This window comes from Cherax quadricarinatus, unplaced genomic scaffold (genome assembly GCF_038502225.1).
Source record: "Cherax quadricarinatus isolate ZL_2023a unplaced genomic scaffold, ASM3850222v1 Contig85, whole genome shotgun sequence".
In the NCBI taxonomy this organism is placed as follows: domain Eukaryota; kingdom Metazoa; phylum Arthropoda; class Malacostraca; order Decapoda; family Parastacidae; genus Cherax; species Cherax quadricarinatus.
In genome coordinates, this window is record NW_027195111.1 from 102,564 (window position 1) to 215,652 (window position 113,089).

The following is a 113,089-nucleotide window of genomic DNA, read 5'->3' on the forward strand; positions in this document are numbered from 1 at the left end:
CCAAGCTTCACACCCATATAAGTGTGTTGGTACTGCTATAATTTCATACATTCCCTTCTTTGCCTCCATTGATAACGTTTCTTGTCTCCACATATACCTCAACGCACGACTCGCCTTTTTTCCCTCACTGACAATATATTAGATAAAAAGACACAGGTGCAACTAATGTGACATTTTTTATTGTGGCAATTTTTTCTCTCCAGGAGCTTTATCAAGCTCCCAGAGAGAAAAACATTGCCACAATAAAAAATGTCACATTAGCTGCACCTGTGTCTTTTTATCTAACAGTAACAGCCTGGTTGATCAGGTCCTCATTCACTGGGAGGCCTGGTCATGGACTGGGGCCATGGAGGTGTTGATGCCTGAAACAACCTCCAGGAATGGAAATAAATGGTATAAAATGCTGACACAATGGAAATACAGTGGACCCCCGGTTAACGAACTTTTTTCATTCCAGTAGTATGTTCAGGTGCCAGTACTGACCGAATTTTTTCCCATAAGGAATATTGTGAAGTAGATTAGTCCATTTCAGACCCCCAAACATACACGTACAAACGCACTTACATAAATACACTTACATAATTGGTCGCATTTGGAGGTGATCGTTAAGCGGGGGTCCACTGTATAGACACATATGCAGTATAATGTGATCCTTTATTGACTACGTTTCGCCCACACAGTGAGCTTTTTCAAGTCACAAACAGATCTACCTGGGGTGGAAGGTACGCAAGTATTTATAGTCAAGTTCAGAATGTTGAGGTCAGGTGGAGAATGCTGCATCTGATGATGTACCGAGTGGGGTTATAGTCTAAAATCTACCCAAGATTTCAGACTCTATAACCCCGCCCGGTAGATCATCAGATGCAGCATTCTCCACCTGACCTCAACATTCTGAACTTGACTATAAATACTTGCGTACCTTCCACCCCAGGTAGATCTGTTTGTGACTTGAAAAAACCCACTGTGTGGGCGAAACGTTGTCAATAAAGGATCACATTATACTGCATATGTGTCTATATTTCCAACCTCCAGGAATACTCCAGGTATACTGCATTGGTGTTGACCCCTGAAACAACCTCCAGGAATACTCCAGGTATACCACAGGGGTGTTGACCCCTGAAACAACCTCCAGGTATGTTCCAAGTATACCACAGGGGTGCTGACCCCTGAAACAACCTCCAGGTATACCACAGGGGTGCTGACCCCTGAAACAACCTCCAGGTATACCACAGGGGTGCTGACCCCTGAAACAACCTCCAGGTATACCACAGGGGTGCTGACCTAACTCTAGGTATCAGATGGTGGAAATTAAAAGAAAATCTATTAAGGTATTCCCCTAGGGGAGATACATAAGTATAATCATAATCATAACAATATTATTATAATCAAAATTCTTAATAACTAGTAGTGATGAAAATTATACAATATAAATCGTAATAATAAAGAAAATTCAGATTAATAAAGAATAGCGTAAAAAGAGGAGAGGTGCACTGTACACTGGCATCCCTGGCTGCCTACCTAAATATATCTTTGGCTGTAGCGGCTGTTCATTTCCCTCTGAAGATTCTCTGAAAGCAAAAGAATACTTGTGTAGGGTGCTCGAATGCTAGCGAGGTCCTCTTGATCCAAGGATTTGGAGCTGTTCTCCCCTTCCTCGACTCTGCTTACCTCCATCACCCAAGCATTGTTATGACCCTTGAATAAACAAATGATTACTGGAGAATCACATTAACAGATGAAAATGAACCAATATTGTAATGCTGTAAGAGAGGTACAGTCATTTCACTTGTAAGCCGCCTCTATAGAGTGCGACTTCTCCATAAATGCGATTGAAAGCGTACGTCCAAGATTGAATACCACGTGAAAAGGCTATCAAAGTACCGTATTTTCTGGTATACAAGGCACACGAGTGTATAAGATGCTGTTTGCAAGCAGCTGTAATGTAACATTAGTAAACAACTGGTACAGCATAACACAAAGCTTACCCTTGACCCTGACCTTGAACATATAATGCCCAGGCTGATATTCCAAGACTTTATTGGGAAAAAAGTGCGCCTCATATATACTGGAAAGTATGGTACATGCTGTTCAATTTCTGATGAGCTGTCTTCCAAGAAAATCGCATTATAGAGGAGCTCCATCAGAGAGCCGACTGTTTTCAAATTTTTGTAACAAAGGAGTTGAAAGAACTTAAAATCTAAGCAAAATTGGTTACAGACTTGTCAGTAAAGTAGAAACATTACTAAAAACACCAGACTCGTCAACTTAAAACTTACATCGTTTGTAATATCCTTCCTCGACTTAAGAATTAATTCCTATCAATGCTTCATCAGAAACACTTACAGATCACTTTTTCAGTGACGGTTTATGACGAAACAATCATCTGTTGCATATAAATTCTGTAATTTATTAGTTTTATCTCTACTAGATCCATAATAGTCTTAGAAAACCATACCAATGAATTTTTATTTTTTGAGGTACAGTGCCTGAAATATTTCAGATAGGGATCCTCACCCTTGAGGAGAAATTGAAAAACAAGTTCTTATTGGGACAAGAGGTGTATGACCCACATGGCTTTAGCACTTGAGTACAGTGCATATATTGGGACAAGGGGCACGGTTAAAAGGTATCACACCCAGATGAGCCCTAGGGATGTTAGGAAGTGATTCTTCAGCGTAAGTGTGGTAAGGAGAATTAGTTAGTAACAGTGGGTTTTAAAACATATGACAAGGCTCAGTAATACAGACGGATGAAAGATGAGGCAGGACCAAGAGCTGTACACAAATAACTCGCACATCGGAGAATGAAACTGGTCAGTCCGACTTGGACCATTAGCTAGTCCATTGGGACCGAAACAGTGTCTTAAGTTTCTCTCTCCTATGTGCGGGTTATTTGTGTATTGTTCCAGTCACGGTATTGTGACTTCTTATTCATTAGGTTAAGCTTTCCTCTCTTTCTCCTTACAAACTCAAAATAAGTATCAATCACAAACAACCTGCACTTAGAAGAGGACACCTACCATATTACAGTTTATCCCCTGGACCACTGTAAAGTCACAACTCGGCTGTTACTAAACAAGTGTCCGTGAGAACTGAAATGTCTCCACAAGTCTCTTGAGTGTGTGGTCATTTGCGATTCATTTCAGTCACAGTATTGTGACTTTATTCTTAACAAACAGGTAATTGTGTTTCACTCAGTCTGGGCTTCATCAAACATCGTCCCAGTAAAATCTTGTTCTGCAACGTTGCTTTAATATTAACATTAAACCATTTCAATCCATCTCCACACTTGTTAAACCTGTTCATAACTCCTACACTGAGTTGTATCTATTCTATTTGACTTGTAAAAATCTCAACTTAACATTACAAAAACCTGGACATTTTGTAAAAAATAGCACCCTGATTATTCATTATTGTGAAATTAAAAAATTTTACCTTTGAGTATTAAATTTAGGTTTACACCAGAGTTTCCTGTCTTAGGCACTAAATAATGCTGTACAGACGCCTTATTCTGACACGACGGTACACGACTACAGCTTAATGAGTTAGGTTCCTCCTGTTTCAAGTTAGGAATGGGTCATCTGTAACCCTGAATATATTATACCATAGCAAATGATAGCACAAAGAAGTTTCACACATTTTTAAACTCTAGATTAGAATCCACAAGACATATTTTCTCCCTAAAAGTGTTTTGGACCTCGTCCGTCAGTGCAGATCACTGTAACTATGGCATTAATAAGTCAGGGACCCTCTGTATGTATAAATTTCCTTGAGGCTAGCTTAAGCTATAGTAGTTTTTCTTAGAGAAGAGTTTAATAGTACTTACAATGCTTACAAGAATAACATTGACATGATAGCTACATGTATGAACGTAGGGGCACCAACTTAGCGTGCTCGTATCGGCCATAACTGACACTTTCTTGTTTACTGGGTCTGTAAACACTATTCTTTACAAATAAATTTATATGTATTGTGCCTTAGTGCTATAAAGATTTTCAACATTTCAATGCATCACTCCATGAATACTGAACAATGTGAAGAGCAGCAACATATTGCAGGATATAAATTAGGAGGGGTTGCCTTGATGTTTGGTAAATGGACACAGATGCAACTAATGTCACATTTTATTGTGACAACATTTTGCTCTCCAGGAGCTTGTCAATGCTCCTTGCAATGTTTCACTCTCCAGGAGCTTTGTCAAGCTCCTGGAGAGTGAAACATCGCAAGGAGCACTGACAATCTCCTGGAGAGCAAAATGTTGCTACAATAAAACACCACATTACTTGTATCTGTGTCATTTTTACCTAACATTTTATTGGTAATGTTACCATTATTACTACAAGTCTTGATGTCAAAGGGCTAATTACCCTCCCCCAATCCTTTGTGGAATCCAACCCCATTACCCCCCATTCCCCACAGGTTTACTGCTTCCCCATGAATATAAGAACATACACTGCCTTATGCTTTACAACTTATCAAATTAAAAAAACAAATGCTTTATATACTGTAGAACCCTAGTAATACGGCACTTAAATAAGAGGTATGGTTCCCTAACACTGTAATTAACAATGAGGACTAATGACAATAATGGCAGCGGCATATCGAAGTATTATCCAAGAATGGTGCTTATATTCTAATGACGAGTAATCCAGGACAAGGGCAGTTACTCATGGGTGGGTAACACAAATGACGAGAGAAGAACGATGCAAGGAGTTTCAATCTATGTACATCCATATACACATCGCTACTGTTCTCTTTAGTGTTGCTTGAGACTGTCCTCAGTGTGATCTTGAGAGAGGTAAATTCCTCCAGTAACACCTGTAATACACACACTGTACTGCGTAATGTACATAGTATTACACTGCATAATGTACAAAGAGTATTGTACTGTTTATGTACATACAAGACTCCTAGGCATTTCTTCATTACCTTCAGATCAAAAGTACCACATTTATCTTAATTTCTTAAGTGTGGTTTCATCGTATGTGAGAGTGTTTTCATTTAAAGTCATTATACAGCCCAATATCCCACACCGAATGAGCGTGGAGATACCAACGCCTGAGACGACTTTGATATGTCCAGCACTGCCTGACACATGCTGCCTCAATTTCACTGCTGCCAGTTACCTTTATGCAAATATAGTTGTAGATTAACCTAGAATAATTAAATTTTTTGTCAGATGTTTAGATTGTGAAGTTATCTATTACATAGACTGGATGTCATCACATGAATTACACCTGGAAGGCAGGTTGCGTTACAAGTTCTGTATTATCCGGCATATAAGGCGCATGAGCATTACGAGTATTACAACTTTATTACTGTAATGAACGGTATGTCCATTTGTAAAACACCACTTGCCAGTAACCCAAAGTCTACTCTTGACCCTGACCTGGAACATATATGGTGTAGAGTCACTTTTCCAAGACTTTTGCTTGGAAAAAAGGCATGCCTTATATTCCGGAAAATACTAATATATCATTGACATGGCCTCAGCTGTATTGTACACATCCACATGTGCCTACAAACTGAGAAAATGTACAAAATTGTGCAATTGACATACAATAGAGCAGCAAGCCACTTGTCTATGTTCGTTAGCAGCTAAGTGGTACAGGAGGGCCTGCATGTATATCTTTTTGGTGTTCAACATTTTCACTGGCTTCAAACTGAGCCACCGTTCATTATGTTCCACAGGTCGGTGATAATCACTGCCCTGTGGAACAATAGTTCAATTGAAAGCCAATGAAAATATGCAACAACAAAAAGAAGCGCTGTATATGCGGGGCTCTCCCATAGTTTGCTCACACAAACTGTTATATCATGGATATATACAGTATATTATAATTCTGTATTGCAAACACAGTAAAGAACTGTTATAATGTACTGTATTATACAATATTACATTGTCAAAGAACATATTTTCACCATTAATCACACAGGTATGTTGCATTTTTATGGCAACAGCAGATACGAGATACAAAATTAACCCTTAAATCATTTTTGCATTATCTGATCATTTAATACTGAATATTTACACACGGAGATTACAAAGCGATAAACGTCGTGTTTTTACTGTGTATTAATGTTAAATGAATTATACCAATGTGTATTACTGGGATTTTATGGTATTTTTTAAGCCCAACTTACGGCAAATTAAATTTCGTGCACATTGTTAATTTTTTATCAAACTGTTCATTAAAAATGATATGGTTATTTGCTCCCTTCTATGTGTGTTGTGTTGTGAATAAATGCATAAGTATGTAAAAATTGAATGGTCCCAAGGTTTTTGTTCAAGGCCTTCATGTTCATGAAGGGCTCTTGATCCAAAGAACTGGAGCTACCCTCCACTTCTTCAGATCAAACCTGATTACCTCCCATGATGATAATCTTCATGTGCTGGATCAACAGCCTCTCAATTGCGTTATGTTTCAAGGAAAACTGAAGGAATCCGGGCTTCACTAATTCTAACTAAGCAGATGCAGTAGATGCTCAATTATCTTATGTAAGAAAAGCAAATTATCAAAAATCTATATAATTGCAACTTTTTCAGGGCCATAAAGCCCTGGATATGGCTTTATTAGCTCAAAGAATGGGATGAACTCTCCCCTTGCGTAGATTAGGGGTTTAAATACTGGTGCTTATTTTAATTCAGTACTCATCTATTTGTACTCTGTGGTTCTAGGGTCAAAGTGTGTGTTGTGTATTTGTGTTTGTTGACTTTATCTTTATTTTTAATGTGTGTTGTATACGGTTGCATGTTTATTGGTGTGAGTGCTGAGCGACCTACACAATCACTGCTTCACGACTCGTGAAATCGTAATAACACCACTGCAAACCACAAAATGGGTGGAGTTCGAAATCACAGCAAGAGAGTTGTGGCCAGCTGGCCCATTGGCTTGGAGTTTTACAACTCACTTGCCATAGGTTTGAACCCCACCCATACCGTGGTTTTTTCACCGTGCATTAATATCATAACTACTGATACTACTCCCTCCCTACTACATATACTATAGTATTACCGCTCATCTGCAATTCTGCTTAGAACAAATGTTTATAACTACATCAGATGCCACTTACTGAAGTACGATGATCACCCCCCTCCCCCCTGCAAAAAAAAATCAGGTGTTCAGTTGAATGCTGTCTTAGCAGAAGAGTGCTGAGGCCACACTTCAGATAGCTCTTTGAACCCCAACATGTACAGGTATTTCCTAACTGCATTTTATCACCCCCCCCAACCCCCCTGGAAGCTTTCATCAACTTAATGCCATAGTGGGGGCTGAGTAACTTGTGCCTAGGGATAAGAGTGCCACACTACTCTCATGCTGTACATGAATGGTATATAATACCGACAAGATAACAACTGGACACATGTGCAACATCTGGGTATCTTGCAGACATTTCATCAGCCAGTGGCTTTATCAATACAAATTCAAAGACATAATTGAAAGGACAGTAGAACTATATACAAAAGATGAGGTAATCAGTCCCTCAGCCAAGGCTGAGGGACTGATTACCTCATCTTTTGTGTATAGTTCTACTGATTCCATTATATCCTTGAATTTGTATTGATAAAGCCACTGGTTACTTTCGTTTTTCCTTTTGGGCCACCGTGCCTCGGTGGGATACGACCGGTGTGTTGAAAGAAGAAGAAGAAAGCCACTGGTTGATGAAATGTCTGCAAGATTCCCAGATGTTGCACATGCATCTAATTTTTATCCTCAGGCTGATTGCCTAAAAACCCAGCATCTCCTCCAGCATAAATGGTGGGGATATTTCCCCCTTTGTCTAAATTTACTAACACGACTCATGACATGGAATGAACTATGGACATGGGTTGTGGAATGATAAAAATAGACTGAATTCACTTTGTGATTATGATTTATGACAGCGGATTGGCAACAGTGATGATGGAGTCAGTTTAATAAAATTGGATTTTTTTTTTTCAACAAACTGGCCATATCCCACCAAGGCAGGGTGGCATAAAAAGAAAGTTTTTATTTTTAAATTTAGTAATTTATGCAGGAGAAGGGGTTACAAGCCCCTTGCTCCCATAAAACTGGAATATGTTATATGAATAACCCACGGTCTGGAGTTTTGAGACTCTCTGATCGTGGGTTCTAACCCCGCCCATTGTATGGTTTATGTAGGAGAAGCTTACAATGATGTTTCGGTCCAACCTGGACCATTTAAGTGACAAATGGTTTGAAACGTCATAAGTTTCTTGTGCGGGTTATTTGTGTATTGTTCCGGTAACAGTGTTGTGCCTTTTTGTTCTTTATGGAATATATGTTTAACTCTTAAACTGTCCAAACGTAGATCTACATTCACTGGTGTAGCACTCCGAACGTAGATCTACATTCACTCGTGTAGCACTCTGAACGTAGATCTACATTCACTCGTGTAGCACTCTGAACGTAGATCTACATTCACTCGTGTAGCACTCCGAACGTAGATCTACATTCACTCGTGTAGCACTCTGAACGTAGATCTACATTCACTCGTGTAGCACTCTGAACGTAGATCTACGTTTGGACAGGTGAAGGGTTAATGGACTGAATAACCAAGTGGTTCAGTTGGTTTGCAACTAAAGCAAACCTTGCATGTCATGGTTTCTTGCAACCATCAGTGTTTATGACACTTTCTGACTCTTGAGATGACCCTTGTGAGTTTAGCACTTATGATTATAATAATTTTAAATCCTTGAAGGCCCGTCAAGGAAGGTTCCTTGACACTGGTGAGGGGCTCTTGATCTAGGGAATTGGATCTGTGTTCCAGTTCCCTGAATTACACCTGAATACCTTCCATCCCCCCTCCCCACAGGCACTGTATGGGTTTAGCGCCCCCCCCCACGTAAATAATAATGATGATAATAATAATAATAATTAACCCTTGAAGGTAAGTGTTTTGATTCCATGAAGAGCTCTTCATCCAAAGAATTGGAGTTACCCTCCTTTGCATTGAATCTGCCTCCCAATTTCCCGGCTTTGTATGACCCCTACATGTTTAGTGTTCCATGAACGTAATAATGACACCAATTGTACTGTATTTACTTTAAATGAATGCAGTGAATCATAGCTGCCTTAGCCAGCAGTAACAACTTGGTTGATCAAGTCCTGATCCACCTGAGGGCTGGTCCTGGATTGGGCCTCGGGGGCGCTGACCCCCAAAACGCCCTTCAAGTATACTCCACGTAGCCGCCTACCTTGATGACAATTCATAAAGAACCACTAAACCCGCAGGGATCGTACAATCCAAGGAAGGGGAGGATGGCTGCAATTCCTTGGAGGAAGAGCCCTGCACTGGCATCATAGCACCCGCCCCCACACCACCTACAAATGCTTGTCATAAGCTACAGTGCAGTGTTACATGACCCTTGTGGGTTTAGTACTTAGTTTTGATTATAATAATAATAATATAAGCTACAGTGGTGTTAATGTTGAATTATCTACATTTCAAAAATATCGTACAAAAAACTTATTTGAAATTCAAAGTGAAGAAAAAATACAGACTTGGTGTACATTAATATATAGGTCAGCAACACACACGATCTTGGTGTACAGAGCTCTTGATCCAAGAAATTAGAACCTTCCTTTGAATCAAAACTCTTGACCCAATCAGAGTACCCCATGGATCAAAACTGACCACCTTGCATGCCCCTGGCTCCACGTAACCCCCATTGGTTCGGCATTCACCCATGAAAACAACAGGACTCCCATTTCTATTAAATGGCCTTTGAAGTGACTAGTGGATATATCCAAAATGTAAAAGGCTTTTCACTGTGATTTCAGTTGACAAAATGGCAGATAATCGAGCATTTACTGCAGCAAAATAGACATAACGCTCAAAAATGCAAACAGCATATTTCTCATTACAAGAAATTCACAATTGAAATTATTTCATCTTTCGTACGACACTCAAAACAACCAAACAAAATAAAATTTTCAGAGTATAGTGTCTGGCTAAAGATATATAACATTAGAAAGTAAAAAATAAACTTGTAAAAGTAACTAAAATGCCGGGAGCAATAGTAACGTCTTCTCCCATACAGCTTGCTAAAAATAAGAAAATATCTTCTACTAAAACATTTGAGCACTAGCAGTCATGTGTAATTACAGACCGTCGTAACGGTGGCTAAAATCTAAAGGAGCCTTCAAACCAAGCATATACAACCTGAAGGCTATACAGCACTTGCTTAGCATTAGTAGCGTCAGCATGTTATACACGAACATTCTTGGGCTGGTAGCCTTTACAACGTAGTTAATTTGGAGAGAGATCATACAAGACATTTTGGTCTGTCCTGGACCACCGTTGACGCTAATGACACATCTGTGCAACACTTAGTTATCTATATTACCAAAACATTTTGCTTGTTCAACAAACTTGAGTCCTGGAGGTGGGAAGTGCAGTGCCTGCACTCTATAGGAAGGTTTGGGATATTTGCTGTTTAGAGGGACATCTAAACTGTTGTATCTCTGCGCCTCTGGCAAGACAGTGATGGAGCGAGAGATGGTGAAAGCGTTTCTTTTTCGGGGCACCCTGCCTCAGTGGGAGATGGCTAGTTAAACACAAGCCTAAATAACACTGGAGACAGTATAACACTTGCCTGTTTTTAAGTGAAGTAATCTGTTGTGCCTGTGAAATGCTTCTGAACCCAAGATATCCAAGTACTGCACGGATCTTAACTTGTTGGTATATCGTCAACAGTATCATCTAGCTGGATCAAAATGTCATTTAAACTTTCCTCTCCAAACTGTGGGTTACCTGCAGGTTATTCCAGTCATGGTACTGTGATTTATTCTCTGTAATTCTCTTAGACTTTCTAAAACCCAAGTTGTTATGTATCAACTAATGCAGCCAGGGTTACACGCAACCAAATACCATAATACATTGCATCACAATGTGTGTTTGTTTTTTAATATGAGTCTTTAAGGTGACCTAAAAATATATAAATAAATTAATTCATAATTTTGGTGCCACCACAATCCATCGTCACTGTAGCAGACCGTACTTACCCACGTTTGTGACGGTACAGATTTAGTGGGAGATTCTCCGGGGCTTCTCCACTACAAACCCTTGTGGGTTTAGTGCTTGATTGTAATAATAATTCTCCACTACAAGAATTACACAGAGTTTCACCACTTGCAGCTTAGTCTGATTTACTTTAATGCTACAAGTGAAGATCACTTTTCTAGACATTTAAAATGTCTCGGCACATATTTTTGCACTATTCAGAAAAGTAGTAGTTTATACTGGCATGAGACTGTTTGAGAAACTTCCAATTTCCTTCACTTTTAAAATCACTAATTTCATTCAAACCACAATGTCTCACACACATCTAATGCGGCAGTTTTGCTCATCCTTCGGTGATGCCCACTTTTATTTCCTCAAAGATTTTCCAAGCCTTTGTTGTCGATGAATTCCACAAGTGCCTTGTAGCAGAACTCATATTGTGCCTGCAAAATAAGAAAATACTTAATACAATTCAAAACTATTTTTAATGAAGCTTGATTCTATTTCTCTCGACCATGGACCTGCTTGATACAACTTTCTCGGCCTTTTGAAAATCAATTGGATAGTTAAAAATGTCTCATAGGAATAAACAGAGCATTAGATGTGTCTAGTTCTAATGCTTACAATGGATACAGTCATGTAAAAAGCCCCCGAGGCCTGGTCATGGACCAGGTCACAGGGACGCTGATCCCAAAAACACCCTCCAGGTATATCCTTTGCATTCGTGAAAGTTTCATAAATAAATACTTAGAACATGAAAAAGTCTTGGAGGAGCAAATGGATCTAGTACACAAATAACCCACACATAGGAGAAACTAATGAGGATGATTTGGCAATAAACAACTGTCAATGCATAAAGAGAAGTACCTATTGGTACCTCTTGATAAAATGTAATAGAGTAAGTACAGGTCGACCATCACTGATCTGCCAATCACTAATCCGGCACTAATTTCAGTTATCGTCATCGGTAAAAGTTTACATCCCAGGGCTTTCAAAGGTATGACACAGTTACCTGTGATTTACTGTGCCATGTCTGCCAACCTACAGGTCCCAATGAAGCCGGATTAGTGATGGTCAACTTGAGTTAGTTCTGATTCCTGCAGTTCGAGCTCCTCATCCACCGTTCTACTTATTTAATGTAATAAATCTTGCACATTCTATCGGAAAACTTAGAGCTAACAGAGCAAGACAAGTGACACTTACAAACTCCTGCAGAAGAAATTGTCTAAGAGCCCTTATTCTTCTCGCTGTCTGGAAAACATCTACGCGGCCTTCTCTCCGCAGCTGACGTAGACAGTTGTTGAGACACACATAGACGCTGCTACGGTCACCACCACCACTGGAATTCATCCAACCAACACAATAAGACAACTTGATTTGATATGCAAAATGACATCAACAGGCATCATATGACCCCTATGGGTTTATCGCTTCCCCGGTGAATGTGCAGTAATAATAATAATAGTACCAACAAGCATTATAGACATAGAAGAGATACCCTCAATACATGGAGCCTCTATACTATGAAACTCGAAGGAAAATCCACAATGTTAAGTAATTTGAAAACAACAGTCCATTCAGTGACAGAAGTTATTTTTTTACTCATCTATTTAGCATATCACATTCATATTCAACTTACGATGAGTTCGTAGGAATGTAGCCCTATCATAAGTCGAGGACCAACTGTGTTATATTTGTCTCGGTTGCAGAATGTGACTTCTTATTCTCAATAAATTTTCCGTATTTCTCTCTCTCTTTCTAATTTCTTAGCATGAACAAGTGTTCACACTAACCTACAATGCTTTCCTACAATACAAATGCAAAAAAAGGGGACTTACGAGCAGTGGACGAGTGTTGGGGTTGCCGTGGACAAGCTAACATCGATGTGTGACTGTACTCTTGTGATAATCTCCATGATTCCATAAGTTACTAAAGGAACCTCTCCTAAAAGACCTGACCAGCCAATATAATGGAAGTGAGTCACAGTCAGAGCATCACCATTCTGGAAAAAAGCACTGCATCAGCACTAAACTATTCTGTAATACAGGGAAGCCAAGCATACACACCACCTTTTCAGTGTTCCAAATTTTCGTTGGCTTCAAAATGAGCCATTGTTCATTATGTTCCACCCATAGGTGGAACACTGGAATATTTAAAAGCCAACAAAAATGGAAAATAAGATAGTACAGTGGACCCCCGCATAACGATCACCTCCAAATGCGACCAATTATGTAAGTGTATTTATGTAAGTGCGTTTGTACGTGTATGTTTGGGGGTCTGAAATTGACTAATCTACTTCACAATATTCCTTATGGGAAAAAATTCGGTCAGTACTGGCACCTGAACATACTTCTGGAATGAAAAAAGTTCGTTAACCGGGGGTCCACTGTACTTTATTTCAGCATGATACAATGTTTGTACAAAGGTGAATGACATTTAGGTGTACATGCAGAAAGACCCTTAATATGCAGAGTATTTCAGGCAAACTTTAGACTAACTTAAGGTTAATAAGGCAATAACAATTTAAGTAGTTTTATACAGTCTCTTAGGCGAGTCAAAATATAAATTTAGGAATTACAATGAATACAACGTAGAACAATGAATATAGGTACTGTATACATAGGTCACTCCTGTATATCATCCACCTTTAAATCATCCCTTCCAAAGTTTGCCCAACCTTTCATAGATACAATTAATGAACTACCATAAAATTTACAATGACAGCCTGACACAAAAGTGGGACCCCAAAAATGTTTAAAAAAAATCTGTTGTTTGTAAATTTTTCTTTTAACACATTAGCCGTTTCTCACCAAGGCAGGGTGACCCGAAAAGGAAGAAACATGCTCACCATCACTCGCTCCATCACTGTCTTACCAGAAGCGTGTCTACACTACAGCTCAAAAACTGCAACATATCTCCACCCCTCCTTCACTATCATATTGTTATATATTAAGTAAACCTGCCTATAAATTACCACTGCGCTATTATTGTGCAATATATATGTCTCTGTGTATAAACATTTATATAAACAAGATAGCTTGTAAAGCACTGCATAAAATTTAATTTAATCCAAAATCTTATGAAAATTATGAGTTTTGCAGGAAATGTATTTAGGTAAATTTTCTCAAAAATTCATCTGAAAAGAACTGCATTTGTAAATAATATTTTTTATAACACAAAGATTGTCTCCTGTTAAGGCAGGGTGACCACAAAACGAAGAAACAAAAGTTTCTCTTTTTAAATTAAGTGATGTATACAGGAGAAGGGGTTATTAGCCCCTTGTTTCTGGCATTTTTGTTGCCTCTTACAACACACGAGGCTTACGGAGGAAGGATTCTTCTCTACTTCCCCATGGAGAATAATAATAATAATAATAATAATAATAATAATAATAATACTGTATAATTATAAACATTTTAGAAAATAATCTACTGTAGATAACTTTATAAATCTGGGTTTAGAGCTTAGTTTAGATTGTAATAATACAGTGGACCCCCGGATAACGATCAGCTCCCAACTCGACCAATTATGTAAGTTTATTTTTGTAAGTGCTTTTGTAGGTGTATTTTTAGGGGTCTGAAAAGGACTAATCTAATTCACAATATTTCTTATGGGAACAAATTCGGTCTATAACGGCACCCAAACAGACTTCTGGATTGAAATAATATCGTTATGCGGGGGTCCACTGTAATAATATACTGAATTAGTTTTATAACTGTATGTTTTAGGACGTGAACTGAAGCGCAGTTATAAGGTTTGTCTCCTGTGTGAATTTTTAGGAAATATACTTTTGAGTGCACACAAAACAACATCAATAATGACAACACTACTACATTGCATACCTTAGTATTAGTTAGCAAGAAGGACCTGCTGGAGTACTTGGGGTAGCTCTCACTGGAGACCAGCTTAACAGAGATGTGTTCGTACGTTTCTTCATCGTCCGGCCAGTACTTGTTGCAACACTGCTCCCCACTCCCAAGCTGCTCCCACAAAGTCTTCATTAATATTCTGTATACAGTCAGCACCCTTATAAAGCTCCTCTATAAGGTGATTTTTTGTAAGTGTGGCTCAAAAACTACATCCATAATTGAATAGCACTTGGAAAGGCCCTTATAGCATTTTTTTTTTAAACAAGCTGACCGCCCCCCACCGAGGTACATCAACTACATATATTATTTTTCATTTTCATATAGAACAATGCACTATAAAACTTTATAAGAGAATTGACTGTATTCCAAAATGTACCACAAAGAATATACTATTTTTGGGTGTATATTTTCAAAGAAATCTTAACAAGAAGGATTTTGAAATCCTCTGGATTGGGATTAATATATTATTAAATTGGAGGGGAAAACTCGAAGGAAATATTCTATATATCGGATAATATCTACACTCGCTGATTTTTTGTTAACGAGTGCCATGAAAATTGAAAAAAGTCCAAATACTTTTCACATATTTTCGTTAACCTTTAGAATATCTTGGAAAAGATTCCTAACAATAGATACATTTATTAAAAAAGTTAACAATAAAATAGGTACTGAAACAGGTTCAGTCCTTTCATTGTTTATCAAATTTGTATAATATTCATCTGGTAATATCTAAAATATCTTCATACATTTTTTCCTTGATATTTTTTTGGGGGGATCCTGACAATAGGCACATTTATCAAAGAAGTTATACTACACAACTTGCTACTGCAACACACACATGGCTTGTACTACTCTTCAACACACATGGCTTGTACTACTCTGCAACACACACATGGCTTGTACTACTCTGCAACACACACACATGGCTTGTACTAATCTGCAACACACAGAGGCCTGGTCACAGACCGGGCCGCGGGGGCGTTGACCCCCGGAACTCTCTCCAGGTAAACTCCAGGTAAACAGACATGTGGCCTGCAATACTCTGCAACACACACATGTGGCTTGTACTACTCTGCAACACACACATGGCTTGTACTACTCTGCAACACACACATGGCTTGTACTACTCTGCAACACACACATGGCTTGTACTACTCTGCAACACACACACATGGCTTGTACTACTCTGCAACACACACACATGGCTTGTACTACTCTGCAACACACACACATGGCTTGTACTACTCTGCAACATGCACACATGTGGCCTGTACTACTCTGCAACACACACACATGGCTTGTACTACTCTTCAACACACACACACATGGCTTGTACTACTCTGCAACACACACACACATGGCTTGTACTACTCTGCAACACACACACACATGGCTTGTACTACTCTGCAACACACACACATGGCTTGTACTACTCTGCAACACACACACACATGGCTTGTACTACTCTGCAACACACACATGGCTTGTACTACTCTGCAACACACACACACACACAAAGCTTGTACTACTCTGCAACACACACACACACACACACATGCACACACACACATGACTTGTACTACTCTGCAACACACACACACACACACACATGGCTTGTACTACTCTGCAACACACACACATATGGCTTGTACTATGCAACACACACACACATGGGTTGTGCTACTCTGCAGCACACACATGTACTACTCTGCAACACACACACACATGGCTTGTACTACTCTGCAACACACATACATGGCTTGTACTACTCTGCAACACACACACACATGGCTTGTACTACTCTGCAACACACACATATGGCTACTATTCTGCAACACATACACACACACACACATGGCTACTATTCTGCAACACACACACGCATGGCTACTATTCTGCAACACACACATGGCTTCTACTACTGGTGATCAAAAACGAACTGAATAAAAGAATTTGGCTGGAATGGAGCTGGGAATATTGCTTTCAGGAGTTAGTAGAATATCAATTCTGATCTTGAGATATTTACAGGGTTAAATAAAGCATGCAACAATAGTACTTCTTGTCCAGAGCAATCAAACAAAAACTAGATTGTACTCTAGAAAGAGAGGGACAATGAACTAGGGTATGAGAGAGCAACAGAAGTATCAGCACACACAAACACATGTACACAAACAGCATATTCAACAACGTACGTACTCTATATAGAGCATGAAAATTAACAACAGTATCAGATATGTTAACATGACAAATACAAACAGCAAATTCAACAAGGAAAGGACAAGGTTATGACGAGACATGGGAATATTTAATGTGACCAGAGATGAAACTACGAGTGAAGAGTCATGTCAGTGAAGGAGATTGCCAGGTTAGTTGCAAAAATACTGAAACAAGGAAGGGAGAGCAGCCAGATTGATGTAATTTGTATCAGGCAATGAGAGGCTATAAGATATACCCAAAAACCAACATTCTATACAGTACAACTGGTTTCGGGTTAGGTTAGGTAAGGTTCGTCAGGAAACAGAACAAGTGTCTCCTGACGCGAGTCTAAGTCATGTGATGACCTGCCAATGGAACATTTGGTCATCTGACTGAGGCCTTCCGCTGGCTTACCAGTCGGTCATACGTATTTATAACCACTGTTATCCTTATACAGCGGTACCCCGAGTTTTGAATGGCTCCCAACTCGACCAATTATATAAGTGTATTTTTGGGGATCTGAAATGGACTATCTAATTTACATTATTCCTTATGGGAACAAATTCGTAGCTCGGGGTACCACCGTAAATGGTTTCGTGTAGTCACTTTACAATGTAAAACAATGTTCATACAGCATACATTCTCTTAAATTTTCCTAAGAATTTTTTTTACATAACAACAGCCATATAATTCTACATTTACTTTTTTTCAACACACCAGCCATTTCCCACTGAGGTACGCTTACCCGAAAAAAGAAGAAATACTTTCACGGTCACCATTCAATCACTGTGTTGCCAGAGGCATGTTTGCATCACAGTTCACAATGCCCTGCAAACTGAAATATCACCACCGCTCCCCTTTATCTATCTGGTCAAAATACCCAAACATTTAATCCATTATCAATAATTTCATTAAAACTATGGTTTTTCTAAATTGAAACTCATTGTATGGTAGCTGCTGCTCTTAACCAATGGTGGTATACCTGGAGTATATCTGAAGGGCATTCCAGGGGTCAATGCCCCTGTGGCCCAGTCCATGACCTTGATGCTAGTGAAGGGCTCTTGATAAGACACTGAAGATACCCTTCTCCTTCCTATCAAACCTGATCACATCTCAATCCCCAGGCACTGTTTTAATGGGGTCTCTGACTTTACCTCTACCCCCATTAATTTTTTTTAACTCAACAGCTCTCCCCTGCCAAGGCAGGGTGACCCAAAGAACAAAACACATTCACCATCATTCATTCAACTGCAGTCTTGCCAGAAGTGTGCTTACATCACAATTCACATTAAACCCTGACTGCAACATTCCCATTTATCCTCTCATGTGTTTATCAACATATATATAGGAGGGACCTGCACAAACAGTACCCTTTTTAGATGATCCATGTTTTTGCTGGCTTTCAACTGATACACTGTTCATTATGCTCCACCCACTGGTGAACATTGCCAGTGGGTGGAACATAATGAATAATGGTTCACTTTAAAGCCACCAAAAAGTGTGGGAAATCAAAAATTAGGTGCTGTATGTGTGGGGGCCCTCCTGTACACAAACATCAAAATTGATGCCTCTTTCCTGAAATCAATCAATCAATCAATCAATGAACAAGCATGAAGGCAATGGCAGAGAGATACACATGCTCACACACATACATGCTCACACACATACATGCACACACACACATACACACAAACACATGCACACACACAGTGTATAATTTCTTAACCTAGCATGTCAGATTTAGAGCGAGACAAGCACATTGTTTGAAACACATCAGTCACAGAATTTTGACCCTTGATATGCGATTCCTACCAAAAAGTGGCAGAAAGAGCTATCCATGCATTGCTTCCATTTGCGTCGACATATTTTTGTGAGTCAGGCTTTTCAACTCTGTTCGAAATCACTTTCAACCAAGGCAGGGGACACTACTGATGTGTTAAACAATATGTTTGCACCAGGACTGTTAATATTACAAGTTTCCCATTGCTTTATGCAGATTCGCTTTGGCCAAATTCGCTAATACGAAGCCTTGTTTCTAACGCTAACTTTATTTTAGACATATACATTCACTGTAGATCTGTGCAGCTTACACAATGTATTGAAAGATTCTTAGTATGTTTAATTAATTGCTGCTAAGTTACACAGCTACATTTCTACATAAAACCAGGAACACTTGAACACATGCTGAAAAATGACACTTATGCAACATTTGGGAATGTTTATTGTGGAAATGCTGTGCCAGCCAGTGGCTTCTTCAGTCCAATACAAAGAAGAATGATTGAAGGTCAGAAGGAGTTCGAGGTAATCAGTCCCTCAGCCTGGAGTTGATATGTTCACAACTGACGGACTGAACACATCGACTCCGGGCTGAGGGACTGATTACCTCAAACTCCTCCTCTTCTAACATTCTTCTCTGTATTAGACTGAAGAAGCCACTAGCTGGCAAAACATTTCCACAAACATTCCCAAACATTCACAAATGTCTCATTCTTCAAAATGTGGTTTTTTAACCCATTTAAACCACACTTGCAAACACATCAAATCTCTACACAACTTTAAAAACACACGACTGAGTAGCAATGACAAACACACCTCAAGTATTTAACAATCACACAGAAGCAAGAGCTAAAGAAATCAAAGAAAAACTAGAATTGTAAAGAAGCCATCTAAAATACTGGGATGTGTTTTATGTTTAAAAAAGCCAGCCAGAAGGGTGATTGGTTTATATAGAATAAATGCAACCATAAGCTTAGTGTAAAACACGAATACAATTCTTAAATGATACAATTATTTCCATTCAATACTAGAGAATTAAAAATGAGCCATAACAAAGTAATCAAAGTTTTCTTACTGTAAATAAAGAAAAAACTGGATGAACTGCCAAGGTCCATTTAAAAATCAATAGGTTTGAATATACACTAACAATTTAAATGACACTAAGGGTGTATTTACCTGACCATGTTGTACCTAGTGGGAGCATTAATAGTAATTTTGATCAACATTTCATTATTAACCCGTAAACGGTCCAAGCAGATCTACGTTCACGTGTGTAGCGCTACAAAAGTAGATCTACGTTTTTTTTACATACTTTCAAATGTTGAAAAAACGTATATATACGTTTGGACCGTTTACGGGTTAATTGTCCAGAAAGCAAATATGCTTTAAATGTTAAATATTATGACTTACGATTTAAATTTTATTTTCGAATTTATTGGGAAGCACTAAATTGCTATGAGTAGCATAGTGCTTCGGGGGTGGAAAGTAGTCAGGGTTGATCCAAGGGAAGAATAGCTCCTTTTCATTAGATCAAGAGCCCTTCACCTGCATCAAAGCACCCCTTTACCCTTGAAGGAATTGAATTTAGCAAAACCTGTTCGCATCTGGCAGTGTCTCAGCGAGGGGAAACAAGACACAAGAGAGGGGAAATAAAATCTGGTATTGGATAATTGTGTTAATGCAGTGTCTCAGCGAGGGGAAAATAAGACACAAGAGAGGGGAAATAAAATCTGGTATTGGATAATTGTGTTAATGCAGTGTCTCAGCGAGGGGGAACAAGACACAAGAGAGAGGAAATAAAATCTGGTATTGGATAATTGTGTTAATGCATCTAGCAGTGTCTCAGCGAGGGGAAACAGGACAAGAGAAAGGAAACAAAATCTGGTGCTCAATAATTGTGTTAACACTTCTAGCAGCATCTCATGAAGGGGAACAAGACAGAAGAGAGGGAAAACAAGACAGAAGCAAGGGGAAACAATATCTGGTGCTCAGTAATTGTTTAAAGGATTAATATAAAGAAAATAAATGCCAGTATTGTACTAAGAATAAAAAAAAGAATACAATGTCGCATGTGTTGGGTCATTTATGACTATGTGAGTAAATTGAGAATGTAACTGTTGCACAATTACTCAGATAAATTTGTGCAATAACTAAATGTCTGTCTTCAATGATGGGCAATAACTGTCTGTCTTCAATGATGGGCAATAACTGTCTGTCTTCAATGATGGGCAATAACTGTCTGTCTTCAATGATGGGCAATAACTGTCTGTCTTCAATGATGGGCAATAACTGTCTGTCTTCAATGATGGGCAATAACTGTCTGTCTTCAATGATGGGCAATAACTGTCTGTCTTCAATGATGGGCAATAACTGTCTGTCTTCAATGATGGGCAATAACTGTCTGTCTTCAATGATGGGCAATAACTGTCTACCTTCAATGATGGGCAATAACTGTCTGTCTTCAATGATGGGCAATAACTGTCTACCTTCAATGATGGGCAATAACTGTCTGTCTTCAATGATGGGCAATAACTGTCTGTCTTCAATGATGGGCAATAACTGTCTGTCTTCAATGATGGGCAATAACTGTCTGTCTTCAATGATGGGCAATAACTGTCTGTCTTCAATGATGGGCAATAACTGTCTGTCTTCAATGATGGGCAATAACTGTCTGTCTTCAATGATGGGCAATAACTGTCTGTCTTCAATGATGGGCAATAACTGTCTACCTTCAATGATGGGCAATAACTGTCTGTCTTCAATGATGGGCAATAACTGTCTACCTTCAATGATGGGCAATAACTGTCTGTCTTCAATGATGGGCAATAACTGTCTGTCTTCAATGATGGGCAATAACTGTCTGTCTTCAATGATGGGCAATAACTGTCTGTCTTCAATGATGGGCAATAACTGTCTGTCTTCAATGATGGGCAATAACTGTCTGTCTTCAATGATGGGCAATAACTGTCTGTCTTCAATGATGGGCAATAACTGTCTTTCTTCAATGATGGGCAATAACTGTCTGTCTTCAATGATGGGCAATAACTGTCTGTCTTCAATGATGGGCAATAACTGTCTGTCTTCAATGATGGGCAATAACTGTCTGTCTTCAATGATGGGCAATAACTGTCTACCTTCAATGATGGACAATAACTGTCTGTCTTCAATGATGGGCAATAACTGTCTACCTTCAATGATGGGCAATAACTGTCTGTCTTCAATGATGGGCAATAACTGTCTGTCTTCAATGATGGGCAATAACTGTCTGTCTTCAATGATGGGCAGTAACTGTCTGTCTTCAATGATGGGCAATAACTGTCTGTCTTCAATGATGGGCAGTAACTGTCTGTCTTCAATGATGGGCAATAACTGTCTACCTTCAATGATGGGCAATAACTGTCTGTCTTCAATGATGGGCAATAACTGTCTGTCTTCAATGATGGGCAATAACTGTCTGTCTTCAATGATGGGCAATAACTGTCTGTCTTCAATGATGGGCAATAACTGTCTGTCTTCAATGATGGGCAATAACTGTCTGTCTTCAATGATGGGCAATAACTGTCTGTCTTCAATGATGGGCAATAACTGTCTGTCTTCAATGATGGGCAATAACTGTCTGTCTTCAATGATGGGCAATAACTGTCTGTCTTCAATGATGGGCAATAACTGTCTGTCTTCAATGATGGGCAATAACTGTCTACCTTCAATGATGGGCAATAACTGTCTGTCTTCAATGATGGGCAATAACTGTCTACCTTCAATGATGGGCAATAACTGTCTGTCTTCAATGATGGGCAATAACTGTCTGTCTTCAATGATGGGCAATAACTGTCTGTCTTCAATGATGGGCAATAACTGTCTGTCTTCAATGATGGGCAGTAACTGTCTGTCTTCAATGATGGGCAATAACTGTCTACCTTCAATGATGGGCAATAACTGTCTGTCTTCAATGATGGGCAATAACTGTCTACCTTCAATGATGGGCAATAACTGTCTGTCTTCAATGATGGGCAATAACTGTCTGCCTTCAATGATGGGCAATAACTGTCTGCCTTCAATGATGGGCAATAACTGTCTGCCTTCAATGATGGGCAATAACTGTCTGTCTTCAATGATGGGCAGTAACTGTCTGTCTTCAATGATGGGCAATAACTGTCTGTCTTCAATGATGGGCAATAACTGTCTACCTTCAATGTGTAATAATTTAATTTGGCAAAAATAAACATTCAACGTGTTGTTGTATTGTGAGCAATGTAACATCAATGAAAGGACTGCAAGAAACCAGGAAGCAGGACTCAAGTCTTGGAGGTGTAACATCCCCACCCATCCTTCAGAGTGCCTGCACTCTGAAGGATGGGTGGGGATGTTACAGTCAGTTCTGGAGATGGGAAGTACAGTACCTGCACTCTGAAGGATGAGTGAAGATATTACAGTTCTGGAGATGGGAAGTACATTACCTTTGCTCTGAGTGAAGATGTTATGGTTTGTCGGCTCATATGAATTGTGATGTTCATGTACTTTTGACAAGAGAACTATCAAATATGTAAACTGTGATTGTGTTCCTAGGGTCTCCCAACACTTGCATAAAAACAGCTTGTAATAAAGTTGGCAGAATTACCGACAATATGTATAGTAAAAGGACACAAGTGCAACTAATGTGACATTTATTGTGGCAACGTTTTGCTCTCCAGGAGCTTTATCAAGCCATTACAAACCATACATGGACACAGAGGGTATATAAAGGCTCAGAGTGACGTGTAATACTAGTGAGGTAGTGAACATCGAAATGGTACCTCACTAGTATTACACCTCACTCTGAGCCTTCATATACCTTCTGTGTCCATGTATGGTTTGTAATGGCTTGATAAAGCTCCTGGAGAGCGAAACATTGCCACAATAAATGTCACATTAGTTGCACTTGTGTCCTTTTACTATACAGAAAAACAGCTGTTAAAACAAAGATCGAGGTGTTATACAAGCTAAATATTTGTTTAATATTGACAGTCTGACCAACCTCATCAAATTCAGAAACTGAAGTAAAACTATCCCGTAGTGCAAAAGCCATATTCACTATACAATCCTTAATGGGGTCACACAATTTTTTTTTTTAAAAAACCAGCCATATCCCACTGAGGCAGGGTGACCTAAAACGAAAAACGAAGGCTTTTTCTCTTTTAAATTTAGTAATTTATACAGAAGGGGTTACTATACTCATGAAGTGTTAAACCCATAGGGGGTCTTACAATGCCTGGAAAACATGAAGCAATCAGACGAGGAGGATAGTTACAATTCCTTGGACCAAGAACCTCTCGCCAGCATCAAGGTATCCCCTACGAATAAGCTCAGTGACTGTTTTCAAGATGAGCAATATGCTTCTGAAGAGGACACTCAAAATTGGTCACAAAATATAGGTTAAAACAGAAAGAACGGTTGATAACTCTTCACAGTGTCCAGGACTTGTGAAGCCATTTGCTGGCATGCAGTATGTGATAAATGCCATATACATGAGAGCCCTCCATATACACCACCTCTAAAGAATAAAAAGGCAAAATACCATGACTGGAACAATACAGCAATAACCCGCACATAGGAGAGAGATGGTTACGACGATGTTTCAGTCTGACTTGAACCATTTACAAGCCACAATTTTTCTGGTGTTCCATGTTTTCAATGACTTTCAATTGAGCCATTGTCCTGCCTACTGGTGACAATCACAAGCAGATGGAACATAATGAACAATGGCTCAATTTGAAGCCAACGAAATGTGGAACACCAAAAAGATGGTGTACATGTAGAACCATCCCATATAAAGGATATGCTAACCTTGTTTCCAACCTTCGTTTACACGGGATTTAGACTGCACACAAATACAAGAGATGTCAGTTATTCTTCTCAGTGGTAGATAAAGTGCCATGAACACTTCTCAGTAGGAGTCCACAAAGACAAGACAAGGAAACCTTGAAGATTTTGGACATTTTTGCCATATCTGGGAATCTTCTGAATGAAAATGTTTCACCACGTGCGGCCAGCAGTAACAGCCTCGTTGATCAGGTCCTGATCCACCAGGAAGCTTGGTCATAGACCAGGCCTTGGGGGCATTTGTCCCCGGAATACCCTCCAAGTAGACTCCAGGTAGACCACCAAGTGACTTCCTCAGTCAGGTACACTGATGAATGGTGGAAGACAAGGTGCTTGAGGTAATCGGTCCCTCCGTCAATGTGTTCAGTCCATCAATCTTTCCTCAAGATTGATAGACTGAACACGCTGACCGAGGAATAAGGGACTCATTACCTGCAAAAGTGTCCAATTCTTCAACCTCTCGGTTGTCTAAAACATTTACATCACAGGGAAAGGTTATCCTGTATATTTTGGTCTCAGTCTGAGGTCCTCTTCAGCAGATTTTAAAAGGGACTTCAGAATTAGGTTAAAATATAAACAGAATTTTATTTCCTTCTTGTATGTGGGTTTCTTACTATTATTCCTGTCACTTCATAAGTACTTTCTCAGTAACTCCAGGAAGTTACAAGAAAAGCACAAGAGCCATAGTGGAAATTATATACCCCAAGGGGAGACAAGGATATTAGGAAGTATTTGTTCAATGTAAGTGTATTTGTTCAATGTATTTGCTTAGTGTAAGTGACGGCCGACTTGTAGGAAAAAAAAAAAAGTATATTTGTTCAGTGTAAATGTATTTGCTCTAGGCAGTTGGTTGGTAGACAGCAACCACCCAGGGAGGTACTACCGTCCTGCCAAGTGAGTGTAAAAGCCTGTAATTGTCTTACATGATGGTAGGATTGCTGGTGTCTTTTGTCTGTCTCATAAACATGCAAGATTTCAAGTATGTCCTGCTACTTCTACTCACACTTCGGTCACACTACACATACATGTACAAGCATATACAGTGGACCCCCGCATACTGTTGGCCTTACATAACGTTAAATCCGCATACCGATACGTTTTATCGCTAAGATTTTGCCTCGCATACCGCTAAAAAACCCGCTCAACGCTGTTCGTCCGAGACGCGTCTAATGTGCGGCCTTAGCCAGCCTCACATGTTCCGCCGGTGGCATTGTTTACCAGCCAGCCTCCGCGGTAACATCCAAGCATACAATCGGAATATTTCGTATTATTACAGTGTTTTTGGTGATTTTATCTGCAAAGTAAGTGACCATGGGCCCCAAGAAAGCTTCTAGTGCCAACCCTACAGGAATAAGGGTGAGAATTACTATAGAGATGAAGAAAGAGATCATTGATAAGTATGAAAGTGGAGTGCGTGTCTCCGAGCTGGCCAGGTTGTATAATAAACCCCAGTCAACCATCGCTACTATTGTGGGCAACAAAAAGGCAATCAAGGAAGCTGTTCTTGCCAAAGGTTCAACTGTGTTTTCGAAACAGAGATCGCAAGTGATGGAAGATGTTGAGAGACTCTTATTGGTGTGGATAAATGAAAAACAGGTAGCAGGAGATAGCATCTCTCAAGTGATCATAAGTGAAAAGGCTAGGAAGTGGCATCAGGATTTAATTAAAAAAATGCCTGCAACTAGTGATGATGTGAGTGAATTTAAGGCCAGCAAAGGTTGGTTTGAGAGATTTAAGAAGCGTAGTGTCATACATAGTGTGATAAGGCATGGTGAGGCTGCCAGTTCGGACCACAAAGCAGCTGAAAAATATGTGCAGGAATTCAAGGAGTATATAGAAAGTTAAGGACTGAAACTTGAACAAGTGTTTAATTGTGATGAAACAGGCCTGTTTTGGAAGAAAATGCCAAGTAGGACTTACATTACTCAGGAGGAAAAGGCACTCCCAGGACATAAGCCTATATGCTAGTGGTGATTACAAAGTGAAGCTTTTATTAGTGTATCGTTCAGACAAAAGAATATCCTCAAGGCTAATTTGTGTGCGCTGTGGAGGGCAAACAGTAAGGCATGGGTCACTAGGGACTTTTTCTATGACTGGTTACACCATGCGTTTGCCCCCAATGTGAAAGATTATTACCTAACTGAAAATAAATTAGACCTTAAGTGCCTCCTGGTTTTAGACAATGCCCCTGGTCATCCTACAGACGTGGCAGAGCGACTTTATGGAGACATGAAGTTCATTAAGGTGAAGTTTTTGCCTCCTAATACCACTCCTCTCCTGCAGCCCATGGACCAGCAGGTTATTGCAAACTTCAAAAAACTGTACACAAAAGCTCTGTTTGAAAGGTGCTTTGTAGTGACCTCAGAAACTCAACTGACTCTAAGAGAGTTTTGGAGAGATCACTTTAATATCCTTAATTGTGTAAACCTTATAGGTAAGGCTTGGGAGGGAGTGACTAAGAGGACCTTGAACTCTGCTTGGAAGAAACTGTGGCCAGAATGTGTAGACAAAAGGGATTTTGAAGGGTTTCAGGCTAACCCTGAGAGGAGTATGCCAGTTGAGGAATCAATTGTGGCATTGGGGAAGTCCTTAGGGTTGGAGGTTAGTGGGGATGATGTGGAAGTTGGTGGAGGAGGACAATGAAGAACTAACCACTGATGAGCTGATAGATCAACTTCAACAGCAAGAGGCCAGACCTGAGGAAACTGGTTCGGAGGAGTGGAGAGAGAAATTGAAGAAGTTGCCTACTACAAAGATTAAGGAAATCTGTGCAATGTGGCTGAAAGTGCAAACCTTCATGGATGAAAATCACCCTCACACAGCTATTGCAAGCCGTGCTGGTGACTATTACACTGACAATGTTGTGAAACACTTTAGGGAAGTCATAAAGGAACGAGAGGTACAGGCCACTATGGACAGATATGTTGTGCGACAGAAGTCCAGTGACTCTGAAGCTGGTCCTAGTGGCATTAAAAGAAGAAGGGAAGTAACCCCAGAAAAGGACTTGACACCTCAAGTCTTAATGGAAGGGGAGATTCCCCTTCTAAACATTAAGACTCTCTCCTCCTCCCATCCCATCAATCATCACTAGATCTTCAATAAAGGTAAGTGTCATGTAATTGTGCATGCCTTTTTCAGTTTGTGTGTATTAAAATTAATAATATTTCATGTGGTAAAAATAATCTTTTTTCATGCTTTGGGATGTCTTGCACGGATTAATTTGATTTCCATTATTTCTTATGGGGAAAATTCATCCGCATAACGATAATTTCGCATAACAATGAGCTCTCATGAATGGATTAATATCGTTATGCGGGGGTCCACTGTATATATATATACACCCCTCTGGGTTTTTCTCCTGTTTTCTTTCTAGTTCTTGTTCTTGTTTATTTCCTCTTATCTCCATGGGGAAGTGGAACAGAATTCTTCCTCCGTAAGCCATGCGTGTTGTAAGAGGCGACTAACATGCTGGGAGCAAGGGGCTAGTAACCCCTACTCCTGTATTCATTACTAAAGTTAAAAAGAGAAACTTTTGTTTTTCTTTTTGGGCCACCCCGCCTCGGTGGGAAATGGCCAGTTTGCTGAAAAAAAAAAAGTGTATTTGTTCGATGTAAGTGTATTTGTTCAATGTCAGTAGTATATTTGTTCAATGTAAATTGTTAAAGCAGTGAAAAGAACTAAGCAATGACAGTCAAATCGATCTCCATACAGGGGATCAGCAACAGATATGACAATACTTAATCATATCAGTCAGCACCGAGAGCATGAGCTCAACCCCCACAAATTCAAATAGGCAATTACAAATGTGTAAATGCTGTGCTTGGGGAGTGGAGTAATCAGTTTTGATCCAAGGAAAGGTAGCCATAAAAAAAGTAAAATATACGACATTTTTTTTTTATTTTTTTTTTATTAACAAGTCTGTCGTCTCCCACTGAGGCGGGGTGACCCGAAAAAGAAGAAACACCTTTGCAATCACTCGCTCCATCACTGTCTTACTGCAGGCATGCTGACACTACACCTCAAAAACTGCAACACATCTCCACCCATCCTTCAGAGTAACCCGATAAAAAATAAATGGATTCGAAGAGTCACTTGTGCCCTTAGAATAAGCATAAATCCAAATAGATAGACAGACAAGAGAGAGAGAGGTACAGACAGGAGACAGAGAGAGACAGTCACACAGGTATGGACACAATCATGACTTACATAACTACCAGTGGCGTATATTCTGGGTGTGCTGGGTGAGCGCCGCACACCCACCAAAGATGCCAAATTCATCTTAAATATTAAACTCACTCAATATAATCATGGATCATAATGAAAAACCAAATTTTCTGTCCACCGTTAAGAAATATTGTGATAGGTATTCTGAGTAATAATTATGGCAGAGTAGTAGGTTCAGCATGGTAACACAACACACACCATCACAGTAAGCACCGTACGCCACTGATAACTAGTAAACAGTAGACACCGCACTGAAGAATAAGAATAAATATAGATACAATAACAGCTATGTAAACTATACACAGAGAGAAATATACACAAGTGTATATAGAGAAACATGATTAAACTGTCAATATTTATCTATTGCTTTACAAAAAACATCTACAATAAACAACCATGAGTCTTGGTAAATGGCTTAAAGTTAATTAGCCTCTAAATATCTCCGAAATATTCAGAAGAATTGGTACAGGAAGCCTTCGACTTACAATCATGTTGAGGACCTCCTGAACTGTGTATCATAATGATATAATAATGATATTATACACAATAATGATACAATAATATTATACACAATACGGAAGATTCTCAATGTGTTTAAGTCGAGGACTTACTGTATATGCTTCAGAAAAATTGGAGGACATCTAACCTCAAAAGAAATAAGTTTTCTATGTAGTTAAAAATAGCTATAATTATATGAAAACAAAGTTACATATACTGCAAAAAATATGCAAGCTTATGCAGCCTATGGGATATTCAAATTTAGGCCGAGTTTAAAGTCCACACCATTATATTCAAAGAAATAAATTGGAATTAAGTCTGAAAAAATTTGGAAGTCTGACCTCTGACAGCATGACGATGGTTGTCACCTCCTGGTCGAACACCATTCTCCAAAAGTCGGCTATTGTGTTTTCCATGGGGTCTTGTGTGACAATGAATGACTCTGCCAAGTCATAGCCCTGAGAAAAAATAAATTTATGGCATAACTGTAGAGTCCTTGGCTCAATGTGGTCTGTAACTAAAAACTGTCCAGTCCTTGGCTCAAAGTGGTTTGTAACTGATAACTGTCCAGTCCTTGGCTCAAAGTGGTTTGTAACTGATAACTGTCCAGTCCTTGGCTCAAAGTGGTTTGTAACTGATAACTGTCCAGTCCTTGGCTCAAAGTGGTTTGTAACTGATAACTGTCTAGTCCTTGGCTCAAAGTGGTTTGTAACTGATAACTGTCTAGTCCTTGGCTCAAAGTGGTTTGTAACTTTGATAACTGTCTAGTCCTTGGCTCAAAGTGGTTTGTAACTGATAACTGTCTAGTCCTTGGCTCAAAGTGGTTTGTAACTGATAACTGTCTAGTCCTTGGCTCAAAGTGGTTTGTAACTGATAACTGTCCAGTCCTTGGCTCAAAGTGGTTTGTAACTGATAACTGTCCAGTCCTTGGCTCAAAGTGGTTTGTAACTTATAACTGTCTAGTCCTTGGCTCAAAGTGGTTTGTAACTGATAACTGTCTAGTCCTTGGCTCAAAGTGGTTTGTAACTTTGATAACTGTCTAGTCCTTGGCTCAAAGTGGTTTGTAACTTTGATAACTGTCTAGTCCTTGGCTCAAAGTGGTTTGTAACTTTGATAACTGTCTAGTCCTTGGCTCAAAGTGGTTTTGGAACTTTGATAACTGTCTAGTCCTTGGCTAAAAGTGGTTTGTAACTTTGATAACTGTCTAGTCCTTGGCTCAAAGTGGTTTATAACTTTGATAACTGTCCAGTCCTTGGCTCAAAGTGGTTTGTAACTTTGATAACTGTCTAGTCCTTGGCTCAAAGTGGTTTGTAACTTTGATAACTGTCTAGTCCTTGGCTCAAAGTGGTTTATAACTTTGATAACTGTCCAGTCCTTGGCTCAAAGTGGTTTGTAACTTTGATAACTGTCTAGTCCTTGGCTCAAAGTGGTTTATAACTTTGATAACTGTCCAGTCCTTGGCTCAAAGTGGTTTGTAACTTTGAAAACTGTCTAGTCCTTGGCTCAAAGTGGTTTGTAACTGATAACTGTCTAGTCCTTGGCTCAAAGTGGTTTGTAACTTTGATAACTGTCTAGTCCTTGTCTCAAAGTGGTTTGTAACTTTGATAACTGTCTAGTCCTTGGCTCAAAGTGGTTTGTAACTTTGATAACTGTCCAGTCCTTGGCTCAAAGTGGTTTGTAACTGATAACTGTCCAGTCCTTGGCTCAAAGTGGTTTGTAACTTTGATAACTGTCTAGTCCTTGGCTCAAAGTGGTTTGTAACTGATAACTGTCCAGTCCTTGGCTCAAAGTGGTTTGTAACTGATAACTGTCCAGTCCTTGGCTCAAAGTGGTTTGTAACTGATAACTGTCCAGTCCTTGGCTCAAAGTGGTTTGTAACTGATAACTGTCCAGTCCTTGGCTCAAAGTGGTTTGTAACTTTGATAACTGTCTAGTCCTTGGCTCAAAGTGGTTTGTAACTTTGATAACTGTCTAGTCCTTGGCTCAAAGTGGTTTGTAACTTTGATAACTGTCTAGTCCTTGGCTCAAAGTGGTTTGTAACTTTGATAACTGTCTAGTCCTTGGCTCAAAGTGGTTTATAACTTTGATAACTGTCCAGTCCTTGGCTCAAAGTGGTTTGTAACTGATAACTGTCCAGTCCTTGGCTCAAAGTGGTTTGTAACTTTGATAACTGTCTAGTCCTTGGCTCAAAGTGGTTTGTAACTTTGATAACTGTCTAGTCCTTGGCTCAAAGTGGTTTGTAACTTTGATAACTGTCTAGTCCTTGGCTCAAAGTGGTTTATAACTTTGATAACTGTCCAGTCCTTGGCTCAAAGTGGTTTGTAACTTTGATAACTGTCCAGTCCTTGGCTCAAAGTGGTTTGTAACTTTGATAACTGTCCAGTCCTTGGCTCAAAGTGGTTTGTAACTTAGATAACTGTCCAGTCCTTGGCTCAAAGTGGTTTTGGAACTTTGAAAATTCTGAAACTATGATGCATAAGAATACACTGTACTTACCGTAACAAAGGAGGCATTGATGTAGGTAGAAGATGGTCTAGTGGAGAGTGGAGCCAAGATAACACGATTGGAGTCATATGGCAGGACAAAGTCGTAACGATTTTTAGGCTTGTTCTCCTCACTTGTGGCAATGGCGAAAGCCTTTCTCTCCTCAACCACTTTGCTTAAACGCTGCAAGGAAGGAAATTATGTTAAGTCTCTTTTTTTTTGATAAGTTTAGGACTAACCCTGTAGCCTACAAGAAGGATCTGAAAAATACAAAGTACAGGTAGGCCTAGCTTTACAGTACTTTGCTTTACAGTGCTTTGCTTTACAGTGCCTTGCTTTACAGTGCTTTGCCTTACAGTGCTTTGCTTTACAGTGCTTTGCTTTACAGTGCTTTGCTTTACAGTGCTTTGCTTTACAGTGCTTTGCTTTACAGTGCTTTGCTTTACAGTGCTTTGCTTTACAGTGCTTTGCTTTACAGTGCTTTGCTTTACAGTGCTTTGCTTTACAGTGCTTTGCTTTACAGTGCTTTGCTTTACAGTGCTTTGCTTTACAGTGCCTTGCTTTACAGTGCTTTGTTTCACAATACAGTGGACCCCCGCATAACGATTACCTCCGAATGTGACCAATTATGTAAGTGTATTTATGTAAGTGCGTTTGTACGTGTATGTTTGGGGGTCTGAAATGGACTAATCTACTTCACAATATTTCTTATGGGAACAAATTCGGTCAGTACTGGCACCTGAACATACTTCTGGAGTGAAAAAATATCGTTAACCGGGGGTCCACTGTATTTTGCTTTACAGCACTTCACTAATGCAGCAAATTATAACCATTCTTCATTTATTCAGACTTCCTAAAATATTCACCACATGCGGCCAACAGTAACAGCCTGGTTGATCAGGCTCTGATCCACCACAAGGCCTGGTCACAGATATGATAGTGTAAACATGCTATCAGGCTATGTTTCACTTTACAGCAATAGCTTGGAACCTAACCTGCTGTAAAATGAGGCCCTCCTGTACAGCAGTAGCCTGGCACCTAACCTGCTATATAAGCAGGGCCCTACAGTAGTCCAGAACCTAACTTGCTGTATAAGTGGGGCCCTCCAGTAGCCCAGAACCTAACCTGCTGTATAAGCAGGGCCCTCTCAGCAGCCCGGGACCTAACCTGCTATATAAACAGCACCTTACAGTAGCCCGGTACCTCACCTGCTGTATAAGCGGGGACCTACAGCAGCCTAGAACCTAACCTGCTGTATAAGCAGGGCTCTACAGTATCCGAGAATCTAGCCTGCTGTATAAGTAGGGCCCTACAGTAGCCGGGGACCTAATCTGCTGTATAAGCGAGGCCCTATAGTAGCCTGGAACTTAACCTGCTGTATAAGAAGGGCCCGTCTGCAGATGTAGTACTATGTACGTATATAGTGACTATCATTATAATTATACTGTATATTGCAGATTGGGCAGTACAAGATATATTTGTTTCATATTAGCTTAGCATATGGTATAAATTTTTATTTATTTATTTTTTTTTTTCAACAAGTCGGCCGTCTCCCACCGAGGCAGGGTGACCCAAAAAAGAAAGAAAATCACCAAAAAGAAAATACTTTCATCATCATTCAACACTTTCACCACACTCACACATTATCACTGCTTTTGCAGAGGTGCTCAGAATACAACAGTTTAGAAGCATATACATATAAAGATGCACAACATATCCCACCAAACTGCCAATATCCCAAACCCCTCCTTTAAAGTGCAGGCATTGTACTTCCCATTTCCAGGACTCAAGTCCGGCTATATGAAAATAACCAGTTTCCCTGAATCCCTTCACTAAATATTACCCTGCTCACACTCCAACATATCGTCAGGTCCCAAGTATCATTCGTCTCCATTCACTCCTATCTAACACGCTCATGCACACTTGCTGGAAGTCCAAGCCCCTCGCCCACAAAACCTCCCTTACCCCCTCTTTCCAACCCTTTCGAGGACGACCCCTACCCCTCTTTCCTACCCCTATAGATTTATATGCTTTCCATGTCATTCTACTTTGATCCATTCTCTCTAAATGACCAAACCACCTCAACAACCCCTCTTCTGCCCTCTGACTAATGCTTTTATTAACTCCACACCTTCTCCTAATTTCCACACTCCGAATTTTCTGCATAATATTTACACCACACATTGCCCTTAGACAGGACATCTCCACTGCCTCCAACCGTCTCCTCGCTGCTGCATTTACCATCCAAGCTTCACACCCATATAAGAGTGTTGGTACTACTATACTTTCATACATTCCCTTCTTTGCCTCCATAGATAACGTTTTTGGACTCCACATATACCTCAACGCACCACTCACCTTTTTTCCCTTATCAATTCTATGATTAACCTCATCCTTCATAAATCCATCCGCCGACACGTCAACTCCCAAGTATCTGAAAACATTCACTTCTTCCATACTCCTTCTCCCCAATTTGATATCCAATTTTTCTTTATCTAAATCATTTGATACCCTCATCACCTTACTCTTTTCTATGCTCACTTTCAACTTTCTACCTTTACACACATTCTCAAACTCATCCACTAACCTTTGCAATTTTTCTTTAGAATCTCCCATAAGCACAGTATCATCAGCAAAAAGTAACTGTGTCAATTCCCATTTTGAATTTGATTCCCCATAATTTAATCCCACCCCTCTCCCGAACACCCTAGCATTTACTTCTTTTACAACCCCATCTATAAATATATTAAACAACCATGGTGACATTACACATCCCTGTCTAAGACCTACTTTTACCGGGAAGTATTCTCCCTCTCTTCTACACACCCTAACCTTAGCCTCACTATCCTCATAAAAGCTCTTTACAGCATTTAGTAACTTAACACCTATTCCATATACTTGCAACATCTGCCACATTGCTCCTCTATCCACTCTATCATATGCCTTTTCTAAATCCATAAATGCAATAAAAACTTCCCTACCTTTATCTAAATACTGTTCACATATATGCTTCAATGTAAACACTTGATCTACACATCCCCTACCCACTCTGAAGCCTCCTTGCTCATCCGCAATCCTACATTCTGTCTTTCCTCTAATTCTTTCAATTATAACCCTACCGTATACTTTTCCTGGTATACTCAGTAAACTTATTCCTCTATAATTTTTACAATCTCTTTTGTCCCCTTCCCTTTATATAAGGGGACTATACATGCTCTCCGCCAATCCCTAGGTACCTTCCCCTCTTTTATACATTTATTAAACAAAAGTACCAACCACTCCAACACTATATCCCCTCCTGCTTTTAACATTTCTGTCATGATCCCATCAGTTCCACCTGCTTTACCCCCTTTCATTCTATGTAATGCCTCACGTACCTCCACCACACTTACATTCTGTTCTTCTTCACTCCTAAAAGATGGTATACCTCCCTGGCCAGTGCATGAAATTATCGCCTCCCTTTCTTCCTCAACATTTAAAAGTTCCTCAAAATATTCTCGCCATCTACCTAATACCTCCCTCTCCCCATCTACTAACTCCCCTACTCTGTTTTTAACTGACAAATCCATACTTTCCCTAGGCTTTCTTAACTTGTTTAACTCACTCCAAAATTTGTTCTTATTTTCATTAAAATTTCTTGACAGTGCCTCTCCCACTCTTTCATCTGCTCTCCTTTTGCACTCTCTCACCACTCTCTTCACCTTTCTTTTACTCTCCATATACTCTGCTCTTCTTATACTTCTGCTTTGTAAAAACCTCTCGTAAGCTACCTTTTTCTCTTTTATCACACCCTTTACTTCATCATTCCACCAATCACTCCTCTTTCCTCCTGCCCCCACCCTCCTATAACCACGAACTTCTGCCCCACATTCTAATACTGCATTTTTAAAACTATTCCAACCCTCTTCAACCCCCCCACTACTCATCTTTGCACTAGCCCACCTTTCTGCCAATAGTCGCTTATATCTCGCCCGAACTTCCTCCTCCCTTAGTTTATACACTTTCACCTCCCTCTTACTTGTTGTTGCCACCTTCCTCTTTTCCCATCTACCTCTTACTCTAACTGTAGCTACAACTAAATAATGATCCGATATATCAGTTGCCCCTCTATAAACATGTACATCCTGGAGCCTACCCATCAGGAAAGCACCGAACCCAGAGAAGTCACACAAGTGGTGAACGAGAGGTAACAAGGTTCAATCTAAGACAAAGGATAGCTCCAGATTCCGAAGATAAGACCTTTTCCCCAGCATCAAGGAAGCCCCGTGAAGAGACTAAGTTTGTGAAGGTAAGGAGGGCCCCCGGCGATAAGTGAAAATCGCTGGTGGGTAGAAAAGAATGATTTTTCACTATATAATGCATCTAAAATGTTTGATTACATGTTTACACTATCATATATTAAGTCCTCAACACAGCTAGGAAAAAACATACAAAAGTGAAATAAATACACAATACATACAATTTTTTTTTTTTGAACAAATCGGAATTAAAATACAGCACCAGTCCCCCTTCCCTTATGCAACTGTTGTGTAAAAATGGCAGAAAAGCAGTAAAAACACTGAGCATAATGAACAAGGACTTAATTCAAAACCACTGAAAATGTGGAACACTGAGGAGAGGTGCTGGATATATGGGGCTCCCGTATAACATTTTGAAAAACTATAAGCTTAAAAAATCTCCAGAACTAACATGTAACAGCTTGACAAACCTGGTGAGTGAAATGTTGCCACAATAAAATGTCACATTAGTTGCACTTGTGTCCTTTTACCTAACATAAAAATATTCGTCACAAACAGAATGGAATGGGATCCAAGAAGCAATTATTGTTATAGCTGTGAAGAAGTGCTAAACCCACACAGGTTGTATACTCATATACTGAATGGGGGACTGGGAGGCAGTCAGGCTTGACTCGACAAAATGGGGGAGCCGGCCATGTAAAAAAAACAAATACAAGTTTACCTGGAGTTCACCTGGAGAGAGTTCTGGGGGTCAACGCCCCCGCGGCCCGGTCTGTGACCAGGCCTCCTGGTGGATCAGAGCCTGATCAACCAGGCTGTTACTGCTGGCTGCACGCACTCCAACGTACAAGCCACAGCCCGGCTGGTCAGATACCGACTTTAGGTGCTTGTCCAGTGCCAGCTTGAAGACTGCCAGGGGTCTATTGGTAATCCCCCTTATGTATGCTGGGAGGCAGTTGAACAGTCTCGGGCCCCTGACACTTATTGTATTGTCTCTTAACGTGCTAGTGACACCCCTGCTTTTCATTGGGAGATGTTGCATCGTCTGCCAAGTCTTTTGCTTTTGTTGTGAGCGACTTTCGTGTGCAAGTTCGGTACTAGTCCCTCTAGGATTTTCCAGGTGTATATAATCATGTATCTCTCCTGCCTGCGTTCCAGGGAATACAGGTTCAGGAACTTCAAGCGCTCCCAGTAATTGAGGTGTTTTATCTCCGTTATGTGCGCTGTGAAGGTTCTCTGTACATTTTCTAGGTCAGCAATTTCACCTGCCTTGAAAGGTGCTGTTAGTGTGCAGCAATATTCCAGCCTAGATAGAACAAGCGACCTGAAGAGTGTCATCATGGGCTTGGCATCCCTAGCTTTGAAGGTTCTCATAATCCATCCTGTCCTTTTTCTAGCAGCTGCGATTGATACAATGTTACGGTCCTTGAAGATGAGATCCTCCGACATGATAACTCCCAGGTCTTTGACGTTGGTTTTTCACTCTATTTTGTGGCCGGAATTTGTTTTGTACTCTGATGAAGTTTTAATTTCCTCGTGTTTACCAAATCGGAGTAATTGAAATTTCTCATCGTTGAACATCATATTGTTTTCTGCAGCCCATTGAAAGATTTGGTTGATGTCCGCCTGGAGCCTTGCAGTGTCTGCAATGGAAGACACTGTCATGCAGATTCGGGTGTCATCTGCAAAGGAAGACACGGTGCTGTGGCTGACATCCTTGTCTATGTCAGATATGAGGATGAGAAACAAGATGGGAGCGAGTACTGTGCCTTGTGGAACAGAGCTTTTCACAGTAGCCGCCTTGGACTTTACTCTGTTGACTACTACTCTTTGTGTTCTGTTTGTGAGGAAATTATAAATCCATCTACCAACTTTTCCTGTTATTCCTTTAGCACACATTTTGTGCGCTATTATGCCATGGTCACACTTGTCGAAGGCTTTTGCAAAGTCTGTATATATTACATCTGCATTCTTTTTGTCTTCTAGTGCATCTAGGACCTTGTTGTAGTGATCCAATAGTTGAGACAGACAGGAGCGACCTGCTCTAAACCCATGTTGCCCTGGGTTGTGTAATTGATGAGTTTCTAGATGGGTGGCGATCTTGCTTCTTAGGACCCTTTCAAAGATTTTTATGATACGGGATGTTAGTGCTATCGGTCTGTAGTTCTTTGCTATTGCTTTACTGCCCCCTTTGTGGAGTGGGGCTATGTCTGTTGTTTTTAGTAACTGTGGGACGACCCCCGTGTCCATGCTCCCTCTCCATAGGATGGTAAAAGCTCGCGATAGGGGCTTCTTGCAGTTCTTGATGAACACGGAGTTCCATGAGTCTGGCCCTGGGGCAGAGTGCATGGGCATGTCATTTATCGCCTGTTCGAAGTCATTTGGCGTCAGGATAACATCAGATAGGCTTGTGTTAACCAAAGTCTGTGGCTCTCTCATAAAAAATTCATTTTTATCTTCGACTCTCAGTCTGGTTAGCGGCTTGCTAAAAACTGAGTCATACTGGGACTTGAGTAGCTCACTCATTTCCTTGCTGTCATCTGTGTAGGACCCATCTTGTTTAAGTAGGGGCCCAATACTGGACATTGTTCTCAACTTTGATTTGGCATAGGAAAAGAAATACTTTGGGTTTCTTTCGATTTCATTTATGGCTTTTAGTTCTTCCCGCGATTCCTGACTCCTATAAGATTCCTTTAGCTTAAGTTTGATGTTTGTTATTTCTCTGACCAGTGACTCCCTACGCATTTCAGATATATTGACCTCTTTTAGCCGCTCTGTTATTCTTTTTCGTCGCCTGTAAAGGGAGCGCCTGTCTCTTTCTATTTTACATCTACTCCTCCTTTTTCTTAGAGGAATAAGCCTTGAGCATACATTGAGTGCCGCCGAGTTAATCTGTTCTAGGCATAAGTTGGGGTCTGTGTGGCTTAGTCTATCTTCCCAGCTTATATCGTTTAGGATTTGGTTTACTTGGTCCCACTTTATGTTCTTGTTATTGAAGCTGAATTTGGGGAAGGCTCCCTCGTGACTAATCTCATTATGTCGGTCTGGGGCTCCGCACATACATGTCTGAACCTCAATTATGGTGTGATCTGAGTATATTGTTTTTGATATGGCGACATTTCGTATCAGATCATCATTATTAGTGAAGATGAGGTCTAGTGTATTCTCCAGTCTAGTAGGCTCTATTTTTGCTGGTTTAAGTTGAATTTTGTGCAGAGATTTAAAAGCTCATGTGTGTGTGAGTTTTCGTCAGAGCTGCCTCCTGGTGTTATCACCAACAACATTATTTGCTATATTCCTCCATTTTAGGTGCCTTAAGTTGAAATCCCCCAGGAGCAAGATGTTGGGGGCAGGAAATAGGAAATAAAATCTGAGTGCTTTTATGTGCTTACACACATTTTCACTGTAATATTATTCCATATTTGCAACCAATTTTCTTATTCTTTTTAGTAATTATTACAGGAAAAGGGGTTACTAGCCCATTGTTCCTGGCATTTCAGTTGACTTTTACAACACGCAGCGAGGAGGTGGTTGGAGGCAGTGGAGATGTCCTGTCTAAGGGCAATGTGTGGTGTAAATATTATGCAGAAAATTCGGAGTGTGGAAATTAGGAGAAGGTGTGGAGTTAATAAAAGTATTAGTCAGAGGGCAGAAGAGGGGTTGTTGAGGTGGTTTGGTCATTTAGAGAGAATAGATCAAAGTAGAATGACATGGAGAGTATTTAAATCTGTAGGGGAAGGAAGGCGGGGTAGGGGTCATCCTCAAAAAGGCTGGAGGGAGGGGGTAAAGGAGGTGTTGTGTGTGAGGGGTTTGGACTTCCAGCAAGCGTGCGTGAGTGTGTTAGATAGAAGTGAATGGAGACGAATGGTATTTGGGATCTGACGAGCTGTTGGAGTGTGAGCAGGGTAATATTTAGTGCAGGGATTCAGGGAAACCGGTTATTTTATATAACCGGACTTCAGTCCTGGAAATGGGGAGTACAATGCCTGCACTCTAAAGGAGGAGTTTGGGATATTAGCAGTTTGGAGGGGTATATTGTGTATTTTTATATGTATATACTTCTAAACTGTTGTATTCTGGAGACCTCTGCAAAAACAGTGATTATGTGTGAGTGAGATGAAAGTGTTGAATGATGATGAAAGTATTTTCTTTTTGAGGATTTTCTTTCTTTTTGGGTCACCCTGCCTCGGTGGGAGACGGCCGACTTGTTGAAAAAAAAAAAAACTGCAACCATGCATTCTATTGTGATTTCTTCCATATAACACATGACAGTCTACTAACCTCAAACTCTTTCTCCAGAGGTGAGGAGTCATCCAAGCTGTCATGATGAGTGTGGTTGCTATAAGCTTCCTTAAGCTGAGGTATGCTCAGTTCAGTGTTTCCAAACTGAACATACTCCATTAGTGCTCGGTGGATGAAGACGTATTGTTTCTGAAAAAGGTCATTCGTGTAAGAAAATTCAACAAATACAAAATAAGAAAATTTTGTGAGCAAAGTAATGTTTATGAAGGGGTTCGTGAAAACTGGTTAGCCGGACTTGAGTCCTGGAGGTGGGAAGTACACTGTCTGCACTCGGAAGTACAGTGCCTGCACTCTGAAGGAGGGATGGGGATATGTTGCAGTTCAGAGCTGTAGTACTGGTGCCACTCTGGCATGACAGTGATGGAGTGAATAATGGTGAAAGTGTTTTTTTATGCCACCCTGCCTCGGTGGAAATGGTCGGCGTGTAAAGAAAAAACCCACTAGGTTAAAATATTCTATATTACTTATCAACATTGATTTGTTTGCATGGGGGGGAAAAAATGCGACACCATGACACCTGCTTAGGTAATAATGAGTATCTGTACTTACTGGAAAAAGCACACATGTAACAAGTTTATACATATTTTTTTTCAATGAACCAACCATACACAAATAACCCGCACATAAAAGAGAGAAGCTTACGACGACGTTTCAGTCCGACTTGGACCATTGATAAAGTCACACTAACAGAGGTGGAGCAGGACGGCTATATATAGGCAGGAAGAGGTGGTAGTAGTAGTAGTAGTACAAGAATTGTATATAATACCGACAGGATGAAATTAAGACACATGCACAACACCTGGGCATCCCCATCGTAGACGTTTCGCCGTCCAGCCAGCCACTGGATGGCGAAATGTCCACAACAAAGACAACCAGACGCCGCACGTGTGTCTCACCAAGGCAGGGTGACCTAAAATGAAAAACGAAAGTTTTTCTTGTTACATTTAGTAATGTATACAGGAGAAGGGAGGGGTTACTAGCCTCTTGTTCCTAGCATTTTAGTCGCCTCTTACAACATGCATGGCTAACGGAGAAAGAATTCTGTTCCACTTCCCATGGAGAATAACAGGTATATTTTACAGATTAAATAATTAAAAATCAAACTTACTAAAGACTGTACAAGGAAGTTTCTTTGGTGTCGGAGGTCACAGATAAGGTTGAAGATGGAGGCATGACCTTCTTCATCCAGCTCCATTACAAGAGAATCAAGAGCTACCAGGGTCCCTGTCCGTCCAACACCAGCGCTGAAAATCACAATAATGTCACTTGAAATATCTGTAAATAATTCAACAGTGGCGACTTGATAAAATTTGCCTGTAACCTTAAATCTTCATGAAGAACAAAGAAAAGATCAGCAATCCTGCAAAAGTGCATAACAAGCTCCTGTTTCACATTAATAATAGGAGAGAAGATAGTAGTATCTACTTGCATCATAGCTTTTGTCTATCAACCTACCTTAACTGCCCAGGTTCTCATAAATACTGTTCAAGTAAGCAGAGACAAACTTGCAGTTTAAAAGTGGCCCCTACATCATGGTTGCTGTCTACCAACCTACCTACACTGCCCAGGTTCTAATAAATACTGCTGAAGTGAGGAGAGACAAACCTGCAGTGTATGAGGAGTGGGCCCTGGTCATGTGAGTATGCTTCAAGGATGCGTCGCAAGAATGACAGCACACCAGTGGGATGCTCAGGAGCAACGAAGTCCTTCCACAACAGATAGTGGTACTGACGAACTTCATGGGTGTGCTGCTCCTCACCTTCACCCCATTCTGCCCTCAATGTACGAACCATGAAATCTGCAAGTGTCAAAATATAAATAGAATTTTTTTTTTCAATGAACCAGCCGTATTGAAACATTTTTTTTTTTTCAACAAGTCAGCCGTCTCCCACCGAGGCAGGGTGACCCAAAAAAGAAAGAAAATCCCCAAAAAGAAAATACTTTCATCATCATTCAACACTTTCACCACACTCACACATTATCACTGTTTTTGCAGAGGTGCTCAGAATACAACAGTCTAGAAGCATATACATATAAAGATACACAACATATCCCTCCAAACTGCTAATATCCCAAACCCCTCCTTTAAAGTGCAGACATTGTACTTCCCATTTCCAGGACTCAGGTCCGGCTATATAAAAATAACCAGTTTCCCTGAATCCCTTCACTAAATATTACCCTGCTCACACTCCACAGATCGTCAGGTCCCAAATACCATTCGTCTCCATTCACTCCTATCGAACACACTCATGCACGCCTGCTGGAAGTCCAAGCCCCTCGCCCACAAAACCTCCCTTACCCCTTCCTTCCAACCTTTTCAAGGATGACCCTTGCCCCGCCTTCCTTCCCCTACAGATTTACATGCTCTCCATGTCATTCTACTTTGATCCATTCTCTCTAAATGACCAAACCACCTCAACAACCCCTCTTCAGCCCTCTGACTAATACTTTTATTAACTCCACACCTTCTCCTAATTTCCACACTCCAAATTTTCTGCATAATATTTACACCACACATTGCCCTTAGACAGGACATCTCCACTGCCTCCAACCGCCTCCTCGCTGCTGCATTCACAACCCAAGCTTCACACCCATATAAGAGTGTTGGTACTACTATACTTTCATACATTCCCTTCTTTGCCTCCATAGATAATGTTTTTTGTCTCCACATATACCTCAATGCACCACTCACCTTTTTTTCCCTCATCAATTCTATGATTAACCTCATCCTTCATAAATCCATCTGCCGACACGTCAACTCCCAAGTATCTGAAAACATTCACTTCTTCCATACTCCTCCTCCCCAATTTAATATCCAGTTTTTCTTTATCTAAATCATTTGATACCCTCATCACCTTACTTTTTTCTATGTTCACTTTCAACTTTCTACCTTATTAGTATATATTAGCAGTTTGGAGGGATATGTTGTGTATCTTTATACGTATATGCTTCTAAACTGTTGTGTTCTGAGCACCTCTGCAAAAACAGTGATTATGTATGAGTGAGGTGAAAGTGTTGAATGATGATGAAAGTATTTTCTTTTTGGGGATTTTCTTTCTTTTTGGGTCACCCTGCCTCGGTGGGAGACGGCCGACTTGTTAAAAAAAAAAAATTTATTTAACCAGTCTCCATTTCACCTGAACAACTAACTAACCTGAGTATGCTTTTTCCTTGACAAGATAAACAGTGATGTTGCCAAAGGTTTTAGGCTGTCCTGCTTCAGGCCAGTACTTTACGCACTTGATTTTTCCTGTTTCCTCTAAATTAGTGAGCATGACGCACACTCCGCATCCTTGTTCAACTATCATCCGCCAGAAGTCATCCACTGTTGTGTCCATTGGTCCTAAAGGGAGAGAAATATATGAATTTAAATAAGCACATGAGTTCATGATGTGGGAAGTACAGTGCCAACAGTGTGAAGGATGAGTGAAGATGTCAGTTCATGATGTGGGAAGTACAGTACCTACAGTATGAAGGATGAGTGGAGATGTCAGTTCATGATGCGAGAAATACAGTGCCTACAGTGTGAAGGATGAGTGAGAATGATGTAGTTTGGAGAGTCATTTGATTGGCGATGTCTGCACATTTTTGGCAAGATAGATATTGAATAAATAACCATGGGGAAGTGGAACAGAATTCTTCCTCAGCAAGCCATGCATGTCGTAAAAGGCAACTAAAATGCCAGGAGCAAGGGGCTAGTAACCCCTTCTCCTGTATATATTACTAAATTTAAAAGGAAAAACTTTCATTTTTTCATTTTGGGTCACCCCGCCTCAGAGGGATACAGCCGGTTTGTTGAAAAACGAAGAGTGTCTTTTCATTTTTAGATCTCCCTACCCAGGTTAGGAAACAGCCAATGAATTTTTTCAACACACTGGTCGTCTCCCACCAAGGCAGGGTGATCCGAAAAAGAAAAACTATAGTTTTTCTTTTTACAATTAGTAATTTATATGGAAGGGGTCCCTAGCACCTTGCTCCTGGCATTTTAGTTTCCTCTTATGATACACATGGCTTACAGAGGAAGAATTATTTTCCACTACCCCATGGAGATGATATTATCATCATTATTACACATGAAGATATTATTATTATCATTACACATGTGACTGAGCGTTTAACAACCCTGCATCTTGAGGCCAGTCTTCATTGCTGATTGCCTAATCAAGCAGAATGCTGGTGCTAGTGGCCCACATGGACATCACAACCTGGCTGATCAGGCAGCAGGAAGCAAGAGTTTCCTCTTGAAAACTTGTAAATTTGTTTTAGCAATAAATTGAATGAACTAACAATATATGAATATTATGATGGTATACAATACCGACAAGTTGACAAGTAAGACGGAGGTTTCCCCTACACAGTAGGCTTCTTCAGCCAAGTACAGAGACAGCAGAAGCAGTAGGGATGTAAATCTGATGTAATTAGTCTATAACCCTTTAAGATGTAGTTTTGAGGTGGTCAGTCCCTCAGCCTGGAGAAGAGTTCTCAAATGAACACATCTACCATGTAGTGAAAAGTTTCAGAATAAAGATACCTAACTGTTCTAACAATATACACCCAACTTACCCTGAGCACAGATAAACTTCTTGCGCTCCTTGTAACCCAAGACGTAGTTGGCGTTGATGTAGTCTGAACCAATGGCCCCATTGACCTGGGTCAACTTCACCCGTGTTTGGTCGTAAGCCTTGATATCTGGGTAACGATTCTTGGGAGCATTCTCTATGAGGTCTGACGCACGACTGGTTCGATCATAAAACTTCTCGGGCAGGGCCTAAAAATATACCGGAATAAAATACACGCTAAAAATAGCACATCACAAAGCTTTTAATGAACAAATACAGTTTATAGAAAGCGTTCTAAAGCAAGCTACGTATTAATGAGGTATGCCTGTACAGTGCACACACAAAAACAACGAACGTAGATAAACAATCAATGTAAGGGACCCTACATAATGGAGTTAAGATACAGGAGGCAAAATATTTGGATGAACAAAAGTTTGATACAACAGTCGGTCCACTGCATGGGGCATTTGTCCATTAGGGGAATTACATGGTCTCCCATACAATGGACCAAGTTGATGAAGGTGTGAGGTAAAACAGAGGTGAAGGTGTCAGGTGGTTCTCAGCTCTGTTTACATCACAAAAGTTTCTGTTGCCACTATGTATTACTGCCTTTATTCACACTGCATTACACCAGTATGGCCTCGCATGTGTCCGGCAAATTTCCCATGTAATACACAAATAACCCGCTTCTGTCTTTTATGTGCGGGTTATTTGTGTATCGTTCCAGTCACGGTATTGTGCCTTTTTGTTATTCCCATGTAATAGATCAGTCCACTGCATCGAGTATTTATCCATTATCTTATGATTATGGAAAATCAATTTCATAATTTTTTGCAATGGATTTTGGGTACAATGAATGACACAAGTGCAATACTTGGGTATCTTCATTGTCAAAATATTCTGCCTGCTCTGCAGGCTTCTACAATTAAATACAGAGGTGACAAATATTGCAGAGAGAAGTAGTGAACAGGCACTGATGATATGATGAAAAAAACACTTACATGCATTTTTTTTTTTAACATGCTAGTTGTCTCCACCAAGGCTGGGTGACCCGAAAAAGAAAATACTTTGACCATCGTTCACACCATTACTGTCTTGCCTGAGGTGCCAGACAGTTTAACTGTCCCTCTAAACAGCAAATATCTCAAACCCTTCCTTTAGAGTTCAGGCATTGTAATTCCCACCTCCAGGACTCAAATCTGGCTAACTGGCTTTCCAGAATTCCTTCACAAAATATTATCCTGCTCACACTCCAACAGCTCGTTTCACCACTAGTGGCTTTGTCAGTCTTCATTAGGACTGAGGAAGTCACTTAGGGCAAAATGTTGTCTCTAATATATGTCCTGGACTGTACCTAAGTGTCTTCTTCCACATCTTGTTGGTATCACCAGACCATTTTTTCAGACACCTGTTATAGGTAGGGTCAAACCACACAACTGACTTACTGGAACACCACCTGGTCAGACATGAAGGACAGAGATAAAACTAGCCACATAGATGCCTGAAAGGTGCTCTGTTCTGTATACAAAACAACCCAACAGAAATAAGGCTTTCAGTTTAGCCAAACCTGTAGTCCAACTTCCCCACCAGAAGCAGGTCACTGATAGAACCTTCAGTCCTCCTTCAGTGCTTCTATCTTACACCCAAGCCGTGAGCTAACCAGGCTACTTACCTGGCTATACAGGTGCTCAACTTACGATGGGGTTACTTCTGACAAACCCATCATAAATCAAAAATACTGTATTTCGAATATGAATGATACAATAAATAATTAAGTAAATAACTACTGTCACTGAATAAGTAAATAAATAATTTCTGTAACTAGCTAAATACAAGTATTGAAAAGTACCATATTTTGTGGCTTATAAGAAGTGCTTTAGTTCCAATGGTTCAGCATCAGTGGTGTGGTGGCCCGGTGGCCTGGTGGCTAAAGCTCCCGCTTCACACATGGAGGGCCCGGGTTCGATTCCCGGCGGGTGGAAACATTCGACACGTTTCCTTACACCTGTTGTCCTGTTCACCTAGCAGCAAATAGGTACCTGGGTGTTAGTCGACTGGTGTGGGTCGCATCCTGGGGGACAAGATTAAGGACCCCAATGGAAATAAGTTAGACAGTCCTCGATGACGCACTGACTTTCTTGGGTTATCCTGGGTGGCTAACCCTCCGGGGTTAAAAATCCAAACGAAATCTTATCTTATCTTATCAGATGTAACTGGGAGAGCTACAGCCCACCCCACACCCCAAATTTATAGCTCCCATCCCAGACCTTCAGTTTACAGGACAGAGGGTGGTTTTTAGAGACATTTTATGGGGATAAAACATGCATCTAATAAGCCGCGAAATACAGTAAATAAATTAATACAAGTTACGGACTTGCTGCCTTCATACTGGGTAATTATCTCAAGTTTCATCTCCAAAGTAATTGCTGCTGCACCATCATAAAGTCGAAATATCGCAAGTCGAGGAATACCTGTACAGTGGACCCCCGCTTTACGATCACCTCCTAATGCGACCAATTATGTAAGTGTATTTATGTAAGTGCGTTTGTACGTGTATGTTTGGGGGTCTGAAATGGACTAATCTAATTCACAATATTCCTTATGGGAACAAATTCGTTCAGTACTGGCACCTGAACATACTACTGGAATGAAATAATATCGTAAACCAGGGGGTCCACTGTACTCTTATAATAAATATGCTTCTTGAAGATCCCTGTTTACTGGCTGAAGAAACCTGTACCATAGGCAAAAATGTTTCAATAAAATTGTTCTCTGCAAATTATAGAATAAGATTCATAGAAAAGAGAGAGAATACCTATGGTAACAAGCCGAGCAAAAAGTTCAGTCTGAAATATAGCCTACCTCGTATTCCCGTCGGAATCCAAGTTCCGAGTCTTTGAGTTTCTCAATGTATTGGGAAACAAGTTCGTCTCGTGGAACTGGCTTCACATCCACTGCCGGCTGTGACATAAGTGTGTGTGATCGTCGCAGCGAACGGAAGATCCTCCTGAAATTGAGTTACATAGTCATTTTATATTAATTTATTAACACATCGGCTGATTCCCACCAAGGTAGGGTGGCCCAAAAAAGAAAAACTTTCATCATCATTCACTCCATCACTGTCTTGCCAGAGGGGTGCTTTACACTACAGCTATAAAACTGCAACATTAACACCCCTCCTTCAGAGTGTAGACACTGTACTTCCCACGTCACGTCACGTCAGCCACATACCAAAGTAGGGTAACCTAAAGGAGGAAACACATTCACCATCACTCGTTCAATAGCTGTCTTGCCAGAAGTATGTCTTACCAAGGTACAGTGATACAACAACACATTCACTCCAGTCTAACACACACACACATTTCTTTACTTAACAAATCCACTAGCAACTCCAGTACTTCAACCTGCAACTCTTCTTTCAATCTTCAACTTCATTAGTCTGCCTTAATTACTCCACATGATAGTGGCTTTCCTTTATGCTTAACAATATTTTATGACATATAATCTACATTTTGTATACTGCAGAAAGAAATAAAGTTTATATCTGTTTTTGTTATTGATTCCATAACTTCTTGCAAACTTCCAATATTTCTTTGAAATGATGGATAATATTTTTAGTAACTCCACACCTCCTAATTTCCTAATTCTTCTGTATCCCATTGAGGCAGGGTGACCTAAAAAGAAAAACAAAAGTTTCTCTTTTTAAATTTAGTAATGTATACAGAAGGGGTTACTAGCCCCTTGCTCCCAGCATTTTAGTTGCCTCTTATGACACACATGGCTTATGGAGGAAGAATTCTTTTCCGCTTCCCCATGGGGAATTATTATGATGATTATTATTATTATTATTATTACAGTGTAATAATACTACTTACCCAAGAGACCCAGAAAGACTCTCAGCCACCTCCTCCTCTTCCAGATGTTTATTCCTCCGACGATAAAAGCACAGCAGAGTACAAAGTCCGATGCTAAGCAAGAGCAGGAACATGAAGAGTCCCGTAGCGACGTAAATAATCTGCATCTCGTTAATGCGAGTTGGAGGTCCTGTATCGACCACATCTTCAACAGGCTGCACCACGGGAAAATACTCGCTGTACGCCGTCAGCAGCTTGCCATCTTCTGGTTGTACTGGAAGTAACAAGATGAAAATTCATGTAATAACAGGAATTAAAGTACAGTAAGTTCTCAACTTACAAACACATTTGGAACCTTTTGTATTATATGTTATAATAATGATATTATACACAATAAGGATATAATGTTGATATAAACAATAAAGATTCTCAACATGTTTGTAAACAAAGGACTTAATCCATTACCCCTTTTAGTTTTTGTGTGAACAAAAATTCAACGCAGAAAGCAAGCATAATATAGGAAAGGCCTGGGGAGGCCTAGGGAGGCCTGGGTAAGCCTGGGGATGTGACTAACGAACAGATGAAATGTTTTATTGCAAGGATTGTCTACACTGTTTATTCTGGAGTCGATTCTGAAAATGGCAATTTTTTATTTTGTGTGAATTAGCTAAATTACCAATTTCTGATCACTTCATTGGGTAGACGAAATACATAAATGGACTTTTTCTTGTACTCAGTCGATAGAATAGAAGGAACACTAACAAAATAACCATGAGTTTGGTTGACTGGAACACTAGAATTGGCTGAAAATAAGGATCAAAATGGGTGAAATCACTTATGTGTAAATATCCTCAAGACCACTATGAGAGAGCGTAATTCCCTAAGTTTTATTACCCTCGGAAAAAGATTTGACCATTTCAGGAGAAATTTTTTGGGGGGTGGGGGGATGGGGGAGTAATTCTTTGACCCTGAGAGCAAGTTTTGGATCAAGGGGTAAAAAATAGGGTTCGTAGAGAGGCTAAAAATGCACAAAAATATTATTCAAGAATTAAAATTCAATATCAAATACCAAAATAATGTTTCAATAACAAAATCATAACAAGCAACACAAAAATAATATTTTAATAATTAAAATTACTACACAGAACATGACATGAGATCTGTTGTACTTGACATCACAATACTCAACACAGTACAAGCATTATATTTGACATCACAAAACAACAAGCATCATACCTGACATGACAATGAAGCCAGTATAGTTGGACTCCCTGGAGAGCAGACCGTCAATCACCGGAGGTGCGACTTGGAGGGACAACAAGGTCCGCCTGTTTCCTCGTGTGACAGGAGCGATGGCATGCACGGGACTGCCGCTGCGGAGTGCAGACATTTCACCTGCTGGGTTTATTTCACCCAAGCAAGCTGCACATCCTCCAGACCAGTTACCCACAACTTTCCCATCACCTAAGAATAGGTATTTATCCTTGATGTTCCATCTGTAAGAGATTGTCAAAGGTTAATTTATAAGACTGTACACAACTTTTCCGAGGCCTAAGAATATTTATCTGTGATATTCCATCTGTAATATGCATTGCCAGCTAATTTATAAGACTGTACTTCATGTATCAAAGAATCTGTCCTCAATTCTCTAACCAAATTTGTATTCAACTACTGATAACAGTCAATGGATTAATTCAGCAGTTGAAAATTAGATTAACTACTGATAACCATGGGAAAGTGGAACAGAATTCTCCTCCATAAGTCATGTGTGCCACAAAAGGCGATTAAAATGCCAGGAGCAAGGGGCTAGTAACCCCTTCTCCTGTATATATTACTAAATGTAAAAAAAAAAAAAAAATTAAATAGAAATAATTATTGTGGCAACGTTTCACTCTCCAGGAGCTCTATCAAGCAGTTACCACTTGACAAAGTTCTTGGAGAGCAAAACATTGCCAGAATAAAATGTCACATAAATGGCACATCTGTCCTTCTACCTAACATTAATCAACATAGTTGAACAGTACAGTCTAAGAACAGTCTTCTCAGAGCTTTAAGACTAACTGGAAAATCTCTAAGAAACTAATCACTATGCAAGTAGTCACAAAAATATAGAGTTATTAGGTTAATGCATTTTTTGTGTAAAATAAGACAATCGCCGAGCAATCCAAGAACTTACCCGGAAAATGCCTCGGCCACGTAGGCACCAGTGGAGGAAGGGGAACGATGAACCTCCTCATAGGTGCTGATTGGCAGCTTACTCGGCTCTGGTAGAGTTTGCAGCATTGAATCCCCTTCTAGCTTAACCACCACAATCCTATTACAGATTTCACCAATTGTTACAAGGATTCACAAAGTTGTATTAATGCATACAAATCAGAGAATGGGTGAGGATTTGAACCCATGGTCAATCCTTAAACTCACAGGCCAGTGTGTTAACAACTTGACCAACTGGCTTTAATAAGATTCATCCAACTAGGTATATTTCTATACACCATAGCAAAATTAGCATGGGCAGAAAATTACTGTGTTTTGTGGCATATAAGACACACCCTAAATTTAGCATGAAATGCATTTCAAAACTAAAATTGAGGGAAATTTTCTAAAGCCAGTTAAATGGAATTATTTATAGACCCCCAAACCTGACCTTCACCGTGTAGGATGTAGGGTGATTCTGAGGGCCAGATTTTGAAAAAAAGATGCATCTTATATGCTGAAAATACAGAACATGTAGCACAGAGAATCTTCCTGGTTTTTAAAATAGTTTATCCATTACTTTAGTTCAGAAGTCTCTTCTTAAAAACAATTCAAAATGCAGACATTTAGCAGTGACAAATAACAAAGGCACAATACCATGACTGGAACAACACACAAAAAACTGCACATAAGAGAAAGAAACTTGTGATGACATTTTGGTCCAACTTGGACCATTTTCAAGTTATACTGCGACCTGTAAATGGTCCAAGTCGGACTGAAATGTCATCATAACCTTTCTCTCTCTCTCTCTCCCCTATGTACAGGTTATTTGTGTTGTGTTTAGCAGTGATGACAAACCTGTGGCAACATATTGTTCCGTTTCGTTCGGATACTCGTGGAACAGGAAGTTTGAGTACGACTTGGCCTTCATGGTAGTATTTCCACCAGGTTACGCGCTCCGAAAATGGAACCCAGACGGGCATGCGACACACGGCGTTCATGGGCGAGCTGTACTGCCTCTTAATCCCCGCGTAAACCTAACAAATTGTAAATCAATCTATAATTATTCAAAATTTTATTAATCCGTAAAGTTAAATCATCAGATTGCAAAAATATAAAAAAAAAAAAAAACCTTCTAAACCCAGAAAATGTAAATAAACCATTTATTATTGAAAATTTTATCATTTATCCATAAATTAATTTTTTACTGTTCTTAAGATAAAAATGAAAATTATTTCCCTTCTATGATATTATTCCATTCATGGGGAGCACTAAATCCTCAGGGGCACAGCATCATGGAAGAAGGTATTCAGGTTCACTTCAAGGAATTAAACCTTTGACCCGATTCCTTTATCAAGAACTCCTCACTGGCATCAAGGAACCTTCCTTGAGGGGTTACCCTTCTTAAACTAAAAATGTGTCAATTTTAAATTATTTAAATACTGAATATTTTAATGACATATACAACAGTGTGCAACATACTCTGCAACACAGTGCAACACACTGTGCCTCTTGCAATGTATTTAGTAACACAGAGTTCACTCCCACAAGCAGGTTCTTAACACCCAGGCCATTCCCCAGCAAGGCAGGATGGTCCACAGAGAAACACATTCATCATCACTTAGTCAATAGCTGTCTGACCAGTGGTGTTCAGACATCACCATTCAAATGACCCTCTGAACCACAAGATGACCAAAGCACGGTACAGGTGGGGTTAGAACCCATGGCAAATGAATCGTAAGACTCCAGGCCAGTGCGTAAGCCACTGGGCCAGTGGTTTATGCATTTGCCATGGGTTCTAACCCCACCTATACAGTGGTTTGTTTGCAATAGTGTTATTGCAATTTTGTGAGTCACATGATGACCATCCATTCCTAAGATTGTGGTCACTATGGTTCTCCTTTTCATAAGTCGGAAACCAAAATCAAAATTTCTACTTCTTTACACAGTATACAATTTTTTTTTTTTTTCAACAAGTCGGCCATCTCCCACCGAGGCAGGGTGACCCAAAAAAGAAAGAAAATCCCCAAAAAGAAAATACTTTCATCATCATTCAACACTTTCACCTCACTCACACATTATCACTGCTTTTGCAGAGGTGCTCAGAATACAACAGTTTAGAAGCATATACGTATGAAGATACACAACATATCCCTCCAAACTGCCAATATCCCAAACCCATACAATGTTTACAATGTTTACAATGTATACAATGTTTCCAGTTAATAAAATGCAATAAGATCACAGTAAACAGGTGATATAACAATATGCAGAACAACAACTGAAAAGAATAATGAAATTCCAAGTGTTTTCATGATTTCTCACATTATCAAGGAACTGATAATGTGAGAAATCACGAAAGCGCTTAGAATTTCACTATTCTTTCCACAGTGGTTGTTCTACATATAATACAATATTGAGTGAGGTGAAAGTGTTGAATGATAATGAAAGTATTTTCTTTTTGGGGATTTTTTCTTTCTTTTTGGGTCACCCTGAGACGGCCGACTTGTTGAAAAAAAAAAAAAAACAAAGAAAGCCACTAACATGACTGAGCATTCCAGGTAGACTAATACTAATGATTACAGGCTACTTAAAACTAGACATAGGTTATGGAGTGCTGAATTTTAATTATACCAGTTTCTCTAAATTCCTTCATAGGTTTATACTTTGGTCACACTCGAAAAGCCACTTAAACTGCATAAAGCACTACTGAGTGATGGTGAATGTGCTTCCTTATGAACCACACTGTATTGATATGAAACAGCCAGTCTAAAAAACTGACAATTTTACATCAGTTTCATAATTAATATAATGACAGCTAAATTTTTATTATAACATGAGGTGCTAAACCTGAAGGGGTAATACGGCACATGGGAAAGAAGAGTTAATCAGGTTTGATCCAAGGAAGGTTAAAGTAAATCGAATTTTGATCAAGAATCTTCCACCAGCATTAAGATACAAGGAAAGTTAAAATTTAGATCAAGAACCTTCACCAGCATCAAGGGAAAACCTCTTGAAGGAGAGATATACAGAGTGAAAATACACACCTTCACTGTATAATTTGTGTTGGGTAATGCATGATAAAATGTATAGTTTCTGAGAGAACCGGCAACATTATGCTTCTGTTCATTATTGTAGTACTGCCTCTGTCCCTCCTCATTTATGAAAGATGCAGTTTCCTTCAGCTCGATTTTGTAATGGTCAACTATGCCATTAGGGTTGATTGGAGGCTTCCAGTGGATGTGGACAGTGTTGGCAGCTGTGTGGGGGTTCTGTTTGCATTCAACTAACAAGTCAGAAATGACTCCAGGAACTCCATTCAGGGTCTTCCCAACTACGGAAGGAGAGTATTCGCCACAGTCCCGCTCTCTGTCGGGGAAAACATCGAGGCAAGCTGCAACCTGTGGATTAAGAAATATTAGTTGCAAAATATACAGTAGTCTCCCCGTATCCACGGGTGATGCATTCCAAGACTTCCCGTGGATACCTGAAACTATGAAGAGTAGCGAACCCTATATATAAGTCATTCTTCATTTATGTACATATCTATGATAAAGCTTAATTTATAAATTACACACAATAAGTAGAGAATTATCACTTTTTCACTGATGGGAAGCACTTCACACCTTTGAAGAACTGCCAGTATCACTACTTTTGCATTATTAAGCAAAATTAAGGGTTACTTTCGGGTCAGGGTAAACTGTGGATAACCGAAACCGCAGAAACTGAATCCGGGGATACGGGAGTTCTACTGTATACTTTTTTTTTTTTAACAAGTCGGCCGTTTCCCGCCGAGGCAGGGTGACCCAAAAAGGAAGAAAATCCCCAAAAAGAAAATACTTTCATCATTATTCAACACTTTCACCTCACTCACACATAATCATTGTTTTTGCAGAGGTGCTCAGAATACAACAGTTTAGAAGCATACACATACAAAGATACACAACATATCCCTCCAAATTGCCAACATCCTAAACCCCTCCTTTAAAGTGAAGGCATTGTACTTCCCACTTCCAGGACTCAAGTTCGGTTATATAAAAATAACCAGTTTCCCTGAATCCCTTCACCAAATATTACCCTGCTCACACTCCAACAGCTCGTCAGATCCCAAAAACCATTCGTCTCCATTCACTCCTATCTAACACGCACACGCATGCTTGCTGGAAGTCCAAGCTCCTCGCCCACAAAACCTCCTTTACCTCCTCCCTCCAACCTTTTTGAGGATGACCCCTACCCCACCTTCCTTCCCCTACAGATTTATACGCTCTCCATGTCATTCTACTTTGATCCATTCTCTCTAAATGACCAAACCACCTCAACAACCCCTCCTCAGCCCTCTAACTAATACTTTTATTAACTCCACACCTTCTCCTAATTTCCACACTGTATACTTGTCTCTTGTTATTTCAGGAATAGCTCAGCAATTGTTTGATATTAAAAATCTAAGTTTAAAAAAGACACATGAGCAAACACTAGGACATATTTATTAGAAATGTTGTGGTCCTGTGACCTTATCTGGAGATCTGGAGTTTATCTGGAGAGAGTTCCGGGGGTCAACGCCCCCGCGGCCCGGTCTGTGACCAGGCCTCCTTAGGTCAGTGTCCCAGGATGCGACCCACACCAGTCGACTAACACCCAGGTACTCATCTTTTATTAGAAATGTTGTGGTCCTGTGACCTTAATCACTTATAACACCTGACTAGGTTGGGTGCATTGGCCTAAGCCGGTAGGAGACTTGGACCTGCCTCGCATGGGCCAGTAGGCCTTCTGCAGTGTTCCTTCGTTCTTATGTTCTTAACACAGATTGAAGTATTTTTCTATTTTCTTAACTTGAAAACGGTCCAAGCAGATCTACGTTCACATGTGTAATGCTCCAAAAGTAGATCTACGTTTTTTTTACATATTTTCAAATATAAAAAAAAAAAGTAAATTAAAGTTTTTTACACATTTTCAAATGTAAAAAAGAAAAAAGAAGATCTACTTTTTTTACATTCTTTCAAATGTTGAAAAAACGTATATATATGTTTGGACCGTTTACGGGTTAATACCAGTCTGCATCACACAGGCTATACACCCCTAGAGGACAAAGAGATGAGTCATGTACTAAGCACGACAAGGCGGAAAGGTTTCGCGATGGTATTCAGAATGACGCTCAATTGGAAACTTATGATTTGTTCATATCTTGAATTTTCCGTTTAATACTTTCAGGCCGTGGTACACCACGGATAACCGAAACAGCGGAAACTGAATCCGTGGATATGGGGGTTGCACTGTATTGGCAGAATACTGTCATTTTAATCTGTGTGTTAAAAGTGATAAAGGTCTAGGACAGAAATGTTTTCTAATAAATATATCCTACTGTTGGCTTACCTGTCTTTCTACACCAATGTGTCAGTATTTATTACCAAGATTTATACTATTAACCCTTTCAGGGTTTCCGATGTACTAGTATGGCTTACGCACCAGGGTTATTGACGTACTACAATGCCTAAATTCTAGCGCCTTCAAATCTAGTGAGAGAAAGCTGGTAGGCTTACATATGAAAGAATGGGTCTATGTGGTCAGTGTGCACAGTATAAAAAAAATCCTGCAGCACACAGTGCATGAGAAAAAAAAAAAGCGACTTTGCAGTGTATTTTCGTATGGTATTTATGGTTGTATTCTAGTTTTCCTGGTCTCATTTTATAGAATGGAAGACATATTACAGAAATCGAGATGATTTTGATTGGCTTCATAATGAAAAGTACCTTGAAATTGAGCTCAAAGTAGCAGAAATGTTTGATTTTTACCAAAGTTCAAAAGTAAACAAATCATGCCAAGCATCCAATACACGTCAACTGGTGAGTCTAATATTCTTTCACAAGTGTGCTGATATTATTTATACAATTTCTACACCATTTCTACACTAATGCAGTAGTCTGCATAACAGTAAATCTTCTATTTTTTGTGAGAATAAAAATTCAAAGTGGAAAGCAAAAGAGATGTAAGAGGAGCCTGGCAACATGACTAATGAACAGAGAAAATGTTCTTTTAGTGCCAGGAATGTCTGTCTTGCTAATTCTGGACACTATTTGGAAATCGGCATCTTCTAAAATTTGTGTGAAATTGCCAATTTCTGACCACATTATTGGATACTTAAAATCGGTAAATGGGTGGTTTCTTGTACTTATTCGCTAGAAAAAATGGAGTTCTAGCAAAACAGATATGATTTTTGTCGACTAGTATGCTGAAATTGGCCAAAAATAGGGCTCAAAGTGGGCGAAATCGCCAATGCGTAAACATCGTCGAGACTGCTAACTTCGCGAGAGCATAATTCTTTAAGTTTTCCATCAAATTTCATACTTCTGGTGTCATTATGATCAGGAAAATATTTTCTATCATTTCAAAAGAAAAAATAATTTTTTTTTTTTTCCGAAAAATTTTCGAACCTGAGAATGAGTTTAGGAGAGGGCCTCTCGACCCTGAAAGGGTTAACAGTATAGAGCACATCGTTCTGAAGAAGAAAAAGGCACAATACCGTGACTGGAACAATACACAAATAACCTGCACATAGGAGAATAAAACTTGTGATGGTATCTCAGAATGGTCCAATTCGAACCAAAACGTTATCATAAGTTTCTCTCTCCTGTGTGCGGGTTATTTGTGCATTGTTTTGAAGTACGAAACACTGTTTTGAAAACGATTATTTAGGAATACATCTTCTCTGGCTGAGGATACAATATAACAATCTCTATTTAACTTATTTTACTTTTCATTCTATATGGTTTCTCTCCTTTTATTAATCTGTGTCTGGGAAAGTTTATATGTAAGATCAAAAAATAAAAAGGAAACAGTAAGTCCTCAACTTACGAACACGTTAGAGACATTCTGTATTGTGTATCATAATGATATAATAATGATATTATACACAATGCAGAAGATTCTCAATGTGTTTGTAAGACGAGGACTCACTCTATTAATTACTGACCTTAAATTTGTACTCAGTAGCTGGCTTGAGATGAGTGAACATGTGATCCACAGCTGGAGAAGGAACAAACAATTCTTGAACATCGCCCGTCGTTGGGTCAGAGAGGGAGAGATGATAACGGCCAACAAACTCCTTGGCATTTTCACCCGGCTGGCTCCAGCCTACGGTGAAGGAGTCAAGGCCGCTGCCCTTTGGAGATGCCTCGGGAATAAATCTTGGCTCTGGAATTTGTAAATGACAAAATGCAACATGTGATCAGGCAACAACCCCATACCTGTGACATAACCTTGACTGGTTTTCAGGGTTATTCTTGCCTCACAGCCTAGCCTGAGGCAAGGTTCTTCCTGATAATCCACTCAACCAGGCACTGTGGCAAGTTTTGAGGATTTTTCTGCCCTAACATGTGACCAACTTCTCTGCTGATGACCTGTTTAACCAGACTGTTATTATTAGGTCCACCGGCCCATATAGCCATCACAGCAGTGGCGTATGTTCTGGGTGTGGTGGGTGAACGCTGCACACCCACCAAAGATGGCAAGTTCATCATAAATATTAAATTCACTCAAAAATATAATCATGGATCACAATGGGAAACTAATTTTTCTGTCCCCTGTTTTGAAATATTGTGGCAGTTGTTCCGAGTTATACTTGTGACAGAGTAGTAAGTTCAGCACGATAGGACAGTGCACACCCTCTCACAGTAACCACCATATGCCACTGTAAGAGCCTAGCTGATCTTAAGTTCTGGACATATATCAACAATTTTCTCTGACTAATTTTTGAGAGCTAGTTTTAGGCACTGCCACTTCTGTAAACATTGTCTCTAAAATATTTTATATACAGAACCCCCACCCACCATTTGCTTTTTTAACACTCCAAACTGCAATTAATCAAAGTATATTTATATCTGAGCTCAAGTTATTGTTCTTAATGAACAAAGAGGCACAATACTGGAACAATATACAAATAACCCGCACATAGAAGAAAAAACTTATGACGACATTTTGGTCCGAATTGGACCATTAGCTACACACAGTGTGTGTGACCAGTTAATGGTCCAAGTTGTACCAAAACATCGTAAGTTTCTTTCTCTTATGTGCGGATTATCTGTGTACTCTTGTTCTTGTTCCCACCTTTTAACCTTCATCCCATTTTGGCAATCAAGACACAAACCAAACGAGGCATTGCACTTGATCAATCAAGAAAAGTGCTATAGGTGTACAAGAGTTTACATCTTAGACTCCTGAAAACATCCAAGCCTGGCACTAGTTAAGACTAAGTATGGTCATAGAATGTTGCCTTAACACTTATTTATGATGTATGATGATGTAGAGAGTGAAGAATGAGGAATCAAGTTCCTTGAGATGCATTATTGTTACAATATGGGAAAGTGCTAAACTGACAAGAGGTCATACAGTGCCTGCAGAAGTGATCAGGTTTAATCTGAGAAAGAGCAGCACTAGCTAGAATTCTCTGGACCAGGAGCTCTGCATCAACATCAGAGTACCCATCTTAAATGGCCACAGAGATGTAATATTCTTGTTACTGGAGATTGGAAAATTTCCTACACATCTCCAGAAAAAAACAAAAAACAGAGAACGGGCAAGGTTTGAAACCAGGCAAGAGAGTCTTAAAACTCCAGCCTAGTGCGTAAGCCACTGGAGTTTTAGTACCCACTCACCAGGGGTTCAAACCTCATTGGTTCTGTGGATTGTGTTACTACGATTTTGTAAGTCATATCTCCAGAATAAAACAATGCTTTTGTATGAAATAAACATGCAAGCGTGAGAGTGATAAATTTCAAAACAACTCACAAGTGTGCCAGACACAAGACAGTGGGTGACAAGAGGAAGTAGTGCCCAAGTGCCTGCACCAGGTTACAGGCTTGCTACCATACCTTATTCCACAACTACAAACCACGTCGCACCTTACCTTCATCATAAGATGCCGTCACTATCCAAGACAGCGGCAAAGTGAATCCAAAGTAGCATTTATGCACACCTCAGTATAAAATATTAATTTGAGATTAAGTTATAACCAATGTAAAAACATCTCACCTATTTTCAAAGGACGTGGCAATATATTTCTCTCAGATAATAGGGTTTCAAACTGAAAATAATGACTTAATTATACATCAACCATTATAAATTAGTTCACAGAGTTACTGAAGCTTCTCCATGGGGAAGTGGAACAGAATTCTTTTTCCTTAAGCTAGAGGCTAGAGGCAGTGGAGATGTCATGTCTGAGGGCAATGTGTGGTGTGAATATAATGCAGAGAATTCGTAGTTTGGAAGTTAGGAGGAGGTGCGGGATTACCAAAACTGTTGTCCAGAGGGCTGAGGAAGGGTTGTTGAGGTGGTTCGGACATGTAGAGAGAATGGAGCGAAACAGAATTACTTCAAGAGTGTATCAGTCTGTAGTGGAAGGAAGGCGGGGTAGGGGTCGGCCTAGGAAGGGTTGGAGGGAGGGGGTAAAGGAGGTTTTGTGTGCGAGGGGCTTGGACTTCCAGCAGGCATGCGTGAGCGTGTTTGATAGGAGTGAATGGAGACAAATGGTTTTTAATACTTGACGTGCTGTTGGAGTGTGAGCAAAGTAACATTTATGAAGGGATTCAGGGAAACCGGCAGGCCGGACTTGAGTCCTGGAGATGGGAAGTACAGTGCCTGCACTCTGAAGGAGGGGTGTTAATGTTGCAGTTTAAAACCTGTAGTGTAAAGCACCCTTCTGGCAAGACAGTGATGGAGTGAATGATGGTGAAAGTTTTTCTTTTTCGGGCCACCCTGCCTTGGTGGGAATCGGCCAGTGTGATAATAATAATATGTATATTATAAGAGGCGACTAAAATGCCGGGAGCAAGAGGCTAGTAACCCCTTCTCCTGTACACATTACTAAAGTTAGAGAGATAAACTTTGTTTTTTTCTTTTTGGGTCACCCTGCTTCAGTGGGATACAGCCAATTTGTTGAAAGAAGTTCCTGAAGCTACCACTGTCATGATCATGGTTTTAAGTTTACAGAATTAAGTGTTTTAACATGGGGTACACAGTACTGTAATGTAAAACCACATTTGTATATCTTTCTATTACCAGTATATATAAATAAACAAAAGCCCATAAAGTCTATTATTTATTTTTTTCAATGTACCGGCCATCTCCCACTGAAACAGGGTGACCTAAAAATGAAAAGCCAAAGGTTTTCTTTTCTTATTTAGTAATTTATACAGGAGAAGGGGTTACTAACACCTTGCTCCCGGCATTATAGTTGCCATCTATTATTATTATTATTATTTTATATTCACGAGACGAGTGCTCAACTTATAAAGACGATACAATGCCAGGTGAATAGAGATAATTAGGTTTGACTTGAGGAAGAAGAGGGTAGTTCCAATTCCTCGTATCAAGAGCCCTCACCATCATCTCGTCCCCAATGAACGGTTGAGTAAAAAAGATAACCAGTGTTATCACAGCCGATAGTCGGTCACCCACAACCAAATATCCCAAATTCTAAAGCTAACATTTCTTGACTATTTTAGTAAATATAAATTCTTACTGTTTTAGGTTACTGACTAGTAGTACTATTACATACACCCATATGACAATAACTATAAAACATGACTAAAAATATGGAAAAAAAAACTGAAAAAATAACAGGATAAATACATGGGCACTTTTATGCATTTATACACAAATTCTTTGCAGTAACTAAGCAAGTTTCTCAAAAAAAGTTGAATACATAAAAGCGTTAAGTTCGGCCGTTTTTGTTCATATACAGTGGACCCCCGCTTAACGATCACCTCCCAACGCGACCAATTATGTAAGTGTATTTATGTAAGTGCGTTTGTACGTGTATGTTTGGGGGTCTGAAATGGACTAATCTACTTCACAATATTCCTTATGGGAACAAATTCGGTCAGTACTGGCACCTGAACATACTTCTGGAATGAAAAAAATATCGTTAACCGCGGTTCCACTGTAATCATATATTTTTGATGTGGGAAGAGAAGGAGAGGGATACACCCTAGGTCTATATGTCAGTCATGAATTCGAAAAAGCAATTCTTGGACGGGTAATTAAGAATAACACAAGGAATCTCAGAGTTGGAACAGTGGTGGACCTACATTTTTGTGGTCCTGAAGCTTGAACTGTTATAGGGCCCCCTGAAGCTTGACCTGTTATGGGAGCCCTGAAGCTTGAACTGTTATGGGAGCCCTGAAGCTTGAAATGTTATGGAGGCCTCTTTGCAGCCCCTTCTCATACAGCAGACCCAAAATTTTTAACCAATGTGGATTAAAGTCAATTCTGGGGTCCCTCAGGGATTAGGGGCCCTGAAGTTTAGCTTCGATACTTTCATAGTAGATCTGTTCCTCGGTAGGAATTACTAGGGACCCATTTTAAGTATTAACCCTTAAACTGTCCAAACGTAGATCTACGTTTTTTCAACATTTGAAAGTACGTAAAAAAACATAGATCTTCTTTTTGTTTCTTTACATTTGAAAATGTGTGAAAAAAACTTTGATCTAAGTATTTTTTGTTATATTTGAAAATACGTAAAAAACGTAGATCTACTTTTTGAGCACTACGCATGTGAACATAGATCTGTTTGGACAGTTTAAGGGTTAAAGCAAATTATCTCTTATACTGAAGAATGAAAAGGCACAATACTGTTACTGGAGCAATACACAAATAAGAAATGGTCACGCGATACCAACATGTGGAAAATACACAGTTTAGGACATTTATTAAAGGAAATGCTTTGCCATGAGTAGCTTCTTTAGCCCTAGGACAGAACAACTCACTAGTGGCAGAATATTTCCTCTAATAAATGTTCTGAACTTCATAAGTGCCTTTTTCCACAATACAGAAATAACCAGCACATATGAGAAAGAAACTTATGGCGACATTTTGGTCCAACTCGGATCATTAACTAGTCATACATGTGGCTAATTAATGGTCCAAGTCAGACTGAAATGTAGTCGTAAGTTTCTTTCTCCTATGTTTGGGTTATCTGCATGTCTTACACTTTCTGTGGATGTCTTACACTACATCATAATAATGAGATGGAGAAACCCATTTTGAGACATTGATTTTATTATACATGCTTCATTTACAGTGAATAAGTCTGTGTTGGGCCATAAATACAACAAAAAGTAAAGAGAGGTTGCATATTTTGACCACTGACTGATGCCCTTTTCAGTGACTAGTGTTTACTGTACAGGTGCTCCTCACATTACAATGGTTCGACTTACAATATTTTGATTTCAAACACGCTCACGCATGCCTGCTACGATACAGACTGTGTGATGGACAACAGTGATGCACATCTGAATACATTCACCTCCTCCATACTCTCTCCCTTCGTTTTTTGGGTACCACACAGTACTGTATATTTACTGATAGGATAGACTTGTATTCATTTATTTACTTTTCAATACTGGTATTTAGTTATAGTAATTATTTATTTATTTACTTATTCAGTGACAGTAGTTATTTATTCACTTATTTATTTATCATACACAGCCTCTCCTCTCTTCCGTTCCTAAGACAACTCTACAAGATGTTGCTTCCCTATCTTCATCAACATTTAACAATTCCTCAAAATATTCCTTCCATCTTCCCAATACCTCTAACTCTCCATTTAATAACTCTCCTCTCCTATTTTTAACTGTAAACAAAATTTGTTGATAACATCTCACCCACTCTCTCATTTGAATTCCATTCACCCACTTTCCTGTAACCACAAACTTCTGCTGCTAATGCTTCTATTCTCCTTGTGAGGATCATACTGTAATAAAAGGTAGCATACACGCTTATTGGACTTTAATCCACATAATTCTTGAATTTACACATTCATATTCTCTTTTCTCCTTCCATAACTGATTTTGCTCTAACTCTCTCAGTCCAGTCAACCAGCAATCATCTGTTTCTTGTCATCCGCACTACATCCACGCACATTTAAGCAACCCTTTGATACTTCCCCATGGACAATAGAAGAAATAAAAAAGAACAAGAGCTATTTAGAAAAAGGAGAAAAACCTTGAAGTGTGACCAAAGTGTAAGTAGTAATTATTTATTTATTTTTAACGATGGAGTTCCGTTCCTAAGACCTCGTTGGTAAACGAATTCCTCGCTAAGTGAGGATCATACTGTAATGGTAGTGGTTTTGTGTCAACCATCTTTGATACTGTTTTAATGTCACCTTTTCTCTATTTCTAACATTTTTAGAATATTTTTAAATGTTTATACAGTAGTGTACTGTATATTGTAATAAACAGAAAAGAGGAAATCAGCTCTAATACACATTATTTAGGTATGCATACTGGTCAGAGCCCGTCCTAAGTCCGAGTCATTGGTAAACAAATACGTTGCTACGTGAGGAGAGGCTGTATTCACATCAGACCTTCGATATTTCAACTTATGATGGATTCACTGGAATGTAACCCCATTGTAAGTCGATGAGCACCTGCTGTACTACCAACACTGCTCAAGATATCTGTACAAGGTGATAACTTACCTTCACTGAGAAGAGTAACCGTTTCTGGGCTGCTCTCGCTAGCTCCGATTTCATTAATGACCTCCAGTTTTACCCGAACTTCCTCACCAGGAGAACCCACGTCCTCCAGTATGATGTTCTGTTGCTCCTCAGCAAGCAATGAAGGTTCATCAAACTCGCTGTCACCGGTGGCCGTCTACAAGATGAAAAATACATTATAAACCTTAACCTTATGACATGCACTTTTGACATCACAGCCATTAAACGAGTGATGGGCAATGTGTTCTTTTTCTTTGAGTTTGAAATGATCAATGCAGTACAAGGAACATTTAAGGAGCTTGTTCAATGCTTCATTGGTTAAAAATCGCCAATCAACTTCACTAAAAACATGGAAAGAACAATGGGGATATGGGGTCATAGTATCTTATATGTAATACTTCATTCTATGCTGAACAAAAGTTTTGAAAAGTTTAATTTACATTCCAAAAATCTGTCTGTGACTTGATAAAGTCCACTGTATGGGCGAAACATAGTAAAGGATCACATTATAGGGCGATCCTGAAGGTGGGAAGGGCAGTGCCTGCACTCTGGAGGAGTGGGAGGTAGGAAGTACAGTGCCTGCAGTCTAGAGGAGAGGGGGGTGAGAAGTACAGTGCCTGCACTCTGGAGGAAAGGGAGGTGGGAAGTACAGTGCCTGCACTCTGGAAGATGAGTGAGGGATACTGCAGTTCAAGAGGTAATCTGGACTGTGATGTCAGCACACTCCTGGCAAGACAGCAATTGAATGAATGATGGCAAATGTGATTCTACTTTTTGAGTCACCCTACCTCAGTGGGAAATGACCAGTGTGCAAAAAAATCTAATATGAAACACTAAACTTTTGTGGATGACCAACTAGAAGTGTAATTTTGCCCCTCCATCCGGTAGTGGTATAACAGAAACCTCAATCTCAAAGTCAGTTTTTCCTGTATACCTGAAGTATACCTGGAGAGGGTTTTGGGGGTCAATGCCCCCACAGTGCAGTCTGAGACCAGGCCTCATGGTGGATCAGAGCCTAATCAACCAGGCTGTTACTGCTGGCTGCATGCAAACCGACATAGGAACCATAGTCCAGCTGGTCAGGTACTGACTTTAGGTGCCTGTCTAGCACCTTGAAGACAGTCAGGGGTCTATTGGTAATCTCCTTTATGTATGCTGGGAGGGCGTTAAACAGTCTTGGGCCCCTAACACTTACTGTGTTGTCTCTTGGTGTACTCTTGGCACCCCTGCTTTGCACTGGAGGAATGTAGAGCAGAGGTTAGACTGAGCATCCCCTGACTGATTTCCACTCACAACACCACTCTGACACTCAGGAAGTGGAGTGATACGAGCCAGTTAAAATTCTTTTAATTTTTTTAAACATGTTGGCTGTTTCTCACTGAGGCAGAGTGACCCAAAGAAGAATCACTTTCACCATCATACATACCATCAATGTCTTACCAGAGGCACACACACACAGTTTAGATGTCCCTCCAAATATCAAATATCTCTAAACCCTCCTTTAAAATTCAAGTTTGTTAAAAATTAAAACCTCTTCCTAGGGAGGAAAACTAAAACATTCTTCAGAGTTTAAACAGGGAGACTGAAAAACTTACATAGATCTTCGTCTGCTGTACTGGAGAGTTGTTGTCATTGACAGTCCACTCTAACTGTATCTCACTGGTGCCAATAGCACGAACTTTTGTTAAGTTCACCTCAGGCAAATCTGCAAGAGAATAAAAAAAATTACATGGGACTTCAAATACTGATGTAAATATGGTTCCAAAAATCATTAGTTAGTGGTTTAAAATCAGACCCAAATGTCATCACAACTTTCCTTCTCCTATGTGCAAGTTATCTGTGTATACAAAACGTAAATGGAATTCTTCCTCTGTAAGCCATGTGTTTCGTAAGAAGTGATTAAAATGCCAGGAGCAAGTAACCCTTTCTCCTGTATAGATGCCAGGAACAAGATGCTAGTAACCCTTTCTCCTGTACAGATGCCAGGAACAAGATGCTAGTAACCCTTTCTCCTGTATAGATGCCAGGAACAAGATGCTGGTAACCCTTTCTCCTGTATAGATGCCAGGAACAAGATGCTGGTAACCCCTTCTGTATAGATGCCAGGAACAAAATGCTAGTAACCCCTTCTCCTGTACAGATGCCAGGAACAAGATGCTAGTAACCCTTTCTCCTGTATAGATGCCAGGAACAAGATGCTAGTAACCCCTTCTCCTGTACAGATGCCAGGAACAAGATGCTAGTAACCTTTTCTCCTGTATAGATGCCAGGAACAAGATGCTGGTAACCCCTTCTCCTGTATAGATGCCAGGAACAAAATGCTAGTAGCCCCTTCTGTATAAATGCTGGGAGCAAGGGGTTAGTAACCCTTCTCCTGTACACATTACTAAATGTAAAAAGAAAAACTTTATACAGTGGACCCCCGCCTTACGATAGTAATCTGTTCCTGAGAGCTCATTGTAAGCCGAAATTATAGTTAGCTGAATTAATTTTCCCCATAAGAAATAATGGAAATCAAATTAATCTGTTCCTGACACCCCAAAGTCTGAAAAAAAAAAAATTTTACCACATGAAATATTAACTCTAATACACACAAACTGAAGAAGACATGCAAATTACTACTCTACTGAGAATAGAATACATGACACTTACCTTTACTGAAGATCTGGTGATGATTGATGGGATGGGAGGAGGGGAGATTGTGGAAGTTATTGTTTAGAAGGGGAATCCCCTTCCATTAGGACTTGAGGTGGCAAGTCTTTTTCCGGGGTTACTTTCCTTCTTCTTTTAATGCCACTAGGACCAGCTTGAGAGTCACTGGACCTCTGTCGCACAACAAATCTGTCCATAGAGCTCTGTACCTCCCGTTCCTTTAAGACTTTCCTAAAATGGGCCATAACATTGTCAGTGTACAGGTTGCCAACATGGCTTGCAGTAGCTGTGTCAGGGTGATTTTCATCCATAAAGGTTTGCAGTTCAACCCACTTTGCACACATTTCCTTAATCTCTTTTTTCAATTCCATGCTAATTCTCACCCTTTTTATTACAGGGATGGCACTAGAAGCTTTCTTGGGGTCCATGGCGACTTATTTTGCAGTTACAAGCACTAAAAACACTGGGATAATGTGAAATGTACTGAATGTATGCGTAGATGCAACCGCACTGGCTGGCTTGTAAACACTGGCACTGAGGCCACACATGGGACACGTCCCGGACAAATCACGTAAGGCGAGTTTTTTATTGTGAGGCAAGGCAAAATTTTTGCGTTCAAATGCTTCGTATGGCGGATTTAACGTAACACAATGTGTTCGTAAGGCGGGGGTCCACTGTACGTATTTTCTTTTTTTTCTGGTCAACCTGTCTCAGTGGGAGATGACCAGCTTATTGAAAGAAAAAATCTTTATAATGACAAGCATTTCAAAATAATATCTTTAATGACATGAAGAAAATTATACTTGAAAATGATAACATTTCTCAGGTTAATATGAAAACTTTACACAATGCATTATTTGAGATGACGAATAAGGATCATGCACCTTCACACATTTAAAGACAGTCTTGCCACACCCCCACCACATGACTAGCATTCATCTCAGTGTCATCACTCTGGTGATGCTGACAGTGATAATGTGAATGATGGTGAAAGTGTTTCTTTTTCATGTCTTCCTGCCTTGGTGGGAGACGTCCAGCAGCCATCTCCCACCAAGGCAGGGTGACCCAAAAAAGAAGAAACGTCAATTCTGACTTCCTTTCACATTTAGTAATTTATACGGTAGAAGGGGTTACTAGCCCCTTGCTCCCGGCATTTTAGTCGCGTCTTACAACATGCATGGCTTATGGAGGAAGGATTCTAACCCACTTCCCCATTTTTATTTTTTAGCACACTTGCCATCTCCCACCGAGGCAGGATCACCCAAAAAAAGAAACACTTTCACCATCATTTACACTATCACTGTCTTTCCAAAGGTACACAGATACAACAGTTTAGATGTCCCTCAATATCCATTATAATCCAAGTAATTTACACTGCGTAAAATTTTTGTGAATGAAAAAAGCAAGCACTTACCCTGGACAAGAAGATACGGATAACCCTCTTGGTTCCCAGCACCAATTTCATTCGAGGCTCTACACTTGTACGTTCCATTGTCTTTAAGGGTGACATTGTCAATTAATAAATCAGACAAGTGAAGCTCCGATTCTTGTCGCGTTTCAATGGTGTGCCTGGAAAGAAGGCTGGGGTAAAAACATAGTCCAGGACACTTATCTCAAACTGGTCATAGTTGAGTGCATACCGGAAAAGCTCTCTCTAAGTTTTTTCTAAGTTGATTTCATGAAGAATTTTTGTTTACAACTTCTAGTGACTATCTTTGAGGTGTTGTACCATATCCGTATTCCCAAGATTTTCAGCACTAGTTTACACAGTCACAACAAACAGTAACGTATAATAATTTACTTTACCATATACAGTGGACCCCCGGTTAACGAACTTTTTTCATTCCAGTAGTATGTTCAGGTGCCAGTACTGACCGAATTTTTTCCCATAAGGAATATTGTGAAGTAGATTAGTCCATTTCAGACCCCCAAACATACACGTACAAACGCACTTACATAAATACACTTACATAATTGGTCGCATTTGGAGGTGATCGTTAAGCGGGGGTCCACTGTATTCCGGCACACGAGGCGCATGAGCATTACGAGTATTACAACTTTATAATGAACTGCATGACCCTTTATAAAACACCCCTTACCAGTAACCCAAAGCCTGCCCTTGACCCTGACCTGGATCATACAAGGCACAAGGTGATTCCCCAAGACTTTTCTTGGGAAAAAAGGCACACCCTATATGCTGGAAAATACTGTTTCTGTTAATGTTCTCGAGACAGAAAGGAAACACCGGCAACCATATCAAGAGTACAAAACATTTACCAAGATTTTTCTGGAATATTTATTTTTTGAAAATGAGAATCTTTATTATTATTTACCTTTATTATTATTATTATTATTAATATTATTATTTTTTTTTTCGGGTATTAACCAAAACAAATCTGTATACAGGGGAAGTTCCCCACTAGACTTTAAAATCCACAGAATCCAGAAAACTCAAATTCAAAATATTTTACTGAATCTATTTGTATGGAGAATACAGTCATACAAGCTGTAAAGTTTGTATTATACATGATAAAGCAACTTTAAAAATTTTATTTATATGTTTAACCCGTAAACGGTCCAAGCAGATCTACGTTCATATCCGTAGTGCGCCAAAAGTAGATCTATTTTTTTTTTTACATATTTTCAAATATAACAAAAAAAAAAGTAGATCAAAGTTTTTTACACATTTTCAAATGTACAAAACAAAAAAGATTATTATTATTATTATAATCAAGGGGGAAGCGCTAAACCCGGAGGATTATACAGCGCCTGGGGGGGGGGATGTGGAAGGCATTCAGGCTTAATTCGGGGAACTGGAGCACAGATCCAATTCCCTAAATCAAGAGCCCCTCACCAACATCAAGGAACCTTCCTTGAGGGGAAAACAAAAAAGATCTACTTTTTTTTTTACATACTTTCAAATGTTGAAAAAACGTATATATACGTTTGGACCGTTTACGGGTTAATGAGCCTCCATTACCCCAGATTTTCATTTTTACCCCATTCTGGGTAATTTACCCCAGTTCCTCGACCTCTGCTCAGTTCTTATTCATGAAAGCATGACACAATTGCAAACAAACCACAAAACGGGTGGGCTTTGAACCCATGGCAAGTGAGTCTTTAAGCTCAAGGCCAGTGCGTTAACCACTGGGCCAGCTGGCTATAATAGGATTCAATCAACTAGGTATATTTATACATCATAGAGAGGTTAGCATGGGCCACTAATGTGACCACATAAGCAAGTTTTTACAGATGAATCTCCAGCCAACATGACTGTGACAAACTTTAGCTCAAGTCCCCTGAAAGCTGCCATCATGGGGTTCAAACCCCACCTGTTCTGTGGCTAGTTTCTATTTTGCTATTAATTTAAAAGTACTCACCCCTTCACTTTATCCAGCATCATTTTGTCCTTCAACCAATGAACTTCAGGTGCAGGGACGGCAGCAAAAGTGCACGAAAGTTTGGCCTTGTGACCCACACGTACTGTAGCGTTTCGTGCCTCCATCAACATGGGTCCAGCTGTCAGGTGAAACAGAGTATGCACTGAAAAAATTCAAGGATCCAAGACTTTTCAACATGCTCCTTCCGTATATAAAGGGAATTGTCTTCAAGAGGGGCCTTGACATGTTCCTCTAGACAGTCCCTGATTAGTGTGACAGTGGTGCTTATGAAAATAAATGGTATAAAATACCGACACAATGGAAACATAAACACATATGCAGTTTAATGTGATCCTTTATTGACAACGTTTCGCCCACACAGTGGGCGTTTTCAAGTCACAAACAGATTTGTTTGTGACTTGAAAAAGCCCACTGTGTGGGTGAAACGTTGTCAATAAAGGATCACATTAAACTGCATGTGTGTTTATGTTTCCAGTGGTGCTTATGTTGAAGTTGAGAGCTACCAACACAAATAGCCTGACTGATCAACCATTAGGTCTGGTCTAGGACTGGGCCTTGAGGACAGTAACTCCCAAAACAATCAACAAATAGATTTACTAAAAAATATAAATTATAACATGAATATCTGTAAAATTACTAATAACCTTTACCTTCTTCATTTTATAACTGGTTAACTCTGGGTAGAATATGATACATAAAAACCTTTATCAATCTATCTTCTGTATATATAAATTATCTTTGAAAAGAACTAGCAATAAACACTAAATTTCAGTTTATCTCTGAACATTATTAAGTCAGAACTGGGCTTCAAAAATGCTCGAGGACAAAAAATACTGTTTAAACTTTCCTCTCTTTTTTTTTTTTTAACATAATGGCTGTCTCCCACTGAGGCAACGTGACCCCAAAAAAAGGAACAAAAAAATACTTTCACCATCACTCACTCCATCACTGTCTTGCCAGTGATGGAGTAAGCACTGTACTTCCCACCTTCAGAACTGTAACATCCTCACCCATCCTTCAGGGTACAGGCACTGTACTTCCCACCTCCAGAACTGTAACATCCTCACTCATCCTTCAGGGTACAGGCACTGTACTTCCCACCTCCAGAACTGTAACATCCTCACTCATCCTTCAGGGTACAGGCACTGTACTTCCCACCTCCAGAACTGTAACATCCTCACTCATCCTTCAGGGTACAGGCACTGTACTTCCCACCTCCAGAACTGTAACATCCTCACTCATCCTTCAGGGTACAGGCACTGTACTTCCCACCTTCAGAACTGTAACATCCTCACCCATCCTTCAGAGTACATGCACTGTACTTCCCACCTTCAGAACTGTAACATCCTCACTCATCCTTCAGGGTACAGGTACTGTACTTCCCACCTTCAGAACTGTAACATCCTCACCCATCCTTCACGGTACAGGCACTGTACTTCCCACCTCCAGAACTGTAACATCCTCACCCATCCTTCAGGGTACAGGCACTGTACTTCCCACCTCCAGAGCTGTAACATCCTCACCCATCCTTCAGGGTACAGGCACTGTACTTCCCACCTCCAGAACTGTAACATCCTCACTCATCCTTTAGGGTACAGGCACTGTACTTCCCACCTCCAGAACTGTAACATCCTCACTCATCCTTCAGGGTACAGGCACTGTACTTCCCACCTTCAGAACTGTAACATCCTCACCCATCCTTCAGAGTACAGGCACTGTACTTCCCACCTCCAGAACTGTAACATCCTCACCCATCCTTCAGGGTACAGGTACTGTACTTCCCACCTCCAGAACTGTAACATCCTCACCCATCCTTCAGGGTACAGGCACTGTACTTCCCACCTCCAGAACTGTAACATCACTCATCCTTCAGGGTACAGGCACTGTACTTCCCACCTCCAGAACTGTAACATCCTCACCCATCCTTCAGGGTACAGACACTGTACTTCCCACCTCCAGAACTGTAACATCCTCACTCATCCTTCAGGGTACAGGCACTGTATTTCCCACCTCCAGAACTGTAACATCCTCACCCATCCTTCAGGGTACAGGCACTGTACTTCCCACCTCCAGAACTGCAACATCCTCACCCATCCTTCAGAGTACAGGCACTGTACTTCCCACCTCCAGAACTGCAACATCCTCACCCATCCTTCAGGGTACAGGCACTGTACTTCCCACCTCCAGGACTCAAGTCCAGCTAGCCAGTGAGTTATTTACACAAATAAGGTTACATAACATACTGTACACCACTCCTTTTAAAGACTCCTGGGTATTTATGCCATCGCTGTCAGTGGCAAACAATAACTTCAGCTGCATTGACTGAAAATGCAAAATGAAAACACAAATTCAGTTATCAGTTAAAAATCACAATTTCCACTGGTCAACCAGTGGAAGGCCTCAGTCAGATGACCAAAAGCACCAATTGTGGGTCATCATATAACTAAGACCTGCTTCAGGAAACACTTGTCCTGTTTCCTGACAATCCTTACCTAACCTTACCTACCAACTGTCCTCTTTCCTGACAAACCTTACCTAGCCTAATAACTGTTCTGTTTCCTGCAGCAAACACTTACCCTATACATGAATAGTGACACTTTCCTGCAGCACTTACCCTGTACATGAATAGTGACACTTTCCTGCAGCACTTACCCTGTACATGAATAGTGACACTTTCCTGCAGCAAACACTTACCCTGTACATGAATAGTGACACTCTCCTACAGCAAACACTTACCCTGTACATGAATAATGACACTTTCCTGCAGCAAACACTTACCCTGTACATGAATAGTGACACTTTCCTGCAGCAAACACTTACCCTGTACATGAATAGTGACACTTTCCTGCAGCAAACACTTACCCTGTACATGAATAGTGACACTTTCCTGCAGCAAACACTTATCCTGTACATGAATAGTGACACTTTCCTGCAGCAAACACTTACCCTGTACATGAATAGTGACACTTTCCTGCAGCAAACACTTACCCTGTACATGAATAGTGACACTTTCCTGCAGCAAACACTTACCCTGTACATGAATAGTGACACTTTCCTGCAGCAAACACTTACCCTATACATGAATAGTGACACTTTCCTGCAGCAAACACTTACCCTGTACATGAATAGTGACACTTTCCTGCAGCAAACACTTACCCTATACATGAATAGTGACACTTTCCTGCAGCAAACACTTACCCTGTACATGAATAGTGACACTTTCCTGCAGCAAACACTTACCCTGTACATGAATAGTGACACTTTCCTGCAGCAAACACTTACCCTATACATGAATAGTGACACTTTCCTGCAGCAAACACTTACCCTGTACATGAATAGTGACACTTTCCTGCAGCAAACACTTACCCTGTACATGAATAGTGACACTTTCCTGCAGCAAACACTTACCCTATACATGAATAGTGACACTTTCCTGCAGCAAACACTTACCCTATACATGAATAGTGACACTTTCCTGCAGCAAACACTTACCCTGTACATGAATAGTGACACTTTCCTGCAACACTTACCCTGTACATGAATAGTGACACTCTCCTACAGCAAACACTTACCCTGTACATGAATAGTGACACTTTCCTGCAACACTTACCCTGTACATGAATAGTGACACTCTCCTACAGCAAACACTTACCCTGTACATGAATAATGACACTTTCCTGCAGCAAACACTTACCCTGTACATGAATAGTGACACTTTCCTGCAGCAAACACTTACCCTGTACATGAAGTGACACTTTCCTGCAGCACTTACCCTGTACATGAATAGTGACACTTTCCTGCAGCAAACACTTACCCTGTACATGAAGTGACACTTTCCTGCAGCACTTACCCTGTACATGAATAGTGACACTCTCCTACAGCAAACACTTACCCTGTACATGAATAGTGACACTTTCCTGCAACACTTACCCTGTACATGAATAGTGACACTCTCCTACAGCAAACACTTACCCTGTACATGAATAATGACACTTTCCTGCAGCAAACACTTACCCTGTACATGAATAGTGACACTTTCCTGCAGCAAACACTTACCCTGTACATGAATAGTGACACTTTCCTGCAGCAAACACTTACCCTGTACATGAATAGTGACACTTTCCTGCAGCAAACACTTACCCTGTACATGAATAGTGACACTTTCCTGCAACACTTACCCTGTACATGAATAGTGACACTCTCCTACAGCAAACACTTACCCTGTACATGAATAGTGACACTTTCCTGCAACACTTACCCTGTACATGAATAGTGACACTCTCCTACAGCAAACACTTACCCTGTACATGAATAATGACACTTTCCTGCAGCAAACACTTACCCTGTACATGAATAGTGACACTTTCCTGCAGCAAACACTTACCCTGTACATGAATAGTGACACTTTCCTGCAGCAAACACTTACCCTGTACATGAATAGTGACACTTTCCTGCAACACTTACCCTGTACATGAATAGTGACACTTTCCTGCAGCAAACACTTATCCTGTACATGAATAGTGACACTTTCCTGCAGCAAACACTTACCCTGTACATGAATAGTGACACTTTCCTGCAGCAAACACTTACCCTGTACATGAATAGTGACACTTTCCTGCAGCAAACACTTACCCTGTACATGAATAGTGACATTTTTCTCCCCGATTTTATCTTTGTTTAGTTTGGTAATATGGCAGTGATAGTGGCCAGAGTCGTGCAAGCTGACACGGATGATCGTCAGGTGACTCCGAATATTTTGTTCCCGCCTCTCCGTTTCCACGTGCCAGCGTTCATCGTCTGGCCTGAAAATAAAAAAGAAGGTGGTAACATAATTTTCTCTAATCTGACCAGCCAGGCCGTGGTTCCTACGTTGATTTACATGCGGCCAGCAGTAACAGCCTGGTTGATCAGGTCCTGATCCACCACGAGGCCTGGTCATGGACCGGGCCGTGGGGGCGTTGACCCCCAGAACGCCCTCCAGGTAGATGGATTTTGATCCCAAAAGAAATATTCACCAATATTCCAGATCTTCCTACATCCCATTCTATTTTCTGGCCTCTGCTTTTTCTCCCTCAGTTATGATTTGACAATAGTCCAGGACAGACCACAACAGAAATATAAGGTTCATCTCCTGATTGTCATGCCTCTGGCAAGACACGGATAGTGAGAATGATGATGAAAGCGTTTCTTTTACAGGTCACTCTGCCTCGGCGGGAGACAGCCAGAGTGTTAGAAAAAATATCCATTAGCTAGTCGTCTTGCCTGAGGTGATATGACTTGACAATTTAAATGACCCTCTGAACGACACACAGCATACATTTTTTTTCAAATGCAATTATAGAAGTGCATCCAAAATTTAATAGGCCTAACATATTTAATTTTCATTGCACATTTTCAATCACATGTGCAAAATATTGCTTTGGTGCTAGTGAAGGACTCTTGATCCAAGGAAGTAGAGCTAAACTCCCCTTCTTTGCATCAAACTTGATTACCTCCCATTCCCTAGATACTATGTGACCCCTACATATATTTTTGCTTCCCCATTAATAATAAATAAAAATACATAATAAAATAATAATAATAATATAGTAATCTCAAAACTAGGAGCCAATATTTTGAGTATGTAACAGAGCTCTTTAACCTTTTCAGGGTTTCGGCCGTACTAGTACGGCTTACGCACCCTCAAATCTAGCGAGAAAAAGCTGGTAGGCCTACATATGAAAGAATGGGTCTATGTGGTCAGTGTGCATGGTATAAAAAAAAACCTGCAGCACACAGTGTGTAATGAGAAAAAAAAACTCCAACCGTGTTTTTGGATGAAAACAGCGACTTTGCACTGTATTTTCGTATGGTATTTATTGTTGTATTCTAGTTTTCCTGGTCTCATTTTATAGAATGGAAGACATATTACAGAAATTGAGATGATTTTGATTGGCTTCATAATGAAAAGTACCTTGAAATTGAGCTCAAAGTAGCAGAAATGTTCGATTTTTACCAAAGTTCAAAAGTAAACAAATCATGCCAAGCGTCCAATATACGTCAACTGGTGAGTCTAATATTCTTTCACAAGTGCGCTGATATTATTTATACAATTTCTACAGTAATGCAGTAGTCTGCATAACAGTAAATCTTCTATTTTTTGTGAGAATAAAAATTCAAAGTGGAAAGCAAAAGAATGTAAGAGGAGCCTTGAAACGTGACTGATGAACAGAAGAAATGTTATTTTAGTGCCAGGAATGTCTTCCTTGTTTATTCTGGACCCTATTTAGAAATTGGCAACTTTTGAAATTTCTGTGAAATTGGCAAAATTGCTAAATTCTGATCACTGTATTGGATAGTTGAAATCGGTAAATGGGTGGTTTCTTGTACTCATTCGATAGAAAAAATGGAGTTCAAGTACACTGGAATTGGCCGAAAATAGGGCTCAAAGTGGGCAAAATCGCCGATGTGTAAACATCGTCGAGACCGCTAACTTCGCGAGAGCATGATTCCATAAGTTTTCCATCAAATTTCATACTTTTGGTGTCATTGTGATCGGGAAAAGATTCTCTATCTTTTCATAAGAAAAAATTATTTTTTTTTTTTTTTGAAATTTGGCTTATTGCTGAGAGGGCCTGTCGACCCTGAAAAGGTTAATTAACACACAAAGCAATGATCTTCGTCTATCGAAGTTTCCGCTAAATTGTACTCTGAAATTTTTCTTCACAACACAGTCCAACTCGGACCATTAACTGCTCATTAGTTACTAGTTTATGGTCTAACTTGGATTGAAATGTTATTGTAAATTTCTCTCTCCTATGTGCAGGTTATTTGTGTCATTCCAGTTGCAATATTGTGCCTTTGTATTCTAAAATGGCGTCAAATAGGTACAGATGCTCCTCAACTTGGAATAGGGTTACATTCTGATGAACCCATTGTAAGTTAAAAATATCCTAAGTCGAATACATGATAAATAAGTAAATAACTACTGTTACTGAATAAGTAAATTTACAAATAATTACTGTAAATAAATACAGTGGAACCTCGGCTCACGAATTTAATCCGTTCCGTGACCTCGTTCGTATGCTGAGTCAATTTTCCTCATTTAAATTAATTGAAATGGCATTAATCCATTCCAGCGGAATTCCTGCTCTTAGGAGGCACGACAAAATACTTCAATATGATGCTAATATCAACTCTACAGCATATTTATATATCACAATTCATCTTATTTCACAATCACTCAAGGAATGCAAAACAGGTGCACCATTGCTTCTACAGTGTTTTAAAAATTGAGGTTGGAGAGTTGAAGGACGAGGTCTTGCTTCTCCAGGAGGAGATTAGGAGGCTGAAGGTCCACCTCAGTGGGTCTGGGAGAGAGTGTGAGGTAACTGGAGTTGTGGGGAATGAGGCTTCTAGCAGTGAGGTGCAGTCTGTCTCTCGCTGTGAGGAGGCTGTAGGTGGGGAGGTAGCAACGGCTACCAGCAATGAGGTGCAGTCCAGCACCTGCTACAAGTGGCGAGTGGTAACCAGTAATGGGAGGAGAATCAGAATAAGGAAAGTTAAGAGTGAAGATCTGAAGGTAGGAAATCGCTTCTCTGTTCTTCAGGATGAATGTACTTCAGTGGCCAGTGAAGGTAAGGGTACTACTGCCCCTGCTAACAGAGGTAAGCGCATTCTTGTGGTTGGTGACTCTCAGGTAAGATATATTGACCGTGCTTTTTGTAATAGGAATAAGAAGATGAGAGATAGAGTGTGCTTCCCTGGAGCTGGTGTTGGGGACATAGTTGACAGGCTGGATAATATCATGTCAGGTAATGGGAACGAGCCCATTATTTGTCTCAGTGCTGGTGGAAATGATGTTGGGAAGGGTAGGAGAGAAGAGCTGCTAGGTAAGTACAGGTCAGCTATAGATTTCATTAAGTCTAAGGGAGGGGTCCCAATCATATGTAGCATCTTGCCTAGAAGGGGAGTAGGAAATGAATGGTTGTCTAGGGCAATTGGTGTAAATTGCTGGCTAGACAGATACTGCAAGGAACTTGCAATCCCATTCATTGACAACTGGAACAACTTTTATGGCAAACATGATATGTATGCAAGGGATGGGGTACATCTCTCTGGGGCTGGGGTGGTAGCACTTGCAAACTCAATTGAGAAGGCCATTGGTGAAATGCCTATGATTTTAAACTGATAGAAGATAGAGGTATGGGTGTATGTGGGAAACAAGCAGGTTGCAACACTGGGGTTGGAATCAGTAAATGTATAAAAGGCATTCAGCATGAAGTTATAAATAAAGACAATAGATCAGGTCAGCAAACAAAGGGGGACAGCAGAGGACAGCAAGGGACTAGCTCCCTTAAGGTTTACTATACTAATAGCAGGAGTGTAAGAAATAAGATAGATGAGCTAAGATTAATTGCAAGTGCAGGAAACATAGATATTATTGCTATAACAGAGACCTGGCTCAATCTGAAAGATAGAGAGATGCCCTCTGAATGTCACATACAAGGCTATAAATTATTCCACACTGACAGGGTCAACAGGAAGGGTGGTGGAGTAGCGATGTATGTCAGAGACAATTTAAATTGTTGTGTTAGACAAGATATAAAAGTAGAAGTGTCAGCCACTGAATCTGTTTGGTCACAGCTTCTCGAGGGCCGAGAAAAACTAATTTTGGGTGTGATTTACAGGGCCCCAAATCTTGAAAGGGAGTGCAGTAAACTTCTATGGGACGAAATTCGTAAGGCATCTACATACGAAAATGTTGTGGTAATGGGAGATTTCAACTACAGACAGATTGACTGGAGCAATTTGACAGGAAATTTAGAGTCAGGTGACTTTCTTGATACGATCCAGGATTGTTTTTTAAAACAGTTTGTGACAGAGTCAACTAGAGGAAATAACCTCCTTGACTTGGTTCTTGCCAGTAGGGTTAATGATGAGCTTGGGGAAAGTGATCACAAATCACTCAGTTTTAATATATCATGGAATTCCCCTAATAATGGCAATCAAGTCTCCGTCCCTGACTTTTGCTTGGCTGATTTCATAGGACTGAAAAATTACTTAGGTGGGCTGAACTGGAATGACCTGACTAAGGGTCAGGTAGGTGGTGATGGTTGCCGATATGATGCTTTCCAGGGCATAGTTCTAGCTGCTCAGTCAAATTATGTTCCAAATAGGGAAATCAGATCAAACAAAAATGATCCTAAATGGATGAACAATAGATTAAAATATCTGATTGGTCAAAAGAGAGGCATATATAGGCAAATCAAAAGAGGAGAGGGGCAATTAAGAAATCGATATATTCAGTTAAAGAGAGAAATAAAAAAGGGAATTAGAAAAGCAAAAAGAGATTATGAGGTTAAAGTTGCAAGAGAATCGAAGACTAACCCAAAAGGATTCTTTCAGGTATACAGAAGTAAGATCAGGGACAAGATAGGCCCACTCAAAAGTTCCTCGGGTCAGTTCACTGACAGTGATAAGGAAATGTGTAGAATTTTTAACACATACTTCCTCTCAGTCTTTACACAGGAGGATACCAGCAATATTTCAGTAATGATAAATTATGTAGAACAGGACGATAATAAACTGTGCACGATTAGGGTCACAAGTGACATGGTCCTTAAGCAAATAGATAAATTAAAACCTAACAAATCCCCAGGCCCTGATGAACTGTATGCAAGGGTTCTAAAGGAATGTAAAGAGGAGCTTAGCACACCTTTGGCTAATCTTTTCAACATATCACTACAAACTGGCATGGTGCCAGATAAGTGGAAAATGGCAAATGTGATACCTATTTTCAAAGCAGGTGACAGGTCCTTAGCTTCGAACTATAGACCAATAAGCCTAACCTCCATAGTGGGAAAATTTATGGAATCAATAATTGCAGAGGCAGTTCGTAGCCATCTTGAAAAGCATAAATTAATCAACGAATCTCAGCATGGTTTTACAAAGGGGCGTTCCTGCCTTACGAATTTATTAACTTTTTTCACTAAGGTATTTGAGGAGGTAGATCATGGTAATGAATATGATATTGTGTACATGGACTTCAGTAAGGCTTTTGACAGGGTCCCACATCAGAGACTATTGAGGAAAATTAAGGCACATGGAATAGGAGGAGAAATTTTTTCCTGGATAGAGGCATGGTTGACAAATAGGCAGCAGAGAGTTTGCATAAATGGGGAGAAATCAGAGTGGGGAGGCGTCACGAGCGGTGTTCCACAGGGGTCAGTGTTGGGGCCCCTGCTGTTCACAATCTACATAAACGACATAGATGAGGGCATAAAGAGCGACATCGGCAAGTTTGCCGATGACACCAAAATAGGCCGTCGAATTCATTCTGACGAGGACATTCGAGCACTCCAGGAAGATTTGAATAGACTGATGCAGTGGTCGGAGAAGTGGCAGATGCAGTTTAATATAGACAAATGCAAAGTTCTAAATGTTGGACAGGACAATAACCATGCCACATATAAACTAAATAATGTAGATCTTAATATTACGGATTGCGAAAAAGATTTAGGAGTTCTGGTTAGCAGTAATCTGAAACCAAGACAACAGTGCATAAGTGTTCGCAATAAAGCTAATAGAATCCTTGGCTTCATATCAAGAAGCATAAATAATAGGAGTCCTCAGGTTGTTCTTCAACTCTATACATCCTTGGTTAGGCCTCATTTAGATTATGCTGCACAGTTTTGGTCACCATATTACAGAATGGATATAAATTCTCTGGAAAATGTACAAAGGAGGATGACAAAGTTGATCCCATGTATCAGAAACCTTCCCTATGAGGATAGACTAAGGGCCCTGAATCTGCACTCTCTAGAAAGATGTAGAATTAGGGGGGATATGATTGAGGTGTATAAATGGAAGACAGGAATAAATAAAGGGGATGTAAATAGTGTGCTAAAAATATCTAGCCTAGACAGGACTCGCAGCAATGGTTTTAAGTTGGAAAAATTCAGATTCAGGAAGGATATAGGAAAGTACTGGTTTGGTAATAGAGTTGTGGATGAGTGGAACAAACTCCCGAGTACAGTTATAGAGGCCAGAACGTTGTGTAGCTTTAAAAATAGGTTGGATAAATACATGAGTGGATGTGGGTGGGTGTGAGTTGGACCTGATAGCTTGTGCTACCAGGTCGGTTGCCGTGTTCCTCCCTTAAGTCAATGTGACCTGACCTGACTAGGTTGGGTGCATTGGCTTGAGCCGGTGGGAGACTTGGACCTGCCTCGCATGGGCCAGTAGGCCTTCTGCAGTGTTCCTTCATTCTTATGTTCTTATGTTCATTGTCAGTGTTCAGCATTTCTTCGATGTCAGCTTCCTGTAACTCCATTAGCACACAGTCAAGATTAGTACATAGAATTGTCAACGCTTATTGCTTGGGTACGTTTATTCTGTTAGTGGGTTGGATATTTGGAGGACCTGCCTAGTATGGGCCAACAGGCCTTCTGTAGTGTTACTCCTTTCTTATGTTATTATGTACCCACGACACCAATCATACCCATCCCCTCCCACTCATATATTTGTCCAATCTCTTTTTAAAGCTACCCAAGGTTCTATTGAAGCTAAAACCTTGGGTAGTTTCAAATTTAGGTTGGATAAATACATGAGTGAGAGGGGTTAGATTTGAGTGGGACTTGCATGTGAGTAAATAGGATTATTAAAGCTTATTGCTTGGGTAACGTTAATTCTGGTTGGTTTAGAAAGACACGTAAGCAAACACTATGACATATTTATTAGAAAACGTTTCGGTCCTGGGACCTTGATCACTTCTAACATACAGAGGTAGAAAGGCATTATATATATAGGCGGAGAGTGAGGTGTGACGCACGTGACCTGAGGAATGTCATAAGAACATAAGAATGGAGAAACACTGTAGAAGGCCTACTGGCCCATGCGAGGCAGGTCCTTATCAAAACAACCTCTGCCTATGATGAGGACGGGTAGACGTTGAAATCATGTGACTCCTGTGTTGTTGGGTTGGTGGTGCTTAAGTATCATGTATGCCAATGTTTTTGAAATTTTGTAGTTTCCAGTGTTGCGTTCTATAGTGTCGGTGACGGCGATTAGTGAGGCTTCTAGGCACCGTCGGCGTGTGAGGTCTGGTTCGGTGAGAATGAGTTGTGCCTCATTCCAGTTCATCAAATGTCCCTCTTCAGCCCTCTGACTAATACTTTTATTAACTCCACACATTCTCCTAATTTCCACACTCCAAATTTTCTGCATAATAGTTACACCACACATTGCCCTTAGACAGGACATCTCCACTGCCTCCAACCGCCTCCTTGCTGCTGCATTCACAACCCAAGCTTCACACCCATATAAGAGTGTTGGTACTTTCATACATTCCCTTCTTTGCCTCCATAGATAACGTTTTTTGACTCCACATATACCTGAGGAAGGGTTGTTGAGGTGGTTCGGACATGTAGAGAGAATGGAGCGAAACAGAATGACTTCAAGAGTGTATCAGTCTGTAGTGGAAGGAAGGCGGGGTAGGGGTCGGCCTAGGAAAGGTTGGAGGGAGGGGGTAAAAGACGTTTTGTGTGCGAGGGGCTTGGACTTCCAGCAGGCATGCATGAGCGTGTTTGATAGGAGTGAATGGAGACAAATGGTTTTTAATACTTGACGTGCTGTTGGAGTGTGAGCAAAGTAACATTTATGAAGGGATTCAGGGAAACCGGCAGGCCGGACTTGAGTCCTGGAGATGGGAAGTACAGTGCCTGCACTCTGAAGGAGGGGTGTTAATGTTGCAGTTTAAAAACTGTAGTGTAAAGCACCCTTCTGGCAAGACAGTGATGGAGTGAATGATGGTGAAAGTTTTTCTTTTTCGGGCCACCCTGCCTTGGTGGGAATCGGCCAGTGTGATAAAAAAAAAAAAAAAAAAATATACCTCAACGCACCACTCACCTTTTTTCCTTCATCAATTCTATGATTAACCTCATCTTTCATAAATCCATCCACCGACACGTCAACTCCCAAGTACAGTGGACCCCCGGTTAACGATATTTTTTCACTCCAGAAGTATGTTCAGGTGCCAGTACTGACTGAATTTGTTCCCATAAGGAATATTGTGAAGTAGATTAGTCCATTTCAAACCCCCAAACATACACGTACAAACGCACTTACATAAATACACTTACATAATTGGTCGCATTCGGAGGTGATCGTTATGCGGGGGTCCACTGTATCTGAAAACATTCACCTCTTCCATACTCCTCCCCAATTTGATATCCAATTTTTCTTTATCTAAATCATTTGATACCCTCATCACCTTACTCTTTTCTATGTTCACTTTCAACTTTCTACCTTTACACACATTCTCAAACTCATCCACTAACCTTTGCAATTTTTCTTTAGAATCTCCCATAAGCACAGTATCATCAGCAAAAAGTAACTGTGTCAATTCCCATTTTGTATTTGATTTCCCATAATTTAATCCCACCCCTCTCCCGAACACCTTAGCATTTACTTCTTTTACGACCTCATCTATAAATATAGATTGATGAATATAAATATAGAATTGATGAGGGGAAAAGGGTGAGTGGTGCACTTAGGAGTCTGTGGAGACAAAGAACTTTGTCCTTGGAGGCAAAGAGGGGAATGTATGAGAGTATAGTTTTACCAACGCTCTTATATGGGTGTGAAGCATGGGTGATGAATGTTGCAGCGAGGAGAAGGCTGGAGGCAGTGGAGATGTCATGTCTGAGGGCAATGTGTGGTGTGAATATAATGCAGAGAATTCGCAGTTTGGAAGTTAGGAGGAGGTGCGGGATTACCAAAACTGTTGTCCAGAGGGCTGAGGAAGGGTTGTTGAGGTGGTTCGGACATGTAGAGAGAATGGAGCGAAACAGAATAACTTCAAGAGTGTATCAGTCTGTAGTAGAAGGAAGGCGGGGTAGGGGTCGGCCTAGGAAAGGTTGGAGGGAGGGGGTAAAGGAGGTTTTGTTTGCGAGGGGCTTGGACTTCCAGCAGGCATGCGTGAGCGTGTTTGATAGGAGTGAATGGAGACAAATGGTTTTTAATACTTGACGTGCTGTTGGAGTGTGAGCAAAGTAACATTTATGAAGGGGTTCAGGGAAACCGGCAGGCCGGACTTGAGTCCTGGAGATGGGAAGTACAGTGCCTGCACTTTGAAGGAGGGGTGTTAATGTTGCAGTTTAAAAACTGTAGTGTAAAGCACCCTTCTGGCAAGACAGTGATGGAGTGAATGATGGTGAAAGTTTTTCTTTTTAGGGCCACCCTGCCTTGGTGGGAATCGGCCAGTGTGATAATAAAAAAAAAAAAAAAAATCTATAAATATATTAAACAACCATGGTGACATTACACATCCCTGTCTAAGACCTACTTTTACCGGGAAGTAGTCTCCCTCTCTTCTACACACCCTATCCTGACCCTCACTATCCTCATAAAAACTCTTTACAGCATTTAGTAACTTACCACCTATTCCATGTACTTGCAACATCTGCCACATTGCTCCTCTATCCACTCTATCATATGCCTTCTCTAAACCCATAAATGCAATAAAAACTTCCCTACCTTTACCTAAATACTGTTCACGTATATGCTTCAATGTAAACACTTGATCTACACATCCCCTACCCACTCTGAAACCTCCTTGCTCATCCGCAATTCTACATTCTGTCTTACCTCTAATTCTTTCAATTATAACTCTACCGTATACTTTTCCTGGTATACTCAGTAAACTTATTCCTCTATAATTTTTACAATCTCTTTTGTCCCCCTTCCCTTTATATAAAGGGACTATACATGCTCTCCGCCAATCCCTAGGTACCTTCCCTTCTTTCATACATTTATTAAACAAAAGTACCAACCACTCCAACACTATATCCCCCCCCTGCTTTTAACATTTCTGTCATGTTCCCATCAGTTCCAGCTGCTTTACCCTCTTTCATTCTACGTAATGCCTCACGTACCTCCCCCACACTTACATTCTGCTCTTCTTCACTCTAAAAGATGGTATACCTCCCTGGCCAGTGCATGAAATCACCGCCTCCCTTTCTTCCTCAACATTTAAAAGTTCCTCAAAATATTCTCGCCATCTACCTAATACCTCCATCTCCCCATCTACTAACTCCCCTACTCTGTTTTTAACTGACAAATCCATATGTTCCCTAGGCTTTCTTAACTTGTTTAACTCACTCCAAAATTTTTTCTTATTTTCATTAAAATTTCTTGACAGTGCCTCTCCCACTCAATCATCTGCTTTCCTTTTGCACTCTATCACCACTCTCTTCACCTTTCTTTTACTCTCCATATACTCTGCTCTTCTTATAACACTTCTGCTTTGTAAAAACCTCTCATAAGCTAACTTTTTCTCTTTTATCACACCCTTTACTTCATCATTCCACCAATCACTCCTCTTTCCTCCTGCCCCCACTCTCCTATAACCACAAACTTCTGCCCCACATTCTAATACTGCATTTTTAAAACTCATCCAACCCTCTTCAACCCCCCCACTACTCATCTTTGCACTAGCCCACCTTTCTGCCAATAGTCGCTTATATCTCACCCGAACTTCCTCCTCCCTTAGTTTATACACTTTCACTTCCCTCCTACTTGTTGTTGCCACCTACCTCTTGTCCCATCTACCTCTTACTTTAACTGTAGCTATAACTAAATAATGATCTGATATATCAGTTGCCCCTCTATAAACATGTACATCCTGGAGCCTACCCATTAACCTTTTATCCACCAATACATAATCTAACAAACTACTTTCATTACGTGCTACATTATACCTTGTATATTTATTTATCCTCTTTTTCATAAAATATGTATTACTTATTACCAAATCTCTTTCTACACATAGCTCAATTAAAGGCTCCCCATTTACATTTACCCCTGGCACCCCAAATTTACCTACTACTCCCTCCACAACATTTTTACCCACTTTAGCATTGAAATCCCCAACCACAAGTACACTCACACTTGGTTCAAAACTCCCCACACATTCACTCAACATTTCCCAAAATCTCTCTCTCTCCTCTACAATTCTCTCTTCTCCAGGTGCATATACACTTACTATAACCCACTTTTCACATCCAACCTTTATTTTATTCCACATAATCCTTGAATTAATACATTTATAGTCCCTCTTTTCCTGCCATATCTTATCCTTCAACATTATTGCTACTCCTTCTTTAGCTCTAACTCTATTTGAAATCCCTTACCTAATCCCATTTATTCCTCTCCACTGAAACTCTCCCACCCCCTTCAGCTTTGTTTCACTTAAAGCCAGGACATCCAGCTTCTTATTCATAACATCCACAATCATCTCTTTCTTATCATTTGCACAAATCCACACACATTCAGACTTCCCACTTTGACAATTTTCTTATTATTCTTTTTAGTAATCTTTACAGGAAAAGGGGTTACTAGCCCATTGTTCCTGGCATTTTAGTTGACTTTTACAACACGCATGGCTTACGGAGGAAAGATTCTTATTCCACTTCCCCATGGATATAAAAGGAAAAGTAATAAGACCAAGAACTATTAAGATAAAAGCAAAGAAAACTCAGATGAGTGTGTATAAATAAACATGTACATGTATGTGTAGTGTGACCTAAGTGTAAGTAGAAGTAGCAAGACATACCTGTAATCTTGCATATTTATGAGACAGACAAAAAAAACACCAGCAATCCTGCCATCATGTAAAACAATTACAGGCTTTTGTTTTACATTCACTTGGCAGGACGGTAGTACCTCCCTGGGTGGTTGCTGTCTACCAACCTACTACAAGCATATGTATATGCAAACCCCTCTGGGTTTTCTGCTATTTTCTTTCTAGTTCTTGTTCTTGTTTATTTCCTCTTATCTCCATGGGGAAGTAGAACAGAATTCTTCCTCCGTAAGCCATGCGTGTTGTAAGAGGCGACTAAAATGCTAGGAGCAAGGGGCTAGTAACCCCTTCTCCTGTATAAATTACTAAATTTAAAAAGAGAAACTTTTGTTTTTCTTTTTGGGTCACCCTGCCTCGGTGGGATACGGCCGGTTTGTTGAAAGAAGAATATGTATTATAACTGTAGGTAGTAGGTTGGTAGACAGCAATCGCCCAGGGAGGTACTACCGTCCTGCCAAGTGAGTGTACAATGGAATCCTGTAATTATTTTACATGATGGTAGGATTGCTGGTGGCTTTTTTCTGTCTCTTAAACATGCAAGATTTCAGGTATGTCTTGCTACTTCTACTTACACTTAGGTCACACTACACATACATGTACAAGCATATAAATACACACCCCTCTAGGTTTTCTTCTATTTTCTTTCTAGTTCTTGTTCTTGTTTATTTCCTCTTATCTCTTAATTTAGGGAAGTTAAGCACAGATCCAATTCCCTTGATCAAGAGCCCCTCACTAAGGAACCTCCCTTGAGGGGGAAGTTTGCATTCTGAAATTTCGCTCATATCCAGAAGCAAAAAATCGATAGAGTGACCATTCATATCCTGAAAAAATCGCATGGTGGGGCATTCGTAAGCCGAGGTTCCACTGTACCAGTATTGAAAAGTAAATAAGTGAATATGTGCAAGTTTATCCTATCAGTAAATGTTGAATAATAACCAATGTGGAGACAAACTCAGGAGATTAATTGATCTGTATATTTTGACTCTTCAGCATCTGCTGAAGAGGACCCCAGAAGGAAGTCAAAATATGCATATCAATTAGCCTCCTCAGATTCTGTCTCCATGAGGGTTATTACTGAGCAGTGACGAGTGTTCATTACACTTTAGTCTATGAATAAATGTACAGCAATGAGTATGATTTGTTATCGTACCATTGTAAAGTTAAAATAACACAAACTGACTCATCGTAAAGTGAGGAACACTTGTAATTACAAATAGGTAATTACTTACGTAATATTATGGTGACCGTGAAGCCATTGTAGGAAGTCCCCGCGGCCCTTGCAGCTAATGGTGACATTAGTGCCGGCAAGCACCTCATTTCCACCAGTAGTTATGCTTAATTCTTTAACTGACTGACTCCCTGTAGAGTAAAAAAAAAAGTTAAACAAGCAATTTTTTTAATTACATAAGTTGTCATTCACCAAGGTTGGGGGTGACCCATCACCCCCAAGGTGAAATACACTTACCATCATTCATTCAATAGCTGTCTTGTCAGGAGTGAGCAAATAACACAAGTGAAGTGACCTTCAGAACTGTAATATGCCCATCCATCGGGAGGCCTGGTCATGGACTGGGCCGCGGGGGCGTTGATTCCCGGAATAACCTCCAGGTAACCTCCAGGTAACCCTTCCTCCAGAGTGCAGTCACTGTATTTCCCACCTCCAGAACTCAAATCTGACTAGCCAATTTCCCCAAATCTCTTCACAAGTGTCACCTTGCTCGAGCTTAAATAGAACTAAGGTCAATAAACGAAACATTTACACAACATTTGGGAATTTTTATCCTGGAGATGTTTTGCCAGCCAGTGGTTTTCCCACTCCCTCAGCCTGGAGTCTATGTATTCAGTCTTTTTTCAAGATTGATGGACTGAACACATCAACTCCAGGCTGGGGGACTGATTACCTCAAACTCCTCATCTACCACCTTTCTCTGTATTGCACCGAAGAAGCCACTGGCTGGAAAAACATTTCAAGAATAAAGATTCCCAAATGTTGCAAAAGTTTCTCATTTATTAACCACTTGCTTCCACTCAATCTGATCTAACTTATGCATACAGATCTGCTGGATGCTCAGGTAACTATAAAGTCATCCACGAAACATTTGGATACAGTGTACATACAGTGCCATTTATTATGATCAGTTTTTTGGTTTCTAACATTATCCAGCAGTCTCGTTCATTACGGCACTTAAACAGATATTGTAATGCAAAAGAGTTTTTTTTTATTTTTTATTATCACACTGGCCGATTCCCACCAAGGCAGGGTGGCCCGAAAAAGAAAAACTTTCACCATCATTCACTCCATCACTGTCTTGCCAGAAGGGTGCTTTACACTACAGTTTTTAAACTGCAACATTAACACCCCTCCTTCAGAGTGCAGGCACTGTACTTCCCATCTCCAGGACTTAAGTCCGGCCTGCCGGTTTCCCTGAACCCCTTCATAAATGTTACTTTGCTCACACTCCAACAGCACGTCAAGTATTAAAAACCATTTGTCTCCATTCACTCCTATCAAACACGCTCACGCATGCCTGCTGGAAGTCCAAGCCCCTCGCACACAAAACCTCCTTTACCCCCTCTCTCCAACCTTTCCTAGGCCGACCCCTACCCCGCCTTCCTTCCACTACAGACTGATACACTCTTGAAGTCATTCTGTTTTGCTCCATTCTCTCTACATGTCCGAACCACCTCAACAACCCTTCCTCAGCCCTCTGGACAACAGTTTTGGTAATCCCGCACCTCCTCCTAACTTCCAAACTACGAATTCTCTGCATTATATTCACACCACACATTGCCCTCAGACATGACATCTCCACTGCCTCCAGCCTTCTCCTCGCTGCAACATTCATCACCCATGCTTCACACCCATATAAGAGCGTTGGTAAAACTATACTCTCATACATTCCCCTCTTTGCCTCCAAGGACAAAGTTCTTTGTCTCCACAGACTCCTAAGTGCACCACTCACTCTTTTCCCCTCATCAATTCTATGATTCACCTCATCTTTCATAGACCCATCCGCCGACACGTCCACTCCCAAATATCTGAATACATTCACCTCCTCCACACTCTCTCCCTCCAATCTGATATTCAATCTTTCATCACCTAATCTTTTTATTATTATTTTTTTTTTTTTTTTATCACACCGGCCGATTCCCACCAAGGCAGGGTGGCCCGAAAAAGAAAAACTTTCACCATCATTCACTCCATCACTGTCTTGCCAGAAGGGTGCTTTACACTACAGTTTTTAAAACTGCAACATTAACACCCCTCCTTCAGAGTGCAGGCACTGTACTTCCCATCTCCAGAACTCAAGTCCGGCCTGCCGGTTTCCCTGAATCCCTTCATAAATGTTACTTTGCTCACACTCCAACAGCACGTCAAGTATTAAAAACCATTTGTCTCCATTCACTCCTATCAAACACGCTCACGCATGCCTGCTGGAAGTCCAAGCCCCTCGCACACAAAACCTCCTTTACCCCCTCCCTCCAACCCTTCCTAGGCCGACCCCTACCCCGCCTTCCTTCCACTACAGACTGATACACTCTTGAAGTCATTCTGTTTCGCTCCATTCTCTCTACATGTCCGAACCACCTCAACAACCCTTCCTCAGCCCTCTGGACAACAGTTTTGGTAATCCCGCACCTCCTCCTAACTTCCAAACTACGAATTCTCTGCATTATATTCACACCACACATTGCCCTCAGACATGACATCTCCACTGCCTCCAGCCTTCTCCTCGCTGCAACATTCATCACCCACGCTTCACACCCATATAAGAGCGTTGGTAAAACTATACTCTCATACATTCCCCTCTTTGCCTCCAAGGACAAAGTTCTTTGTCTCCACAGACTCCTAAGTGCACCACTCACTCTTTTTCCCTCATCAATTCTATGATTCACCTCATCTTTCATAGACCCATCCGCTGACACGTCCACTCCCAAATATCTGAATACGTTCACCTCCTCCATACTCTCTCCCTCCAATCTGATATTCAATCTTTCATCACCTAATCTTTTTGTTATCCTCATAACCTTACTCTTTCCTGTATTCACCTTTAATTTTCTTCTTTTGCACACCCTACCAAATTCATCCACCAATCTCTGCAACTTCTCTTCAGAATCTCCCAAGAGCACAGTGTCATCAGCAAAGAGCAGCTGTGACAACTCCCACTTTGTGTGTGATTCTTTATCTTTTAACTCCACGCCTCTTGCCAAGACCCTCGCATTTACTTCTCTTACAACCCCATCTATAAATATATTAAACAACCACGGTGACATCACACATCCTTGTCTAAGGCCTACTTTTACTGGGAAAAAAATTTCCCTCTTTCCTACATACTCTAACTTGAGCCTCACTATCCTCGTAAAAACTCTTCACTGCTTTCAGTAACCTACCTCCTACACCATACACTTGCAACATCTGCCACATTGCCCCCCTATCCACCCTGTCATACGCCTTTTCCAAATCCATAAATGCCACAAAGACCTCTTTAGCCTTATCTAAATACTGTTCACTTATATGTTTCACTGTAAACACCTGGTCCACACACCCCCTACCTTTCCTAAAGCCTCCTTGCTCATCTGCTATCCTATTCTCCGTCTTACTCTTAATTCTTTCAATTATAACTCTACCATACACTTTACCAGGTACACTCAACAGACTTATCCCCCTATAATTTTTGCACTCTCTTTTATCCCCTTTGCCTTTATACAAAGGAACTATGCATGCTCTCTGCCAATCCCTAGGTACCTTACCCTCTTCCATACATTTATTAAATAATTGCACCAACCACTCCAAAACTATATCCCCACCTGCTTTTAACATTTCTATCTTTATCCCATCAATCCCGGCTGCCTTACCCCCTTTCATTTTACCTACTGCCTCACGAACTTCCCCCACACTCACAACTGGCTCTTCCTCACTCCTACAAGATGTTATTCCTCCTTGCCCTATACACGAAATCACAGCTTCCCTATCTTCATCAACATTTAACAATTCCTCAAAATATTCCTTCCATCTTCCCAATACCTCTAACTCTCCATTTAATAACTCTCCTCTCCTATTTTTAACTGACAAATCAATTTGTTCTCTAGGCTTTCTTAACTTGTTAATCTCACTCCAAAACTTTTTCTTATTTTCAACAAAATTTGTTGATAACATCTCACCCACTCTCTCATTTGCTCTCTTTTTACATTGCTTCACCACTCTCTTAACCTCTCTCTTTTTCTCCATATACTCTTCCCTCCTTGCATCACTTCTACTTTGTAAAAACTTCTCATATGCTAACTTTTTCTCCCTTACTACTCTCTTTACATCATCATTCCACCAATCGCTCCTCTTCCCTCCTGCACCCACTTTCCTGTAACCACAAACTTCTGCTGAACACTCTAACACTACATTTTTAAACCTACCCCATACCTCTTCGACCCCATTGCCTATGCTCTCATTAGCCCATCTATCCTCCAATAGCTGTTTATATCTTACCCTAACTGCCTCCTCTTTTAGTTTATAAACCTTCACCTCTCTCTTCCCTGATGCTTCTATTCTCCTTGTATCCCATCTACCTTTTACTCTCAGTGTAGCTACAACTAGAAAGTGATCTGATATATCTGTGGCCCCTCTATAAACATGTACATCCTGAAGTCTACTCAACAGTCTTTTATCTACCAATACATAATCCAACAAACTACTGTCATTTCGCCCTACATCATATCGTGTATACTTATTTATCCTCTTTTTCTTAAAATCTTTTTGTTATCCTCATAACCTTACTCTTTCCTGTATTCACCTTTAATTTTCTTCTTTTGCACACCCTACCAAATTCATCCACCAATCTCTGCAACTTCTCTTCAGAATCTCCCAAGAGCACAGTGTCATCAGCAAAGAGCAGCTGTGACAACTCCCACTTTGTGTGTGATTCTTTATCTTTTAACTCCACGCCTCTTGCCAAGACCCTCGCATTTACTTCTCTTACAACCCCATCTATAAATATATTAAACAACCACGGTGACATCACACATCCCTGTCTAAGGCCTACTTTTACTGGGAAATAATTTCCCTCTTTCCTACGTACTCTAACTTGAGCCTCACTATCCTCGTAAAAACTCTTCACTGCTTTCAGTAACCTACCTCCTACACCATACACTTGCAACATCTGCCACATTGCCCCCCTATCCACCCTGTCATACGCCTTTTCCAAATCCATAAATGCCACAAAGACCTCTTTAGCCTTATCTAAATACTGTTCACTTATATGTTTCACTGTAAACACCTGGTCCACACACCCCCTACCTTTCCTAAAGCCTCCTTGTTCATCTGCTATCCTATTCTCCGTCTTACTCTTAATTCTTTCAATAATAACTCTACCATACACTTTACCAGGTATACTCAGCAGACTTATCCCCCTATAATTTTTGGACTCTCTTTTATCCCCTTTGACTTTATACAAAGGAACTATGCATGCTCTCTGCCAATCCCTAGGTACCTTACCCTCTTCCATACATTTATTAAATAATTGCACCAACCACTCCAAAACTATATCCCCACCTGCTTTTAACATTTCTATCTTTATCCCATCCTGTTTTGCTGAAAATCCCAGGTACCCCAATAAAAATATTGCCATTGAACCACTACCAATAGCTCCTTAAATATATTGGGGGTATAAATGCCTGCACACTTCTGGGACACCTACAGAATGATGGTGAATGTGTTTCCTTCTTTAGGTCAATCTTAGTGGAAAATGCAAAAATGTCCCTTGCACAGGAGAGAGAGAGAAGCTTATGATGACGTTTTGGTCTGACATGAACCATTCACAAATCACAGTGACTTGTAAATGGTCCGAGTCGGACCAAAACACAGTCATAAGCTTCTCTCTCCTGTGTGTGGCTTATTTGTGTATTGTTCCAGTCATGGTATTTCAAAGCTCATGGTTTTCAAAGTATCATTTTAAACAGCAATTCAGAACAACTACAGAAGAAAATACCATGTTACAATTTACCAGGATCCTGCTCCTCTTCACCTACTGGTAAATTACTCACCTTCTTCCATTAAATATCTACTGGAGCTAACTACCTGTATCTTCATCATCTCTTTCGATCATCCCATAAACTGAAGACTTCGAGTCACTTTGAAACAGCTGAAGTAGTCCCACTTAACCGAAGATCACTGAATCAGTTTGAAGTATTAATACAAACTTAAGAACTGGACTTAGGTTATTAAATAGAATTTTTTTTGAATGTACAAAAAAGTGAGGTAGCTAAATGGAAAAATGGTAAATTTTTAAGTATGTGTTAATACTTCAAACTGATTCAGTGATCTTCAGTTAAATAGTGTGTAAATATTTGTATAAGTCTGCCTTAAATGCATCACATGTTAGTGGTTCTCTTTCGTGCTTAACAATAATTTATTACATGTGAACTACCTTACTGTATACTGCAGAACAGAAATAAAGTTGTACTGTATAGACACCAAGGAGTTGTCGACAGTCATCGGTACCATCCCAGCCCAGAGGATCCATGAACCCAAATGAAAATACCCCGCACTGCTTGCCAATCTCAATCATTTTTAAAGGAGTGGAATGGTAGTCCAGTGGAAGGCCTTAGTCAGATGACTAAAAGCTACAGCTGCGGGTCATCATGTGACTAAGACCCGCGTCAGGAAACACTCGTTCTGTTTCTGACAAACCTTACTTAACCTAACTGCTTAGCTTTCTTGATTACCTTCTGGGTTTAATACTCTAAAGAAACTTAAAGTCTTTTCTATTAATAAGACACAATATGCAGTTTAAGTTACACATTTTATTGAAAAGACGTTTGATTCACCAAGGACTATATTAGCTCTTCGTGAAGATTACTAAAGTTCCTGGTGAATGAAGTCTTCTTGATAAAATATAAACAACTTGGTTGGCTTGGTTGGTAGCATACTCACTTCACACACACTGAGTGTCCAGGTTCAATACCCGGTATGGGGTGGAAATATTGGGCATGTTTCCTTACACCTGCTGTCACTGGTCACCTAGCATTAAGTAGATACCTGGGTGTTAGTGGACTGGTGTGGGTGGCATCCTGGGGGACAAGCTTGAAGGACCACAAAGGAAATAAGACAGACAGTCCTTAATGACACAATGACTTTCTTTTGTTATCCTGGGTGGCTAACCTTCCGGATTAAAAAACCCAATAAAATCTTATATTATCAATTCTTTGTGAGCATTAATTGAGTCCCTGGGGAATGACAAGTTTGATAAAATGCCATAAACAGTATATTGTGTGTTAATGAAATATGTGTTGGCATATAACACTACCAATAGTCTTTATCACTGCCCCTCAAAAAATCAGAGTCGATGCCTAAGGACCATGGCCTGTAAGGTGTTGGGAGCGGTGAGAGAATATAAGGAGGAGCACTGCAGCAGGCCTACTGGCCCATACTTGGCAGGTCCTTGTCAAGCCCAAACCCACTAAAACTATTCCACCAACCCATTACCCTAAAAATTTTTTATGTTTGATCATCTATAGATGTTGTGGTGTTGATTGTGGGCGAGGGATCAGGTTGCTTCAAGAGAGTACACTATTATCATTATTCTGTCCTTGATTTCCCTTACAATAATAATAATAATAATAATAATAATAATAATAATTTACAATAATCCTTATTTCTACATGTACAAGGTATACAGGCCATAGCTGACTTCATGTACATACTACTACATAGAAAGAGCATTTCCCACAAATTAGGTCAATATGCAACCCGCACCAGTCAACTAACACCTAAGTACCTATTTTACTGCTAGGTGACCATGGACAGCAGGAGTCTTAAGGAAACACATCTTAATGTTTCTACCTGTACCAGGGATCAAACCGCTGACCTCAATGTGTGAGCTGAGTGTGCTACCAACCGAGCTACTGGACACCATAACAGACCCTTATGAATAAAGGAAAAAAATAAGGCATTTATGCAAACCGTTTCACAATAATAATGAGCTTACCTGTAGGTTGTGTGAAGGGTGCAAATATAATTATAAATGGTATAAGGTGCGTTGCCATTGTGACTCCCATGTTGGGCCTCTCCATCAGTGGTAAGGGGCCTGCAATACAAAAACGGTGTTAATTTAACTAGAAATACCATTATCATCTTCGTAAGGAAATGTTGAGCAGGTATAAGGTCTACAGTGCCTGCGAATGTGTTATTCTCATGGACAAATGCTAAACCTGTAACACAGCAAGCACCTTTTTTTGGGTTATCCAGGTGTGGTAGGTATGGTAATTAGGTGTGGTAGGTATGGTAGTCAGGTGTGGTAGGTATGGTAGTCAGGTGTGGTAGGTATGGTAGTTAGGTGTGGTAGGTATGGTAGTCAGGTGTGGTAGGTATGGTAGTCAGGCATGGTAGGTATGGTAGTCAGGTGTGGTAGGTATGGTAGTCAGGTGTGGTAGGTATGGTAGTCAGGTGTGGTGGGTATGGTAGTCAGATGTGGTAGGTATGGTAGTCAGGTGTGGTAGGTATGGTAGTCAGGTGTGGTAGGTATGGTAGTCAGGTGTGGTAGGTATGGTAGTCAGGTGTGGTAGGTATGGTAGTCAGGTGTGGTAGGTATGGTAGTCAGGTGTGGTGGGTATGGTAGTCAGATGTGGTAGGTATGGTAGTCAGGTGTGGTAGGTATGGTAGTCAGGTGTGGTAGGTATGGTAGTCAGGTGTGGTAGGTATGGTAGTCAGGTGTGGTAGGTATGGTAGTCAGGTGTGGTAGGTATGGTAGTTATGCTAGTCAGGTATGGTAGGTATGGTAGTCAGATGTGGTAGGTATGGTAGTCAGGTGTGGTAGGTATGGTAGTTAGGTGTGGTAGGTATGGTAGTCAGGTGTGGTAGGTGTAGTAGCTGCCCAGCTACTACAACTCACAATTATGTTCATCTGTCTTACTATGACTGTATACACAGTGGCACCTCGGGATGCGAAAAGCTCAAAACTCGAACAGTTATGTAAGTGTATTTACCTAAGTGCTTTTGTAAGTGTATTTTTGGGGGTCTGAAACGGATTAATCTAATTTACATTATTCCTTATGGGAACAAATTCGTTCGGTATCGGCACTCGAACAGCCTTCTGGAACGAATTAAGTTCGTATCCCGAGGTACCACTGTATTTTATATATACAATATGTAGCATGTTTCTTGTATAATTTTGAAAAAAAAAAAAAAAGTCACAGATGGATTAATGACAATGTCTATAATAACATATACAATATTTAAAGCGTCCCAGAGTGGCAATTATTATTACATGTATTATTATAATTATTTTACAGTAGGACCGCCATATCTGCAGGTCTCGTTACCACAGTTTACCCTGGCCCGAAAATAATGTTTAAGTTTGCTAAATAATGACCCCCAAAGTGCAAAAGTTGTGTTGGTGACATTTAAAGCCTAAGAGAGGCAGTGAAGTGCTAATGCTAGATTTTTTGTACATAATTTATCAATTAAACTTTATCATAGGTATGTACGTAAATGAAAAATGACTAATAGTGTTTGCTACTATATACGGTTTCGGGCAGCCATGGTAGGTCTTGGAAGGTATCCCCGCGGAAACGGGGGAATTAGTAGTGTATTATGTGGATATGTGGCTCTCACCCACGAGGCCCGGGTTCGATTCCCGGCATGGGAGAGAATTTACAAGGCCTCGTCTCAGACAGAGCCGCGGGGGTGTTGGCCCCCGAAACCCTCTTCATGTATACTCTCCAGGTATGCTTATTGTGTCTTCAACACTAGTGAAACACTCTCGGTGATTTTAATATGTACCTGTACGCCAGGGTAGTGTGTAAGTTTATTTAGGTACAGGAACACAAGTATAATTGTCAAAGTACGTAGAGCCTCTCCTCGCTTAGCGATGTACTTGTTTACCAACCACTCAGATTTACAACCAGGTCTCCAACCAGTTTGCAAACCTAAGAAATGTATAATAGAGCTGATTTCCTCTATTCTGTTTATTACAATATACAGTATACTAGTGTATAAACATTTAAAAATACAGTGCAACCTCTGTATGCGACCTTAATTCAGTCCAGAAGGCTGTTCGAGTGCCACTCCATTTGAGTATCAAACAAGTTCTTACCAACCAATTTTCCGTGTGGTTTTCTGTGTTGTTGAAGGCCCCATGGAGACTTATTTATATAAATAATATGAAGAAACACCAAAAAATGTGAAGAAACACGAAATAGCTTACAGTGAAGTTCTGGCAGGTCGTATTTGTTTGGTCGAGTGCCGAGCTTTGTTCGAGTAGGGAGCTGATCGTATACCGAGATTCCACTGTATACTAAAAATGTTATAAATGGTGCAAAGGTGACATTTGAGCACACATACAGAGGTACAAAAAAATACAGATAAGAGCAGCATGCCAAAGCCACTTATACTATGCATAGCATTACGGGCTGGCTTAAAATTAACTTAAGATTAACTAAGCAATGATGAAATCAGTGATAAAACATTAATGTAAACAGATTACTATAAAGCACAAGTGAGTAGTTTGTTGGATTATGTATTGGTAGATAAAAGACTGTTGAGTAGACTTCAGGATGTACATGTTTATAGAGGGGCCACAGATATATCAGATCACTTTCTAGTTGTAGCTACACTGAGAGTAAAAGGTAGATGGGATACAAGGAGAATAGAAGCATCAGGGAAGAGAGAGGTGAAGGTTTATAAACTAAAAGAGGAGGCAGTTAGGGTAAGATATAAACAGCTATTGGAGGATAGATGGGCTAATGAGAGCATAGGCAATGGGGTCGAAGAGGTATGGGGTAGGTTTAAAAATGTAGTGTTAGAGTGTTCAGCAGAAGTTTGTGGTTACAGGAAAGTGGGTGCAGGAGGGAAGAGGAGCGATTGGTGGAATGATGATGTAAAGAGAGTAGTAAGGGAGAAAAAGTTAGCATATGAGAAGTTTTTACAAAGTAGAAGTGATGCAAGGAGGGAAGAGTATATGGAGAAAAAGAGAGAAGTTAAGAGAGTGGTGAAGCAATGTAAAAAGAGAGCAAATGAGAGAGTGGGTGAGATGTTATCAACAAATTTTGTTGAAAATAAGAAAAAGTTTTGGAGTGAGATTAACAAGTTAAGAAAGCCTAGAGAACAAATGGATTTGTCAGTTAAAAATAGGAGAGGAGAGTTATTAAATGGAGAGGTAGAGGTATTGGGAAGATGGAAGGAATATTTTGAGGAATTGTTAAATGTTGATGAAGATAGGGAAGCTGTGATTTCGTGTATAGGGCAAGGAGGAATAACATCTTGTAGGAGTGAGGAAGAGCCAGTTGTGAGTGTGGGGGAAGTTCGTGAGGCAGTAGGTAAAATGAAAGGGGGTAAGGCAGCCGGGATTGATGGGATAAAGGTAGAAATGTTAAAAGCAGGTGGGGATATAGTTTTGGAGTGGTTGGTGCAATTATTTAATAAATGTATGGAAGAGGGTAAGGTACCTAGGGATTGGCAGAGAGCATGCATAGTTCCTTTGTATAAAGGCAAAGGGGATAAAAGAGAGTGCAAAAATTATAGGGGGATAAGTCTGTTGAGTGTACCTGGTAAAGTGTATGGTAGAGTTATAATTGAAAGAATTAAGAGTAAGACGGAGAATAGGATAGCAGATGAACAAGGAGGCTTTAGGAAAGGTAGGGGGTGTGTGGACCAGGTGTTTACAGTGAAACATATAAGTGAACAGTATTTAGATAAGGCTAAAGAGGTCTTTGTGGCATTTATGGATTTGGAAAAGGCGTATGACAGGGTGGATAGGGGGGCAATGTGGCAGATGTTGCAAGTGTATGGTGTAGGAGGTAGGTTACTGAAAGCAGTGAAGAGTTTTTACGAGGATAGTGAGGCTCAAGTTAGAGTATGTAGGAAAGAGGGAAATTTTTTCCCAGTAAAAGTAGGCCTTAGACAAGGATGTGTGATGTCACCGTGGTTGTTTAATATATTTATAGATGGGGTTGTAAGAGAAGTAAATGCGAGGGTCTTGGCAAGAGGCGTGGAGTTAAAAGATAAAGAATCACACACAAAGTGGGAGTTGTCACAGCTGCTCTTTGCCGATGACACTGTGCTCTTGGGAGATTCTGAAGAGAAGTTGCAGAGATTGGTGGATGAATTTGGTAGGGTGTGCAAAAGAAGAAAATTAAAGGTGAATACAGGAAAGAGTAAGGTTATGAGGATAACAAAAAGATTAGGTGATGAAAGATTGAATATCAGATTGGAGGGAGAGAGTATGGAGGAGGTGAACGTATTCAGATATTTGGGAGTGGACGTGTCAGCGGATGGGTCTATGAAAGATGAGGTGAATCATAGAATTGATGAGGGAAAAAGAGTGAGTGGTGCACTTAGGAGTCTGTGGAGACAAAGAACTTTGTCCTTGGAGGCAAAGAGGGGAATGTATGAGAGTATAGTTTTACCAACGCTCTTATATGGGTGTGAAGCGTGGGTGATGAATGTTGCAGCGAGGAGAAGGCTGGAGGCAGTGGAGATGTCATGTCTGAGGGCAATGTGTGGTGTGAATATAATGCAGAGAATTCGTAGTTTGGAAGTTAGGAGGAGGTGCGGGATTACCAAAACTGTTGTCCAGAGGGCTGAGGAAGGGTTGTTGAGGTGGTTCGGACATGTAGAGAGAATGGAGCGAAACAGAATGACTTCAAGAGTGTATCAGTCTGTAGTGGAAGGAAGGCGGGGTAGGGGTCGGCCTAGGAAGGGTTGGAGGGAGGGGGTAAAGGAGGTTTTGTGTGCGAGGGGCTTGGACTTCCAGCAGGCATGCGTGAGCGTGTTTGATAGGAGTGAATGGAGACAAATGGTTTTTAATACTTGACGTGCTGTTGGAGTGTGAGCAAAGTAACATTTATGAAGGGATTCAGGGAAACCGGCAGGCCGGACTTGAGTCCTGGAGATGGGAAGTACAGTGCCTGCACTCTGAAGGAGGGGTGTTAATGTTGCAGTTTAAAAACTGTAGTGTAAAGCACCCTTCTGGCAAGACAGTGATGGAGTGAATGATGGTGAAAGTTTTTCTTTTTCGGGCCACCCTGCCTTGGTGGGAATCGGCCGGTATGATAATAATAATAAAAAAAAACAAGTGAGTATTACAAAGACAGGTCATATGGTTGCATGCATTGCTGTACATTCAGTCGTATGGAGTATTCTGTTAGGTAGTGTATTTAAAAAATAATAAAGTTAGATTGGGTTTTAGGTTTAACATTTATGTGATATAATTGTGAGAAACATTTAAGATATACAATTTATAAGGTTCAGTTATTCAGTATTTATTTGGTTTTGGGTGAGTAAGTGATCTTTGAGAAGAGACTTGAATTTATAAACAGGTAGTGTTTCTTTTATATTTACAGGTAATGAATTCCAGATTTTAGGGCCTTTTATGTGCATTGAGTTTTTGCATAGCGTGAGATGGACACGAGGAACATCAAAGAGTGATCTGTGCCTTGTGTTATGGTCATGTGTTCTGTTGAGGTTGGCAAGGAGATGTTTGAGGGGAGGGTTAATATCAGAGTTAAGTGTTCTATGTATGTAATAAGTGCAATAATAAGTATGGATGTTTTGTATGGTGAGTAGGTTGAGTGTTTTGAATATTGGTGGAGTGTGCTGCCTGTAGTGAGAATTTGTTATCATTCTAACTGCAGCCTTTTGTTGGGTAATTAGTGGTCTGAGATGGTTAATTGTTGTTGAGCCCCATGCACAAATTCCATAGGTGAGATAGGGGTAAATAAGAGAGTGATATAGGGCCAGGAGGGCTGACTGGGGAACATAGTACCGTATCTTCGATAGTATGCCTACAGTCTTGGAAATTTTCTTAGAAATTTGTTGTATATGTGCATGAAATTTGAGTCTATTATCAAGGTGGATTCCTAAGAATTTTCCCTCTGTTAGCTTTGTGATAGGTGATCCGTTTATCGTTATATTAAGAGGTACATCTGTAGCTCTGTTACCAAACTGAATGAAGTAGGTTTTGTCAATGTTTAGTGTAAGTTTGTTAGTCCTCATCCAGGTAGATATTTTCTGTAATTCGGTATTTACAGTATTGGCTAGCGTGACTGGGCTCGGGTGGGAGAAGACGTATGTAGTGTCATCTGCAAATAGTGTGGGTTTGAGTAATTGCGAAGCATTTGGTAGGTCATTTATGTATAGGAGAAAGAGAAGAGGACCAAGGACACTTCCCTGTGGGACACCAACTGTAATTGGTTGTGCAGAAGAGTTTGCCCCATTTGCGTACACATATTGGCTTCTGTTGCTGAGGTATGACTTGAGGTAGTTGAGGGAGTGCCCTCTTATACCATAGTGTGACAATTTTACGTGGAGCAAGTCATGGTCAACTGTATCAAAAGCTTTACGTAAGTCAATGAAGATCCCCAGTGGGACTTCTTTTTTCTCTATTGCAGTGTATATATGTTCTAGCATGTGTATAATAGCATCATTAGTATTTTTATTAGACCTGAATCAAAATTGGCAGGGGTTGAGTATGTTTTGGGAGATAAGGGAGATAAGGATAAGGTTTCTAAACCTGTATTCCCTGGAATGCAGGAGGGAGAGATACATGATTATATACACCTGGAAAATCCTAGAGGGACTAGTACCGAACTTGCACACGAAAATCACTCACTACGAAAGCAAAAGACTTGGCAGACGATGCACCATCCCCCCAATGAAAAGCAGGGGTGTCACTAGCACGTTAAGAGACCATACAATAAGTGTCAGGGGCCTGAGACTGTTCAACTGCCTCCCAGCACACATAAGGGGGATTACCAACAGACCCCTGGCAGTCTTCAAGCTGGCACTGGACAAGCACCTAAAGTCAGTTCCTGATCAGCCGGGCTGTGGCTCGTACGTTGGTTTGCGTGCAGCCAGCAGCAACAGCCTGGTTGATCAGGCGCTGATCCACCAGGAGGCCTGGTCACAGACCGGGCCGCGGGGGCGTTGACCCCCGAAACTCTCTCCAGGTAAACTCCAGGTAAGGTAGGAGTAGATTCGTTTATGAATTAATTTTTCGAAGATTTTTGAGAGAGGGTGTAAGTTGGATACTGGCCTATAGTTATTCAACTCTGTTTGGTCTCCTCCTTTATGGATTGGGGTGACCCTTGCTATTTTGAGAACTGTAGGGAAGGTGTAGGATTCAATGGATTTGTTAAAGAGTGTTGCAATGATTGGTGATAGCACTTGTGACACTTTTTTGTATATAAAGGGTGGGAAGGTATTTAAATCTCCTGCCTTGTTTTTTAGTGCGTTGATAATAAGGGAGACTTCGTATGGGTTAGTCGGAGCTAGGAACAGTGTGTTCGGGTAGTTGCCGGTGAGGTAGTCATTTGGTGGGGTATCTGAGCTTGGGATTTTATTGGCAAGGTTTTGTCCTATAGTGGAGAAGAAATCATTGAGTCTGTTTGCTGTTTCTGTTGGTGGGAGTTGGGGTTCATCTGATTTTGCTAATTTTATTTCGCTATTTCGTGATATCTTTTTTGTTCCCAGAATTTCTGATAGGGTTTTCCAGGTCTTTTTTATATCACCTCGTAAGTTGGATAATCTGTTCTCATAATACAATTTTTTTGCCTTTCTTATCAGGCTGGTTAGGATTGACGAGTAACGTTTTGTTTGGTCTCTGGTTATGTGACCCATTCTGTACTGTTTTTCATATTGGTGTTTTGTATTATGGATTTGAGAATGCGGGGTGTTAGCCAGGGACTGTTCAGTCTCTTAGCTGTCATTTGTTTAGTTTTTTAGGGCAGTGCTTGTTATAGAGGTATTGGGTCTTTTTTAGAAAATTATTAAAACATTCGTCAATATCTGTATAGATTTCTAGCTCAGTGTGCCAGTCAATGTTTGTTACTGCTGTTGTGAAGTTATTAATGGCTGCCTCATTGTGAAGTCTGAAGGTGACTTTAGTAGTGTCTTGGGGTAATTTACCAAGAGTTGTTATGAGGAAAGTAGGGTAATGGTCTGTGGTATTATCTGTAATTATGCCTGATTTTAAAGGGGATATGGTGTTGGTCCAGATGTGGTCAAGTAGGGAAACACTAGTCTCCGTAACTCTTGTAGGTTTTGTTACTGTTGGTAGCAACATGCAGTTACTCATTGTGTTTGTGAATTCAGTAACGTGTGGGTCCTGGTCTTGCAGGAGATTTATATTGAAGTCACCTGAGAGTAGTAAGTGATCTTTGTTCATGCGTGCATCAGTTATCATACTTCCTAGGTTTTGACTAAATTGGCTAATGTTTGACTGTGGAACTCTGTAGATGTTTATCAATGTGAGAGGTTTTTGTAGGTATTTGGATTTGAATTTGGCTATTATATATTCCCCATGTTCATTAAAACAATATCAAAGATGGTTGACACAAACCCACTACCATTATAGTATGATACTTGCTTAACGACTAATTCGCTTACCGACCTATTCTTAGGAATGGAACCCGATGTGAGGCCGTATATATAAAATATGCAATAATTTTAAAACCCCTGAAATTTTGGAAAGTTTCCAGATACAACTGAGAAACGGAGAGCTCACGGAGGATGTAAACAGAGTGGCGCTCTGACGCCATAAGTGAATCAGGAGCCATAAAACAAATTTTTGAGTATAATTTGATATGTCCGAATTGGCGTATTATTATTATTATCGTTAATTATCATTACTGTCAGTTATTATTAAATTCATGAGGAGCACTAAAACCACAGGGGTCATATAGTGCCTGGAAGAACGAGGGGTGAATTGGTTTTGATCCCAGGAAGGGGAGGGCAGCTCCAATCCCTTGGAGCAAGAGCCCTCTTGATGGCATCAAGGGCCCTCCCCTGGGGTGCTGGGAATTGACTAGCAATTTTCCCAGTGACCCCAGGGGGGTGCTGTTATCCCCCCAGACACTTATTTACCCCCTGATACCCTCATTTATACCACCCCAGGGGCACTGTGGCAAATCAGTGCCCCTGGGGGAATAGTACCCAATACCCCCAACCACCTTGGGGTATTAGATTCACCCCATACACTCATTTACTTCCGATACCCCATTTATACCCCAAAAAGGCACTGTGGCACCCCAGAAAACCCATTTAGTACCCCCAGGGGGTATAATACCCCAAAACAATACCCCCACCTCGAGATATTATTAACCCCCAGACACTCATTTACCCCCTGATACCCCATTTATAACCCCCAAGAGGCACTGTGGCACCCCAGAAAACCTATTTAGTACCCCCAGAGGGTATAATACCCCAAAACAATACCTCCACCTTCAGGGATTACATTCAACCCCTGAAACTCATTTACCCCCTAATATCCCCTGACACCCCCATTTATAACCACCAGGGGCGCCCTAGCATATATCAGTGCCATTTAGTGCCCCCAGGGGTATAATGCCCCAAAATAATACTCCCACCTCGAGGTATTATTAACTCCCAGTAATTTACTCCAATACCAACTGATACCCTTATTAATATCACCCCAGGGGCACCGTGGCACCCCAGAAGGCCCATTTAATGCCCCAGGGGGTATAATACCCAAAAATAATACCCCCACCTCCAGATATTATTCATCCCCTGAAACTCATTTACCCCCCGATACCCACTGACACCCCATTTACACATCTCAGGGGCATTATGGCGCCCCAGAAAGCCAATTTAGTAACCCCGGGGGTATAATACCCCCAAAAAATACCCTCAAACCGGGAAATTAGGGTATCCCATATATACCCCTAGACACCCATGTACACCCTGACACCCCACATATACTACCCCAAAGGCACTGTGATACCCCAGAAAGCCCATTTAATGCCCCAGGTGGGTATAATACCCCAAAACAATACCCCCACTTCGGGAAATTTAGGTATCCCATATATACCCTTAGACACCCATGTACCCCCTGATACCCCTTGACACTACATTTATACCTCCCCAGGGGCACGGTGTCACCCCAGAAAGCCCATTTAATGCCCCCAGGGGGGTATAATACCCCAAAATAATACCCCCACCTCGGGATATACCTTGACTCACTCCAGCGTCTCAACACGCGCCCTCATTTCACCCCATTTACGCCCTTATTTCCCCCTTTAAACCCCTTAATGGGTGGCTAAGGGGTGGAACTGACCATCACTGGGTAGGTGGGTGGCTTAGGGGGGCTTAAAACCCACTTAAAGTGGCTTAAAAGTGGAGAAAACTGCCTTTGTTTACCCCACCACAAGAATAACAACAACACTGACGACCTCTGGTGGTGTTGGAGGGTAGGTTCCACCCTGGGCGAGGCTCCAACACTGTCTGGTGGTGTTGGAGGGTAGGTTCCACCCTGGGCGAGGCTCCAACACTGTCTCCAACACTGTCTGGTGGTGTTGGAGGGTAGGTTCCACCCTGGGCGAGGCTCCAACACTGTCTCCAACACTGTCTGGTGGTGTTGGAGGGTAGGTTCCACCCTGGGCGAGGCTCCAACACTGTCTCCAACACTGGTGGTGTTGGAGGGTAGGTTCCACCCTGGGCGAGGCTCCAACACTGTCTCCAACACTGTCTGGTGGTGTTGGAGGGTAGGTTCCACCCTGGGCGAGGCTCCAACACTGTCTCCAACACTGTCTGGTGGTGTTGGAGGGTAGGTTCCACCCTGGGCGAGGCTCCAACACTGTCTCCAACACTGTCTGGTGGTGTTGGAGGGTAGGTTCCACCCTGGGCGAGGCTCCAACACTGTCTCCAACACTGTCTGGTGGTGTTGGAGGGTAGGTTCCACCCTGGGCGAGGCTCCAACACTGTCTCCAACACTGTCTGGTGGTGTTGGAGGGTAGGTTCCACCCTGGGCGAGGCTCCAACACTGTCTCCAACACTGTCTGGTGGTGTTGGAGGGTAGGTTCCACCCTGGGCGAGGCTCCAACACTGTCTCCAACACTGTCTGGTGGTGTTGGAGGGTAGGTTCCACCCTGGGCGAGGCTCCAACACTGTCTCCAACACTGTCTGGTGGTGTTGGAGGGTAGGTTCCACCCTGGGCGAGGCTCCAACACTGTCTCCAACACTGTCTGGTGGTGTTGGAGGGTAGGTTCCACCCTGGGCGAGGCTCCAACACTGTCTGGTGGTGTTGGAGGGTAGGTTCCACCCTGGGCGAGGCTCCAACACTGTCTGGTGGTGTTGGAGGGTAGGTTCCACCCTGGGCGAGGCTCCAACACTGTCTCCACCCTGGGCGACTCTGTCTGGTGGTGTTGGAGGGTAGGTTCCACCCTGGGCGAGGCTCCAACACTGTCTCCAACACTGTCTGGTGGTGTTGGAGGGTAGGTTCCACCCTGGGCGAGGCTCCAACACTGTCTGGTGGTGTTGGAGGGTAGGTTCCACCCTGGGCGAGGCTCCAACACTGTCTGGTGGTGTTGGAGGGTAGGTTCCACCCTGGGCGAGGCTCCAACACTGTCTGGTGGTGTTGGAGGGTAGGTTCCACCCTGGGCGAGGCTCCAACACTGTCTCCAACACTGTCTGGTGGTGTTGGAGGGTAGGTTCCACCCTGGGCGAGGCTCCAACACTGTCTGGTGGTGTTGGAGGGTAGGTTCCACCCTGGGCGAGGCTCCAACACTGTCTCCAACACTGTCTGGTGGTGTTGGAGGGTAGGTTCCACCCTGGGCGAGGCTCCAACACTGTCTCCAACACTGTCTGGTGGTGTTGGAGGGTAGGTTCCACCCTGGGCGAGGCTCCAACACTGTCTCCAACACTGTCTGGTGGTGTTGGAGGGTAGGTTCCACCCTGGGAGAGGCTCCAACACTGTCGGGTGGTGTTGGAGGGTAGGTTCCACCCTGGGCGAGGCTCCAACACTGTCTGGTGTTGGAGAGTAGGTTCCACCATGGGCGAGGCTCCAACACTGTCTCCAACACTGTCTGGTGGTGTTGGAGGGTAGGTTCTACCCTGGGAGAGGCTCCAACACTGTCTGGTGGTGTTGGAGGGTAGGTTCCACCCTGGGCGAGGCTCCAACACTGTCTCCAACACTGTCTGGTGGTGTTGGAGGGTAGGTTCCACCCTGGGCGAGGCTCCAACACTGTCGGGTGGTGTTGGAGGGTAGGTTCCACCCTGGGCGAGGCTCCAGCACTGTCTCCAACACTGTCTGGTGGTGTTGGAGGGTAGGTTCCACCCTGGGCGAGGTTCCAACACTGTCTCCAACACTGTCTGGTGGTGTTGGAGGGTAGGTTCCACCCTGGGCGAGGCTCCAACACTGTCTCCAACACTGTGTGGTGGTGTTGGAGGGTAGGTTCCACCCTGGGCGAGGCTCCAACACTGTCCCCAACACTGTCTGGTGGTGTTGGAGGGTAGGTTCCACCCTGGGCGAGGCTCCAACACTGTCTCCAACACTGTCTGGTGGTGTTGGAGGGTAGGTTCCACCCTGGGCGAGGCTCCAACACTGTCTCCAACACTGTCTGGTGTTGGAGGGTAGGTTCCACCCTGGGCGAGGCTCCAACACTGTCTCCAACACTGCCTGGTGGTGGAGGGTAGGTTCCACCCTGGGCGAGGTTCCAACACTGTCTCCAACACTGTCTGGTTTTGTTGGAGGGTAGGTTCCACCCTGCGCGAGGCTCCAACACTGTCTGGTGGTGTTGGAGGGTAGGTTCCACCCTGGGCGAGGCTCCAACACTGTCTGGTGGTGTTGGAGGGTAGGTTCCACCCTGGGAGAGGCTCCAACACTGTCTCCAACACTGTCTGGTGGTGTTGGAGGATACGTTCCACCCTGGGCGAGGCTCCAACACTGTCTGGTGGTGTTGGAGGGTAGGTTCCACCCTGGGCGAGTCTCCAACACTGTCTGGTGGTGTTGGAGGGTAGGTTCCACCCTGGGCGAGGCTCCAACACTGTCTGGTGGTGTTGGAGGGTAGGTTCCACCCTGGGCGAGGCTCGAACACTGTCTCCAACACTGTCTGGTGGTGTTGGAGGGTAGGTTCCACCCTGGGCGAGGTTCCAACACTGTCTCCAACACTGTCTGGTGGTGTTGGAGGGCTACTGTCTGGTGGTGTTGGAGGGTAGGTTCCACCCTGGGCGAGGCTCCAACACTGTCTGGTGGTGTTGGAGGGTAGGTTCCACCCTGGGCGAGGCTCCAACTCTGTCTCAACTCTTTCTGGTGGTGGAGGGTAGGTTCCACCCTGGGCGAGGTTCCAACACTGTCTCCAACACTGTCTGGTTTTGTTGGAGGGTAGGTTCCACCCTGCGCGAGGCTCCAACACTGTCTGGTGGTGTTGGAGGGTAGGTTCCACCCTGGGCGAGGCTCCAACACTGTCTGGTGGTGTTGGAGGGTAGGTTCCACCCTGGGAGAGGCTCCAACACTGTCTCCAACACTGTCTGGTGGTGTTGGAGGATACGTTCCACCCTGGGCGAGGCTCCAACACTGTCTGGTGGTGTTGGAGGGTAGGTTCCACCCTGGGCGAGTCTCCAACACTGTCTGGTGGTGTTGGAGGGTAGGTTCCACCCTGGGCGAGTCTCCAACACTGTCTGGTGTTGGAGGGTAGGTTCCACCCTGGGCGAGGCTCCAACACTGTCTGGTGGTGTTGGAGGGTAGGTTCCACCCTGGGCGAGGCTCGAACACTGTCTCCAACACTGTCTGGTGGTGTTGGAGGGTAGGTTCCACCCTGGGCGAGGTTCCAACGCTGTCTCCAACACTGTCTGGTGGTGTTGGAGGGTACCTTCCACCCTGGGCGAGGCTCCAACACTGTCTGGTGGTGTTGGAGGGTAGGTTCCACCCTGGGCGAGGCTCCAACACTGTCTCCAACACTGTCTGGTGGTGTTGGAGGGTAGGTTCCACCCTGGGCGAGGCTCCAACACTGTCTCAACACTGTCTGGTGGTGGAGGGTAGGTTCCACCCTGGGCGAGGTTCCAACACTGTCTCCAACACTGTCTGGTGGTGTTGGAGGGTAGGTTCCACCCTGCGCGAGGCTCCAACACTGTCTGGTGGTGTTGGAGGGTAGGTTCCACCCTGGGCGAGGCTCCAACACTGTCTGGTGGTGTTGGAGGGTAGGTTCCACCCTGGGAGAGGCTCCAACACTGTCTCCAACACTGTCTGGTGGTGTTGGAGGATACGTTCCACCCTGGGCGAGGCTCCAACACTGTCTGGTGGTGTTGGAGGGTAGGTTCCACCCTGGGCGAGTCTCCAACACTGTCTGGTGGTGTTGGAGGGTAGGTTCCACCCTGGGCGAGGCTCCAACACTGTCTGGTGGTGTTGGAGGGTAGGTTCCACCCTGGGCGAGGCTCCAACACTGTCTGGTGGTGTTGGAGGGTAGGTTCCACCCTGGGCGAGGTTCCAACACTGTCTCCAACACTGTCTGGTGGTGTTGGAGGGTAGGTTCCACCCTGGGCGAGGCTCCAACACTGTCCGGTGGTGTTGGAGGGTAGGTTCCACCCTGGGCGAGGCTCCAACACTGTCTGGTGGTGTTGGAGGGTAGGTTCCATCCTGGGAGAGGCTCCAACACTGTCTCCAACACTGTCTGGTGGTGTTGGAGGATGCGTTCCACCCTGGGCGAGGCTCCAACACTGTCTGGTGGTATTGGAGGGCAGGTTCCACCCTGGGCGAGTCTCCAACACTGTCTGGTGGTGTTGGAGGGTAGGTTCCACCCTGGGCGAGGCTCCAACACTGTCTGGTGGTGTTGGAGGGTAGGTTCCACCCTGGGCGAGGCTCCAACACTGTCTGGTGGTGTTGGAGGGTAGGTTCCACCCTGGGCGAGGCTCCAACACTGTCTCCAACACTCTCTGGTGGTGCTAGGTAAGACACATATGCAACAGTTAGGCATCTTTATTTCGAAACGTTTCGCCTACACAGTAGGCTTCTTCAGTCGAGTACAGAAAAGTTGATAGAAGCAGAAGATACTTGAAGACGATGTAATCAGTCCATCACCCTTAAAGTTTTGAGGTGGTCAGTCCCTCAGTCTGGAGAAGAGCATTGTTCCAAAGTTTGAAACAATATGGGGTTGAAGTGACAGGATGGAGCCTTATATAGCGCCAGGAGGTGAGACAGGTCACTAGTAGAACGCAGATGCTGGGAGGTCAGGTCCCTCTCAAATCCAGCCGTTCTCACTAGTAGAGGTTGTCGAAGTTGATTAAGATAAGATAAGATTTCGTTCGGATTTTTAACCCCGGAGGGTTAGCCACCCAGGATAACCCAAGAAAGTCAGTGCGTCATCGAGGACTGTCTAACTTATTTCCATTGGGGTCCTTAATCTTGTCCCCCAGGATGCGACCCACACCAGCCGACTAACACCCAGGTACCTATTTGCTGCTAGGTGAACAGGACAACAGGTGTAAGGAAACGTGTCGAAATGTTTCCACCCGCCGGGAATTGAACCCGGGCCCTCCGTGTGTGAAGCGGGAGCTTTAGCCACCAGGCCACCGGGCCACCCAGGTCTGCACCAAGATACCCTTGAGTTGCAGTGTCTGACAGATTGAACATTAAAATGGTATAAAATACCGACAGATTGCTAGCAATCTGTCGGTATTTTTTACCTAGCAATCTGTCGGTATTTTATATCGTTTTAATGTCCACTCTCTGGTGGTGTTGGAGGGTAGGTTCAACCCTGGGCGAGGCTCCAACACTGTCTGGTGGTGTTGGAGGGTAGGTTCCACCCTGGGCGAGGCTCCAACACAGTCTCCAACACTGTCTGGTGGTGTTGGAGGGTAGGTTCCACCCTGGGCGAGGCTCCAACACTGTCTGGCAGTGTTGGTGGGTAGGTTCCACCCTGGGCGAGGCTCCAACACTGGTGGTGTTGGAGGGTAGGTTCCACCCTGGGCGAGGTTCCAATAGTCTCCAACACTGTCTGGTGGTGTTGGAGGGTAGATTCCACCCTGGGCGGGGCTCCAACACTGTTTGGTGGTGTTGGAGGGTAGGTTCCACCCTGGGCGAGGCTGCAACACTGTCTGGTGGTGTTGGAGGGTAGGTTCCATCCTGGGCGAGGCTCCAACACTGGTGGTGTTGGAAGGTAGGCTCCACCCTGGGCGAGGCTCCAACACTGGTGGTGTTGGAGGGTAGGTTCCACCCTGGGCGAGGCTCCCACACTGGTGGTGTTGGAGGGTAGGTTCCACCCTGGGCGAGGCTCCAACACTGTCTGGTGGTGTTGGAGGGTAGGTTCCACCCTGGGCGAGGCTCCAACACTGTCTGGTGGTGTTGAAGGGTAGGTTCCACCCTATGCGAGCCTCCGACACTGTCTCCAACACTGGTGGTGTTGGAGGGTAGGTTCCACCCTGGGCGAGGCTCCAACACTGTCTCCAATACTGTCTGGTGTTGGAGGGTAGGTTCCACCCTGGACGAGGCTCCAACACTGTCTCCAACACTCTCTGGTGGTGTTGGAGGGTAGGTTCCACCCTGGGCGAGGCTCCAACACTTGCCTCCATCACTGGTGTTGGAGGGTAGGTTCCACCCTGGGCGAGGCTCCAACACTGTCTGGTGGTGTTGGAGGGTAGGTTCCACCCTGGGCGAGGCTCCAACACTGTCTGGTGGTGTTGGAGGGTAGGTTCCACCCTATGCGAGCCTCCGACACTGTCTCCAACACTGGTGGTGTTGGAGGGTAGGTTCCACCCTGGGCGAGGCTCCAACACTGTCTCCAATACTGTCTGGTGTTGGAGGGTAGGTTCCACCCTGGACGAGGCTCCAACACTGTCTCCAACACTCTCTGGTGGTGTTGGAGGGTAGGTTCCACCCTGGGCGAGGCTCCAACACTTGCCTCCATCACTGGTGTTGGAGGGTAGGTTCCACCCTGGGCGAGGTTCCAACACTGTCTCCAACATTGTCTGGTGGTGCTGGAGGGTAGGTTCCACCCTGGGCGAGGCTCCAACACTGGTGTTGGAGGGTAGGCCTGGGCGAGGCTCCAACACTGTCTCCAACACTGTCTGGTGTTGGAGGGTAGGTTCCACCCTGGGCAAGGCTCCAACAGTCTCCAACATTGTCTGGTGCTGGAGGGTAGGTTCCACC

At 41.5% G+C, this 113,089-nt stretch overlaps 1 protein-coding gene across 2 annotated transcripts; it reads right to left on the reverse strand.

The window, feature by feature from the left end:
- Positions 1–1,321: 1,321 nt before the first annotated feature.
- On the reverse strand, positions 1,322–106,400 carry Ptp69D (Protein tyrosine phosphatase 69D). 2 transcript variants are annotated; one of them, XM_053799673.2, is made up of 26 exons: positions 106,286–106,400; positions 96,203–96,301; positions 88,454–88,583; positions 75,236–75,405; positions 70,583–70,721; positions 68,617–68,771; positions 66,146–66,255; positions 64,533–64,707; positions 58,026–58,246; positions 54,106–54,459; positions 51,917–52,095; positions 51,042–51,179; positions 50,102–50,361; positions 48,887–49,139; positions 47,874–48,018; positions 45,016–45,220; positions 43,607–43,795; positions 42,058–42,250; positions 41,561–41,696; positions 40,432–40,581; positions 31,925–32,095; positions 29,770–29,886; positions 14,849–14,986; positions 12,845–13,008; positions 12,210–12,345; positions 1,322–11,449 (listed from the first exon to the last, which is right to left on the reverse strand). In XM_053799673.2, the coding sequence occupies exons 2-26, from the start codon at positions 96,285–96,287 to the stop codon at positions 11,381–11,383; spliced, it is 4,182 nt and encodes a 1,393-aa protein (XP_053655648.1). In that variant the 5' UTR covers positions 96,288–96,301; positions 106,286–106,400; the 3' UTR covers positions 1,322–11,380. The 2 variants fall into 2 exon arrangements, with proteins under 2 accessions (XP_053655648.1, XP_053655649.1); XM_053799674.2 differs by having other exon boundaries at positions 106,182–106,371.
- Positions 106,401–113,089: the final 6,689 nt, after the last annotated feature.

Excerpts from the sequence above, each read along its gene's own strand:
- Ptp69D (XM_053799673.2), bottom strand. The coding sequence starts at position 96,287 with ATGGAGAGGCCCAACATGGGAGTCACAATGGCAACGCACCTTATACCA. Across the intron at positions 70,722-75,235 it reads TGTCACTATTCATGTACAGG|CTGGACCCATGTTGATGGAG; the intron begins GTAAGTGTTTGC and ends TTCACCTGACAG. Across the intron at positions 50,362-51,041 it reads GTGGCCGAGGCATTTTCCGG|ATGGAACATCAAGGATAAAT; the intron begins GTAAGTTCTTGG and ends AATCTCTTACAG.